This window comes from Melopsittacus undulatus, chromosome Z, assembly GCF_012275295.1.
Source record: "Melopsittacus undulatus isolate bMelUnd1 chromosome Z, bMelUnd1.mat.Z, whole genome shotgun sequence".
Classification (NCBI taxonomy): Eukaryota; Metazoa; Chordata; class Aves; order Psittaciformes; family Psittaculidae; genus Melopsittacus; species Melopsittacus undulatus.
In genome coordinates, this window is record NC_047557.1 from 3,691,742 (window position 1) to 3,832,151 (window position 140,410).

At 47.0% G+C, this 140,410-nt stretch overlaps 15 long non-coding RNA genes across 27 annotated transcripts in view; 6 read left to right on the forward strand and 9 right to left on the reverse strand.

Moving 5' to 3' along the window:
- Nucleotides 1-1,622: 1,622 nt before the first annotated feature.
- LOC117437958 (uncharacterized) lies at nt 1,623-8,472 on the reverse strand. Of its 3 annotated transcripts, none has more exons than XR_004550585.1 (3): nt 8,057-8,472; nt 7,005-7,160; nt 1,623-2,731 (listed from the first exon to the last, which is right to left on the reverse strand). It is a non-coding gene; the product is annotated as an uncharacterized lncRNA (long non-coding RNA). The 3 variants fall into 3 exon arrangements; XR_004550586.1 differs by lacking the exon at nt 8,057-8,472 and adding an exon at nt 8,018-8,037; XR_004550587.1 differs by lacking the exon at nt 8,057-8,472 and adding an exon at nt 7,357-7,377.
- On the forward strand, nt 8,387-10,902 carry LOC117437960 (uncharacterized). Of its 2 annotated transcripts, none has more exons than XR_004550590.1 (3): nt 8,387-8,456; nt 9,740-9,880; nt 10,794-10,902. It is a non-coding gene; the product is annotated as an uncharacterized lncRNA (long non-coding RNA). The 2 variants fall into 2 exon arrangements; XR_004550589.1 differs by lacking the exon at nt 8,387-8,456 and adding an exon at nt 8,618-8,715.
- A 2,828-nt stretch (nt 10,903-13,730) lies between these two features.
- Nucleotides 13,731-20,713, reverse strand: LOC117437956 (uncharacterized). The gene is made up of 3 exons (XR_004550583.1): nt 20,167-20,713; nt 19,115-19,270; nt 13,731-14,839 (listed from the first exon to the last, which is right to left on the reverse strand). It is a non-coding gene; the product is annotated as an uncharacterized lncRNA (long non-coding RNA).
- On the forward strand, nt 20,497-23,265 carry LOC115945890 (uncharacterized). 2 transcript variants are annotated; one of them, XR_004550593.1, is made up of 3 exons: nt 20,497-20,566; nt 21,850-21,990; nt 22,903-23,265. It is a non-coding gene; the product is annotated as an uncharacterized lncRNA (long non-coding RNA). The 2 variants fall into 2 exon arrangements; XR_004080079.2 differs by lacking the exon at nt 20,497-20,566 and adding an exon at nt 20,613-20,825.
- A 3,465-nt stretch (nt 23,266-26,730) lies between these two features.
- On the reverse strand, nt 26,731-32,528 carry LOC117437955 (uncharacterized). The gene is made up of 3 exons (XR_004550582.1): nt 32,124-32,528; nt 31,072-31,227; nt 26,731-27,839 (listed from the first exon to the last, which is right to left on the reverse strand). It is a non-coding gene; the product is annotated as an uncharacterized lncRNA (long non-coding RNA).
- A 12,045-nt stretch (nt 32,529-44,573) lies between these two features.
- Nucleotides 44,574-46,902, forward strand: LOC117437961 (uncharacterized). Of its 2 annotated transcripts, none has more exons than XR_004550591.1 (3): nt 44,574-44,643; nt 45,927-46,067; nt 46,794-46,902. It is a non-coding gene; the product is annotated as an uncharacterized lncRNA (long non-coding RNA). The 2 variants fall into 2 exon arrangements; XR_004550592.1 differs by lacking the exon at nt 44,574-44,643 and adding an exon at nt 44,851-44,902.
- Nucleotides 46,903-50,849: 3,947 nt separating this feature from the next.
- On the reverse strand, nt 50,850-57,518 carry LOC117437936 (uncharacterized). 2 transcript variants are annotated; one of them, XR_004550555.1, is made up of 4 exons: nt 57,301-57,518; nt 56,237-56,392; nt 55,413-55,476; nt 50,850-53,773 (listed from the first exon to the last, which is right to left on the reverse strand). It is a non-coding gene; the product is annotated as an uncharacterized lncRNA (long non-coding RNA). The 2 variants fall into 2 exon arrangements; XR_004550556.1 differs by lacking the exon at nt 55,413-55,476 and having other exon boundaries at nt 50,850-51,958; nt 57,301-57,502.
- LOC117437942 (uncharacterized) lies at nt 57,404-61,192 on the forward strand. 3 transcript variants are annotated; one of them, XR_004550569.1, is made up of 4 exons: nt 57,404-57,510; nt 58,641-58,781; nt 59,695-59,801; nt 61,038-61,192. It is a non-coding gene; the product is annotated as an uncharacterized lncRNA (long non-coding RNA). The 3 variants fall into 3 exon arrangements; XR_004550567.1 differs by lacking the exon at nt 57,404-57,510 and adding an exon at nt 57,576-57,616; XR_004550568.1 differs by lacking the exon at nt 57,404-57,510 and adding an exon at nt 57,651-57,805.
- Nucleotides 61,193-63,754: 2,562 nt separating this feature from the next.
- LOC117437935 (uncharacterized) lies at nt 63,755-70,394 on the reverse strand. Its single transcript, XR_004550554.1, has 3 exons — nt 70,205-70,394; nt 69,141-69,296; nt 63,755-64,863 (listed from the first exon to the last, which is right to left on the reverse strand). It is a non-coding gene; the product is annotated as an uncharacterized lncRNA (long non-coding RNA).
- Nucleotides 70,308-74,002, forward strand: LOC117437941 (uncharacterized). 2 transcript variants are annotated; one of them, XR_004550566.1, is made up of 4 exons: nt 70,308-70,414; nt 71,545-71,685; nt 72,599-72,705; nt 73,942-74,002. It is a non-coding gene; the product is annotated as an uncharacterized lncRNA (long non-coding RNA). The 2 variants fall into 2 exon arrangements; XR_004550565.1 differs by lacking the exon at nt 70,308-70,414 and adding an exon at nt 70,480-70,520.
- A 2,670-nt stretch (nt 74,003-76,672) lies between these two features.
- Nucleotides 76,673-92,518, reverse strand: LOC115945889 (uncharacterized). 2 transcript variants are annotated; one of them, XR_004550561.1, is made up of 4 exons: nt 92,375-92,518; nt 91,291-91,582; nt 89,675-90,817; nt 76,673-76,847 (listed from the first exon to the last, which is right to left on the reverse strand). It is a non-coding gene; the product is annotated as an uncharacterized lncRNA (long non-coding RNA). The 2 variants fall into 2 exon arrangements; XR_004550562.1 differs by having other exon boundaries at nt 91,291-91,579; nt 92,375-92,389.
- On the reverse strand, nt 77,485-83,545 carry LOC117437937 (uncharacterized). Its single transcript, XR_004550557.1, has 3 exons — nt 83,325-83,545; nt 82,262-82,417; nt 77,485-77,985 (listed from the first exon to the last, which is right to left on the reverse strand). It is a non-coding gene; the product is annotated as an uncharacterized lncRNA (long non-coding RNA).
- Nucleotides 83,428-90,731, forward strand: LOC117437940 (uncharacterized). 2 transcript variants are annotated; one of them, XR_004550564.1, is made up of 5 exons: nt 83,428-83,534; nt 84,666-84,806; nt 85,720-85,826; nt 87,068-87,130; nt 90,694-90,731. It is a non-coding gene; the product is annotated as an uncharacterized lncRNA (long non-coding RNA). The 2 variants fall into 2 exon arrangements; XR_004550563.1 differs by lacking the exon at nt 83,428-83,534 and adding an exon at nt 83,600-83,640.
- Nucleotides 92,519-98,478: 5,960 nt separating the features above from the next.
- LOC117437938 (uncharacterized) lies at nt 98,479-105,299 on the reverse strand. Its single transcript, XR_004550558.1, has 3 exons — nt 105,013-105,299; nt 103,937-104,082; nt 98,479-99,797 (listed from the first exon to the last, which is right to left on the reverse strand). It is a non-coding gene; the product is annotated as an uncharacterized lncRNA (long non-coding RNA).
- A 31,697-nt stretch (nt 105,300-136,996) lies between these two features.
- LOC117437939 (uncharacterized) overlaps nt 136,997-140,410 on the reverse strand; it is a 6,844-nt gene continuing 3,430 nt past the window's right edge. For both annotated transcript variants that reach the window (XR_004550560.1, XR_004550559.1), the window contains exon 3: nt 136,997-138,314. This is a non-coding gene — a long non-coding RNA (uncharacterized lncRNA). The remainder of the gene's footprint in view (nt 138,315-140,410) is intronic.

The following is a 140,410-nucleotide window of genomic DNA, read 5'->3' on the forward strand; positions in this document are numbered from 1 at the left end:
CATGACCCTCCACCTTGCTGCACAGCTCTGCATTTCCTTGCAGTGCACATCCACAGCTGAGCTCAGACATTACTGCTGCTTTCTCCCTGACACCCCGGCCAATTCAGGTTTCGTGTGCTGCCTTCTAGCAAAGGGTCTTTTTAATCAATGTTAATGAGATGAAAGTGTGTTTACTCTCAAAGGCAGCAGTTCCCACCAGATTCAGGTGGCAGTGTGGTCCTCCGGATGTCCGCTCCTCTCTGCAGAGGCCTGGGATGACACAGATCTGCCTTCTCTCTGTTACCCTGGCTGTGAAGCAGCAGGACGTGTTGCACCTAACCCTTCATATGCCCTTCTGCATTGAAGGTCACCCCACTTCAAGGTTTCCACAATTGTTTTTTTGTTTTTATTTTTCCTTCCACTACCTTTTGAAAGTAACAGAATCAAAGCAGTGACTTTTTTACCCACTAACCTGCTTGCACATTTGTGGTTGCCATTATCCTGAGCAGCCGTGCTCACTTCACTCAGTGACTTAAGGGCAGTGTGTCCTTCAGGCACGGCACCACCTAGCATACCCTGAAACCCTGAAGGCCTTTAAATGATTTTCCAGCAAAAGGCACTGGCACACTGGGGATGCAAGCTGGGTGAGTTCATCTGCATGTGAACCTAGTGTGCCAGCAGCCCTTCACCATGTATCACACGTGGTAGCATGGGAACCCCTCGGAGGGGATGTATCAGTCTAAAGGAGACTGTCTCATAGCAAAATGATCTAGCCAGGACTTCTAGCAAGTGCTAGGGAAGTCCAGAGCTGGTAGCGAGAGGACTGTGATGCTGCTCTGCTGCTGACCTGTGTCTTGCAGCTGTCTGTGATGTGTAACCAAGGCTTGAAGGAGGTGATCTGGCTCCTCTACTCTGCTCTTGTGAGACGTCACTTGGAGTATTGTATACAGTTCTGGTGTCCTCAACGTAAAAAGGACGTGGAGCTTTTGGGGCTAGTCCAGAGGAGGCCCACGAGGACAACAAGGGAACTGGAGCACCTCCCATATGAAGACAGGCTGAGAAAGCTGTGGCTGTACATGGTGGAGATAACAAGGCTGTGTAGAGACCTCCTAGCAGCTTCCAGTACCTGAAAGGAGCCTACAAGGATGGTGGAGAGGGACACTTCTTTAGAGACTGTAGTGATATGACAAGGGGTAATGGCTTCAGACTTAAACAGAGGAAGTTTAGGTTAAATATAAGGGAGAAGTTCTTTACTGTGAAGGTGGTGAGGCACTGGAATAGGTTGCTGAAGGAAGTTGTGAATGCTCCATCCCTGGGAGTGTTCAAGGCCAGGTTGGACGCAGTCTTGGGTGGCATGGTTTAGTGCGAGATGTCCTGCCCATGGCAGGAGGGTTGGAACTAGATAATCTTAAGATCCTTTCCAATCCTAATTTTTCCATGATTCTGTGATTCTATGGACACAAAGTGCAGAGGCTGAGGTGTGCATATGTACATGTGGGATGAATGGCTATCTTTCAGGGAATTTGTAAAGGCTCATGATATTGAGCTCTACCAGAAAGCACATTTCAGAAGACTTGGGCTTAAAGCTGCTTGGAGAAAGGAAAGGGCAGGAACGAGAAGACAAATGAGTCAAGACACTTAGATTTCATAGATCCCCAATGCTTTTTTATTGCACAATAGTTGAGGGAGAGAAGTCAGCTGGGACTGCAGGACCATGGGTGGGGTACCAAGGAACATGCAGTGCCCTTAGGAAGCTGGCTTCATCTCCCCAGAGGTACTGGTGTACTGAGTGACCCCTTCCACATTGGCCCTGCAGACCTTCCAGAACTTAATGCTCATCTTTGAAGTACGTGGGTGTGCAAAGGGATGACTTCTTCTCTGGACCAGGTGTTTTGCAACCTAGTTGGTTCTATGATTCTATGACTCATGGTTAGTTACCATGTTTCCTGCAGAAGACCAACATCACCTGCTCCTTGCTGTGGACAGAGGTCTTTGTAGTGGGATGAGAAGAGATCAGAATAGAGGAGATTTGCTCTCTTCTCACAGATGTTAGGGCTGTTTTGTCTGTGTCATTTCAGTTCTTTGAGACCCAGGAGTGTGAATGGATCAACTATTTCTGCAGTGCCCTCTGGCTTCATGTTACCCCACTATGATGTTCCTTGGTATCAGGTCTCTCTGCTTTTGCTCTTCCCCATCAGATCATGAGCTTTAGCTCTCTAAAGAGAATGGTTTAGGAGAAGTCCTGTCCCCCCTGAAAGAACCTGGGAAGCTGGAGTCTGACTCTGGAGGCAAGGTTTCACTAAGGAGAAGTTCTGATCAAAGCCCTGAGTATAGTCATATCTGGAGCTTAATGATGTCCAAACTTGGGATCCCCCCAGTCTCTGCAGTTTGGCCCTTTGCCTGATTCAACACCATGAGCTATATAATTTGCAGTGACACTTTAGTGATGGAACTTGGTGAAAGGCCTTGGTTTTTCAGCAAACCATAGAATCATAGAATCAAGACATCTCTTTCAGCCTCATCCACCATTGCCTTCCATCCCTTTAGCACAGGTGGCCAGTGTTTCTGTCCTGTGCAGAATCTTGTAATGAGCATTTCTCATAAGCAGACCTAATTATTTTGTGCTTTCTCTTTCAGGTGAGCCTGATTATGCCACAGTTGACGGCTACATCACTAGATGCTGTTGATCCTGTTTGTAGGTTCTCCGGGCAGATGGTCTGGCCAGTGTGGTGGTGTTTCCAGTTATTTCCAGCTGTGAGAGAAACAGTGTTGTTTTGGCATAAATGGGGATGGGGCTTAACAATATTAAGACTTTCCAATCTTAGAGCTTTAAGTTCAATAGTAAGGCTTTGCAATAATAAGAGTTTTCAATAGTAGGTCTGTGATTAAGTTCGTAAGGCAAGGAAAGAAAGGGTCTGAGATATAGTTATTCAAAAAGACACGCTCTGTGGTTAAATACATTGTCATCTCTAGGTGAAAGATACACTCTGTGGTTAAAAAGAATACTATCTATGTACAGCCTATGAACCTAAACCTTTGCTTAGGGAAAATCTTTAAAAATTAAAATGATGATGTTTAAAGGTAAAATAGAGTCTGAATGTGGGGAGTAAGAGTGTTGTCCTGGGCACATGCTACTGCACTTGCTACTACGGGTGCTGGAGGGGAAATAAGCCAAATTCATGGCCTGGGGGCAGATGTGACAAGAGGGGATTCAGTTGCTAGATTTGGAATAGTGGCTTGGGAGCCAAAGAGGAACAAATGTGGCCAGCCTGGGGACACTACCATTCCTGCATCGGTGGGAACATGGACTCCACCAAAGAATCTTAAGATAGTGAATGTAAATACAATTACATATTGGAAGCAGATGTTTGAAATAGATTTGAAAATAGTTTGAAAAACAGGATATCGAAATACAAATGCCTGAGCAGAATGGGTCGAATATGCAGTGAAAATAGAATAGCTTTGGATACATTAGCAGAAAAAGGAGGAGTATGCATAATGCTAGGGAATACGTGTTGCTCATTTATTCCAAATAATACAAGACCAGATGGAACCCTAACCAGAGCCTTACAAGGCCTCACTACCTTGGTAGAAGAATTGGCTGAAAATTCAAGAACAGATATTTCATTAACAGGATGGTTGGGATCCTGGTGTGGAAAATGGAGAGGAATGATGATATCAGTTTTTACTTCTCTAATTGTAGTAGCAGGTGTATTAACAGCTATTAGGTGCTACATAATTCCGTATATAGAGAGACCTGTACAACATCGTCTTGAAACAGCACGGTCCAAACAGATGCTCATGGGGCCACCACTCTACTCTGATAAAATGCTTTAGAGAAAAAAAAATAATTAAGATGACTGGAACAACTTATCTTTAGATCAAAAACATGAAATAATGTTATCCAGACTGGAAGTGACATATGGGGCAATTCTTTAAAGAAAGTGTGAAAACCAAAACTAGTATAAGTAAGAGGAAGGGGGAATTGTGAGAGAAACGGTGTTGTTTTCCCATAACCGGGAATGGGCTTTGCAATATTAAGGCTTTCCAATAGTAGAGCTGTAAGATCAATTATTAAGGCTTTGCAATATTAAGAGGTTTCAATACTGGGGCTGGGGCTAAGTTATTGAGGGAACAAAACAAAAGGTTTGAGTCCTAGTGACTCCAAAAGACACACTCTGTGGTTAAAGCCATTGTTATCTCTAGACAAAAGATACTCACTGTGGTTATATAGTATATTCTCCATGTACAAACAGAGCCAGTGCAAGCCAGTTAAATAGTATGTTTTGGGTACAGCATGTCTGCCAGGGAGTTATGAAATCGAACCGGAATAGGATTATGTGGTTAATAACGATGTGGTTAATAAATAAGAGGAAGGAGCGTACAAAGTCGAGTAAGGGGAGGTGTAAACAGAGGTGGGACAGTTAGCATATATATTATAAGCACTCAATAGGCTTTAAACCTTGGAGAACCCTATCAATGAGGAAACCAGGGAGGGAACTTGTGGACGGAATTTAAATAGAAATCACAGTTCTGCTTTTACTGTGTGTGTCTCCTTGCTAAGACACCTGTTTTTGCAGAAACAGTAATAAAGAGGGCTTCACTGTTGTGTCTAGCCTGAACTGAAGGTTTTACCTAGAGACCCATTTCTCACAGCAGCCCCACAGAATTGAAGTACCTCTCCATTTCAGCAATATATTTAAGGACTCAGATGATTATTTGCACCTTCAGAGAGTGCCTATTAGAAAACTTTGCCTCTAATCAGCAAACTGCTTTGGATAGATACCCCATCTTCACACTCGGGGGAAGAAAAGGAATCTAAGCGATGGACCCAGACGCAGGGGCCATCTGTGTCAGAAGAAGATACTGATTTGAAGTTCTTCCAAAGTGCAGCCATCTGAAAGATGCTGGAGATAACCAAGAAAGTCATATATGCTGAAGGGAGTGTGCACAATGCATTGGGAATGCTGGCTTATGTTTAGGGCAGAAGTATCCCAGGTACTGGAATGGGTTGCCCAGGGAGGTAGTGAATGCTCCATCCCTGGCAGTGTTCAAGACCAGGTTGGATGAAGCCTTGGGTGATATGGTTTAGTGTGAGGTGTCCCTGCCCATGGCAGGGGGGCTGGAACTAGATGCTCTTGAGGTCCTTTCCAATCCTAACTATTCTATGATTCTATGATTAAGCTTTTCCCTGTTTCTGCAGGCTTTCATTATTAGAAATTGAGCTTGTGATTTAGATTTCAGTTTGGGCATGTCTTTCAGGGATCTCAGAAAAGCACCAACAATACACTATGTCTCTCACTTATCTGTAGATGTGCTCCAGGTTTAAGTGCTGATACTGGAAGCTCATTTGCATCTTGCCTGATGTAGCAGTGCACACCACAGCTATGCAATGAGAGGCTGTGCTGCCAGAAACCTGCACCCTGCAGTGTTGCTGAGGATCTGGAGAATTTGGTTAGCTCTTCAACCACCTCTCCAATGAGGGGATTGCAGATTTTTAGGTTCACGGTATAGCTCGTGCCTGGTAGGTACTGCAGACCCTCATTTGATTAACTTCTGGTAAACAAGTCCCTTGGACTTGTTGTGACTGTGTACCATTTGAAACAAACTTAGTTACTAATGCAAGTCTGGAGCCCTAAAACTCATTTTCTGTCCATGTCCCCTCAAAGTTCTTGCTTTTTTTGTTACCATATACATAATCCTGGCTCTGATTCAGACGCTCATGTGCTGCAGGGCTGCTGGTCTCTCTCAGATGCTCATGTGCAGCATTGCTAAAGAAGCTCCTCAGTGCCTTATGACACAGGGACGGAGGATAAGGGAACCAGCACAAGCAGTTTAGCTATTTAAACCTGGTGCCACATGACTAACTTTGGAGCAACGGGAGTTGTATGATGTGTTTCAAGTTGAATCTGTGTTACATCAGTGCATGTCTAAGCAAAACAGTCCCTGGAGCTTTTGTTGTATTTCCTGGTGGGGAGAAGATGACATTGAGCTTAGAGGTCTTTCCTGCTGCATTCCAGTGGACTGTGCAAAGTGCACATGCCAAGGAATGTCTTGTCCATTTTAATTTCTGAAAGTCCAAGTGTACAAATACTTTGCTGAAGGGCCCTGCTGTAGTCTTAGTTCTCACATACATCTTTTAAGGTGAAGTTTTGAGACTTGCGTGGTGGCTATCTTTCTTCTGGAAGATGTCATACTCACTTTTTTTGTCCAGGCTGGAGCTGCTATACCTTCACAACACCCTAGGATGTTCAGGATCCTTCTCCTGGGAGGAAGACTACAGGAGCATATATTTTCTCCACCTTTACTTCCTACTTGCACAATATTAGGACAGGTCTGGTATAAAACAGATCAAGACTTCAGCCTCCCCCTGGGCCCCTAGAGTCAGGCTGATTTTCATCACAGGCGTCTCTAGAGGGGGCTGTCCTCCTCCCAGGCAAACACAGAAGTGAACAGCCTAACAAGAGACCCTGATAAGCAGTTCCACAGCTCCTGCCTTCCCCCCTAGGGACAGAGAGGCCAAAGCAGCTTTAATAAGACAAAATAAGAAGAGGGATAGAGATAGCATGTAAATCTTATGTCCCTTCAGAAGCTGGGCACCCTGCCTTCAGGCAGAGTTAGAGCTCTTCCTTTTTGGTCCTATGAACTAATACATAAAGCATCACAAGAAAACAGCATGATTCACGAATGAAGTTCACATGAGAACACCTTGCTGCATTTCCAGATACAGGCAAGGCCCAGCAGCTGGTGCGTCAGTGTCAGGCAGGAGCTGTCCGTAAACCCCCTGTTAGCGTGAGATGGCCAAGCTCATTCTGCACCCACTGGACTTGGGCAGTGCACAAGAGCCCTGTGCCTTCTCAGTGGACACCAGCTCCATAATGTGCAATGGGCTCCTGATCAGGATCATCTCTGCCTTGACCCTCGCACAATTTACCTTTCCTACAGGTATCATAAATGACAGATGATGTTGATAATAAAGGGCCTTCTCAAGCCCAAAGGTCAATGCCTAGGAGAGTGGATATTACCTGTTCAAGATCATTAGGTCCTCTACTGCAAAGTCTTCTGCAAGGAGGGACTGAGCTCTGCAGGGTCTCATCCATGTGGAGTCTGGTTGAAATCACTTCTGCTACAGTGGGGCTTGTCCTTGGCTCCAGCGATGGCTCCCTGGGGCAGCTGAGCTCCTGAGTAGGGATTAAAAGGTTCAGTGATGATTGGTGCCCCAGGCTGAGCCTGGAGCCCTGCTGTGCTTAGAGATGCCTCAGGCACTGCAGGACACACTGCCCGGGTCCAGTGGCATTTCCAGGTCCTGCTGTGGCACAAGTAGAAAAATGACACCTCACACTCCTCAGCCTCAGTAGTAGTGGCTTGGTTTCCTACCTCACATTCCATTAACAGCACCTCGGCATCCCCACAGACCGTTAGAGAGACACCTGGCCTTCTCCCAGACTCCTGTGGAGGATTCTTGATCCCCAACCCACCCTGCCCCTGAGGCATGAGAGGAGAGCCTGGCCCCTCCCAAGGTCCCTACAGGTGAACCTGCCCTTCTCCTAGGCTCCTGCCAGACTTTTCAGGGGAGCTTGGCCTCCTCCCAGGCTCCTATTTAGCACCCAGCCCCTCCCTACCCCCCACGGGGCATTTTATGAGAGCTTGGGCCCTTCACATGTCTGTAAAAGGGAACCCGGCCTCCTCTTAAGCTCCTCTAGATGGGCCTTGCCTCCCTGTTTGTCCGTTTAGGGGGAGCCTGGCCACTCCCTTTTAGAGAAGTTTGTATTCTTCCCAGGTTGCTAGAGATGATCCTGGCCTCCCATCCGGTCCTCAGCAGGGAAACCAAGCTCCCTCCCAGGCTCCTATAGAGGAACTTGGACTCCACATAGCACTTTATAGAGGATTCAGTTCCCCCACAGGCCCTTGTTGGAGTGCTGATCCTCATCTCAAACACTTGTGGAGGGGCCTGGCCTTCCCACAGGATCCTATGGAGTAGTCCAACCTACCCCCACACCCTTACTAAGGAGTCTAGCCTTCCCATATCTGAGCCTACCCAAAGCCCGCTCCCCTCCTGACCGGAGACCCGCCTCACCCAGGCCAGGTGGCCATTTTCCAGCTCCCACATCCGCCTTCTGTGCTGAATCCTTCCGTGCATGACGTTGTCACCGCGTTGCTGACTGGAATGGAGGGGGTGGGGGCGGTGTCAATCTCCTCCTGCTTCTGCCCGCAGTAGCTGTGGCTGCAGTGTGTAAGTGACGCAGAGCATGGCCACAGTGGAGGCTTTGAGGGCGCTCCACAAGGCTGGCGCCAAGAGCAGGCCCACGTTGTAGGGTGGAAGGCAGGGATCGGCTCCGGGGGAGGTTCTTCCGGTCCTTGTCCGATGTGACTCTGCCCCCTCCCGGATGTGGAGGGACCAGAGAGCTTAAAGCGGCGGGGATTGGTTTGCGGCCATTCTCCAGCTCCCACGTCTGCCTTCCGTGCTGAGTGATTCTGTGCGTCACGTAGCCACCGCGTTGCTGACTGGATGGGAGGGGGTGGGGGCGGTGTCAATCTCCCACTGCTTCCGCCTGCAGTAGTTCTGGCTGTGGCACGGAGGTGACGCAGAGCGCAGAGCATGGTCATAGGGGAAACTGTGAGGGCGCTCTGTAAGGCCCGTGCTAAGAGCATGCCCAAGGTGTGGGGTGGAAGGCGGGGATTGGCTCCGGGTTAGGTTCCTCCGGTCCTTGTCCGATGTGCCGCCTACCGGATGTGGTGGGTCCAGAGAGCTTAAAGCGGCAGGGATTGGTTTGCGGGATTGTTACACGCTGCGGGGTGTTCCTCAGCACTTTGTCCCGTGTTCGGGGCTATTTCTGAGTGGGTTTAAAGCGACAGAGAGGGTGTCAGCTCCAGGCCGTGTTTGTGCCCGCGTTTGTTTGTCTGCTGCTTGAAGCAGTTTGATCGGTGGATGTGTACCTATCTAAAAAGACGCGGCCTATCCCTGGCAGTGTTCAAGGCCAGGCTGGACAGGGCTTAGTGCAATCTTGTCTAGTGGAAGGTGTCCCTGCTTGGAATCCAGTAGTTTGATAACTTGCCTCAAAGCCGTGTCAAATTGGAAATGTTCCCCTGCATTGCCTCACCTGTTCCATGTTGTACACTGCACCCTGGAGAAAAATGACTGGGAAGTCCTGGCTGTCAAAGCCCTTTGAGAACAAATTGGTGAATTAATTGACCACTGTTCTGTAAAACAAGGGTCAGATCTGAGTTTCAGCTATGGCTGTGATTCCAGAACAAGTTTTATTTTGTGGTTGTTGTTGCATGATTTTAGTTGTTGGCAAGGCATGTCTGGAGCCATGCATGAGATCAGACCAGACTGTCCCTACACAGGGCAGGCTTTATCTTTTCTTAAGCACAGACTTTGTTAGCACCGTGCTCATTCCCTCTTAAGCTGACACCACTGATACTGGATGCAGCAATGAGGATGGTACTCCTGCAAAGGAAGTATTTTTACATCTTTGGTGACAAACTTATCTTCCCAATTACTGTTTGAAGACAGAATCCTAAATCCCTGGGTATCTAGCTCTACTTCTACCTGACACTCTTAAGCTTAATAATCCTCACTGTGAAACATTCTTCTGAGGTAGTGTATGTTCTCTGTTTCCCAAGTCCAGGTACATGATTTGGGTGGAAGTGGCGTAATTGTGTAAATACATGTTCCTGTATTATCTACCCTGTAACTGTGGTATCTGCCAGATGCTACTTTGTCCTATGATGCAAGTTTAACACTTGAATTTCTCAGACTTTCCTAGGCCCTGGCCAGGATTTAGGCCCTATACTGCAATGATTCTGCCACCGGAAAGGAGGTTGTGAGCTGGTGATCTGTCTCCTTTCACAAGTACCAAGTGATAAGACAAGAGAAAATGAACTCAGGCTGCACCAGGTGAGGTTTAGATTGGATATCAGGAGCAATTTCTTCCCCGAGAGGATTGTCAAGCACTGGAACAGGATGCCCAGGGCAGTGATGCACTCACCATCCCTAGAGGTGTTTAGAAGACGTGCAAATGTGGAACTTCATGACACGGTTTAGTGGTGGATTAGGCAGCATAGGGTTAACGGTTGGACTCAATAAAAGGCCTTTTCTATCCTAAGTGTTTCCACAATTCTAATCAGAGCATCTACAAGATGATGCTTTGGCTACCTTAATTTGTCCTTTTATTTGCATGTACACATGCTGGGTAGCATCGCTACCCCGAAGGCTGTCACTCTGCTCTCCTGTGCTGAGTCCACTCTCTGCCCCAGACACATTTGTCTGCTGCCCTGACCCTTGGGCAACCTCCCCAGCGTGGCTCTGCTGTTGAAGCAGTTGACTATTCATAGCTGTGGGTTTGAAACAGCTCTGGGGCTTGAATCGTGAGCCACACATTGCGTATATCCCTCAGTGAGCTTGCTGGGCTGCTGTTCTGTGGTATGGGTGCTCACTTTCAGCAGGATGAGCCTGAGGGTTTTTTTCCTGTCAGTTTTTGTGTCCCCCAGCATGAGTGTGTGCTAAACTGGGGCAACTCTTTGCTTCAGGTTGCTGTGTATTAAAACCTGGCTGAATTGACTGGGGTGAGGTGCAGATGTGACTGTACTTGCTTGAAAAATTTCTTGATACCTGTTTCCTTTACACTGAATGGTGGCCCCCAGCAGGAATGATGCTTACATTGCTAATGCTGCTTGGATGCCGCTTCAACAGTCCTGTTGCTTTTATATGTTCCTGCAAAGTTAGGTGTACTATGGGGACAGTTTGATGTCAGCAACAACAGTAGATTTGAACAACAAAGTCTTCATATGAAACTTTCTTTTCTTTGCAGAGATAGATAGTGTGGGACAATGTCAGATCTAGCTGGCACAAACCCTTTGGGAGGAAGCAAAGAAAATTGAGGAATCCAAGGAAAAGTAAAATCTGCATCGGAAGAAGGTCAGGGTGTTGATCCATCCTCATCCTTGGTGATGGATCCTGGCTCCTGGCTCATGTCTCCCAACATGTCCCAGCCCCCTGCATGCTTCCAGTGCCTGCTGCTGCTAGGATGTCCCAAACTCCTTCCAGTATGTTGCAACCCCGCTGCTGAACCTCTAACTTCCTTCTTCTCACCTCTACATCTTCTCCTTTGGGTGTCTATTAGAGCCAGCTATTGCATGGGCTCATCTCCAGAGACACGCATTCTCAAATATGAGGGTTTTCCTCTGCTGCAACTCATGCAGACACTACATGAAAAGCTGGAGCAGAGGAAGACTGTCACATTTAAGCCTGCATAGTGTGCTCTGAAAAACTGAAGCGTTTACCAGGGACATGGCTGGTAGCATCCTTGCACGGTTGGATAAAAGCGATTTAGGTGTCAAGGACTCGATTGCAGTGAGCTTTTCATGCCAAATGAAGAGCAGTTTTTCTTGTGAGGTCAGTTTTGCTCAAGCAGCAGTAGGGCACTGGCGGCCTTGTGTGCTGTGCCCTACTCTTTGTGCAGCCTTTGGCCGCCTCTTCGTTTGGAGGTTGTGTTTTTCTCCAGAGCTACCTGCATGAGCTGTAATAGCAACTCACTGCTTGCTACCAGGCTCCTTCCCTGTTTGTTGGCTCTCCTAGGCCAAGCGCCTTTGTGAGCAGCGCTGCAGGGATAAGGATGATGCGGAACAAGCTGTGCCCCACAACAAAATGTGGTTACACAAAAGCAGCTTGAGAAGGTATAGAGAGGCAGGTGGCCATGGGAGGGAAGGGTGTATGTTCTTGGAGCTCTCCTGCCCCATAACTCTTCTCCCAGCTCTGGGTTTGGGGGTGAGATGGAAGGGCTGGCAATGTTCTCTAGTTGGGCTTCAATACCATTGGCGATGCATGTCCTCTGTCCTGTAGCTTTCTTCTCTCTCCCAGTTTTGGCAGCTGTTCCTCAATCTGGCTCAGACGAAATCATCTCCAGAAGACTCTGATGAGTGTGGAAATGCAGGGTTTGGAGGCTGAGGGAATTCTTTCCTGGGGCAAGGTGTGTGAAGCCATGGCGTGGCTCTTGAGCAAGGTCCAGGTGTTTGGTCAGGGCTGGCTCCTCAGAAACTCATGCCCAACATACCAGCGGTGGAGCTTACTCAAGAGCCATGCCATGGCTTCACACCCCATTTACCGTTTCTCACCGTTTCCCTGTGGCATGACCCTCCACCTTGCTGCACAGCTCTGCATTTCCTTGCAGTGCACATCCACAGCTGAGCTCAGACATTACTGCTGCTTTCTCCCTGACACCCCGGCCAATTCAGGTTTCGTGTGCTGCCTTCTAGCAAAGGGTCTTTTTAATCAATGTTAATGAGATGAAAGTGTGTTTACTCTCAAAGGCAGCAGTTCCCACCAGATTCAGGTGGCAGTGTGGTCCTCCGGATGTCCGCTCCTCTCTGCAGAGGCCTGGGATGACACAGATCTGCCTTCTCTCTGTTACCCTGGCTGTGAAGCAGCAGGACGTGTTGCACCTAACCCTTCATATGCCCTTCTGCATTGAAGGTCACCCCACTTCAAGGTTTCCACAATTGTTTTTTTGTTTTTATTTTTCCTTCCACTACCTTTTGAAAGTAACAGAATCAAAGCAGTGACTTTTTTACCCACTAACCTGCTTGCACATTTGTGGTTGCCATTATCCTGAACAGCCGTGCTCACTTCACTCAGTGACTTAAGGGCAGTGTGTCCTTCAGGCACGGTGCCACCTAGCATACCCTGAAACCCTGAAGGCCTTTAAATGATTTTCCAGCAAAAGGCACTGGCACACTGGGGATGCAAGCTGGGTGAGTTCATCTGCATGTGAACCTAGTGTGCCAGCAGCCCTTCACCATGTATCACACGTGGTAGCATGGGAACCCCTCGGAGGGGATGGATCAGTCTAAAGGAGACTGTCTCATAGCAAAATGATCTAGCCAGGACTTCTAGCAAGTGCTAGGGAAGTCCAGAGCTGGTAGCGAGAGGACTGTGATGCTGCTCTGCTGCTGACCTGTGTCTTGCAGCTGTCAGTGATGTGTAACCAAGGCTTGAAGGAGGTGATCTGGCTCCTCTACTCTGCTCTTGTGAGACGTCACTTGGAGTATTGTATACAGTTCTGGTGTCCTCAACGTAAAAAGGACGTGGAGCTTTTGGGGCTAGTCCAGAGGAGGCCCACGAGGACAACAAGGGAACTGGAGCACCTCCATATCAAGACAGGCTGAGAAAGCTGCGGCTGTTCATCCTGCAGATAAGAAGGCTGCATGGAGACCTCCTAGCAGCTTCCAGTACCTGAAAGGAGCCTACAAGGATGGTGGAGAGGGACACTTCTTTAGAGACTGTAGTGATATGACAAGGGGTAATGGCTTCAGACTTAAACAGAGGAAGTTTAGGTTAAATATAAGGGAGAAGTTCTTTACTGTGAAGGTGGTGAGGCACTGGAATGGGTTGCTGAAGGAAGTTGTGAATGCTCCATCCCTGGGAGCGTTCAAGGCCAGGTTGGACGCAGTCTTGGGTGGCATGGTTTAGTGCGAGATGTCCTGCCCATGGCAGGAGGGTTGGAACTAGATAATCTTAAGATCCTTTCCAATCCTAATTTTTCCATGATTCTGTGATTCTATGGACACAAAGTGCAGAGGCTGAGGTGTGCATATGTACATGTGGGATGAATGGCTATCTTTCAGGGAATTTGTAAAGGCTCATGATATTGAGCTCTACCAGAAAGCACATTCCAAAAGACTTGGGCTTAAAGCTGCTTGGAGAAAGGAAAGGGCAGGAACGAGAAGACAAATGAGTCAAGACACTTAGATTTCATAGATCCCCAATGCTTTTTTATTGCACAATAGTTGAGGGAGAGAAGTCAGCTGGGACTGCAGGACCATGGGTGGGGTACCAAGGAACATGCAGTGCCCTTAGGAAGCTGGCTTCATCTCCCCAGAGGTACTGGTGTACTGAGTGACCCCTTCCACATTGGCCCTGCAGACCTTCCAGAACTTAATGCTCATCTTTGAAGTACGTGGGTGTGCAAAGGGATGACTTCTTCTCTGGACCAGGTGTTTTGCAACCTAGTTGGTTCTATGATTCTATGACTCATGGTTAGTTACCATGTTTCCTGCAGAAGACCAACATCACCTGCTCCTTGCTGTGGACAGAGATCTTTGCAGTGGGATGAGAAGAGATCAGAATAGAGGAGATTTGCTCTCTTCTCACAGATGTTAGGGCTGTTTTGTCTGTGTCATTTCAGTTCTTTGAGACCCAGGAGTGTGAATGGATCAACTATTTCTGCAGTGCCCTCTGGCTTCATGTTACCCCACTATGATGTTCCTTGGTATCAGGTCTCTCTGCTTTTGCTCTTCCCCATCAGATCATGAGCTTTAGCTCTCTAAAGAGAATGGTTTAGGAGAAGTCCTGTCCCCCCTGAAAGAACCTGGGAAGCTGGAGTCTGACTCTGGAGGCAAGGTTTCACTAAGGAGAAGTTCTGATCAAAGCCCTGAGTATAGTCATATCTGGAGCTTAATGATGTCCAAACTTGGGATCCCCCCAGTCTCTGCAGTTTGGCCCTTTGCCTGATTCAACACCATGAGCTATATAATTTGCAGTGACACTTTAGTGATGGAACTTGGTGAAAGGCCTTGGTTTTTCAGCAAACCATAGAATCATAGAATCAAGACATCTCTTTCAGCCTCGTCCACCATTGCCTTCCATCCCTTTAACACAGGTGGCCAGTGTTTCCGTCCTGTGCAGAATCTTGTAATGAGCATTTCTCATAAGCAGACCTAATTATTTTGTGCTTTCTCTTTCAGGTGAGCCTGATTATGCCACAGTTGACGGCTACATCACTAGATGCTGTTGATCCTGTTTGTAGGTTCTCCGGGCAGATGGTCTGGCCAGTGTGGTGGTGTTTCCAGTTATTTCCAGCTGTGAGAGAAACAGTGTTGTTTTGGCATAAATGGGGATGGGGCTTAACAATATTAAGACTTTCCAATCTTAGAGCTTTAAGTTCAATAGTAAGGCTTTGCAATAATAAGAGTTTTCAATAGTAGGTCTGTGATTAAGTTCGTAAGGCAAGGAAAGAAAGGGTCTGAGATATAGTTATTTAAAAATACATGGTCTTTGTTTAAAGACATTGTCATCTCTAGGTGAAAGATACACTCTGTGGTTAAAAAGAATACTATCTATGTACAGCCTATGAACCTAAACCTTTGCTTAGGGAAAATCTTTAAAAATTAAAATGATGATGTTTAAAGGTAAAATACAGTCTGAATGTGGGGAGTAAGAGTGTTGTCCTGGGCACATGCTACTGCACTTGCTACTACGGGTGCTGGAGGGGAAATAAGCCAAATTCATGGCCTGGGGGCAGATGTGACAAGAGAGGATTCAGTTGCTAGATTTGGAATAGTGGCTTGGGAGCCAAAGAGGAACAAATGTGGCCAGCCTGGGGACAGTACCATTCCTGCATCGGTGGGAACATGGACTCCACCAAAGAATCTTAAGATAGTGAATGTAAATACAATTAAATATTGGAAGCAGATGTTTGAAATAGATTTGAAAATAGTTTGAAAAACAGGATATCGAAATACAAATGCCTGAGTAGAATGGGTCAAATATGCAGTGAAAATAGAATAGCTTTGGATACATTAGCAGAAAAAGGAGGAGTATGCATGATGCTAGGGAATACGTGTTGCACATTTATTCCAAATAATACAAGACCAGATGGAACCCTAACCAGAGCCTTACAAGGCCTCACTACCTTGGTAGAAGAATTGGCTGAAAATTCGAGAACAGATATTTCATTAACAGGATGGTTGGGATCCTGGTGTGGAAAATGGAGAGGAATGGTGATATCAGTTTTTACTTCTCTAATTGTAGTAGCAGGTGTATTAACAGCTATTAGGTGCTACATAATTCCGTATATAGAGAGACCTGTACAACATCGTCTTGAAACAGCACGGTCCAAACAGATGCTCATGGGGCCACCACTCTACTCTGATAAAATGCTTTAGAGAAAAAAAAATAATTAAGATGACTGGAACAACTTATCTTTAGATCAAAAACATGAAATAATGTTATCCAGACTGGAAGTGACATATGGGGCAATTCTTTAAAGAAAGTGTGAAAACCAAAACTAGTATAAGTAAGAGGAAGGGGGAATTGTGAGAGAAACGGTGTTGTTTTCCCCTAACTGGGAATGGGGCTTTGCAATATTAAGGCTTTCCAATATTAGAGCTGTAAGATCAATTATTAAGGCTTTGCAATATTAAGAGGTTTCAATACTGGGGCTGGGGCTAAGTTATTGAGGGAACAAAACAAAAGGTTTGAGTTCTAGTAACTCCAAAAGACACACTCTGTGGTTAAAGCCATTGTCATCTCTAGACAAAAGATACTCACTGTGGTTATAAAGAATATTCTCCATGTACAAACAGAGCCAGTGCAAGCCGGTTAAATAGTATGTTTTGGGTACAGCATGTCTGCCAGGGAGTTATGAAATCGAACCGGAATAGGATTATGTGGTTAATAACGATGTGGTTAATAAATAAGAGGAAGGAGCGTACAAAGTCGAGTAAGGGGAGGTGTAAACAGAGGTGGGACAGTTAGCATATATATTATAAGCACTCAATAGGCTTTAAACCTTGGAGAACCCTACCAATGAGGAAACCAGGGAGGGAACTTGTGGACGGAATTTAAATAGAAATCATAGTTCTGCTTTTGCTGTGTGTGTCTCCTTGCTAAGACACCTGTTTTTGCAGAAACAGTAATAAAGAGCTGCTTCACTGTTGTGTCTAGCCTGAACTGAAGGTTTTACCTAGAGACCCATTTCTCACAGCAGCCCCACAGAACTGAAGTACCTCTCCATTTCAGCAATATATTTAAGGACTCAGATAATTATTTGCACCTTCAGAGAGTGCCTATTAGAAAACTTTGCCTCTGATCAGCAAACTGCTTTGGATAGATACCCCATCTTTACACTCGGGGGAAGAAAAGGAATCTAAGCGATGGACCCAGACGCAGGGGCCATCTGTGTCAGAAGAAGATACTGATTTGAAGTTCTTCCAAAGTGCAGCCATCTGAAAGAGGCTGGAGATAACCGAGAAAGTCATATATGCTGAAGGGAGTGTGCACAATGCATTGGGAATGCTGGCTTATGTTTAGGGCAGAAGTATCCCAGGTACTGGAATGGGTTGCACAGGGAGGTAGTGAATGCTCCATCCCTGGCAGTGTTCAAGACCAGGTTGGATGAAGCCTTGGGTGATATGGTTTAGTGTGAGGTGTCCCTGCCCATGGCAGGGGGGTTGGAACTAGATGCTCTTGAGGTCCTTTCCAATCCTAACTATTCTATGATTCTATGATTAAGCTTTTCCCTGTTTCTGCAGGCTTTCACTAATTGCAATTAAGCTTGTGATTTAGATTTCAGTTTGGGCATGTCTTTCAGGGATCTCAGAAAAGCACCAACAATACACTATGTCTCTCACTTATCTGTAGATGTGCTCCAGGTTTAAGTGCTGATACTGGAAGCTCATTTGCATCTTGCCTGATGTAGCAGTGCACACCACAGCTATGCAATGAGAGGCTGTGCTGCCAGAAACCTGCACCCTGCAGTGTTGCTGAGGATCTGGAGAATTTGGTTAGCTCTTCAACCACCTCTCCAATGAGGGGATTGCAGATTTTTAGGTTCACGGTATAGCTCGTGCCTGGTAGGTACTGCAGACCCTCATTTGATTAACTTCTGGTAAACAAGTCCCTTGGACTTGTTGTGACTGTGTACCATTTGAAACAAACTTAGTTACTAATGCAAGTCTGGAGCCCTAAAACTCATTTTCTGTCCATGTCCCCTCAAAGTTCTTGCTTTTTTTGTTACCATATACATAATCCTGGCTCTGATTCAGACGCTCATGTGCTGCAGGGCTGCTGGTCTCTCTCAGATGCTCATGTGCAGCATTGCTAAAGAAGCTCCTCAGTGCCTTATGACACAGGGACGGAGGATAAGGGAACCAGCACAAGCAGTTTAGCTATTTAAACCTGGTGCCACATGACTAACTTTGGAGCAACGGGAGTTGTATGATGTGTTTCAAGTTGAATCTGTGTTACATCAGTGCATGTCTAAGCAAAACAGTCCCTGGAGCTTTTGTTGTATTTCCTGGTGGGGAGAAGATGACATTGAGCTTAGAGGTCTTTCCTGCTGCATTCCAGTGGACTGTGCAAAGTGCACATGCCAAGGAATGGCTTGTCCATTTTAATTTCTGAAAGTCCAAGTGTACAAATACTTTGCTGAAGGGCCCTGCTGTAGTCTTAGTTCTCACATACATCTATTAAGGTGAAGTTTTGAGACTTGCGTGGTGGCTATCTTTCTTCTGGAAGATGTCATACTCACTTTTTTTGTCCAGGCTGGAGCTGCTATACCTTCAAAACACACTAGGATGTTCAGGATCCTTCTCCTGGGAGGAAGACTACAGGAGCATATATTTTCTCCACCTTTACTTCCTACTTGCACAATATTAGGACAGGTCTGGTATAAAACAGATCAAGACTTCAGCCTCCCCCTGGGCCCCTAGAGTCAGGCTGATTTTCATCACAGGCGTCTCTAGAGGGGGCTGTCCTCCTCCCAGGCAAACACAGAAGTGAACAGCCTAACAAGAGACCCTGATAAGCAGTTCCACAGCTCCTGCCTTCCCCCCTAGGGACAGAGAGGCCAAAGCAGCTTTAATAAGACAAAATAAGAAGAGGGATAGAGATAGCATGTAAATCTTATGTCCCTTCAGAAGCTGGGCACCCTGCCTTCAGGCAGAGTTAGAGCTCTTCCTTTTTGGTCCTATGAACTAATACATAAAGCATCACAAGAAAACAGCATGATTCACGAATGAAGTTCACATGAGAACACCTTGCTGCATTTCCAGATACAGGCAAGGCCCAGCAGCTGGTGCGTCAGTGTCAGGCAGGAGCTGTCCGTAAACCCCCTGTTAGCGTGAGATGGCCAAGCTCATTCTGCACCCACTGGACTTGGGCAGTGCACAAGAGCCCTGTGCCTTCTCAGTGGACACCAGCTCCCTAATGTGCAATGGGCTCCTGATCAGGATCATCTCTGCCTTGACCCTCGCACAATTTACCTTTCCTACAGGTATCATAAATGACAGATGATGTTGATAATAAAGGGCCTTCTCAAGCCCAAAGGTCAATGCCTAGGAGAGTGGATATTACCTGTTCAAGATCATTAGGTCCTCTACTGCAAAGTCTTCTGCAAGGAGGGACTGAGCTCTGCAGGGTCTCATCCATGTGGAGTCTGGTTGAAATCACTTCTGCTACAGTGGGGCTTGTCCTTGGCTCCAGCGATGGCTCCCTGGGGCAGCTGAGCTCCTGAGTAGGGATTAAAAGGTTCAGTGATGCCTGGTGCCCCAGGCTGAGCCTGGAGCCCTGCTGTGCTTAGAGATGCCTCAGGCACTGCAGGACACACTGCCCGGGTCCAGTGGCATTTCCAGGTCCTGCTGTGGCACAAGTAGAAAAATGACACCTCACACTCCTCAGCCTCAGTAGTAGTGGCTTGGTTTCCTACCTCACATTCCATTAACAGCACCTCGGCATCCCCACAGACCGTTAGAGAGACACCTGGCCTTCTCCCAGACTCCTGTGGAGGATTCTTGATCCCCAACCCACCCTGCCCCTGAGGCATGAGAGGAGAGCCTGGCCCCTCCCAAGGTCCCTACAGGTGAACCTGCCCTTCTCCTAGGCTCCTGCCAGACTTTTCAGGGGAGCTTGGCCTCCTCCCAGGCTCCTATTTAGCACCCAGCCCCTCCCTACCCCCCACGGGGCATTTTATGAGAGCTTGGGCCCTTCACATGTCTGTAAAAGGGAACCCGGCCTCCTCTTAAGCTCCTCTAGATGGGCCTTTCCTCCCTGTTTGTCCGTTTAGGGGGAGCCTGGCCACTCCCTTTTAGAGAAGTTTGTATTCTTCCCAGGTTGCTAGAGATGATCCTGGCCTCCCATCCGGTCCTCAGCAGGGAAACCAAGCTCCCTCCCAGGCTCCTATAGAGGAACTTGGACTCCACATAGCACTTTATAGAGGATTCAGTTCCCCCACAGGCCCTTGTTGGAGTGCTGATCCTCATCTCAAACACTTGTGGAGGGGCCTGGCCTTCCCACAGGATCCTATGGAGTAGTCCAACCTCCCCCCACACCCTTACTAAGGAGTCTAGCCTTCCCATATCTGAGCCTACCCAAAGCCCGCTCCCCTCCTGACCGGAGACCCGCCTCACCCAGGCCAGGCGGCCATTTTCCAGCTCCCACATCCGCCTTCTGTGCTGAGTCCTTCCGTGCATGACGTTGTCACCGCGTTGCTGACTGGAATGGAGGGGGTGGGGGCGGTGTCAATCTCCTCCTGCTTCTGCCCGCAGTAGCTGTGGCTGCAGTGTGTAAGTGACGCAGAGCATGGCCACAGTGGAGGCTTTGAGGGCGCTCCACAAGGCTGGCGCCAAGAGCAGGCCCACGTTGTAGGGTGGAAGGCAGGGATCGGCTCCGGGGGAGGTTCTTCCGGTCCTTGTCCGATGTGACTCTGCCCCCTCCCGGATGTGGAGGGACCAGAGAGCTTAAAGCGGCGGGGATTGGTTTGCGGCCATTCTCCAGCTCCCACGTCTGCCTTCCGTGCTGAGTGATTCTGTGCGTCACGTAGCCACCGCGTTGCTGACTGGAAGGGAGGGGGTGGGGGCGGTGTCAATCTCCCACTGCTTCCGCCTGCAGTAGTTCTGGCTGTGGCACGGAGGTGACGCAGAGCGCAGAGCATGGTCATAGGGGAAACCGTGAGGGCGCTCTGTAAGGCCCGTGCTAAGAGCATGCCCAAGGTGTGGGGTGGAAGGCGGGGATTGGCTCCGGGTTAGGTTCCTCCGGTCCTTGTCCGATGTGCCGCCTACCGGATGTGGTGGGTCCAGAGAGCTTAAAGCGGCAGGGATTGGTTTGCGGGATTGTTACACGCTGCGGGGTGTTCCTCAGCACTTTGTCCCGTGTTCGGGGCTATTTCTGAGTGGGTTTAAAGCGACAGAGAGGGTGTCAGCTCCAGGCCGTGTTTGTGCCCGCGTTTGTTTGTCTGCTGCTTGAAGCAGTTTGATCGGTGGATGTGTACCTATCTAAAAAGACGCGGCCTATCCCTGGCAGTGTTCAAGGCCAGGCTGGACAGGGCTTAGTGCAATCTTGTCTAGTGGAAGGTGTCCCTGCTTGGAATCCAGTAGTTTGATAACTTGCCTCAAAGCCGTGTCAAATTGGAAATGTTCCCCTGCATTGCCTCACCTGTTCCATGTTGTACACTGCACCCTGGAGAAAAATGACTGGGAAGTCCTGGCTGTCAAAGCCCTTTGAGAACAAATTGGTGAATTAATTGACCACTGTTCTGTAAAACAAGGGTCAGATCTGAGTTTCAGCTATGGCTGTGATTCCAGAACAAGTTTTATTTTGTGGTTGTTGTTGCATGATTTTAGTTGTTGGCAAGGCATGTCTGGAGCCATGCATGAGATCAGACCAGACTGTCCCTACACAGGGCAGGCTTTATCTTTTCTTAAGCACAGACTTTGTTAGCACCGTGCTCATTCCCTCTTAAGCTGACACCACTGATACTGGATGCAGCAATGAGGATGGTACTCCTGCAAAGGAAGTATTTTTACATCTTTGGTGACAAACTTATCTTCCCAATTACTGTTTGAAGACAGAATCCTAAATCCCTGGGTATCTAGCTCTACTTCTACCTGACACTCTTAAGCTTAATAATCCTCACTGTGAAACATTCTTCTGAGGTAGTGTATGTTCTCTGTTTCCCAAGTCCAGGTACATGATTTGGGTGGAAGTGGCGTAATTGTGTAAATACATGTTCCTGTATTATCTACCCTGTAACTGTGGTATCTGCCAGATGCTACTTTGTCCTATGATGCAAGTTTAACACTTGAATTTCTCAGACTTTCCTAGGCCCTGGCCAGGATTTAGGCCCTATACTGCAATGATTCTGCCACCGGAAAGGAGGTTGTGAGCTGGTGATCTGTCTCCTTTCACAAGTACCAAGTGATAAGACAAGAGAAAATGAACTCAGGCTGCACCAGGTGAGGTTTAGATTGGATATCAGGAGCAATTTCTTCCCCGAGAGGATTGTCAAGCACTGGAACAGGATGCCCAGGGCAGTGATGCACTCACCATCCCTAGAGGTGTTTAGAAGACGTGCAAATGTGGAACTTCATGACACGGTTTAGTGGTGGATTAGGCAGCATAGGGTTAATGGTTGGACTCAATAAAAGGCCTTTTCTATCCTAAGTGTTTCCACAATTCTAATCAGAGCATCTACAAGATGATGCTTTGGCTACCTTAATTTGTCCTTTTATTTGCATGTACCCATGGTGGGTAGCATCGCTACCCCGAAGGCTGTCACTCTGCTCTCCTGTGCTGAGTCCACTCTCTGCCCCAGACACATTTGTCTGCTGCCCTGACCCTTGGGCAACCTCCCCAGCGTGGCTCTGCTGTTGAAGCAGTTGACTATTCATAGCTGTGGGTTTGAAACAGCTCTGGGGCTTGAATCGTGAGCCACACATTGCGTATATCCCTCAGTGAGCTTGCTGGGCTGCTGTTCTGTGGTATGGGTGCTCACTTTCAGCAGGATGAGCCTGAGGGTTTTTTCCTGTCAGTTTTTGTGTCCCCCAGCATGAGTGTGTGCTAAACTGGGGCAACTCTTTGCTTCAGGTTGCTGTGTATTAAAACCTGGCTGAATTGACTGGGGTGAGGTGCAGATGTGACTGTACTTGCTTGAAAAATTTCTTGATACCTGTTTCCTTTACACTGAATGGTGGCCCCCAGCAGGAATGATGCTTACATTGCTAATGCTGCTTGGATGCCGCTTCAACAGTCCTGTTGCTTTTATATGTTCCTGCAAAGTTAGGTGTACTATGGGGACAGTTTGATGTCAGCAACAACAGTAGATTTGAACAACAAAGTCTTCATATGAAACTTTCTTTTCTTTGCAGAGATAGAGAGTGTGGGACAATGTCAGACCTAGCTGGCACAAACCCTTCGGGAGGAAGCAAAGAAAATTGAGGAATCCAAGGAAAAGTAAAATCTGCATTGGAAGAAGGTCAGGGTGTTGATCCATCCTCATCCTTGGTGATGGATCCTGGCTCCTGGCTCATGTCTCCCAACATGTCCTAGCCCCCTGCATGCTTCCAGTGCCTGCTGCTGCTAGGATGTCCCAAACTCCTTCCAGTATGTTGCAACCCCGCTGCTGAACCTCTAACTTCCTTCTTCTCACCTCTACATCTTCTCCTTTGGGTGTCTATTAGAGCCAGCTATTGCATGGGCTCATCTCCAGAGACACGAGCCTCAATCAGGAATATTCTTAAAGCATAAATACATGTATCTCATATATGTAGTATTGAGTGATGTTGTCATGTTTCAAAACCCAGTCAGCCAAGCAGTCTCGCTCACGCACTCCCTCTGCACTTCTTCCCTCACCCCCCGCCCTGCCCCTGGGAGGATGGGGAGAAGAATCGAAAGAATGTAACTCCCACTGGTTGAGGTAAGAACGGTCCAGTAACTAAGGTATAACAGAAATCACTACTGCTACCACCAATTATAATAATGATAAGGGAAATAACAATGGAAGAGAATACGATATCACCAGCCAACTGAGCCGGACTGAGCAGGGAGTGTCCTTCCAGGTAACTCCCGGTTACATCCTGGGGATGACGTGCTGTGGTAAGGCATACCTGTTTGGCGAGTTTGGGTCAGGTATCATGTCTCTGCTTCCTCCCGTCTTCTCCTCCTCCCTGGCAGAGCATAAGACTCAGAAAGTCTTTGGTCAGACTAAACATTTGAGCAGTAACTAAAAACATCAGTGTTGTCAGCGCTGTTCCCAGGCCGAAAATCAAAACCACTGCAAGGCACCAACTACCAAGAAGGAGAAAAAATGACTGCTACTGCTGAACCCAGGACAGATGTCCATAGCGTTTGCTAAAATTGGCAAGCCTTTTAACCTCTTCTGGATTGAGAAAATGAGGGAAAACTGAAGGAAGTTTGGACCTAGCAGAAGGGAGTGGCCTTCCCAATTTCCATAGATTCTATGGAGATGAGACAGTACTATATATTGGTGGATTTCATGTGTAGAATTCCTTTGCATAGACAGGTGGAGACTTAACTAGAAGTATACAAGGTGGGTTTTGTGAAGATGCTCTAGGTGGACATAGGTCCTTAAGGCTATCTGAGTGTGGAATGTGACTCTTTCCTTCCTAAGCCACATAGTCCATCGTGGAGCTTCAGTGGTCACTCATGTGTTGACTCTGGCTCTGTTGTCTTCACAGATGGAGCTGATAATGGAGGCAATTCACAAAACCAGGAATTTGCTGTAAGGGAAGACCAAGAAGGTAAAGCAAACATGCTGCACTTTCTTACTATATGGCTTAACACATCTAACACACATGCACATTGGTGGTGCAGTCTTAAATATGAGGGTTTTCCTCTGCTGCAACTCATGCAGACACTACATCAAAAGCTGGAGCAGAGGAAGACTGTCACATTTAAGCCTGCATAGTGTGCTCTGAAAAACTGAAGTGTTTACCAGGGACATGGCTGGTCACTGCTTGCTACCAGGCTCCTTCCCTATTTGTTGGCTCTCCTAGGCCAAGCGCCTTTGTGAGCAGTGCTGCAGGGATAAGGATGATGCGGAACAAGCTGTGCCCCACAACAAAATGTGGTTACACAAAAGCAGCTTGAGAAGGTATAGAGAGGCAGGTGGCCATGGGAGGGAAGGGTGTATGTTCTTGGAGCTCTCCTGCCCCATAACTCTTCTCCCAGCTCTGGGTTTGGGGGTGAGATGGAAGGGCTGGCAATGTTCTCTAGTTGGGCTTCAATACCATTGGCGATGCATGTCCTCTGTCCTGTAGCTTTCTTCTCTCTCCCAGTTTTGGCAGCTGTTCCTCAATCTGGCTCAGACGAAATCATCTCCGGAAGACTCTGATGAGTGTGGAAATGCAGGGTTTGGAGGCTGAGGGAATTCTTTCCTGGGGCAAGGTGTGTGAAGCCATGGCGTGGCTCTTGAGCAAGGTCCAGGTGTTTGGTCAGGGCTGGCTCCTCAGAAACTCATGCCCAACATACCAGAGGTGGAGCTCACTTGAGAGCCATGCCATGGCTTCACACCCCATTTACCGTTTCTCACCGTTTCCCTGTGGCATGACCCTCCACCTTGCTGCACAGCTCTGCATTTCCTTGCAGTGCACATCCACAGCTGAGCTCAGACATTACTGCTGCTTTCTCCCTGACACCCCGGCCAATTCAGGTTTCATGTGCTGCCTTCTAGCAAAGGGTCTTTTTAATCAATGTTAATGAGATGAAAGTGTGTTTACTCTCAAAGGCAGCAGTTCCCACCAGATTCAGGTGGCAGTGTGGTCCTCCGGATGTCTGCTACTTGCTGCAGAGGTCTGGGATGACACAGATCTGCCTTCTCTCTGTTACCCTGGCTGTGAAGCAGCAGGACGTGTTGCACCTAACCCTTCATGTGCCTTAGGCGTCCCTTCTGCATTGAAGGTCGCCCCACTTCAAGGTTTCCACAATTGTTTTTTTGTTTTTATTTTTCCTTCCACTACCTTTTGAAAGTAACAGAATCAAAGCAGTGACTTTTTTACCCACTAACCTGCTTGCACATTTGTGGTTGCCATTATCCTGAGCAGCCGTGCTCACTTCACTCAGTGACTTAAGGGCAGTGTGTCCTTCAGGCACGGCGCCACCTAGCTGACCCTGAAACTCTGAAGGCCTTTAAATGATTTTCCAGCAAAAGGCACTGGCACACTGGGGATGCAAGCTGGGTGAGTCCATCTGCATGTGAACCTAGTGTGCCAGCAGCCCTTCACCATGTATCACACGTGGTAGCATGGGAACCCCTCGGAGGGGATGGATCAGTCTAAAGGAGTCTGTCTCATAGCAAAATGATCTAGCCAGGACTTCTAGCAAGTGCTAGGGAAGTCCAGAGCTGGTAGCGAGAGGACTGTGATGCTGCTCTGCTGCTGACCTGTGTCTTGCAGCTGTCTGTGATGTGTAACCAAGGCTTGAAGGAGGTGATCTGGCTCCTCTACTCTGCTCCTGTGAGACCTCACTTGGAGTGTTGTGTGCAGTTCTGGTGTCCTCAACGTAAAAAGGACGTGGAGCTTTTGGGGCTAGTCCAGAGGAGGCCCACGAGGACAACAAGGGAACTGGAGCACCTCCATATGAAGACAGGCTGAGAAAGGTGTGGCTGTACATGGTGGAGATAACAAGGCTGCATGGAGATCTCCTAGCAGCTTCCAGTACCTGAAAGGAGCCTACAAGGATGGTGGAGAGGGGACACTTCTTTAGAGACTGTAGTGATATGACAAGGGGTAATGGCTTCAGACTTAAACAGAGGAAGTTTAGGTTAAATATAAGGGAGACGTTCTTTACTGTGAAGGTGGTGAGGCACTGGAATGGGTTGCTGAAGGAAGTTGTGAATGCTCCATCCCTGGGAGCGTTCAAGGCCAGGTTGGACGCAGTCTTGGGTGGCATGGTTTAGTGCGAGGTGTCCTGCCCATGGCAGGAGGGTTGGAACTAGATAATCTTAAGATCCTTTCCAATCCTAATTTTTCCATGATTCTGTGATTCTATGGACACAAAGTGCAGAGGCTGAGGTGTGCATATGTACATGTGGGATGAATGGCTATCTTTCAGGGAATTTGTAAAGGCTCATGATATTGAGCTCTACCAGAAAGCACATTTCAGAAGACTTGGGCTTAAAGCTGCTTGGAGAAAGGAAAGGGCAGGAACGAGAAGACAAATGAGTCAAGACACTTAGATTTCATAGATCCCCAATGCTTTTTTATTGCACAATAGTTGAGGTAGAGAAGTCAGCTGGGACTGCAGGACCATGGGTGGGGTACCAAGGAACATGCAGTGCCCTTAGGAAGCTGGCTTCATCTCCCCAGAGGTACTGGTGTACTGAGTGACCCTTTCCACATTGGCCCTGCAGACCTTCCAGAGCTTAATGCTCCTCTTTGAAGTACGTGGGTGTGCAAAGGGATGACTTCTTCTCTGGACCAGGTGTTTTGCAACCTAGTTGGTTCTATGATTCTATGACTCATGGTTAGTTACCATGTTTCCTGCAGAAGACCAACATCACCTGCTCCTTGCTGTGGACAGAGATCTTTGTAGTGGGATGAGAAGAGATCAGAATAGAGGAGATTTGCTCTCTTCTCACAGATGTTAGGGCTGTTTTGTCTGTGTCATTTCAGTTCTTTGAGACCCAGGAGTGCAAGCAAATCAACTATTTCCGCAGTGCCCTCTGGCTTCATGTTACCCCACTATGATGTTCCTTGGTATCAGGTCTCTCTGCTTTTGCTCTTCCCCATCAGATCATGAGCTTTAGCTCTCTAAAGAGAATGGTTTAGGAGAAGTCCTGTCCCCCCTGAAAGAACCTGGGAAGCTGGAGTCTGACTCTGGAGGCAAGGTTTCACTAAGGAGAAGTTCTGATCAAAGCCCTGAGTATAGTCATATCTGGAGCTTAATGATGTCCAAACTTGGGATCCCCCCAGTCTCTGCAGTTTGGCCCTTTGCCTGATTCAACACCATGAGCTATATAATTTGCAGTGATACTTTAGTGATGGAACTTGGTGAAAGGCCTTGGTTTTTCAGCAAACCATAGAATCATAGAATCAAGACATCTCTTTCAGCCTCATCCACCATTGCCTTCCATCCCTTTAACACAGGTGGCCAGTGTTTCCGTCCTGTGTAGAATCTTGTAATGAGCATTTCTCATAAGCAGACCTAATTATTTTGTGCTTTCTCTTTCAGGTGAGCCTGATTATGCCACAGTTGACGGCTACATCACTAGATGCTGTTGATCCTGTTTGTAGGTTCTCCGGGCAGATGGTCTGGCCAGTGTGGTGGTGTTTCCAGTTATTTCCAGCTGTGAGAGAAACAGTGTTGTTTTGGCATAAATGGGGATGGGGCTTAACAATATTAAGACTTTCCAATCTTAGAGCTTTAAGTTCAATAGTAAGGCTTTGCAATAATAAGAGTTTTCAATAGTAGGTCTGTGATTAAGTTCGTAAGGCAAGGAAAGAAAGGGTCTGAGATATAGTTATTCAAAAAGACACGCTCTGTGGTTAAATACATTGTCATCTCTAGGTGAAAGATACACTCTGTGGTTAAAAAGAATACTATCTATGTACAGCCTATGAACCTAAACCTTTGCTTAGGGAAAATCTTTAAAAATTAAAATGATGATGTTTAAAGGTAAAGTAGAGTCTGAATGTGGGGAGTAAGAGTGTTGTCCTGTGCACATGCCACTGCACTTGCTACTACAGGTGCTGGAGGGGAAATAAGCCAAATTCATGGCCTGGGGGCAGATGTGACAAGAGGGGATTCAGTTGCTAGATTTGGAAGAGTGGCTTGGGAGCCAAAGAGGAACAAATGTGGCCAGCCTGGGGACACTACCATTCCTGCATCGGTGGGAACATGGACTCCACCAAAGAATCTTAAGATAGTGAATGTAAATACAATTACATATTGGAAGCAGATGTTTGAAATAGATTTGAAAATAGTTTGAAAAACAGGATATCGAAATACAAATGCCTGAGTAGAATGGGTCGAATATGCAGTGAAAATAGAATAGCTTTAAATACATTAGAAATCATAGTTCTGCTTTTGCTGTGTGTGTCTCCTTGCTAAGACACCTGTTTTTGCAGAAACAGTAATAAAGAGCTGCTTCACTGTTGTGTCTAGCCTGAACTGAAGGTTTTACCTAGAGACCCATTTCTCACAGCAGCCCCACAGAACTGAAGTACCTCTCCATTTCAGCAATATATTTAAGGACTCAGATAATTATTTGCACCTTCAGAGAGTGCCTATTAGAAAACTTTGCCTCTGATCAGCAAACTGCTTTGGATAGATACCCCATCTTTACACTCGGGGGAAGAAAAGAAATCTAAGCGATGGACCCAGACGCAGGGGCCATCTGTGTCAGAAGAAGATACTGATTTGAAGTTCTTCCAAAGTGCAGCCATCTGAAAGAGGCTGGAGATAACCGAGAAAGTCATATATGCTGAAGGGAGTGTGCACAATGCATTGGGAATGCTGGCTTATGTTTAGGGCAGAAGTATCCCAGGTACTGGAATGGGTTGCCCAGGGAGGTAGTGAATGCTCCATCCCTGGCAGTGTTCAAGACCAGGTTGGATGAAGCCTTGGGTGATATGGTTTAGTGTGAGGTGTCCCTGCCCATGGCAGGGGGGTTGGAACTAGATGCTCTTGAGGTCCTTTCCAATCCTAACTATTCTATGATTCTATGATTAAGCTTTTCCCTCTTTCTGCAGGCTTTCATTATTAGAAATTGAGCTTGTAATTTTAGGTTTCAGTTTATCCATGTCTCTCAGGGAGCTCACTTAGAAGAGACCCAACAATACACTATGTCTCTCGCTTATCTGTAGATGTGCTCCAGGTTTAAGTGCTGATACTGGAAGCTCATTTGCATCTTGCCTGATGTAGCAGTGCACACCACAGCTATGCAATGAGAGGCTGTGCTGCCAGAAACCTGCACCCTGCAGTGTTGCTGAGGATCTGGAGAATTTGGTTAGCTCTTCAACCACCTCTCCAATGAGGGGATTGCAGATTTTTAGGTTCACAGTATAGCTCGTGCCTGGTAGGTACTGCAGACCCTCATTTGATTAACTTCTGGTAAACAAGTCCCTTGGACTTGTTGTGACTGTGTACCATTTGAAACAAACTTAGTTACTAATGCAAGTCTGGAGCCCTAAAACTCATTTTCTGTCCATGTCTCCTCAAAGTTCTTGCTTTTTTTGTTACCATATACATGATCCTGGCTCTGATTCAGACGCTCATGTGCTGCAGGGCTGCTGGTCTCTCTCAGATGCTCATGTGCAGCATTGCTAAAGAAGCTCCTCAGTGCCTTATGACACAGGGACGGAGGATAAGGGAACCAGCACAAGCAGTTTAGCTATTTAAACCTGGTGCCACATGACTAACTTTGGAGCAACGGGAGTTGTATGATGTGTTTCAAGTTGAATCTGTGTTACATCAGTGCATGTCTAAGCAAAACAGTCCCTGGAGCTTTTGTTGTATTTCCTGGTGGGGAGAAGATGACATTGAGCTTAGAGGTCTTTCCTGCTGCATTCCAGTGGACTGTGCAAAGTGCACATGCCAAGGAATGGCTTGTCCATTTTAATTTCTAAAAGTCCAAGTGTACAAATACTTTGCTGAAGGGCGCTGCTGTAGTCTTAGTTCTCACATACATCTTTTAAGGTGAAGTTTTGAGACTTGGGTGGCGGGTATCTTTCTTCTGAAAGATGTCATACTCACTTTTTTTGTCCAGGCTGGAGCTGCTATACCTTCACAACACCCTAGGATGTTCAGGATCCTTCTCCTGGGAGGAAGACTACAGGAGCATATATTTTCTCCACCTTTACTTCCTACTTGCACAATACTAGGACAGGTCTGGTATAGAACAGATCAAGACTTTAGCCTCCCCCTGGGCCCCTAGGGTCAGGCTGAGTTTCATCACAGGCGTCTCTAGAGGGTGCTGTCCTCCTCCCAGGCAAACACAGAAGTGAACAGCCTAACAGGAGACTCTGACAACCAGTTCCACAGCTCCTGCCTTCCCCCCTAGGGACAGAGAGGCCAAAGCAGCTTTAATAAGACAAAATAAGAAGAGGGATAGAGATAGCATGTAAATCTTATGTCCCTTCAGAAGCTGGGCACCCTGCCTTCAGGCAGAGTTAGAGCTCTTCCTTTTTGGTCCTATGAACTAATACATAAAGCATCACAAGAAAACAGCATGATTCACGAATGAAGTTCACATGAGAACACCTTGCTGCATTTCCAGATACAGGCAAGGCCCAGCAGCAGGTGCGTCAGTGTCAGGCAGGAGCTGTCCGTAAACCCCCTGTTAGCGTGAGATGGCCAAGCTCATTCTGCACCCACTGGACTTTGGCAGTGCACAAGAGCCCTGTGCCTTCTCAGTGGACACCAGCTCCATAATGTGCAATGGGCTCCTGATCAGGATCATCGCTGCCTTGACCCTCGCACAATTTACCTTTCCTACAGGTATCATAAATGACAGATGATGTTGATAAGAAAGGGCCTTCTCAAGCCCAAAGGTCAATGCCTAGGAGAGTGGATATTACCTGTTCAAGATCATTAGGTCCTCTACTGCAAAGTCTTCTGCAAGGAGGGACTGAGCTCTGCAGGGTCTCATCCATGTGGAGTCTGGTTGAAATCACTTCTGCTACAGTAGGGCTTGTCCTTGGCTCCAGCGATGGCTCCCTGGGGCAGCTGAGCTCCTGAGTAGGGATTAAAAGGATCAGTGATGCCTGGTGCCCCAGGCTGAGCCTGGAGCCCTGCTGTGCTTAGAGATGCCTCAGGCACTGCAGGACACACTGCCTGGGTCCAGTGGCATTTCCAGGTCCTGCTGTGGCACAAGTAGAAAAATGACACCTCACACTCCTCAGCCTCAGTAGTAGTGGCTTGGTTTCCTACCTCACATTCCATTAACAGCACCTCGGCATCCCCACAGACCGTTAGAGAGACACCTGGCCTTCTCCCAGACTCCTGTGGAGGATTCTTGATCCCCAACCCACCCTGCCCCTGAGGCATGAGAGGAGAGCCTGGCCCCTCCCAAGGTCCCTACAGGTGAACCTGCCCTTCTCCTAGGCTCCTGCCAGACTTTTCAGGGGAGCTTGGCCTCCTCCCAGGCTCCTATTTAGCACCCAGCCCTTCCCTACCCCCCACGGGGCATTTTATGAGAGCTTGGGCCCTTCACATGTCTGTAAAAGGGAACCCGGCCTCCTCTTAAGCTCCTCTAGATGGGCCTTTCCTCCCTGTTTGTCCGTTTAGGGGGAGCCTGGCCACTCCCTTTTAGAGAAGTTTGTATTCTTCCCAGGTTGCTAGAGATGATCCTGGCCTCCCATCCGGTCCTCAGCAGGGAAACCTAGCTGCCTCCCAGGCTCCTATAGAGGAGCTTGGACTCCACACAGCACTTTATAGAGGATTCAGTTCCCCCACAGGCCCTTGTTGGAGTGCTGATCCTCATCTCAAACACTTGTGGAGGGGCCTGGCCTTCCCACAGGATCCTACGGAGTAGTCCGACCTCCCCCCACACCCTTACTAAGGAGTCTAGCCTTCCCATATCTGAGCCTACCCAAAGCCTGCTCCCCTCCTGACCGGAGACGTGCCTCACCCAGGCCAGGCGGCCATTTTCCAGCTCCCACATCCGCCTTCTGTGCTGAGTCCTTCCGTGCATGACGTTGTCACCGCGTTGCTGACTGGAATGGAGGGGGTGGGGGCGGTGTCAATCTCCTCCTGCTTCTGCCCGCAGTAGCTGTGGCTGCAGTGTGTAAGTGACGCAGAGCATGGCCACAGTGGAGGCTTTGAGGGCGCTCCACAAGGCTGGCGCCAAGAGCAGGCCCACGTTGTAGGGTGGAAGGCAGGGATCGGCTCCGGGGGAGGTTCCTCCAGTCCTTGTCCGATGTGACTCTGCCCCCTCCCGGATGTGGAGGGACCAGAGAGCTTAAAGCGGCGGGGATTGGTTTGCGGCCATTCTCCAGCTCCCACGTCTGCCTTCCGTGCTGAGTGATTCTGTGCGTCACGTAGCCACCGCGTTGCTGACTGGATGGGAGGGGGTGGGGGCGGTGTCAATCTCCCACTGCTTCCGCCTGCAGTAGTTCTGGCTGTGGCACGGAGGTGACGCAGAGCGCAGAGCATGGTCATAGGGGAAACCGTGAGGGCGCTCTGTAAGGCCCGTGCTAAGAGCATGCCCAAGGTGTGGGGTGGAAGGAGGGGATTGGCTCCGGGTTAGGTTCCTCCGGTCCTTGTCCGATGTGCCGCCTACCGGATGTGGTGGGTCCAGAGAGCTTAAAGCGGCGGGGATTGGTTTGCGGGATTGTTACACGCTGCGGGGTGTTCCTCAGCACTTTGTCCCGTGTTCGGGGCTATTTCTGAGTGGGTTTAAAGCGACAGAGAGGGTGTCAGCTCCAGGCCGTGTTTGTGCCCGCGTTTGTTTGTCTGCTGCTTGAAGCAGTTTGATCGGTGGATGTGTACCTATCTAAAAAGACACGGCCCATCCCTGGCAGTGTTCAAGGCCAGGCTGGACAGGGCTTAGTGCAATCTTGTCTAGTGGAAGGTGTCCCTGCTTGGAATCCAGTAGTTTGATAACTTGCCTCAAAGCCGTGTCAAATTGGAAATGTTCCCCTGCATTGCCTCACCTGTTCCATGTTGTACACTGCACCCTGGAGAGCAATGACTGGGAAGACCTGGCTGTCAAAGCCCTTTGAGAACAAATTGGTGAATTAATTGACCACTGTTCTGTAAAACAAGGGTCAGATCTGAGTTTCAGCTATGGCTGTGATTCCAGAACAAGTTTTATTTTGTGGTTGTTGTTGCATGATTTTAGTTGTTGGCAAGGCATGTCTGGAGCCTTGCGTGAAATCAGACCAGGCTGTCCCCACACAGGGCAGGCTTTATCTTTTCTTAAGCACAGACTTTGTTTAGCACCGTGCTCATTCCCTCTTAAGCTGACACCACTGATACTGGAAGCAGCAATGAGGATGGTACTCCTGCAAAGGAAGTATTTTTACACCTTTGGTGACAAACTTATCTTCCCAATTACTGTTTGAAGACAGAATCCTAAATCCCTGGGTATCTAGCTCTACTTCTACCTGACTCTCTTAAGCTTAATAATCCTCACTGTGAAACATTCTTCTGAGGTAGTGTATGTTCTCTGTTTCCCAAGTCCAGGTACATGATTTGGGTGGAAGTGGCGTAATTGTGTAAATACATGTTCCTGTATTATCAACCCTGTAACTGTGGTATCTGCCAGATGCTACTTTGTCCTATGATGCAAGTTTAACACTTGAATTTCTCAGACTTTCCTAGGCCCCGGCCAGGATTTAGGCCCTATACTGCAATGATTCTGCCACCGGAAAGGAGGTTGTGAGCTGGTGATCTGTCTCCTTTCACAAGTACCAAGTGATAAGACAAGAGAAAATGAACTCAGGCTGCACCAGGTGAGGTTTAGATTGGATATCAGGAGCAATTTCTTCCCCGAGAGGATTGTCAAGCACTGGAACAGGATGCCCAGGGCAGTGATGTACTCACCATCCCTAGAGGTGTTTAGAAGATGTGCAAATGTGGAACTTCATGACACGGTTTAGTGGTGGATTAGGCAGCATAGGGTTAACGGTTGGACTCAATAAAAGGCCTTTTCCATCCTAAGTGATTCCACAATTCTAATCAGAGCATCTACAAGATGATGCTTTGGCTACCTTAATTTGTCCTTTTATTTGCATGTACCCATGGTGGGTAGCATCGCTACCCCGAAGGCTGTCACTCTGCTCTCCTGTGCTGAGTCCACTCTCTGCCCCAGACACATTTGTCTGCTGCCCTGACCCTTGGGCAACCTCCCCAGCGTGGCTCTGCTGTTGAAGCAGTTGACTATTCATAGCTGTGGGTTTGAAACAGCTCTGGGGCTTGAATCGTGAGCCACGCACTGCATATATCCCTCAGTGAGCTTGCTGGGCTGCTGTTCTGTGGTATGGGTGCTCACTTTCAGCAGGATGAGCCTGAGGGTTTTTTCCTGTCAGTTTTTGTGTCCCCCAGCATGAGTGTGTGCTAAACTGGGGCAACTCTTTGCTTCAGGTTGCTGTGTATTAAAACCTGGCTGAATTCATCGGGGTGAGGGGCAGATGTCACTGTACTTGCTTGAAAAATTTCTTGATACCTGTTTCCTCTACACTGAATGGTGGCCCCCAGCAGGAATGATGCTTACATTGCTAATGCTGCTTGGATGCCGCTTCAACAGTCCTGTTGCTTTTATATGTTCCTGCAAAGTTAGGTGTACTATGGGGACAGTTTGATGTCAGCAACAACAGTAGATTTGAACAACAAAGTCTTCATATGAAACTTTCTTTTCTTTGCAGAGATAGATAGTGTGGGACAATGTCAGATCTAGCTGGCACAAACCCTTTGGGAGGAAGCAAAGAAAATTGAGGAATCCAAGGAAAAGTAAAATCTGCATCGGAAGAAGGTCAGGGTGTTGATCCATCCTCATCCTTGGTGAGGGATCCTGGCTCCTGGCTCATGTCTCCCAACACGTCCCAGCCCCCTGCATGCTTCCAGTGCCTGCTGCTGCTAGGATGTCCCAAACTCCTTCCAGTATGTTGCAACCCCGCTGCTGAACCTCTAACTTCCTTCTTCTCACCTCTACATCTTCTCCTTTGGGTGTCTTTTAGAGCCAGCTATTGCATGGGCTCATCTCCAGAGACACGAGCCTCAATCAGGAATACTCTTAAAGCATAAATACATGTATCTCATATATGTAGTATTGAGTGATGTTGTCATGTTTCAAAACCCAGTCAGCCAAGCGGTCTCGCTCACTCACTCCCTCCCCACTTCTTCCCTCACCCCCCGCCCTTCCCCTGGGAGGATGGGGAGAAGAATTGAAAGAATGTAACTCCCACTGGTTGAGGTAAGAACGGTCCAGTAACTAAGGTATAACACAAATTACTACTGCTACCACCAATTATAATAATGGTAAGGGAAATAACAATGGAAGATTATATGATATCACCAGTCAACTGAGCCCGACTGAGCAGGGAGTGTCCTTCCAGGTAACTCCCGGTTACATCCTGGGGATGACGTGCTGTGGTAAGGCATACCTGTTTGGCGAGTTTGGGTCAGGTATCATGTCTCTGCTTCCTCCCGTCTTCTCCTCCTCCCTGGCAGAGCATAAGACTCAGAAAGTCTTTGGTCAGACTAAACATTTGAGCAGTAACTAAAAACATCAGTGTTGTCAGCGCTGTTCCCAGGCCGAAAATCAAAACCACTGCAAGGCACCAGCTACCAAGAAGGAGAAAAAATGACTGCTACTGCTGAACCCAGGACAGATGTCCATAGCGTTTGCTAAAATTGGCAAGCCTTTTAACCTCTTCTGGATTGAGAAAATGAGGGAAAACTGAGGGAAGTTTGGACCTAGCAGAAGGGAGTGGCCTTCCCAATTTCCATAGATTCTATGGAGATGAGACAGTACTATATATTGGTGGATTTCATGTGTAGAATTCCTTTGCATAGACAGGTGGAGACTTAACTAGAAGTATAAAAGGTGGGTTTTGTGAAGATGCTCTAGGTGGACATAGGTCCTTAAGGCTATCTGAGTGTGGAATGTGACTCTTTCCTTCCTAAGCCACATAGTCCATTGTGGAGCTTCAGTGGTCACTCATGTGTTGACTCTGGCTCTGTTGTCTTCACAGATGGAGCTGATAATGGAGGCAATTCACAAAACCAGGAATTTGCTGTAAGGGAAGACCAAGAAGGTAAAGCAAACATGCTGCACTTTCTTACTATATGGCTTAACACATCTAACACACATGCACAGTGGTGGCGCAGTCTTAAATATGAGGGTTTTCCTCTGCTGCAACTCATGCAGACACTACATCAAAAGCTGGAGCAGAGGAAGACTGTCACATTTAAGCCTGCATAGTGTGCTCTGAAAAACTGAAGAGTTTACCAGGGACATGGCTGGTAGCATCCTTGCACGGTTGCATAAAAGAGATTTATATGTCAAGGACTCGATTGCAGTGAGCTTTTCATGCCAAATGAAGAGCAGTTTTTCTTGTGAGGTCAGTTTTGCTCAAGCAGCAGTAGGGCACTGGCGGCCTTGTGTGCTGTCCTCTACTCTTTGTGCAGCCTTTGGCCGCCTCTTCGTTTGGAGGTTGTGTTTTTCTCCAGAGCTACCTGCATGAGCTGTAATAGCAACTCACTGCTTGCTACCAGGCTCCTTCCCTGTTTGTTGGCTCTCCTAGGCCAAGCGCCTTTGTGAGCAGCGCTGCAGGGATAAAGATGATGCGGAACAAGCTGTGCCCCACAACAAAATGTGGTTACACAAAAGCAGCTTGAGAAGGTATAGAGAGGCAGGTGGCCATGGGAGGGAAGGGTGTATGTTCTTGGAGCTCTCCTGTCCCATAACTCTTCTCCCAGCTCTGGGTTTGGGGGTGAGATGGAAGGGCTGGCAATGTTCTCTAGTTGGGCTTCAATACCATTGGCGATGCATGTCGTCTGTCCTCTGCTGCTGACCTGTGTCTTGCAGCTGTCTGTGATGTGTAACCAAGGCTTGAAGGAGGTGATCTGGCTCCTCTACGCTGCTCCTGTGAGACCTCACTTGGAGTATTGTATACAGTTCTGGTGTCCTCAATGTAAAAAGGACGTGGAGCTTTTGGGGCTAGTCCAGAGGAGGCCCACGAGGACAACAAGGGAACTGGAGCACCTCCCATATGAAGACAGGCTGAGTAAGCTGTGGCTGTACATGGTGGAGATAACAAGGCTGTGTAGAGACCTCCTAGCAGCTTCCAGTACCTGAAAGGAGCCTACAAGGATGGTGGAGAGGGACACTTCTTTAGAGACTGTAGTGATATGACAAGGGGTAATGGCTTCAGACTTAAACAGAGGATGTTTAGGTTAAATATAAGGAAGACGTTCTTTACTGTGAAGGTGGTGAGGCACTGGAATAGGTTGCTGTAGGAAGTTGTGAATGCTCCATCCCTGGGAGCGTTCAAGGCCAGGTTGGACGCAGTCTTGGGTGGCATGGTTTAGTGCGAGATGTCCTGCCCATGGCAGGAGGGTTGGAACTAGATAATCTTAAAATCCTTTCCAATCCTAATTTTTCCATGATTCTGTGATTCTATGGACACAAAGTGCAGAGGCTGAGGTGTGCATATGTACATGTGGGATGAATGGCTATCTTTCAGGGAATTTGTAAAGGCTCATGATATTGAGCTCTACCAGACAGCACATTCCAAAAGACTTGGGCTTAAAGCTGCTTGGAGAAAGGAAAGGGCAGGAACGAGAAGACAAATGAGTCAAGACACTTAGATTTCATAGATCCCCAATGCTTTTTTATTGCACAATAGTTGAGGGAGAGAAGTCAGCTGGGACTGCAGGACCATGGGTGGGGTACCAAGGAACATGCAGTGCCCTTAGGAAGCTGGCTTCATCTCCCCAGAGGTACTGGTGTACTGAGTGACCCCTTCCACATTGGCCCTGCAGACCTTCCAGAGCTTAATGCTCCTCTTTGAAGTACGTGGGTGTGCAAAGGGATGACTTCTTCTCTGGACCAGGTGTTTTGCAACCTAGTTGGTTCTATGATTCTATGACTCATGGTTAGTTACCATGTTTCCTGCAGAAGACCAACATCACCTGCTCCTTGCTGTGGACAGAGATCTTTGTAGTGGGATGAGAAGAGATCAGAATAGAGGAGATTTGCTCTCTTCTCACAGATGTTAGGGCTGTTTTGTCTGTGTCATTTCAGTTCTTTGAGACCCAGGAGTGCAAGCAAATCAACTATTTCCGCAGTGCCCTCTGGCTTCATGTTACCCCACTATGATGTTCCTTGGTATCAGGTCTCTCTGCTTTTGCTCTTCCCCATCAGATCATGAGCTTTAGCTCTCTAAAGAGAATGGTTTAGGAGAAGTCCTGTCCCCCCTGAAAGAACCTGGGAAGCTGGAGTCTGACTCTGGAGGCAAGGTTTCACTAAGGAGAAGTTCTGATCAAAGCCCTGAGTATAGTCATATCTGGAGCTTAATGATGTCCAAACTTGGGATCCCCCCAGTCTCTGCAGTTTGGCCCTTTGCCTGATTCAACACCATGAGCTATATAATTTGCAGTGACACTTTAGTGATGGAACTTGGTGAAAGGCCTTGGTTTTTCAGCAAACCATAGAATCATAGAATCAAGACATCTCTTTCAGCCTCATCCACCATTGCCTTCCATCCCTTTAGCACAGGTGGCCAGTGTTTCCGTCCTGTGCAGAATCTTGTAATGAGCATTTCTCATAAGCAGACCTAATTATTTTGTGCTTTCTCTTTCAGGTGAGCCTGATTATGCCACAGTTGACGGCTACATCACTAGATGCTGTTGATCCTGTTTGTAGGTTCTCCGGGCAGATGGTCTGGCCAGTGTGGTGGTGTTTCCAGTTATTTCCAGCTGTGAGAGAAACAGTGTTGTTTTGGCATAAATGGGGATGGGGCTTAACAATATTAAGACTTTCCAATCTTAGAGCTTTAAGTTCAATAGTAAGGCTTTGCAATAATAAGAGTTTTCAATAGTAGGTCTGTGATTAAGTTCGTAAGGCAAGGAAAGAAAGGGTCTGAGATATAGTTATTCAAAAAGACACGCTCTGTGGTTAAATACATTGTCATCTCTAGGTGAAAGATACACTCTGTGGTTAAAAAGAATACTATCTATGTACAGCCTATGAGCCTAAACCTTTGCTTAGGGAAAATCTTTAAAAATTAAAATGATGATGTTTAAAGGTAAAATAGAGTCTGAATGTGGGGAGTAAGAGTGTTGTCCTGGGCACATGCCACTGCACTTGCTACTACAGGTGCTGGAGGGGAAATAAGCCAAATTCATGGCCTGGGGGCAGATGTGACAAGAGGGGATTCAGTTGCTAGATTTGGAATAGTGGCTTGGGAGCCAAAGAGGAACAAATGTGGCCAGCCTGGGGACACTACCATTCCTGCATCGGTGGGAACATGGACTCCACCAAAGAGTCTTAAGATAGTGAATGTAAATACAATTAAATATTGGAAGCAGATGTTTGAAATAGATTTGAAAATAGTTTGAAAAACAGGATATCGAAATACAAATGCCTGAGCAGAATGGGTCGAATATGCAGTGAAAATAGAATAGCTTTAAATACATTAGCAGAAAAAGGAGGAGTATGCATGATGCTAGGGAATACGTGTTGCACATTTATTCCAAATAATACAAGACCAGATGGAACCCTAACCAGAGCCTTACAAGGCCTCACTACCTTGGTAGAAGAATTGGCTGAAAATTCGAGAACAGATATTTCATTAACAGGATGGTTGGGATCCTGGTGTGGAAAATAGAGAGGAATGGTGATACCAGTTTTTACTTCTCTAATTGTAGTAGCAGGTGTATTAACAGCTATTAGGTGCTACATAATTCCGTATATAGAGAGACCTGTACAACATCGTCTTGAAACAGCACGGTCCAAACAGATGCTCATGGGGCCACCACTCTACCCTGATAAAATGCTTTAGAGAAAAAAAAATAATTAAGATGACTGGAACAACTTATCTTTAGATCAAAAACATGAAATAATGTTATCCAGACTGGAAGTGACATATGGGGCAATTCTTTAAAGAAAGTGTGAAAACCAAAACTAGTATAAGTAAGAGGAAGGGGGAATTGTGAGAGAAACGGTGTTGTTTTCCCCTAACTGGGAATGGGGCTTTGCAATATTAAGGCTTTCCAATAGTAGAGCTGTAAGATCAATTATTAAGGCTTTGCAATATTAAGAGGTTTCAATACTGGGGCTGGGGCTAAGTTATTGAGGGAACAAAACAAAAGGTTTGAGTTCTAGTAACTCCAAAAGACACACTCTGTGGTTAAAGCCATTGTCATCTCTAGACAAAAGATACTCACTTTGGTTATAAAGAATACTCTCCATGTGCAAACAGAGCCAGTGCAAGCCGGTTAAATAGTATGTTTTGGGTACAGCATGTCTGCCAGGGAGTTATGAAATCGAACCGGAATAGGATTATGTGGTTAATAACGATGTGGTTAATAAATAAGAGGAAGGAGCGTACAAAGTCGAGTAAGGGGAGGTGTAAACAGAGGTGGGACAGTTAGCATATATATTATAAGCACTCAATAGGCTTTAAACCTTGGAGAACCCTACCAATGAGGAAACCAGGGAGGGAACTTGTGGACAGAATTTGAATAGAAATCATAGTTCTGCTTTTGCTGTGTGTGTCTCCTTGCTAAGACACCTGTTTTTGCGGAAACAGTAATAAAGAGCTGCTTCATTGTTGTGTCTAGCCTGAACTGAAGGTTTTACCTAGAGACCCATTTCTCACAGCAGCCCCACAGAACTGAAGTACCTCTCCATTTCAGCAATATATTTAAGGACTCAGATAATTATTTGCACCTTCAGAGAGTGCCTATTAGAAAACTTTGCCTCTGATCAGCAAACTGCTTTGGATAGATACCCCATCTTCACACTCGGGGGAAGAAAAGGAATCTAAGCGATGGACCCAGACGCAGGGGCCATCTGTGTCAGAAGAAGATACTGATTTGAAGTTCTTCCAAAGTGCAGCCATCTGAAAGAGGCTGGAGATAACCAAGAAAGTCATATATGCTGAAGGGAGTGTGCACAATGCATTGGGAATGCTGGCTTATGTTTAGGGCAGAAGTATCCCAGGTACTGGAATGGGTTGCCCAGGGAGGTAGTGAATGCTCCATCCCTGGCAGTGTTCAAGACCAGGTTGGATGAAGCCTTGGGTGATATGGTTTAGTGTGAGGTGTCCCTGCCCATGGCAGGGGGGCTGGAACTAGATGCTCTTGAGGTCCTTTCCAATCCTAACTATTCTATGATTCTATGATTAAGCTTTTCCCTGTTTCTGCAGGCTTTCACTAATAGCAATTAAGCTTGTGATTTAGATTTCAGTTTGGGCATGTCTTTCAGAGATCTCAGAAAAGCACCAACAATACACTATGTCTCTCACTTATCTGTAGATGTGCTCCAGGTTTAAGTGCTGATACTGGAAGCTCATTTGCATCTTGCCTGCTGTAGCAGTGCACACCACAGCTATGCAATGAGAGGCTGTGCTGCCAGAAACCTGCACCCTGCAGTGTTGCTGAGGATCTGGAGAATTTGGTTAGCTCTTCAACCACCTCTCCAATGAGGGGATTGCAGATTTTTAGGTTCACGGTATAGCTCGTGCCTGGTAGGTACTGCAGACCCTCATTTGATTAACTTCTGGTAAACAAGTCCCTTGGACTTGTTGTGACTGTGTACCATTTGAAACAAACTTAGTTACTAATGCAAGTCTGGAGCCCTAAAACTCATTTTCTGTCCATGTCTCCTCAAAGTTCTTGCTTTTTTTGTTACCATATACATGATCCTGGCTCTGATTCAGACGCTCATGTGCTGCAGGGCTGCTGGTCTCTCTCAGATGCTCATGTGCAGCATTGCTAAAGAAGCTCCTCAGTGCCTTATGACACAGGGACGGAGGATAAGGGAACCAGCACAAGCAGTTTAGCTATTTAAACCTGGTGCCACGTGACTAACTTTGGAGCAACGGGAGTTGTATGATGTGTTTCAAGTTGAATCTGTGTTACATCAGTGCATGTCTAAGCAAAACAGTCCCTGGAGCTTTTGTTGTATTTCCTGGTGGGGAGAAGATGACATTGAGCTTAGAGGTCTTTCCTGCTGCATTCCAGTGGACTGTGCAAAGTGCACATGCCAAGGAATGGCTTGTCCATTTTAATATCTGAAAGTCCAAGTGTACAAATACTTTGCTGAAGGGCCCTGCTGTAGTCTTAGTTCTCACATACATCTTTTAAGGTGAAGTTTTGAGACTTGCGTGGTGGCTATCTTTCTTCTGAAAGATGTCATACTCACTTTTTTTGTCCAGGCTGGAGCTGCTATAACTTCGAAACACCCTAGGATGTTCAGGATCCTTCTCCTGGGAGGAAGACTACAGGAGCATATATTTTCTCCACCTTTACTTCCTACTTGCAAAATACTAGGACAGGTCTGGTATAGAACAGATCAAGACTTTAGCCTCCCCCTGGGCCCCTAGGGTCAGGCTGATTTTCATCACAGGCGTCTCTAGAGGGGGCTGTCCTCCTCCCAGGCAAACACAGAAGTGAACAGCCTAACAGGAGACTCTGATAAGCAGTTCCACAGCTCCTGCCTTCCCCCCTAGGGACAGAGAGGCCAAAGCAGCTTTAATAAGACAAAATAAGAAGAGGGATAGAGATAGCATGTAAATCTTATGTCCCTTCAGAAGCTGGGCACCCTGCCTTCAGGCAGAGTTAGAGCTCTTCCTTTTTGGTCCTATGAACTAATACATAAAGCATCACAAGAAAACAGCATGATTCACGAATGAAGTTCACATGAGAACATCTTGCTGCATTTCCAGATACAGGCAAGGCCCAGCAGCTGGTGCGTCAGTGTCAGGCAGGAGCTGTCCGTAAACCCCCTGTTAGCGTGAGATGGCCAAGCTCATTCTGCACCCACAGGGCTTTGGCAGTGCACAACAGCCCTGTGCCTTCTCAGTGGACACCAGCTCCATAATGTGCAATGGGCTCCTGATCAGGATCATCTCTGCCTTGACCCTCGCACAATTTACCTTTCCTACAGGTATCATAAATGACAGATGATGTTGATAAGAAAGGGTCTTCTCAAGCCCAAAGGTCAGTGCCTAGGAGAGTGGATATTACCTGTTCAAGATCATTAGGTCCTCTACGACAATGTCTTCTGCAAGGAGGGACTGAGCTCTGCAGGGTCTCATCCATGTGGAGTCTGGTTGAAATCACTTCTGCTACAGTAGGGCTTGTCCTTGGCTCCAGCGATGGCTCCCTGGGGCAGCTGAGCTCCTGAGTAGGGATTAAAAGGTTCAGTGATGCCTGGTGCCCCAGGCTGAGCCTGGAGCCCTGCTGTGCTTAGAGATGCCTCAGGCACTGCAGGACACACTGCCCGGGTCCAGTGGCATTTCCAGGTCCTGCTGTGGCACAAGCAGAAAAATGACACCACACTCCTCAGCCTCAGTAGTAGTGGCTTGGTTTCCTATCTCACATTCCATTAACAGCACCTCGGCATCCCCACAGACCGTTAGAGAGACACCTGGCCTTCTCCCAGACTCCTATGGAGGATTCTTGATCCCCAACCCACCCTGCCCCTGAGGCATGAGAGGAGAGCCTGGCCCCTCCCAAGGTCCCTACAGGTGAACCTGCCCTTCTCCTAGGCTCCTGCCAGACTTTTCAGGGGAGCTTGGCCTCCTCCCAGGCTCCTATTTAGCACCCAGCCCCTCCCTACCCCCCCACGGGGCATTTTATGAGAGCCTGGGCCCTTCACATGTCTGTAAAAGGGAACCCGGCCTCCTCTTAAACTCCTCTAGATGGGCCTTGCCTCCCTGTTTGTCCGTTTAGGGGGAGCCTGGCCACTCCCTTTTAGAGAAGTTTGTATTCTTCCCAGGTTGTTAGAGATGATCCTGGCCTCCCATCCGGTCCTCAGCAGGGAAACCTAGCTGCCTCCCAGGCTCCTATAGAGGAGCTTGGACTCCACACAGCACTTTATAGAGGATTCAGTTCCCCCACAGGCCCTTGTAGGAGTGCTGATCCTCATCTCAAACACTTACGGAGGGGCCTGGCCTTCCCACAGGATCTTATGGAGTAGTCCGAACTCCCCCCACACCCTTACTAAGGAGTCTAGCCTTCCCATATCTGAGCCTACCCAAAGCCTGCTCCCCTCCTGACCGGAGACGCGCCTCACCCAGGCCAGGCGGCCATTTTCCAGCTCCCACATCCGCCTTCTGTGCTGAGTCCTTCCGTGCATGACGTTGTCACCGCGTTGCTGACTGGAATGGAGGGGGTGGGGGCGGTGTCAATCTCCTCCTGCTTCTGCCCGCAGTAGCTGTGGCTGCAGTGTGTAAGTGACGCAGAGCATGGCCACAGTGGAGGCTTTGAGGGCGCTCCACAAGGCTGGCGCCAAGAGCAGGCCCACGTTGTAGGGTGGAAGGCAGGGATCGGCTCCGGGGGAGGTTCTTCCGGTCCTTGTCCGATGTGACTCTGCCCCCTCCCGGATGTGGAGGGACCAGAGAGCTTAAAGCGGCGGGGATTGGTTTGCGGCCATTCTCCAGCTCCCACGTCTGCCTTCCGTGCTGAGTGATTCTGTGCGTCATGTAGCCACCGCGTTGCTGACTGGAAGGGAGGGGGTGGGGGCGGTGTCAATCTCCTCCTGCTTCTGCCCGCAGTAGTTCTGGCTGTGGCACGGAGGTGACGCAGAGCGCAGAGCATGGTCATAGGGGAAACCGTGAGGGCGCTCTGTAAGGCCCGTGCTAAGAGCATGCCCAAGGTGTGGGGTGGAAGGAGGGGATTGGCTCCGGGTTAGGTTCCTCCGGTCCTTGTCCGATGTGCCGCCTACCGGATGTGGTGGGTCCAGAGAGCTTAAAGCGGCAGGGATTGGTTTGTGGGATTGTTACACACTGCGGGGTGTTCCTCAGCACTTTGTCCCGTGTTCGGGGCTATTTCTGAGTGGGTTTAAAGCGACAGAGAGGGTGTCAGCTCCAGGCCGTGTTTGTGCCCGCGTTTGTTTGTCTGCTGCTTGAAGCAGTTTGATCGGTGGATGTGTACCTATCTAAAAAGACACGGCCCATCCCTGGCAGTGTTCAAGGCCAGGCTGGACAGGGCTTAGTGCAATCTTGTCTAGTGGAAGGTGTCCCTGCGTGGAATTCAGTAGTTTGATAACTTGCCTCAAAGCTGTGTCAAATTGGAAATGTTCCCCTGCATTGCCTCACCTGTTCCATGTTGTACACTGCACCCTGGAGAGCAATGACTGGGAAGTCCTGGCTGTCAAAGCCCTTTGAGAACAAATTGGTGAATTAATTGACCACTGTTCTGTAAAACAAGGGTCAGATCTGTGTGTCAGCTATGGCTGTGATTCCAGAACAAGTTTTATTTTGTGGTTGTTGTTGCATGATTTTAGTTGTTGACAAGGCATGTGTAGAGCCTTGCGTGAAATCAGACCAGGCTGTCCCCACACAGGGCAGGCTTTATCTTTTCTTAAGCACAGACTTTGTTAGCACCGTGCTCATTCCCTCTTAAGCTGACACCACTGATACTGGAAGCAGCAATGAGGATGGTACTCCTGCAAAGGAAGTATTTTTACATCTTTGGTGACAAACTTATCTTCCCAATTACTGTTTGAAGACAGAATCCTAAATCCCTGGGTATCTAGCTCTACTTCTACCTGACACTCTTAAGCTTAATAATCCTCACTGTGAAACATTCTTCTGAGGTAGTGTATGTTCTCTGTTTCCCAAGTCCAGGTACATGATTTGGGTGGAAGTGGTGTAATTGTGTAAATACATGTTCCTGTATTATCAACCCTGTAACTGTGGTATCTGCCAGATGCTACTTTGTCCTATGATGCAAGTTTAACACTTGAATTTCTCAGACTTTCCTAGGCCCTGGCCAGGATTTAGGCCCTATACTGCAATGATTCTGCCACCGGAAAGGAGGTTGTGAGCTGGTGACCTGTCTCCTTTCACAAGTACCAAGTGATAAGACAAGAGAAAATGAACTCAGGCTGCACCAGGTGAGGTTTAGATTGGATATCAGGAGCAATTTCTTCCCCGAGAGGATTGTCAAGCACTGGAACAGGATGCCCAGGGCAGTGATGCACTCACCATCCCTAGAGGTGTTTAGAAGACGTGCAAATGTGGAACTTCATGACACGGTTTAGTGGTGGATTAGGCAGCATAGGGTTAACGGTTGGACTCAATAAAAGGCCTTTTCCATCCTAAGTGATTCCACAATTCTAATCAGAGCATCTACAAGATGATGCTTTGGCTACCTTAATTTGTCCTTTTATTTGCATGTACCCATGGTGGGTAGCATCGCTACCCCGAAGGCTGTCACTCTGCTCTCCTGTGCTGAGTCCACTCTCTGCCCCAGACACATTTGTCTGCTGCCCTGACCCTTGGGCAACCTCCCCAGCGTGGCTCTGCTGTTGAAGCAGTTGGGGCAACTCTTTGATTCAGGTTGCTGTGTGTTAAAACCTGGCTGAATTCATCGGGGTGAGGGGCAGATGTGACTGTACTTGCTTGAAAAATTTCTTGATACCTGTTTTCTCTACACTGAATGGTGGCCCCCAGCAGGAATGATGCTTACATTGCTAATGCTGCTTGGATGCCGCTTCAACAGTCCTGTTGCTTTTATATGTTCCTGCAAAGTTAGGTGTACTATGGGGACAGTTTGATGTCAGCAACAACAGTAGATTTGAACAACAAAGTCTTCATATGAAACTTTCTTTTCTTTGCAGAGATAGATAGTGTGGGACAATGTCAGATCTAGCTGGCACAAACCCTTTGGGAGGAAGCAAAGAAAATTGAGGAATCCAAGGAAAAGTAAAATCTGCATCGGAAGAAGGTCAGGGTGTTGATCCATCCTCATCCTTGGTGAGGGATCCTGGCTCCTGGCTCATGTCTCCCAACATGTCCCTAGCCCCCTGCATGCTTCCAGTGCCTGCTGCTGCTAGGATGTCCCAAACTCCTTCCAGTATGTTGCAACCCCGCTGCTGAACCTCTAACTTCCTTCTTCTCACCTCTACATCTTCTCCTTTGGGTGTCTATTAGAGCCAGCTATTGCATGGGCTCATCTCCAGAGACACGAGCCTCAATCAGGAATATTCTTAAAGCATAAATACATGTATCTCATATATGTAGTATTGAGTGATGTTGTCATGTTTCAAAACCCAGTCAGCCAAGCGGTCTCGCTCACTCACTCCCTCCCCACTTCTTCCCTCACCCCCCGCCCTGCCCCTGGGAGGATGGGGAGAAGAATCGAAAGAATGTAACTCCCACTGGTTGAGGTAAGAACGGTCCAGTAACTAAGGTATAACAGAAATCACTACTGCTACCACCAATTATAATAATGATAAGGGAAATAACAATGGAAGAGAATACGATATCACCAGCCAACTGAGCCTGACTGAGCAGGGAGTGTCCTTCCAGGTAACTCCCGGTTACATCCTGGGGATGACGTGCTGTTTTAAGGCATACCTGTTTGGCGAGTTTGGGTCAGGTATCATGTCTCTGCTTCCTCCCGTCTTCTCCTCCTCCCTGGCAGAGCATAAGACTCAGAAAGTCTTTGGTCAGACTAAACATTTGAGCAGTAACTAAAAACATCAGTGTTGTCAGCGCTGTTCCCAGGCCGAAAATCAAAACCACTGCAAGGCACCAACTACCAAGAAGGAGAAAAAATGACTGCTGCTGCTGAACCCAGGACAGATGTCCATAGCGTTTGCTAAAATTGGCAAGCCTTTTAACCTCTTCTGGATTGAGAAAATGAGGGAAAACTGAGGGAAGTTTGGACCTAGCAGAAGGGAGTGGCCTTCCCAATTTCCATAGATTCTATGGAGATGAGACAGTACTATATATTGGTGGATTTCATGTGTAGAATTCCTTTGCATAGACAGGTGGAGACTTAACTAGAAGTATACAAGGTGGGTTTTGTGAAGATGCTCTAGGTGGACATAGGTCCTTAAGGCTATCTGAGTGTGGAATGTGACTCTTCCCTTCCTAAGCCACATAGTCCATCGTGGAGCTTCAGTGGTCACTCATGTGTTGACTCTGGCTCTGTTGTCTTCACAGATGGAGCTGATAATGGAGGCAATTCACAAAACCAGGAAAATGCAGTCCAAGGAAGACCTATGGAGGTAAAGCAAAAAAGCTGCTCTTTCTTGCTATATGGCTTAACACATCTAACACACGTGCACAGTGGTGGCGCAGTCTTAAATATGAGGGTTTTCCTCTGCTGCAACTCATGCAGACGCTACATCAAGAGCTGCAGCAGAGGAAGACAGTCACTTTTAAGCCTGCATAGTGTGCTCTGAAAAACTGAAGAGTTTACCAGGGACATGGCTGGTAGCATATTTGCACAGTTGGATAAAAGCAATTTAGGTGTCAAGGACTCGATTGCAGTGAGCTTTTCATGCCAAATGAAGAGCAGTTTTTCTTGTGAGGTCAGTTTTGCTCAAGCAGCAGTAGGGCACTGGCGGCCTTGAGTGTTGTCCTCTACTCTTTGTGCAGCCTTTGGCTGCCTCTTCATTTGGAGGTTGTGTTTTCCTCCAGAGCTACCTGCATGAGCTGTAATAGCAACTCACTGCTTGCTACCAGGCTCCTTCCCTGTTTGTTGGCTCTCCTAGGCCAAGCGCCTTTGTGAGCAGCGCTGCAGGGATAAGGATCATGTGGAACAAGCTGTGCCCCACAAACAAAATGTGGTTACACAAAGGCAGCTTGAGAAGGTATAGAGAGGCAGGTGGCCATGGGAGGGAAGGGTGTATGTTCTTGGAGCTCTCCTGCCCCATAACTCTTCTCCCAGCTCTGGGTTTGAGGGTGAGGTGGAAGGGCTGGCAATGTTCTCTAGTTGGGCTTCAATACCATTGGCGATGCATGTCGTCTGTCCTGTAGCTTTCTTCTCTCTCCCAGTTTTGGCAGCTGTTCCTCAATCTGGCTCAGACGAAATCATCTCCGGAAGACTCTGATGAGTGTGGAAATGCAGGGTTTGGAGGCTGAGGGAATTCTTTCCTGGGGCAAGGTGTGTGAAGCCATGGCGTGGCTCTTGAGCAAGGTCCAGGTGTTTGGTCAGGGCTGGCTCCTCAGAAACTCATGCCCAACATACCAGAGGTGGAGCTCACTCGAGAGCCATGCCATGGCTTCACACCCCATTTACCGTTTCTCACTGTTTCCCTGTGGCATGACCCTCCACCTTGCTGCACAGCTCTGCATTTCCTTGCAGTGCACATCCACAGCTGAGCTCAGACATTACTGCTGCTTTCTCCCTGACACCCCTGCCAATTCAGGTTTCATGTGCTGCCTTCTAGCAAAGGGTCTTTTTAATCAATGTTAATGAGATGAAAGTGTGTTTACTCTCAAAGGCAGCAGTTCCCACCAGATTCAGGTGGCAGTGTGGTCCTCCGGATGTCCGCTCCTCTCTGCAGAGGCCTGGGATGACACAGATCTGCCTTCTCTCTGTTACCCTGGCTGTGAAGCAGCAGGACGTGTTGCACCTAACCCTTCATGTGTCCTTCTGCATTGAAGGTCACCCCACTTCAAGGTTTCCACAATTGTTTTTTTGTTTTTATTTTTCCTTCCACTACCTTTTGAAAGTAACAGAATCAAAGCAGTGACTTTTTTACCCACTAACCTGCTTGCACATTTGTGGTTGCCATTATCCTGAACAGCCGTGCTCACTTCACTCAGTGACTTAAGGGCAGTGTGTCCTTCAGGCACGGCACCACCTAGCATACCCTGAAACCCTGAAGGCCCTTAAATGATTTTCCAGCAAAAGGCACTGGCACACTGGGGATGCAAGCTGGGTGAGTCCATCTGCATGTGAACCTAGTGTGCCAGCAGCCCTTCACCATGTATCACACGTGGTAGCATGGGAACCCCTCGGAGGGGATGTATCAGTCTAAAGGAGACTGTCTCATAGCAAAATGATCTAGCCAGGACTTCTAGCAAGTGCTAGGGAAGTCCAGAGCTGGTAGAGAGAGGACTGTGATGCTGCTCTGCTGCTGACCTGTGTCTTGCAGCTGTCAGTGATGTGTAACCAAGGCTTGAAGGAGGTGATCTGGCTCCTCTACGCTGCTCCTGTGAGACCTCACTTGGAGTATTGTATACAGTTCTGGTGTCCTCAATGTAAAAAGGACGTGGAGCTTTTGGGGCTAGTCCAGAGGAGGCCCACGAGGACAACAAGGGAACTGGAGCACCTCCCATATGAAGACAGGCTGAGAAAGCTGTGGCTGTACATGGTGGAGATAACAAGGCTGTGTAGAGACCTCCTAGCAGCTTCCAGTACCTGAAAGGAGCCTACAAGGATGGTGGAGAGGGACACTTCTTTAGAGACTGTAGTGATATGACAAGGGGTAATGGCTTCAGACTTAAACAGAGGAAGTTTAGGTTAAATATAAGGAAGACGTTCTTTACTGTGAAGGTGGTGAGGCACTGGAATAGGTTGCTGAAGGAAGTTGTGAATGCTCCATCCCTGGGAGCGTTCAAGGCCAGGTTGGACGCAGTCTTGGGTGGCATGGTTTAGTGCGAGGTGTCCTGCCCATGGCAGGAGGGTTGGAACTAGATAATCTTAAGATCCTTTCCAATCCTAATTTTTCCATGATTCTGTGATTCTATGGACACAAAGTGCAGAGGCTGAGGTGTGCATATGTACATGTGGGATGAATGGCTATCTTTCAGGGAATTTGTAAAGGCTCATGATATTGAGCTCTACCAGAAAGCACATTTCAGAAGACTTGGGCTTAAAGCTGCTTGGAGAAAGGAAAGGGCAGGAACGAGAAGACAAATGAGTCAAGACACTTAGATTTCATAGATCCCCAGAGCTTTTTTATTGCACAATAGTTGAGGGAGAGAAGTCAGCTGGGACTGCAGGACCATGGGTGGGGTACCAAGGAACATGCAGTGCCCTTAGGAAGCTGGCTTCATCTCCCCAGAGGTACTGGTGTACTGAGTGACCCCTTCCACATTGGCCCTGCAGACCTTCCAGAGCTTAATGCTCATCTTTGAAGTACATGGGTGTGCAAAGGGATGACTTCTTCTCTGGACCAGGTGTTTTGCAACCTAGTTGGTTCTATGATTCTATGACTCATGGTTAGTTACCATGTTTCCTGCAGAAGACCAACATCACCTGCTCCTTGCTGTGGACAGAGATCTTTGTAGTGGGATGAGAAGAGATCAGAATAGAGGAGATTTGCTCTCTTCTCACAGATGTTAGGGCTGTTTTGTCTGTGTCATTTCAGTTCTTTGAGACCCAGGAGTGCAAGCAAATCAACTATTTCCGCAGTGCCCTCTGGCTTCATGTTACCCCACTATGATGTTCCTTGGTATCAGGTCTCTCTGCTTTTGCTCTTCCCCATCAGATCATGAGCTTTAGCTCTCTAAAGAGAATGGTTTAGGAGAAGTCCTGTCCCCCCTGAAAGAACCTGGGAAGCTGGAGTCTGACTCTGGAGGCAAGGTTTCACTAAGGAGAAGTTCTGATCAAAGCCCTGAGTATAGTCATATCTGGAGCTTAATGATGTCCAAACTTGGGATCCCCCCAGTCTCTGCAGTTTGGCCCTTTGCCTGATTCAACACCATGAGCTATATAATTTGTAGTGACACTTTAGTGATGGAACTTGGTGAAAGGCCTTGGTTTTTCAGCAAACCATAGAATCATAGAATCAAGACATCTCTTTCAGCCTCATCCACCATTGCCTTCCATCCCTTTAACACAGGTGGCCAGTGTTTCCGTCCTGTGCAGAATCTTGTAATGAGCATTTCTCATAAGCAGACCTAATTATTTTGTGCTTTCTCTTTCAGGTGAGCCTGATTATGCCACAGTTGACGGCTACATCACTAGATGCTGTTGATCCTGTTTGTAGGTTCTCCGGGCAGATGGTCTGGCCAGTGTGGTGGTGTTTCCAGTTATTTCCAGCTGTGAGAGAAACAGTGTTGTTTTGGCATAAATGGGGATGGGGCTTAACAATATTAAGACTTTCCAATCTTAGAGCTTTAAGTTCAATAGTAAGGCTTTGCAATAATAAGAGTTTTCAATAGTAGGTCTGTGATTAAGTTCGTAAGGCAAGGAAAGAAAGGGTCTGAGATATAGTTATTCAAAAAGACACGCTCTGTGGTTAAATACATTGTCATCTCTAGGTGAAAGATACACTCTGTGGTTAAAAAGAATACTATCTATGTACAGCCTATGAGCCTAAACCTTTGCTTAGGGAAAATCTTTAAAAATTAAAATGATGATGTTTAAAGGTAAAATAGAGTCTGAATGTGGGGAGTAAGAGTGTTGTCCTGGGCACATGCTACTGCACTTGCTACTACAGGTGCTGGAGGGGAAATAAGCCAAATTCATGGCCTGGGGGCAGATGTGACAAGAGGGGATTCAGTTGCTAGATTTGGAATAGTGGCTTGGGAGCCAAAGAGGAACAAATGTGGCCAGCCTGGGGACACTACCATTCCTGCATCGGTGGGAACATGGACTCCACCAAAGAATCTTAAGATAGTGAATGTAAATACAATTACATATTGGAAGCAGATGTTTGAAATAGATTTGAAAATAGTTTGAAAAACAGGATATCGAAATACAAATGCCTGAGTAGAATGGGTCGAATATGCAGTGAAAATAGAATAGCTTTGGATACATTAGCAGAAAAAGGAGGAGTATGCATGATGCTAGGGAATACGTGTTGCACATTTATTCCAAATAATACAAGACCAGATGGAACCCTAACCAGAGCCTTACAAGGCCTCACTACCTTGGTAGAAGAATTGGCTGAAAATTCGAGAACAGATATTTCATTAACAGGATGGTTGGGATCCTGGTGTGGAAAATGGAGAGGAATGGTGATATCAGTTTTTACTTCTCTAATTGTAGTAGCAGGTGTATTAACAGCTATTAGGTGCTACATAATTCCGTATATAGAGAGACCTGTACAACATCGTCTTGAAACAGCACGGTCCAAACAGATGCTCATGGGGCCACCACTCTACTCTGATAAAATGCTTTAGAGAAAAAAAAATAATTAAGATGACTGGAACAACTTATCTTTAGATCAAAAACATGACATAATGTTATCCAGACTGGAAGTGACATATGGGGCAATTCTTTAAAGAAAGTGTGAAAACCAAAACTAGTATAAGTAAGAGGAAGGGGGAATTGTGAGAGAAACGGTGTTGTTTTCCCATAACCGGGAATGGGGCTTTGCAATATTAAGGCTTTCCAATATTAGAGCTGTAAGATCAATTATTAAGGCTTTGCAATATTAAGAGGTTTCAATACTGGGGCTGGGGCTAAGTTATTGAGGGAACAAAACAAAAGGTTTGAGTTCCAGTAACTCCAAAAGACACACTGTGATTAAAGCCATTGTCATCTCTAGACAAAAGATACTCACTGTGGTTATATAGAATATTCTCCATGTACAAACAGAGCCAGTGCAAGCCGGTTAAATAGTATGTTTTGGGTACAGCATGTCTGCCAGGGAGTTATGAAATCGAACCGGAATAGGATTATGTGGTTAATAACGATGTGGTTAATAAATAAGAGGAAGGAGCGTACAAAGTCGAGTAAGGGGAGGTGTAAACAGAGGTGGGACAGTTAGCATATATATTATAAGCACTCAATAGGCTTTAAACCTTGGAGAACCCTACCAATGAGGAAACCAGGGAGGGAACTTGTGGACAGAATTTGAATAGAAATCATAGTTCTGCTTTTGCTGTGTGTGTCTCCTTGCTAAGACACCTGTTTTTGCAGAAACAGTAATAAAGAGCTGCTTCACTGTTGTGTCTAGCCTGAACTGAAGGTTTTACCTAGAGACCCATTTCTCACAGCAGCCCCACCGAACTGAAGTACATCTCCATTTCAGCAATATATTTAAGGAGTCAGATAATTATTTGCACCTTCAGAGAGTGCCTATTAGAAAACTTTGCCTCTGATCAGCAAACTGCTTTGGATAGATACCCCATCTTCACACTCGGGGGAAGAAAAGGAATCTAAGCGATGGACCCAGACGCAGGGGCCATCTGTGTCAGAAGAAGATACTGATTTGAAGTTCTTCCAAAGTGCAGCCATCTGAAAGAGGCTGGAGATAACCGAGAAAGTCATATATGCTGAAGGGAGTGTGCACAATGCATTGGGAATGCTGGCTTATGTTTAGGGCAGAAGTATCCCAGGTACTGGAATGGGTTGCCCAGGGAGGTAGTGAATGCTCCATCCCTGGCAGTGTTCAAGACCAGGTTGGATGAAGCCTTGGGTGATATGGTTTAGTGTGAGGTGTCCCTGCCCATGGCAGGGGGGTTGGAACTAGATGCTCTTGAGGTCCTTTCCAATCCTAACTATTCTATGATTCTATGATTAAGCTTTTCCCTCTTTCTGCAGGCTTTCATTAATTGCAATTAAGCTTGTAATTTTAGGTTTCAGTCTATCCATGTCTCTCAGGGAGCTCACTTAGAAGAGACCCAACAATACACTATGTCTCTCGCTTATCTGTAGATGTGCTCCAGGTTTAAGTGCTGATACTGGAAGCTCATTTGCATCTTGCCTGCTGTAGCAGTGCACACCACAGCTATGCAATGAGGGGCTCTGCTGCCAGAAACCTGCACCCTGCAGTGTTGCTGAGGATCTGGAGAATTTGGTTAGCTCTTCAACCACCTCTCCAATGAGGGGATTGCAGATTTTTAGGTTCACGGTATAGCTCGTGCCTGGTAGGTACTGCAGACCCTCATTTGATTAACTTCTGGTAAACAAGTCCCTTGGACTTGTTGTGACTGTGTACCATTTGAAACAAACTTAGTTACTAATGCAAGTCTGGAGCCCTAAAACTCATTTTCTGTCCATGTCTCCTCAAAGTTCTTGCTTTTTTTGTTACCATATACATGATCCTGGCTCTGATTCAGACGCTCATGTGCTGCAGGGCTGCTGGTCTCTCTCAGATGCTCATGTGCAGCATTGCTAAAGAAGCTCCTCAGTGCCTTATGACACAGGGACGGAGGATAAGGGAACCAGCACAAGCAGTTTAGCTATTTAAACCTGGTGCCACGTGACTAACTTTGGAGCAACGGGAGTTGTATGATGTGTTTCAAGTTGAATCTGCGTTACATCAGTGCATGTCTAAGCAATACAGTCCCTGGAGCTTTTGTTGTATTTCCTGGTGGGGAGAAGATGACATTGAGCTTAGAGGTCTTTCCTGCTGCATTCCAGTGGACTGTGCAAAGTGCACATGCCAAGGAATGGCTTGTCCATTTTAATTTCTGAAAGTCCAAGTGTACAAATACTTTGCTGAAGGGCCCTGCTGTAGTCTTAGTTCTCACATACATCTTTTAAGATGAAGTTTTGAGACTTGCGTGGTGGCTATCTTTCTTCTGAAAGATGTCATACTCACTTTTTTTGTCCAGGCTGGAGCTGCTATAACTTCGAAACACCCTAGGATGTTCAGGATCCTTCTCCTGGGAGGAAGACTACAGGAGCATATATTTTCTCCACCTTTACTTCCTACTTGCACAATACTAGGACAGGTCTGGTATAGAACAGATCAAGACTTTAGCCTCCCCCTGGGCCCCTAGGGTCAGGCTGAGTTTCATCACAGGCGTCTCTAGAGGGGGCTGTCCTCCTCCCAGGCAAACACAGAAGTGAACAGCCTAACAGGAGACTCTGACAACCAGTTCCACAGCTCCTGCCTTCCCCCCTAGGGACAGAGAGGCCAAAGCAGCTTTAATAAGACAAAATAAGAAGAGGGATAGAGATAGCATGTAAATCTTATGTCCCTTCAGAAGCTGGGCACCCTGCCTTCAGGCAGAGTTAGAGCTCTTCCTTTTTGGTCCTATGAACTAATACATAAAGCATCACAAGAAAACAGCATGATTCACGAATGAAGTTCACATGAGAACATCTTGCTGCATTTCCAGATACAGGCAAGGCCCAGCAGCTGGTGCGTCAGTATCAGGCAGGAGCTGTCTGTAAACCCCCTGTTAGCGTGAGATGGCCAAGCTCATTCTGCACCCACAGGGCTTTGGCAGTGCACAACAGCCCTGTGCCTTCTCAGTGGACACCAGCTCCATAATGTGCAATGGGCTCCTGATCAGGATCATCTCTGCCTTGACCCTCGCACAATTTACCTTTCCTACAGGTATCATAAATGACAGATGATGTTGATAAGAAAGGGTCTTCTCAAGCCCAAAGGTCAGTGCCTAGGAGAGTGGATATTACCTGTTCAAGATCATTAGGTCCTGTACGACAATGTCTTCTGCAAGGAGGGACTGAGCTCTGCAGGGTCTCATCCATGTGGAGTCTGGTTGAAATCACTTCTGCTACAGTAGGGCTTGTCCTTGGCTCCAGCGATGGCTCCCTGGGGCAGCTGAGCTCCTGAGTAGGGATTAAAAGGATCAGTGATGCCTGGTGCCCCAGGCTGAGCCTGGAGCCCTGCTGTGCTTAGAGATGCCTCAGGCACTGCAGGACACACTGCCCGGGTCCAGTGGCATTTCCAGGTCCTGCTGTGGCACAAGCAGAAAAATGACACCTCACACTCCTCAGCCTCAGTAGTAGTGGCTTGGTTTCCTATCTCACATTCCATTAACAGCACCTCGGCATCCCCACAGACCGTTAGAGAGACACCTGGCCTTCTCCCAGACTCCTATGGAGGATTCTTGATCCCCAACCCACCCTGCCCCTGAGGCATGAGAGGAGAGCCTGGCCCCTCCCAAGGTCCCTACAGGTGAACCTGCCCTTCTCCTAGGCTCCTGCCAGACTTTTCAGGGGAGCTTGGCCTCCTCCCAGGCTCCTATTTAGCACCCAGCCCCTCCCTACCCCCCACGGGGCATTTTATGAGAGCTTGGGCCCTTCACATGTCTGTAAAAGGGAACCCGGCCTCCTCTTTAAGCTCCTCTAGATGGGCCTTGCCTCCCTGTTTGTCCGTTTAGGGGGAGCCTGGCCACTCCCTTTTAGAGAAGTTTGTATTCTTCCCAGGTTGCTAGAGATGATCCTGGCCTCCCATCCGGTCCTCAGCAGGGAAACCTAGCTGCCTCCCAGGCTCCTATAGAGGAGCTTGGACTCCACACAGCACTTTATAGAGGATTCAGTTCCCCCACAGGCCCTTGTAGGAGTGCTGATCCTCATCTCAAACACTTACGGAGGGGCCTGGCCTTCCCACAGGATCCTACGGAGTAGTCCGACCTCCCCCCACACCCTTACTAAGGAGTCTAGCCTTCCGTATCTGAGCCTATATCTGAGCTTGCCCAAAGCCCGCTCCCCTCCTGACAGGAAATCTGCCTTACCCAGGCCAGGCGGCCATTTTCCAGCTCCCACGTCTGCCTTCTGTGCTGAGTGATTCTGTGCGTCACGTAGCCACCGCGTTGCTGACTGGAAGGGAGGGGGTGGGGGCGGTGTCAATCTCCCACTGCTTCCGCCTGCAGTAGTTCTGGCTGTGGCACGGAGGTGACGCAGAGCGCAGAGCATGGTCATAGGGGAAACCGTGAGGGCGCTCTGTAAGGCCCGTGCTAAGAGCATGCCCAAGGTGTGGGGTGGAAGGCGGGGATTGGCTCTGGGTTAGGTTCCTCCGGTCCTTGTCCGATGTGCCGCCTACCGGATGTGGTGGGTCCAGAGAGCTTAAAGCGGCAGGGATTGGTTTGCGGGATTGTTACACGCTGCGGGGTGTTCCTCAGCACTTTGTCCCGTGTTCGGGGCTATTTCTGAGTGGGTTTAAAGCGACAGAGAGGGTGTCAGCTCCAGGCCGTGTTTGTGCCCGCGTTTGTTTGTCTGCTGCTTGAAGCAGTTTGATCGGTGGGTGTGTACCTATCTAAAAAGACACGGCCCATCCCTGGCAGTGTTCAAGGCCAGGCTGGACAGGGCTTAGTGCAATCTTGTCTAGTGGAAGGTGTCCCTGCGTGGAATTCAGTAGTTTGATATCTTGCCTCAAAGCCGTGTCAAATTGGAAATGTTCCCCTGCATTGCCTCACCTGTTCCATGTTGTACACTGCACCCTGGAGAGCAATGACTGGGAAGTCCTGGCTGTCAAAGCCCTTTGAGAACAAATTGGTGAATTAATTGACCATTGTTCTGTAAAACAAGGGTCAGATCTGAGTGTCAGCTATGGCTGTGATTCCAGAACAAGTTTTATTTTGTGGTTGTTGTTGCATGATTTTAGTTGTTGGCAAGGCATGTCTGGAGCCATGCATGAGATCAGACCAGACTGTCCCTACACAGGGCAGGCTTTATCTTTTCTTAAGCACAGACTTTGTTAGCACCGTGCTCATTCCCTCTTAAGCTGACACCACTGATACTGGAAGCAGCAATGAGGATGGTACTCCTGCAAAGGAAGTATTTTTACATCTTTGGTGACAAACTTATCTTCCCAATTACTGTTTGAAGACAGAATCCTAAATCCCTGGGTATCTAGCTCTACTTCTACCTGACACTCTTAAGCTTAATAATCCTCACTGTGAAACATTCTTCTGAGGTAGTGTATGTTCTCTGTTTCCCAAGTCCAGGTACATGATTTGGGTGGAAGTGGCGTAATTGTGTAAATACATGTTCCTGTATTATCTACCCTGTAACTGTGGTATCTGCCAGATGCTACTTTGTCCTATGATGCAAGTTTAACACTTGAATTTCTCAGACTTTCCTAGGCCCCGGCCAGGATTTAAGCCCTATACTGCAATGATTCTGCCACCGGAAAGGAGGTTGTGAGCTGGTGACCTGTCTCCTTTCACAAGTACCAAGTGATAAGACAAGAGAAAATGAACTCAGGCTGCACCAGGTGAGGTTTAGATTGGATATCAGGAGCAATTTCTTCCCCGAGAGGATTGTCAAGCACTGGAACAGGATGCCCAAGGGCAGTGATGCACTCACCATCCCTAGAGGTGTTTAGAAGACGTGCAAATGTGGAACTTCATGACACGGTTTAGTGGTGGATTAGGCAGCATAGGGTTAACGGTTGGACTCAATAAAAGGCCTTTTCCATCCTAAGTGATTCCACAATTCTAATCAGAGCATCTACAAGATGATGCTTTGGCTACCTTAATTTGTCCTTTTATTTGCATGTACCCATGGTGGGTAGCATCGCTACCCCGAAGGCTGTCACTCTGCTCTCCTGTGCTGAGTCCACTCTCTGCCCCAGACACATTTGTCTGCTGCCCTGACCCTTGGGCAACCTCCCCAGCGTGGCTCTGCTGTTGAAGCAGTTGACTATTCATAGCTGTGGGTTTGAAACAGCTCTGGGGCTTGAATCGTGAGCCACGCACTGCATATATCCCTCAGTGAGCTTGCTGGGCTGCTGTTCTGTGGTATGGGTGCTCACTTTCAGCAGGATGAGCCTGAGGGTTTTTTCCTGTCAGTTTTTGTGTCCCCCAGCATGAGTGTGTGCTAAACTGGGGCAACTCTTTGCTTCAGGTTGCTGTGTGTTAAAACCTGGCTGAATTCATCGGGGTGAGGGGCAGATGTGACTGTACTTGCTTGAAAAATTTCTTGATACCTGTTTCCTCTACACTGAATGGTGGCCCCCAGCAGGAATGATGCTTACATTGCTAATGCTGCTTGGATGCCGCTTCAACAGTCCTGTTGCTTTTATATGTTCCTGCAAAGTTAGGTGTACTATGGGGACAGTTTGATGTCAGCAACAACAGTAGATTTGAACAACAAAGTCTTCATATGAAACTTTCTTTTCTTTGCAGAGATAGAGAGTGTGGGACAATGTCAGACCTAGCTGGCACAAACCCTTCGGGAGGAAGCAAAGAAAATTGAGGAATCCAGGGAAAAGTAAAATCTGCATTGGAAGAAGGTCAGGGTGTTGATCCATCCCCATCCTTGGTGAGGGATCCTGGCTCCTGGCTCATGTCTCCCAACATGTCCTAGCCCCCTGCATGCTTCCAGTGCCTGCTGCTGCTAGGATGTCCCAAACTCCTTCCAGTATGTTGCAACCCCGCTGCTGAACCTCTAACTTCCTTCTTCTCACCTCTACATCTTCTCCTTTGGGTGTCTATTAGAGCCAGCTATTGCATGGGCTCATCTCCAGAGACACGAGCCTCAATCAGGAATATTCTTAAAGCATAAATACATGTATCTCATATATGTAGTGTTGAGTGATGTTGTCATGTTTCAAAACCCAGTCAGCCAAGCAGTCTCGCTCACTCACTCCCTCCCCACTTCTTCCCTCACCCCCCGCCCTGCCCCTGGGAGGATGGGGAGAAGAATCGAAAGAATGTAACTCCCACTGGTTGAGATAAGAACGGTCCAGTAACTAAGGTATAACAGAAATCACTACTGCTACCACCAATTATAATAATGATAAGGGAAATAACAATGGAAGAGAATACGATATCACCAGCCAACTGAGCCTGACTGAGCAGGGAGTGTCCTTCCAGGTAACTCCCGGTTACATCCTGGGGATGACGTGCTGTGGTAAGGCATACCTGTTTGGCGAGTTTGGGTCAGGTATCATGTCTCTGCTTCCTCCCGTCTTCTCCTCCTCCCTGGCAGAGCATAAGACTCAGAAAGTCTTTGGTCAGACTAAACATTTGAGCAGTAACTAAAAACATCAGTGTTGTCAGCGCTGTTCCCAGGCCGAAAATCAAAACCACTGCAAGGCACCAACTACCAAGAAGGAGAAAAAATGACTGCTGCTGCTGAACCCAGGACAGATGTCCATAGCGTTTGCTAAAATTGGCAAGCCTTTTAACCTCTTCTGGCTTCAGATTCCTTTGTCTGGAAAATGAGGGAAAACTGAGGGAAGTTTGGACCTAGCAGAAGGGAGTGGCCTTCCCAATTTCCATAGATTCTATAGAGATGAGACAGTACTATATATTGGTGGATTTCATGTGTAGAATTCCTTTGCATAGACAGGTGGAGACTTAACTAGAAGTATACAAGGTGGGTTTTGTGAAGATGCTCTAGGTGGACATAGGTCCTTAAGGCTATCTGAGTGTGGAATGTGACTCTTCCCTTCCTAAGCCACATAGTCCATCGTGGAGCTTCAGTGGTCACTCATGTGTTGACTCTGGCTCTGTTGTCTTCACAGATGGAGCTGATAATGGAGGCAATTCACAAAACCAGGAAAATGCAGTCCAAGAAGACTATGGAGGTAAAGCAAACGTTCTGATATTTCTTGCTATATGGCTTAACACATCTAACACACGTGCACAGTGGTGGCGCAGTCTTAAATATGAGGGTTTTCCTCTGCTGCAACTCATGCAGACACTACATCAAGAGCTGGAGCAGAGGAAGACTGTCACATTTAAGCCTGCATAGTGTGCTCTGAATAACTGAAGAGTTTACCAGGGACATGGCTGGTAGCATCCTTGCACGGTTGGGTAAAAGCGATTTATATGTCAAGGACTTGATTGCTATGATCTTTTCATGCCAAATGAAGAGCAGTTTTTCTTGTGAGGTCAGTTTTGCTCAAGCAGCAGTAGGGCACTGGCGGCCTTGTGTGCTGTCCCCTACTCTTTGTGCAGCCTTTGGCCGCCTCTTCATTTGGAGGCTGTGTTTTCCTCCAGAGCTACCTGCATGAGCTGTAATAGCAACTCACTGCTTGCTACCAGGCTCCTTCCCTGTTTGTTGGCTCTCCTAGGCCAAGCGCCTTTGTGAGCAGAGCTGCAGGGATAAGGATGATGCGGAACAAGCTGTGCCCCACAACAAAATGTGGTTACACAAAAGCAGCTTGAGAAGGTATAGAGAGGCAGGTGGCCATGGGAGGGAAGGGTGTATGTTCTTGGAGTTCTCCTGCCCCATAACTCTTCTCCCAGCTCTGGGTTTGGGGGTGAGATGGAAGGGCTGGCAATGTTCTCTAGTTGGGCTTCAATACCATTGGCGATGCATGTCGTCTGTCCTGTAGCTTTCTTCTCTCTCCCAGTTTTGGCAGCTGTTCCTCAATCTGGCTCAGACGAAATCATCTCCGGAAGACTCTGATGAGTGTGGAAATGCAGGGTTTGGAGGCTGAGGGAATTCTTTCCTGGGGCAAGGTGTGTGAAGCCATGGCATGGCTCTTGAGCAAGGTCCAGGTGTTTGGTCAGGGCTGGCTCCTCAGAAACTCATGCCCAACATACCAGAGGTGGAGCTCACTCGAGAGCCATGCCATGGCTTCACACCCCATTTACCGTTTCTCACCGTTTCCCTGTGGCATGACCCTCCACCTTGCTGCACAGCTCTGCATTTCCTTGCAGTGCACATCCACAGCTGAGCTCAGACATTACTGCTGCTTTCTCCCTGACACCCCTGCCAATTCAGGTTTCATGTGCTGCCTTCTAGCAAAGGGTCTTTTTAATCAATGTTAATGAGATGAAAGTGTGTTTACTCTCAAAGGCAGCAGTTCCCACCAGATTCAGGTGGCAGTGTGGTCCTCCGGATGTTCGCTCCTCTCTGCAGAGGCCTGGGATGACACAGATCTGCCTTCTCTCTGTTACCCTGGCTGTGAAGCAGCAGGACGTGTTGCACCTAACCCTTCATGTGTCCTTCTGCATTGAAGGTCGCCCCACTTCAAGGTTTCCACAATTGTTTTTTTGTTTTTATTTTTCCTTCCACTACCTTTTGAAAGTAACAGAATCAAAGCAGTGACTTTTTTACCCACTAACCTGCTTGCACATTTGTGGTTGCCATTATCCTGAACAGCCGTGCTCACTTCACTCAGTGACTTAAGGGCAGTGTGTCCTTCAGGCACGGCACCACCTAGCATACCCTGAAACCCTGAAGGCCCTTAAATGATTTTCCAGCAAAAGGCACTGGCACACTGGGGATGCAAGCTGGGTGAGTCCATCTGCATGTGAACCTAGTGTGCCAGCAGCCCTTCACCATGTATCACACGTGGTAGCATGGGAACCCCTCGGAGGGGATGTATCAGTCTAAAGGAGACTGTCTCATAGCAAAATGATCTAGCCAGGACTTCTAGCAAGTGCTAGGGAAGTCCAGAGCTGGTAGCGAGAGGACTGTGATGCTGCTCTGCTGCTGACCTGTGTCTTGCAGCTGTCAGTGATGTGTAACCAAGGCTTGAAGGAGGTGATCTGGCTCCTCTACGCTGCTCCTGTGAGACCTCACTTGGAGTATTGTATACAGTTCTGGTGTCCTCAATGTAAAAAGGACGTGGAGCTTTTGGGGCTAGTCCAGAGGAGGCCCACGAGGACAACAAGGGAACTGGAGCACCTCCATATGAAGACAGGCTGAGAAAGGTGTGGCTGTACATGGTGGAGATAACAAGGCTGTGTAGAGACCTCCTAGCAGCTTCCAGTACCTGAAAGGAGCCTACAAGGATGGTGGAGAGGGGACACTTCTTTAGAGACTGTAGTGATATGACAAGGGGTAATGGCTTCAGACTTAAACAGAGGAAGTTTAGGTTAAATATAAGGGAGACGTTCTTTACTGTGAAGGTGGTGAGGCACTGGAATGGGTTGCTGAAGGAAGTTGTGAATGCTCCATCCCTGGGAGCGTTCAAGGCCAGGTTGGACGCAGTCTTGGGTGGCATGGTTTAGTGCGAGGTGTCCTGCCCATGGCAGGAGGGTTGGAACTAGATAATCTTAAGATCCTTTCCAATCCTAATTTTTCCATGATTCTGTGATTCTATGGACACAAAGTGCAGAGGCGTGCAAATGTACATGTGGGATGAATGGCTATCTTTCAGGGAATTTGTAAAGGCTCATGATATTGAGCTCTACCAGAAAGCACATTCCAAAAGACTTGGGCTTAAAGCTGCTTGGAGAAAGGAAAGGGCAGGAACGAGAAGACAAATGAGTCAAGACACTTAGATTTCATAGATCCCCAAAGCTTTTTTATTGCACAATAGTTGAGGGAGAGAAGTCAGCTGGGACTGCAGGACCATGGGTGAGGTACCAAGGAACATGCAGTGCCCTTAGGAAGCTGGCTTCATCTCCCCAGAGGTACTGGTGTACTGAGTGACCCCTTCCACATTGGCCCTGCAGACCTTCCAGAGCTTAATGCTCATCTTTGAAGTACATGGGTGTGCAAAGGGATGACTTCTTCTCTGGACGAGGTGTTTTGCAACCTAGTTGGTTCTATGATTCTATGACTCATGGTTAGTTACCATGTTTCCTGCAGAAGACCAACATCACCTGCTCCTTGCTGTGGACAGAGATCTTTGTAGTGGGATGAGAAGAGATCAGAATAGAGGAGATTTGCTCTCTTCTCACAGATGTTAGGGCTGTTTTGTCTGTGTCATTTCAGTTCTTTGAGACCCAGGAGTGCAAGCAAATCAACTATTTCCGCAGTGCCCTCTGGCTTCATGTTACCCCACTATGATGTTCCTTGGTATCAGGTCTCTCTGCTTTTGCTCTTCCCCATCAGATCATGAGCTTTAGCTCTCTAAAGAGAATGGTTTAGGAGAAGTCCTGTCCCCCCTGAAAGAACCTGGGAAGCTGGAGTCTGACTCTAGAGGCAAGGTTTCACTAAGGAGAAGTTCTGATCAAAGCCCTGAGTATAGTCATATCTGGAGCTTAATGATGTCCAAACTTGGGATCCCCCCAGTCTCTGCAGTTTGGCCCTTTGCCTGATTCAACACCATGAGCTATATAATTTGTAGTGACACTTTAGTGATGGAACTTGGTGAAAGGCCTTGGTTTTTCAGCAAACCATAGAATCATAGAATCAAGACATCTCTTTCAGCCTCATCCACCATTGCCTTCCATCCCTTTAACACAGGTGGCCAGTGTTTCCATCCTGTGCAGAATCTTGTAATGAGCATTTCTCATAAGCAGACCTAATTATTTTGTGCTTTCTCTTTCAGGTGAGCCTGATTATGCCACAGTTGACGGCTACATCACTAGATGCTGTTGATCCTGTTTGTAGGTTCTCCGGGCAGATGGTCTGGCCAGTGTGGTGGTGTTTCCAGTTGCTCCCAGCTGTGAGAGAAAGTGTTGTTTTGGCATAAATGGGGATGGGGCTTAACAATATTAAGACTTTCCAATCTTAGAGCTTTAAGTTCAATAGTAAGGCTTTGCAATAATAAGAGTTTTCAATAGCAGGTCTGTGATTAAGTTCGTAAGGCAAGGAAAGAAAGGGTCTGAGATATAGTTATTCAAAAAGACACGCTCTGTGGTTAAATACATTGTCATCTCTAGGTGAAAGATACACTCTGTGGTTAAAAAGAATACTATCTATGTACAGCCTATGAGCCTAAACCTTTGCTTAGGGAAAATCTTTAAAAATTAAAATGATGATGTTTAAAGGTAAAATAGAGTCTGAATGTGGGGAGTAAGAGTGTTGTCCTGGGCACATGCTACTGCACTTGCTACTACAAGTGCTGGAGGGGAAATAAGCCAAATTCATGGCCTGGGGGCAGATGTGACAAGAGGGGATTCAGTTGCTAGATTTGGAAGAGTGGCTTGGGAGCCAAAGAGGAACAAATGTGGCCAGCCTGGGGACACTACCATTCCTGCATCGGTGGGAACATGGACTCCACCAAAGAATCTTAAGATAGTGAATGTAAATACAATTACATATTGGAAGCAGATGTTTGAAATAGATTTGAAAATAGTTTGAAAAACAGGATATCGAAATACAAATGCCTGAGTAGAATGGGTCGAATATGCAGTGAAAATAGAATAGCTTTGGATACATTAGCAGAAAAAGGAGGAGTATGCATGATGCTAGGGAATACGTGTTGCACATTTATTCCAAATAATACAAGACCAGATGGAACCCTAACCAGAGCCTTACAAGGCCTCACTACCTTGGTAGAAGAATTGGCTGAAAATTCGAGAACAGATATTTCATTAACAGGATGGTTGGGATCCTGGTGTGGAAAATAGAGAGGAATGGTGATATCAGTTTTTACTTCTCTAATTGTAGTAGCAGGTGTATTAACAGCTATTAGGTGCTACATAATTCCGTATATAGAGAGACCTGTACAACATCGTCTTGAAACAGCACGGTCCAAACAGATGCTCATGGGGCCACCACTCTACTCTGATAAAATGCTTTAGAGAAAAAAAAATAATTAAGATGACTGGAACAACTTATCTTTAGATCAAAAACATGAAATAATGTTATCCAGACTGGAAGTGACATATGGGGCAATTCTTTAAAGAAAGTGTGAAAACCAAAACTAGTATAAGTAAGAGGAAGGGGGAATTGTGAGAGAAACGGTGTTGTTTTCCCATAACCGGGAATGGGGCTTTGCAATATTAAGGCTTTCCAATAGTAGAGCTGTAAGATCAATTATTAAGGCTTTGCAATATTAAGAGGTTTCAATACTGGGGCTGGGGCTAAGTTATTGAGGGAACAAAACAAAAGGTTTGAGTTCCAGTAACTCCAAAAGACACACTGTGGTTAAAGCCATTGTCATCTCTAGACGAAAGATACTCACTGTGGTTATATAGAATATTCTCCATGTACAAACAGAGCCAGTGCAAGCCGGTTAAATAGTATGTTTTGGGTACAGCATGTCTGCCAGGGAGTTATGAAATCGAACCGGAATAGGATTATGTGGTTAATAACGATGTGGTTAATAAATAAGAGGAAGGAGCGTACAAAGTCGAGTAAGGGGAGGTGTAAACAGAGGTGGGACAGTTAGCATATATATTATAAGCACTCAATAGGCTTTAAACCTTGGAGAACCCTACCAATGAGGAAACCAGGGAGGGAACTTGTGGACAGGAATTTGAATAGAAATCATAGTTCTGCTTTTGCTGTGTGTGTCTCCTTGCTAAGACACCTGTTTTTGCAGAAACAGTAATAAAGAGCTGCTTCACTGTTGTGTCTAGCCTGAACTGAAGGTTTTACCTAGAGACCCATTTCTCACAGCAGCCCCACAGAACTGAAGTACCTCTCCATTTCAGCAATATATTTAAGGACTCAGATAATTATTTGCACCTTCAGAGAGTGCCTATTAGAAAACTTTGCCTCTGATCAGCAAACTGCTTTGGATAGATACCCCATCTTCACACTCGGGGGAAGAAAAGGAATCTAAGCGATGGACCCAGACGCAGGGGCCATCTGTGTCAGAAGAAGATACTGATTTGAAGTTCTTCCAAAGTGCAGCCATCTGAAAGAGGCTGGAGATAACCGAGAAAGTCATATATGCTGAAGGGAGTGTGCACAATGCATTGGGAATGCTGGCTTATGTTTAGGGCAGAAGTATCCCAGGTACTGGAATGGGTTGCCCAGGGAGGTAGTGAATGCTCCATCCCTGGCAGTGTTCAAGACCAGGTTGGATGAAGCCTTGGGTGATATGGTTTAGTGTGAGGTGTCCCTGCCCATGGCAGGGGGGTTGGAACTAGATGATCTTGAGGTCCTTTCCAATCCTAACTATTCTATGATTCTATGATTAAGCTTTTCCCTCTTTCTGCAGGCTTTCATTAATTGCAATTAAGCTTGTAATTTTAGTTTTCAGTTTATCCATGTCTCTCAGGGAGCTCACTTAGAAGAGACCCAACAATACACTATGTCTCTCGCTTATCTGTAGATGTGCTCCAGGTTTAAGTGCTGATACTGGAAGCTCATTTGCATCTTGCCTGCTGTAGCAGTGCACACCACAGGTATGCAATGAGGGGCTCTGCTGCCAGAAACCTGCACCCTGCAGTGTTGCTGAGGATCTGGAGAATTTGGTTAGCTCTTCAACCACCTCTCCAATGAGGGGATTGCAGATTTTTAGGTTCACGGTATAGCTCGTGCCTGGTAGGTACTGCAGACCCTCATTTGATTAACTTCTGGTAAACAAGTCCCTTGGACTTGTTGTGACTGTGTACCATTTGAAACAAACTTAGTTACTAATGCAAGTCTGGAGCCCTAAAACTCATTTTCTGTCCATGTCTCCTCAAAGTTCTTGCTTTTTTTGTTACCATATACATGATCCTGGCTCTGATTCAGACGCTCATGTGCTGCAGGGCTGCTGGTCTCTCTCAGATGCTCATGTGCAGCATTGCTAAAGAAGCTCCTCAGTGCCTTATGACACAGGGACGGAGGATAAGGGAACCAGCACAAGCAGTTTAGCTATTTAAACCTGGTGCCACGTGACTAACTTTGGAGCAACGGGAGTTGTATGATGTGTTTCAAGTTGAATCTGTGTTACATCAGTGCATGTCTAAGCAAAACAGTCCCTGGAGCTTTTGTTGTATTTCCTGGTGGGGAGAAGATGACATTGAGCTTAGAGGTCTTTCCTGCTGCATTCCAGTGGACTGTGCAAAGTGCACATGCCAAGGAATGGCTTGTCCATTTTAATATCTGAAAGTCCAAGTGTACAAATACTTTGCTGAAGGGCCCTGCTGTAGTCTTAGTTCTCACATACATCTTTTAAGATGAAGTTTTGAGACTTGCGTGGTGGCTATCTTTCTTCTGAAAGGTGTCATACTCACTTTTTTTGTCCAGGCTGGAGCTGCTATAACTTCGAAACACCCTAGGATGTTCAGGATCCTTCTCCTGGGAGGAAGACTACAGGAGCATATATTTTCTCCACCTTTACTTCCTACTTGCACAATACTAGGACAGGTCTGGTATAGAACAGATCAAGACTTTAGCCTCCCCCTGGGCCCCTAGGGTCAGGCTGAGTTTCATCACAGGCGTCTCTAGAGGGTGCTGTCCTCCTCCCAGGCAAACACAGAAGTGAACAGCCTAACAGGAGACTCTGATAAGCAGTTCCACAGCTCCTGCCTTCCCCCCTAGGGACAGAGAGGCCAAAGCAGCTTTAATAAGACAAAATAAGAAGAGGGATAGAGATAGCATGTAAATCTTATGTCCCTTCAGAAGCTGGGCACCCTGCCTTCAGGCAGAGTTAGAGCTCTTCCTTTTTGGTCCTATGAACTAATACATAAAGCATCACAAGAAAACAGCATGATTCATGAATGAAGTTCACATGAGAACATCTTGCTGCATTTCCAGATACAGGCAAGGCCCAGCAGCAGGTGCGTCAGTATCAGGCAGGAGCTGTCTGTAAACCCCCTGTTAGCGTGAGATGGCCAAGCTCATTCTGCACCCACAGGGCTTGGGCAGTGCACAAGAGCCCTGTGCCTTCTCAGTGGACACCAGCTCCATAATGTGCAATGGGCTCCTGATCAGGATCATCTCTGCCTTGACCCTCGCACAATTTACCTTTCCTACAGGTATCATAAATGACAGATGATGTTGATAAGAAAGGGTCTTCTCAAGCCCAAAGGTCAGTGCCTAGGAGAGTGGATATTACCTGTTCAAGATCATTAGGTCCTCTACGACAATGTCTTCTGCAAGGAGGGACTGAGCTCTGCAGGGTCTCATCCATGTGGAGTCTGGTTGAAATCACTTCTGCTACAGTAGGGCTTGTCCTTGGCTCCAGCGATGGCTCCCTGGGGCAGCTGAGCTCCTGAGTAGGGATTAAAAGGTTCAGTGATGCCTGGTGCCCCAGGCTGAGCCTGGAGCCCTGCTGTGCTTAGAGATGCCTCAGGCACTGCAGGACACACTGCCCGGGTCCAGTGGCATTTCCAGGTCCTGCTGTGGCACAAGCAGAAAAATGACACCTCACACTCCTCAGCCTCAGTAGTAGTGGCTTGGTTTCCTATCTCACATTCCATTAACAGCACCTCGGCATCCCCACAGACCGTTAGAGAGACACCTGGCCTTCTCCCAGAGTCCTATGGAGGATTCTTGATCCCCAACCCACCCTGCCCCTGAGGCATGAGAGAAGAGCCTGGCCCCTCCCAAGGTCCCTACAGGTGAACCTGCCCTTCTCCTAGGCTCCTGCCAGACTTTTCAGGGGAGCTTGGCCTCCTCCCAGGCTCCTATTTAGCACCCAGCCCCTCCCTACCCCCCACGGGGCATTTTATGAGAGCCTGGGCCCTTCACATGTCTGTAAAAGGGAACCCGGCCTCCTCTTTAAGCTCCTCTAGATGGGCCTTGCCTCCCTGTTTGTCCGTTTAGGGGGAGCCTGGCCACTCCCTTTTAGAGAAGTTTGTATTCTTCCCAGGTTGCTAGAGATGATCCTGGCCTCCCATCCGGTCCTCAGCAGGGAAACTTAGCTCCCTCCCAGGCTCCTATAGAGGAGCTTGGACTCCACACAGCACTTTATAGAGGATTCAGTTCCCCCACAGGCCCTTGTAGGAGTGCTGATCCTCATCTCAAACACTTACGGAGGGGCCTGGCCTTCCCACAGGATCCTACGGAGTAGTCCGACCTCCCCCCACACCCTTACTAAGGAGTCTAGCCTTCCGTATCTGAGCCTATATCTGAGCTTGCCCAAAGCCCGCTCCCCTCCTGACAGGAAATCTGCCTTACCCAGGCCAGGCGGCCATTTTCCAGCTCCCACGTCTGCCTTCTGTGCTGAGTGATTCTGTGCGTCACGTAGCCACCGCGTTGCTGACTGGAAGGGAGGGGGTGGGGGCGGTGTCAATCTCCCACTGCTTCCGCCTGCAGTAGTTCTGGCTGTGGCACGGAGGTGACGCAGAGCGCAGAGCATGGTCATAGGGGAAACCGTGAGGGCGCTCTGTAAGGCCCGTGCTAAGAGCATGCCCAAGGTGTGGGGTGGAAGGCGGGGATTGGCTCTGGGTTAGGTTCCTCCGGTCCTTGTCCGATGTGCCGCCTACCGGATGTGGTGGGTCCAGAGAGCTTAAAGCGGCAGGGATTGGTTTGCGGGATTGTTACACGCTGCGGGGTGTTCCTCAGCACTTTGTCCCGTGTTCGGGGCTATTTCTGAGTGGGTTTAAAGCGACAGAGAGGGTGTCAGCTCCAGGCCGTGTTTGTGCCCGCGTTTGTTTGTCTGCTGCTTGAAGCAGTTCGATCGGTGGGTGTGTACCTATCTAAAAAGACACGGCCCATCCCTGGCAGTGTTCAAGGCCAGGCTGGACAGGACTTAGTGCAATCTTGTCTAGTGGAAGGTGTCCCTGCGTGGAATTCAGTAGTTTGATATCTTGCCTCAAAGCCGTGTCAAATTGGAAATGTTCCCCTGCATTGCCTCACCTGTTCCTTGTTGTACACTGCACCCTGGAGAGCAATGACTGGGAAGTCCTGGCTGTCAAAGCCCTTTGAGAACAAATTGGTGAATTAATTGACCATTGTTCTGTAAAACAAGGGTCAGATCTGTGTGTCAGCTATGGCTGTGATTCCAGAACAAGTTTTATTTTGTGGTTGTTGTTGCATGATTTTAGTTGTTGGCAAGGCATGTCTGGAGCCATGCATGAGATCAGACCAGACTGTCCCTACACAGGGCAGGCTTTATCTTTTCTTAAGCACAGACTTTGTTAGCACCGTGCTCATTCCCTCTTAAGCTGACACCACTGATACTGGAAGCAGCAATGAGGATGGTACTCCTGCAAAGGAAGTATTTTTACATCTTTGGTGACAAACTTATCTTCCCAATTACTGTTTGAAGACAGAATCCTAAATCCCTGGGTATCTAGCTCTACTTCTACCTGACACTCTTAAGCTTAATAATCCTCACTGTGAAACATTCTTCTGAGGTAGTGTATGTTCTCTGTTTCCCAAGTCCAGGTACATGATTTGGGTGGAAGTGGCGTAATTGTGTAAATACATGTTCCTGTATTATCTACCCTGTAACTGTGGTATCTGCCAGATGCTACTTTGTCCTATGATGCAAGTTTAACACTTGAATTTCTCAGACTTTCCTAGGCCCCGGCCAGGATTTAAGCCCTATACTGCAATGATTCTGCCACCGGAAAGGAGGTTGTGAGCTGGTGACCTGTCTCCTTTCACAAGTACCAAGTGATAAGACAAGAGAAAATGAACTCAGGCTGCACCAGGTGAGGTTTAGATTGGATATCAGGAGCAATTTCTTCCCCGAGAGGATTGTCAAGCACTGGAACAGGATGCCCAGGGCAGTGATGCACTCACCATCCCTAGAGGTGTTTAGAAGACGTGCAAATGTGGAACTTCATGACACGGTTTAGTGGTGGATTAGGCAGCATAGGGTTAACGGTTGGACTCAATAAAAGGCCTTTTCCATCCTAAGTGATTCCACAATTCTAATCAGAGCATCTACAAGATGATGCTTTGGCTACCTTAATTTGTCCTTTTATTTGCATGTACCCATGGTGGGTAGCATCGCTACCCCGAAGGCTGTCACTCTGCTCTCCTGTGCTGAGTCCACTCTCTGCCCCAGACACATTTGTCTGCTGCCCTGACCCTTGGGCAACCTCCCCAGCGTGGCTCTGCTGTTGAAGCAGTTGACTATTCATAGCTGTGGGTTTGAAACAGCTCTGGGGCTTGAATCGTGAGCCACGCACTGCAATATATCCCTCAGTGAGCTTGCTGGGCTGCTGTTCTGTGGTATGGGTGCTCACTTTCAGCAGGATGAGCCTGAGGGTTTTTTCCTGTCAGTTTTTGTGTCCCCCAGCATGAGTGTGTGCTAAACTGGGGCAACTCTTTGCTTCAGGTTGCTGTGTGTTAAAACCTGGCTGAATTCATCGGGGTGAGGGGCAGATGTGACTGTACTTGCTTGAAAAATTTCTTGATACCTGTTTCCTCTACACTGAATGGTGGCCCCCAGCAGGAATGATGCTTACATTGCTAATGCTGCTTGGATGCCGCTTCAACAGTCCTGTTGCTTTTATATGTTCCTGCAAAGTTAGGTGTACTATGGGGACAGTTTGATGTCAGCAACAACAGTAGATTTGAACAACAAAGTCTTCATATGAAACTTTCTTTTCTTTGCAGAGATAGATAGTGTGGGACAATGTCAGATCTAGCTGGCACAAACCCTTCGGGAGGAAGCAAAGAAAATTGAGGAATCCAGGGAAAAGTAAAATCTGCATTGGAAGAAGGTCAGGGTGTTGATCCATCCTCATCCTTGGTGAGGGATCCTGGCTCCTGGCTCATGTCTCCCAACATGTCCTAGCCCCCTGCATGCTTCCAGTGCCTGCTGCTGCTAGGATGTCCCAAACTCCTTCCAGTATGTTGCAACCCCGCTGCTGAACCTCTAACTTCCTTCTTCTCACCTCTACATCTTCTCCTTTGGGTGTCTATTAGAGCCAGCTATTGCATGGGCTCATCTCCAGAGACACGAGCCTCAGTCAGGAATATTCTTAAAGCATAAATACATGTATCTCATATATGTAGTGTTGAGTGATGTTGTCATGTTTCAAAACCCAGTCAGCCAAGCAGTCTCGCTCACTCACTCCCTCCCCACTTCTTCCCTCACCCCCCGCCCTGCCCCTGGGAGGATGGGGAGAAGAATCGAAAGAATGTAACTCCCACTGGTTGAGGTAAGAACGGTCCAGTAACTAAGGTATAACAGAAATCACTACTGCTACCACCAATTATAATAATGATAAGGGAAATAACAATGGAAGAGAATACGATATCACCAGCCAACTGAGCCTGACTGAGCAGGGAGTGTCCTTCCAGGTAACTCCCGGTTACATCCTGGGGATGACGTGCTGTGGTAAGGCATACCTGTTTGGCGAGTTTGGGTCAGGTATCATGTCTCTGCTTCCTCCCGTCTTCTCCTCCTCCCTGGCAGAGCATAAGACTCAGAAAGTCTTTGGTCAGACTAAACATTTGAGCAGTAACTAAAAACATCAGTGTTGTCAGCGCTGTTCCCAGGCCGAAAATCAAAACCACTGCAAGGCACCAACTACCAAGAAGGAGAAAAAATGACTGCTGCTGCTGAACCCAGGACAGATGTCCATAGCGTTTGCTAAAATTGGCAAGCCTTTTAACCTCTTCTGGCTTCAGATTCCTTTGTCTGGAAAATGAGGGAAAACTGAGGGAAGTTTGGACCTAGCAGAAGGGAGTGGCCTTCCCAATTTCCATAGATTCTATAGAGATGAGACAGTACTATATATTGGTGGATTTCATGTGTAGAATTCCTTTGCATAGACAGGTGGAGACTTAACTAGAAGTATACAAGGTGGGTTTTGTGAAGATGCTCTAGGTGGACATAGGTCCTTAAGGCTATCTGAGTGTGGAATGTGACTCTTCCCTTCCTAAGCCACATAGTCCATCGTGGAGCTTCAGTGGTCACTCATGTGTTGACTCTGGCTCTGTTGTCTTCACAGATGGAGCTGATAATGGAGGCAATTCACAAAACCAGGAAAATGCAGTCCAAGAAGACTATGGAGGTAAAGCAAACATTCTGATATTTCTTGCTATATGGCTTAACACATCTAACACACGTGCACAGTGGTGGCGCAGTCTTAAATATGAGGGTCTTCCTCTGCTGCAACTCATGCAGACACTACATCAAGAGCTGGAGCAGAGGAAGACTGTCACATTTAAGCCTGCATAGTGTGCTCTGAAAAACTGAAGAGTTTACCAGGGACATGGCTGGTAGCATCCTTGCACGGTTGGATAAAAGAGATTTAGGTGTCAAGGACTTGAATGCTATGAGCTTTTCATGCCAAATGAAGAGCAGTTTTTCTTGTGAGGTCAGTTTTGCTCAAGCAGCAGTAGGGCACTGGTGGCCTTGTGTGCTGTCCCCTACTCTTTGTGCAGCCTTTGGCCGCCTCTTCATTTGGAGGCTGTGTTTTCCTCCAGAGCTACCTGCATGAGCTGTAATAGCAACTCACTGCTTGCTACCAGGCTCCTTCCCTGTTTGTTGGCTCTCCTAGGCCAAGCGCCTTTGTGAGCAGCGCTGCAGGGATAAGGATGATGCGGAACAAGCTGTGCCCCACAACAAAATGTGGTTACACAAAAGCAGCTTGAGAAGGTATAGAGAGGCAGGTGGCCATGGGAGGGAAGGGTGTATGTTCTTGGAGCTCTCCTGCCCCATAACTCTTCTCCCAGCTCTGGGTTTGGGGGTGAGATGGAAGGGCTGGCAATGTTCTCTAGTTGGGCTTCAATACCATTGGCGATGCATGTCGTCTGTCCTGTAGCTTTCTTCTCTCTCCCAGTTTTGGCAGCTGTTCCTCAATCTGGCTCAGACGAAATCATCTCCGGAAGACTCTGATGAGTGTGGAAATGCAGGGTTTGGAGGCTGAGGGAATTCTTTCCTGGGGCAGGATCTGTGAAGCCATGGCATGGCTCTTGAGCAAGGTCCAGGTGTTTGGTCAGGGCTGGCTCCTCAGAAACTCATGCCCAACATACCAGAGGTGGAGCTCACTCGAGAGCCATGCCATGGCTTCACACCCCATTTACCGTTTCTCACCGTTTCCCTGTGGCATGACCCTCCACCTTGCTGCACAGCTCTGCATTTCCTTGCAGTGCACATCCACAGCTGAGCTCAGACATTACTGCTGCTTTCTCCCTGACACCCCTGCCAATTCAGGTTTCATGTGCTGCCTTCTAGCAAAGGGTCTTTTTAATCAATGTTAATGAGATGAAAGTGTGTTTACTCTCAAAGGCAGCAGTTCCCACCAGATTCAGGTGGCAGTGTGGTCCTCCGGATGTCCGCTCCTCTCTGCAGAGGCCTGGGATGACACAGATCTGCCTTCTCTCTGTTACCCTGGCTGTGAAGCAGCAGGACGTGTTGCACCTAACCCTTCATGTGCTAGGTCCTTCTGCATTGAAGGTCGCCCCACTTCAAGGTTTCCACAATTGTTTTTTTGTTTTTATTTTTCCTTCCACTACCTTTTGAAAGTAACAGAATCAAAGCAGTGACTTTTTTACCCACTAACCTGCTTGCACATTTGTGGTTGCCATTATCCCTGAACAGCCGTGCTCACTTCACTCAGGTGACTTAAGGGCAGTGTGTCCTTCAGGCACGGCACCACCTAGCAGACCCTGAAACCCTGAAGGCCTTTAAATGATTTTCCAGCAAAAGGCACTGGCACACTGGGGATGCAAGCTGGGTGAGTCCGTCTGCATGTGAACCTAGTGTGCCAGCAGCCCTTCACCATGTATCACACGTGGTAGCATGGGAACCCCTCGGAGGGGATGTATCAGTCTAAAGGAGACTGTCTCATAGCAAAATGATCTAGCCAGGACTTCTAGCAAGTGCTAGGGAAGTCCAGAGCTGGTAGCGAGAGGACTGTGATGCTGCTCTGCTGCTGACCTGTGTCTTGCAGCTGTCAGTGATGTGTAACCAAGGCTTGAAGGAGGTGATCTGTCTCCTCTACTCTGCTCCTGTGAGACCTCACTTGGAGTATTGTATACAGTTCTGGTGTCCTCAATGTAAAAAGGACGTGGAGATTTTGGGGCTAGTCCAGAGGAGGCCCAGGAGGACAACAAGGGAACTGGAGCACCTCCCATATGAAGACAGGCTGAGAAAGCTGTGGCTGTACATGGTGGAGATAACAAGGCTGTGTAGAGACCTCCTAGCAGCTTCCAGTACCTGAAAGGAGCCTACAAGGATGGCGGAGAGGGGACACTTCTTTAGAGACTGTAGTGATATGACAAGGGGTAATGTGCTTCAGACTTAACAGAGGAAGTTTAGGTTAAATATAAGGGAGAAGTTCTTTACTGTGAAGGTGGTGAGGCACTGGAATGGGTTGCTGAAGGAAGTTGTGAATGCTCCATCCCTGGGAGCGTTCAAGGCCAGGTTGGACGCAGTCTTGGGTGGCATGGTTTAGTGCGAGATGTCCTGCCCATGGCAGGAGGGTTGGAACTAGATAATCTTAAGATCCTTTCCAATCCTAATTTTTCCATGATTCTGTGATTCTATGGACACAAAGTGCAGAGGCTGAGGTGTGCATATGTACATGTGGGATGAATGGCTATCTTTCAGGGAATTTGTAAAGGCTCATGATATTGAGCTCTACCAGACAGCACATTCCAAAAGACTTGGGCTTAAAGCTGCTTGGAGAAAGGAAAGGGCAGGAACGAGAAGACAAATGAGTCAAGACACTTAGATTTCATAGATCCCCAAAGCTTTTTTATTGCACAATAGTTGAGGGAGAGAAGTCAGCTGGGACTGCAGGACCATGGGTGGGGTACCAAGGAACATGCAGTGCCCTTAGGAAGCTGGCTTCATCTCCCCAGAGGTACTGGTGTACTGAGTGACCCCTTCCACATTGGCCCTGCAGACCTTCCAGAGCTTAATGCTCATCTTTGAAGTACATGGGTGTGCAAAGGGATGACTTCTTCTCTGGACGAGGTGTTTTGCAACCTAGTTGGTTCTATGATTCTATGACTCATGGTTAGTTACCATGTTTCCTGCAGAAGACCAACATCACCTGCTCCTTGCTGTGGACAGAGATCTTTGTAGTGGGATGAGAAGAGATCAGAATAGAGGAGATTTGCTCTCTTCTCACAGATGTTAGGGCTGTTTTGTCTGTGTCATTTCAGTTCTTTGAGACCCAGGAGTGCAAGCAAATCAACTATTTCCGCAGTGCCCTCTGGCTTCATGTCACCCCACTATGATGTTCCTTGGTATCAAGTCTCTTGAAATCATAGGCTGGTCTAAACTCTGGACTTCCCATCAGCTCAGGTATGGCAGTTGTGGAGCACAGAGCCAGGACATTGGGAGTCCCAGAGCCTACTAATCGTCAGCTCTGTCTTTTCTACTGTGCAGGAGGGCATCTCTACCCACCCCAACCAGTGCGCCAGAATTACTTGCTTTATGTTGTATCTGGCTGCACAGAAAAACTCTGCTTTTGCTCTTTCCCATCAGATCATGAGCTTTAGCTCTCTAACGAGAATGGTTTAGGAGAAGTCCTGTCCCCCTGAAAGAACCTGGGAAGCTGGAGTCTGACTCTGGAAGCAAGGTTTCACTAAGGAGAAGTTCTGATCAAAGCCCTGAGTATAGTCATATCTGGAGCTTAATGATGTCCAAAATTGGGATCCCCCCAGTCTCTGCAATTTGGCCCTTTGCCTGATTCAACACCATGAGCTATATAATTTGCAGTGACACTTTAGTGATGGAACTTGGTAAAAGGCCTTGGTTTTTCAGCAAATCATAGAATCATAGAATCAAGACATCTCTTTCAGCCTCATCCACCATTGTCTTCCATCCCTTTAACACAGGTGGCCAGTGTATCTTTCCTGTGTAGAATCTTGTAATGAGTACTTCTCATAGGCAGACCTAATTATTTTGTGCTTTCTCTTTCAAGTGAGCCTGGTTATGCCACAGTTGATGGCTACATCACTAGATGCTGTTGATCCTGTTTGTAGGTTCTCCGGGCAGATGGTCTGGCCAGTGTGGTGGTGTTTCCAGTTGCTCCCAGCTGTGAGAGAAAGTGTTGTTTTGGCATAAATGGGGATGGGGCTTAACAATATTAAGACTTTCCAATCTTAGAGCTTTAAGTTCAATAGTAAGGCTTTGCAATAATAAGAGTTTTCAATAGTAGGTCTGTGATTAAGTTCGTAAGGCAAGGAAAGAAAGGGTCTGAGATATAGTTATTCAAAAAGACACGCTCTGTGGTTAAATACATTGTCATCTCTAGGTGAAAGATACACTCTGTGGTTAAAAAGAATACTATCTATGTACAGCCTAAGAACCTAAACCTTTGCTTAGGGAAAATCTTTAAAAATTAAAATGATGATGTTTAAAGGTAAAATAGAGTCTGAATGTGGGGAGTAAGAGTGTTGTCCTGTACACATGCTACTGCACTTGCTACTACAAGTGCTGGAGGGGAAATAAGCCAAATTCATGGCCTGGGGGCAGATGTGACAAGAGGGGATTCAGTTGCTAGATTTGGAAGAGTGGCTTGGGAGCCAAAGAGGAACAAATGTGGCCAGCCTGGGGACACTACCATTCCTGCATCGGTGGGAACATGGACTCCACCAAAGAATCTTAAGATAGTGAATGTAAATACAATTAAATATTGGAAGCAGATGTTTGAAATAGATTTGAAAATAGTTTGAAAAACAGGATATCGAAATACAAATGCCTGAGTAGAATGGGTCGAATATGCAGTGAAAATAGAATAGCTTTGGATACATTAGCAGAAAAAGGAGGAGTATGCATAATGCTAGGGAATACGTGTTGCACATTTATCCCAAATAATACAAGACCAGATGGAACCCTAACCAGAGCCTTACAAGGCCTCACTACCTTGGTAGAAGAATTGGCTGAAAATTCGAGAACAGATATTTCATTAACAGGATGGTTGGGATCCTGGTGTGGAAAATAGAGAGGAATGGTGATATCAGTTTTTACTTCTCTAATTGTAGTAGCAGGTGTATTAACAGCTATTAGGTGCTACATAATTCCGTATATAGAGAGACCTGTACAACATCGTCTTGAAACAGCACGGTCCAAACAGATGCTCATGGGGCCACCACTCTACTCTGATAAAATGCTTTAGAGAAAAAAAAATAATTAAGATGACTGGAACAACTTATCTTTAGATCAAAAACATGAAATAATGTTATCCAGACTGGAAGTGACATATGGGGCAATTCTTTAAAGAAAGTGTGAAAACCAAAACTAGTATAAGTAAGAGGAAGGGGGAATTGTGAGAGAAACGGTGTTGTTTTCCCATAACCAGGAATGGGGCTTTGCAATATTAAGGCTTTCCAATATTAGAGCTGTAAGATCAATTATTAAGGCTTTGCAATATTAAGAGGTTTCAATACTGGGGCTGGGGCTAAGTTATTGAGGGAACAAAACAAAAGGTTTGAGTTCCAGTAACTCCAAAAGACACACTGTGGTTAAAGCCATTGTCATCTCTAGATGAAAGACACTCATTGTGGTTATATAGAATATTCTCCATGTACAAACAGAGCCAGTGCAAGCCGCTTAAATAGTATGTTTTGGGTACAGCATGTCTGCCAGGGAGTTATGAAATCGAACCGGAATAGGATTATGTGGTTAATAATGATGTGGTTAATAAATAAGAGGAAGGAGCATACAAAGTCGAGTAAGGGGAGGTGTAAACAGAGGTGGGACAGTTAGCATATATATTATAAGCACTCAATAGGCTTTAAACCTTGGAGAACCCTACCAATGAGGAAACCAGGGAGGGAACTTGTGGACGGAATTTGAATAGAAATCATAGTTCTGCTTTTGCTGTGTGTGTCTCCTTGCTAAGACACCTGTTTTTGCGGAAACAGTAATAAAGAGCTGCTTCACTGTTGTGTCTAGCCTGAACTGAAGGTTTTACCTAGAGACCCATTTCTCACAGCAGCCCCACAGAACTGAAGTACCTCTCCATTTCAGCAATATATTTAAGGACTCAGATAATTATTTGCACCTTCAGAAAGTGCCTATTAGAAAACTTTGCCTCTGATCAGCAAACTGCTTTGGATAGATACCCCATCTTCACACTCGGGGGAAGAAAAGGAATCTAAGTGATGGACCCAGACGCAGGGGCCATCTGTGTCAGAAGAAGATACTGATTTGAAGTTCTTCCAAAGTGCAGCCATCTGAAAGAGGCTGGAGATAACCGAGAAAGTCATATATGCTGAAGGGAGTGTGCACAATGCATTGGGAATGCTGGCTTATGTTTAGGGCAGAAGTATCCCAGGTACTGGAATGGGTTGCCCAGGGAGGTAGTGAATGCTCCATCCCTGGCAGTGTTCAAGACCAGGTTGGATGAAGCCTTGGGTGATATGGTTTAGTGTGAGGTGTCCCTGCCCATGGCAGGGGGGTTGGAACTAGATGATCTTGAGGTCCTTTCCAATCCTAACTATTCTATGATTCTATGATTAAGCTTTTCCCTCTTTCTGCAGGCTTTCATTAATTGCAATTAAGCTTGTAATTTTAGGTTTCAGTTTATCCATGTCTCTCAGGGAGCTCACTTAGAAGAGACCCAACAATACACTATGTCTCTCGCTTATCTGTAGATGTGCTCCAGGTTTAAGTGCTGATACTGGAAGCTCATTTGCATCTTGCCTGCTGTAGCAGTGCACACCACAGCTATGCAATGAGGGGCTCTGCTGCCAGAAACCTGCACCCTGCAGTGTTGCTGAGGATCTGGAGAATTTGGTTAGCTCTTCAAGCACCTCTCCAATGAGGGGATTGCAGATTTTTAGGTTCACGGTATAGCTCGTGCCTGGTAGGTACTGCAGACCCTCATTTGATTAACTTCTGGTAAACAAGTCCCTTGGACTTGTTGTGACTGTGTACCATTTGAAACAAACTTAGTTACTAATGCAAGTCTGGAGCCCTAAAACTCATTTTCTGTCCATGTCTCCTCAAAGTTCTTGCTTTTTTTGTTACCATATACATGATCCTGGCTCTGATTCAGACGCTCATGTGCTGCAGGGCTGCTGGTCTCTCTCAGATGCTCATGTGCAGCATTGCTAAAGAAGCTCCTCAGTGCCTTATGACACAGGGACGGAGGATAAGGGAACCAGCACAAGCAGTTTAGCTATTTAAACCTGGTGCCACGTGACTAACTTTGGAGCAACGGGAGTTGTATGATGTGTTTCAAGTTGAATCTGCGTTACATCAGTGCATGTCTAAGCAATACAGTCCCTGGAGCTTTTGTTGTATTTCCTGGTGGGGAGAAGATGACATTGAGCTTAGAGGTCTTTCCTGCTGCATTCCAGTGGACTGTGCAAAGTGCACATGCCAAGGAATGGCTTGTCCATTTTAATATCTGAAAGTCCAAGTGTACAAATACTTTGCTGAAGGGCCCTGCTGTAGTCTTAGTTCTCACATACATCTTTTAAGATGAAGTTTTGAGACTTGCGTGGTGGCTATCTTTCTTCTGAAAGGTGTCATACTCACTTTTTTTGTCCAGGCTGGAGCTGCTATACCTTCAAAACATCCTAGGATGTTCAGGATCCTTCTCCTGGGAGGAAGACTACAGGAGCATATATTTTCTCCACCTTTACTTCCTACTTGCACAATACTAGGACAGGTCTGGTATAGAACAGATCAAGACTTTAGCCTCCCCCTGGGCCCCTAGGGTCAGGCTGAGTTTCATCACAGGCGTCTCTAGAGGGTGCTGTCCTCCTCCCAGGCAAACACAGAAGTGAACAGCCTAACAGGAGACTCTGATAAGCAGTTCCACAGCTCCTGCCTTCCCCCCTAGGGACAGAGAGGCCAAAGCAGCTTTAATAAGACAAAATAAGAAGAGGGATAGAGATAGCATGTAAATCTTATGTCCCTTCAGAAGCTGGGCACCCTGCCTTCAGGCAGAGTTAGAGCTCTTCCTTTTTGGTCCTATGAACTAATACATAAAGCATCACAAGAAAACAGCATGATTCACGAATGAAGTTCACATGAGAACATCTTGCAGCATTTCCAGATACAGGCAAGGCCCAGCAGCTGGTGCGTCAGTGTCAGGCAGGAGCTGTCCGTAAACCCCCTGTTAGCGTGAGATGGCCAAGCTCATTCTGCACCCACAGGGCTTTGGCAGTGCACAAGAGCCCTGTGCCTTCTCAGTGGACACCAGCTCCATAATGTGCAATGGGCTCCTGATCAGGATCATCTCTGCCTTGACCCTCGCACAATTTACCTTTCCTACAGGTATCATAAATGACAGATGATGTTGATAAGAAAGGGTCTTCTCAAGCCCAAAGTACAATGCCTAGGAGAGTGGATATTACCTGTTCAAGATCATTAGGTCCTCTACGACAATGTCTTCTGCAAGGAGGGACTGAGCTCTGCAGGGTCTCATCCATGTGGAGTCTGGTTGAAATCACTTCTGCTACAGTAGGGCTTGTCTTTGGCTCCAGCGATGGCTCCCTGGGGCAGCTGAGCTCCTGAGTAGGGATTAAAAGGTTCAGTGATGCCTGGTGCCCCAGGCTGAGCCTGGAGACCTGCTGTGCTTAGAGATGCCTCAGGCACTGCAGGACACACTGCCCGGGTCCAGTGGCATTTCCAGGTCCTGCTGTGGCACAAGCAGAAAAATGACACCACACTCCTCAGCCTCAGTAGTAGTGGCTTGGTTTCCTATCTCACATTCCATTAACAGCACCTCGGCATCCCCACAGACCGTTAGAGAGACACCTGGCCTTCTCCCAGACTCCTATGGAGGATTCTTGATCCCCAACCCACCCTGCCCCTGAGGCATGAGAGGAGAGCCTGGCCCCTCCCAAGGTCCCTACAGGTGAACCTGCCCTTCTCCTAGGCTCCTGCCAGACTTTTCAGGGGAGCTTGGCCTCCTCCCAGGCTCCTATTTAGCACCCAGCCCCTCCCTACCCCCCCACGGGGCATTTTATGAGAGCCTGGGCCCTTCACATGTCTGTAAAAGGGAACCCGGCCTCCTCTTTAAGCTCCTCTAGATGGGCCTTGCCTCCCTGTTTGTCTGTTTAGGGGGAGCCTGGCCACTCCCTTTTAGAGAAGTTTGTATTCTTCCCAGGTTGCTAGAGATGATCCTGGCCTCCCATCCGGTCCTCAGCAGGGAAACTTAGCTCCCTCCCAGGCTCCTATAGAGGAGCTTGGACTCCACACAGCACTTTATAGAGGATTCAGTTCCCCCACAGGCCCTTGTAGGAGTGCTGATCCTCATCTCAAACACTTACGGAGGGGCCTGGCCTTCCCACAGGATCCTACGGAGTAGTCCGACCTCCCCCCACACCCTTACTAAGGAGTCTAGCCTTCCATATCTGAGCCTATATCTGAGCTTGCCCAAAGCCCGCTCCCCTCCTGACAGGAAATCTGCCTTACCCAGGCCAGGCGGCCATTTTCCAGCTCCCACGTCTGCCTTCTGTGCTGAGTGATTCTGTGCGTCACGTAGCCACCGCGTTGCTGACTGGAAGGGAGGGGGTGGGGGCGGTGTCAATCTCCCACTGCTTCCGCCTGCAGTAGTTCTGGCTGTGGCACGGAGGTGACGCAGAGCGCAGAGCATGGTCATAGGGGAAACCGTGAGGGCGCTCTGTAAGGCCCGTGCTAAGAGCATGCCCAAGGTGTGGGGTGGAAGGCGGGGATTGGCTCTGGGTTAGGTTCCTCCGGTCCTTGTCCGATGTGCCGCCTACCGGATGTGGTGGGTCCAGAGAGCTTAAAGCGGCAGGGATTGGTTTGCGGGATTGTTACACGCTGCGGGGTGTTCCTCAGCACTTTGTCCCGTGTTCGGGGCTATTTCTGAGTGGGTTTAAAGCGACAGAGAGGGTGTCAGCTCCAGGCCGTGTTTGTGCCCGCGTTTGTTTGTCTGCTGCTTGAAGCAGTTCGATCGGTGGGTGTGTACCTATCTAAAAAGACACGGCCCATCCCTGGCAGTGTTCAAGGCCAGGCTGGACAGGACTTAGTGCAATCTTGTCTAGTGGAAGGTGTCCCTGCGTGGAATTCAGTAGTTTGATATCTTGCCTCAAAGCCGTGTCAAATTGGAAATGTTCCCCTGCATTGCCTCACCTGTTCCTTGTTGTACACTGCACCCTGGAGAGCAATGACTGGGAAGTCCTGGCTGTCAAAGCCCTTTGAGAACAAATTGGTGAATTAATTGACCATTGTTCTGTAAAACAAGGGTCAGATCTGATGTGTCAGCTATGGCTGTGATTCCAGAACAAGTTTTATTTTGTGGTTGTTGTTGCATGATTTTAGTTGTTGGCAAGGCATGTCTGGAGCCATGCATGAGATCAGACCAGACTGTCCCTACACAGGGCAGGCTTTATCTTTTCTTAAGCACAGACTTTGTTAGCACCGTGCTCATTCCCTCTTAAGCTGACACCACTGATACTGGAAGCAGCAATGAGGATGGTACTCCTGCAAAGGAAGTATTTTTACATCTTTGGTGACAAACTTATCTTCCCAATTACTGTTTGAAGACAGAATCCTAAATCCCTGGGTATCTAGCTCTACTTCTACCTGACACTCTTAAGCTTAATAATCCTCACTGTGAAACATTCTTCTGAGGTAGTGTATGTTCTCTGTTTCCCAAGTCCAGGTACATGATTTGGGTGGAAGTGGCGTAATTGTGTAAATACATGTTCCTGTATTATCAACCCTGTAACTGTGGTATCTGCCAGATGCTACTTTGTCCTATGATGCAAGTTTAACACTTGAATTTCTCAGACTTTCCTAGGCCCCGGCCAGGATTTAAGCCCTATACTGCAATGATTCTGCCACCGGAAAGGAGGTTGTGAGCTGGTGACCTGTCTCCTTTCACAAGTACCAAGTGATAAGACAAGAGAAAATGAACTCAGGCTGCACCAGGTGAGGTTTAGATTGGATATCAGGAGCAATTTCTTCCCCGAGAGGATTGTCAAGCACTGGAACAGGATGCCCAGGGCAGTGATGCACTCACCATCCCTAGAGGTGTTTAGAAGACGTGCAAATGTGGAACTTCATGACACGGTTTAGTGGTGGATTAGGCAGCATAGGGTTAACGGTTGGACTCAATAAAAGGCCTTTTCCATCCTAAGTGATTCCACAATTCTAATCAGAGCATCTACAAGATGATGCTTTGGCTACCTTAATTTGTCCTTTTATTTGCATGTACCCATGGTGGGTAGCATCGCTACCCCGAAGGCTGTCACTCTGCTCTCCTGTGCTGAGTCCACTCTCTGCCCCAGACACATTTGTCTGCTGCCCTGACCCTTGGGCAACCTCCCCAGCGTGGCTCTGCTGTTGAAGCAGTTGACTATTCATAGCTGTGGGTTTGAAACAGCTCTGGGGCTTGAATCGTGAGCCACGCACTACGTATATCCCTCAGTGAGCTTGCTGGGCTGCTGTTCTGTGGTATGGGTGCTCACTTTCAGCAGGATGAGCCTGAGGGTTTTTTCCTGTCAGTTTTTGTGTCCCCCAGCATGAGTGTGTGCTAAACTGGGGCAACTCTTTGCTTCAGGTTGCTGTGTGTTAAAACCTGGCTGAATTCATCGGGGTGAGGGGCAGATGTGACTGTACTTGCTTGAAAAATTTCTTGATACCTGTTTCCTCTACACTGAATGGTGGCCCCCAGCAGGAATGATGCTTACATTGCTAATGCTGCTTGGATGCCGCTTCAACAGTCCTGTTGCTTTTATATGTTCCTGCAAAGTTAGGTGTACTATGGGGACAGTTTGATGTCAGCTAACAACAGTAGATTTGAACAACAAAGTCTTCATATGAAACTTTCTTTTCTTTGCAGAGATAGATAGTGTGGGACAATGTCAGATCTAGCTGGCACAAACCCTTCGGGAGGAAGCAAAGAAAATTGAGGAATCCAGGGAAAAGTAAAATCTGCATTGGAAGAAGGTCAGGGTGTTGATCCATCCTCATCCTTGGTGAGGGATCCTGGCTCCTGGCTCATGTCTCCCAACATGTCCTAGCCCCCTGCATGCTTCCAGTGCCTGCTGCTGCTAGGATGTCCCAAACTCCTTCCAGTATGTTGCAACCCCGCTGCTGAACCTCTAACTTCCTTCTTCTCACCTCTACATCTTCTCCTTTGGGTGTCTATTAGAGCCAGCTATTGCATGGGCTCATCTCCAGAGACACGAGCCTCAAGTCAGGAATATTCTTAAAGCATAAATACATGTATCTCATATATGTAGTGTTGAGTGATGTTGTCACTGTTTCAAAACCCAGTCAGCCAAGCAGTCTCGCTCACTCACTCCCTCCCCACTTCTTCCCTCACCCCCCGCCCTGCCCCTGGGAGGATGGGGAGAAGAATCGAAAGAATGTAACTCCCACTGGTTGAGATAAGAACGGTCCAGTAACTAAGGTATAACAGCAAATTCACTACTGCTACCACCAATTATAATAATGATAAGGGAAATAACAATGGAAGATGAATACGATATCACCAGCCAACTGAGCCTCGACTGAGCAGGGAGTGTCCTTCCAGGTAACTCCCGGTTACATCCTGGGGATGACGTGCTGTGGTAAGGCATACCTGTTTGGCGAGTTTGGGTCAGGTATCATGTCTCTGCTTCCTCCCGTCTTCTCCTCCTCCCTGGCAGAGCATAAGACTCAGAAAGTCTTTGGTCAGACTAAACATTTGAGCAGTAACTAAAAACATCAGTGTTGTCAGCGCTGTTCCCAGGCCGAAAATCAAAACCACTGCAAGGCACCAACTACCAAGAAGGAGAAAAAATGACTGCTGCTGCTGAACCCAGGACAGATGTCCATAGCGTTTGCTAAAATTGGCAAGCCTTTTAACCTCTTCTGGCTTCAGATTCCTTGTCTGGAAAATGAGGGAAAACTGAGGGAAGTTTGGACCTAGCAGAAGGGAGTGGCCTTCCCAATTTCCATAGATTCTATAGAGATGAGACAGTACTATATATTGGTGGATTTCATGTGTAGAATTCCTTTGCATAGACAGGTGGAGACTTAACTAGAAGTATACAAGGTGGGTTTTGTGAAGATGCTCTAGGTGGACATAGGTCCTTAAGGCTATCTGAGTGTGGAATGTGACTCTTCCCTTCCTAAGCCACATAGTCCATCGTGGAGCTTCAGTGGTCACTCATGTGTTGACTCTGGCTCTGTTGTCTTCACAGATGGAGCTGATAATGGAGGCAATTCACAAAACCAGGAAAATGCAGTCCAAGAAGACTATGGAGGTAAAGCAAACATTCTGATATTTCTTGCTATATGGCTTAACACATCTAACACACGTGCACAGTGGTGGTGCAGTCTTAAATATGAGGGTCTTCCTCTGCTGCAACTCATGCAGACACTACATCAAGAGCTGGAGCAGAGGAAGACTGTCACATTTAAGCCTGCATAGTGTGCTCTGAATAACTGAAGAGTTTACCAGGGACATGGCTGGTAGCATCCTTGCACGGTTGGATAAAAGAGATTTAGGTGTCAAGGACTTGATTGCTATGATCTTTTCATGCCAAATGAAGAGCTTGAGAAGGTATAGAGAGGCAGGTGGCCATGGGAGGGAAGGGTGTATGTTCTTGGAGCTCTCCTACCCCATAACTCTTCTCCCAGCTCTGGGTTTGGGGGTGAGATGGAAGGGCTGGCAATGTTCTCTAGTTGGGCTTCAATACCATTGGCAATGCAAGTTGTCTGTCCTGTAGCTTTCTCCTCTCTCCCAGTTTTGGCAGCTGTTCCTCAATCTGGCTCAGACGAAATCATCTCTGGAAGACTCTGATGAGTGTGGAAATGCAGGGTTTGGAGGCTGAGGGAATTCTTTCCTGGGGCAGGATCTGTGAAGCCATGGCATGGCTCTTGAGCAAGGTCCAGGGTGTTTGGTCAGGGCTGGCTCCCTCAGAAACTCATGCCCAAACATACCAGAGGTGGAGCTCACATCGAGAGCCATGCCATGGCTTCACACCCCATTTACCGTTTCTCACCGTTTCCCTGTGGCATGACCCTCCACCTTGCTGCACAGCTCTGCATTTCCTTGCAGTGCACATCCACAGCTGAGCTCAGACATTACTGCTGCTTTCTCCCTGACACCCCGGCCAATTCAGGTTTCATGTGCTGCCTTCTAGCAAAGGGTCTTTTTAATCAATGTTAATGAGATGAAAGTGTGTTTACTCTCAAAGGCAGCAGTTCCCACCAGATTCAGGTGGCAGTGTGGTCCTCCGGATGTCCGCTCCTCTCTGCAGAGGCCTGGGATGACACAGATCTGCCTTCTCTCTGTTACCCTGGCTGTGAAGCAGCAGGACTGTGTTGCACCTAACCCTTCATGTGCTTCCCTTCTGCATTGAAGGTCGCCCCACTTCAAGGTTTCCACAATTGTTTTTTTGTTTTTATTTTTCCTTCCACTACCTTTTGAAAGTAACAGAATCAAAGCAGTGACTTTTTTACCCACTAACCTGCTTGCACATTTGTGGTTGCCATTACCCTGAACAGCCGTGCTCACTTCACTCGGTGACTTAAGGGCAGTGTGTCCTTCAGGCACGGCACCACCTAGCATACCCTGAAACCCTGAAGGCCCTTAAATGATTTTCCAGCAAAAGGCACTGGCACACTGGGGATGCAAGCTGGGTGAGTCCATCTGCATGTGAACCTAGTGTGCCAGCAGCCCTTCACCATGTATCACACGTGGTAGCATGGGAACCCCTCGGAGGGGATGGATCAGTCTAAAGGTGACTGTCTCATAGCAAAATGATCTAGCCAGGACTTCTAGCAAGTGCTAGGGAAGTCCAGAGCTGGTAGCGAGAGGACTGTGATGCTGCTCTGCTGCTGACCCTGTGTCTTGCAGCTGTCAGTGATGTGTAACCAGGCTTGAAGGAGGTGATCTGGCTCCTCTACGCTGCTCCTGTGAGACCTCACTTGGAGTATTGTATACAGTTCTGGTGTCCTCAATGTAAAAAGGACGTGGAGCTTTTGGGGCTAGTCCAGAGGAGGCCCACGAGGACAACAAGGGAACTGGAGCACCTCCATATGAAGACAGGCTGAGAAAGGTGTGGCTGTACATGGTGGAGATAACAAGGCTGTGTAGAGACCTCCTAGCAGCTTCCAGTACCTGAAAGGAGCCTACAAGGATGGTGGAGAGGGGACACTTCTTTAGAGACTGTAGTGATATGACAAGGGGTAATGGCTTCAGACTTAACAGAGGAAGTTTAGGTTAAATATAAGGGAAGACGTTCTTTACTGTGAAGGTGGTGAGGCACTGGAATGGGTTGCTGAAGGAAGTTGTGAATGCTCCATCCCTGGGAGCGTTCAAGGCCAGGTTGGACGCAGTCTTGGGTGGCATGGTTTAGTGCGAGGTGTCCTGCCCATGGCAGGAGGGTTGGAACTAGATAATCTTAAGATCCTTTCCAATCCTAATTTTTCCATGATTCTGTGATTCTATGGACACAAAGTGCAGAGGCGTGCAAATGTACATGTGGGATGAATGGCTGTCTTTCAGGGAAATGTGTAAAGGCTCATAAAAATTAAGGTATACCAGACAGCACATTTCAGAAGACTTGGGCTTAAAGCTGCTTGGAGAAAGGAAAGGGCAGGAACGAGAAGACAAATGAGTCAAGACACTTAGATTTCATAGATCCCCAATGCTTTTTTATTGCACAATAGTTGAGGGAGAGAAGTCAGCTGGGACTGCAGGACCATGGGTGGGGTACCAAGGAACATGCAGTGCCCTTAGGAAGCTGGCTTCATCTCCCCAGAGGTAGTGGTGTGCTGAGTGACCCCTTTGCTCTGCAGACCTTCCAGAGCTTAATGCTCATCTTTGAAGTACATGGGTGTGCAAAGGGATGACTTCTTCTCTGGACGAGGTGTTTTGCAACCTAGTTGATTCTATGATTCTATGACTCATGGTTAGTTACCATGTTTCCTGCAGAAGACCAACATCACCTGCTCCTTGCTGTGGACAGAGATCTTTGTAGTGGGATGAGAAGAGATCAGAATAGAGGAGATTTGCTCTCTTCTCACAGATGTTAGGGCTGTTTTGTCTGTGTCATTTCAGTTCTTTGAGACCCAGGAGTGTGAATGGATCAACTATTTCTGCAATGCCCTCTGGCTTTACCTTAGCCCACCACGACATGTCTGGGTATTTGGTCTCCATAAAGTCCAGGCTGGCCTAATCTCTTGCCTTCCCACCAGCTCTGGCAGAGCATTTGTGGAGCACAGAGCCAGGGCATTGGGAGTCCCAGAGCCACGCAGGTCCTCAGCTCTGCCTTTTCTACTGTGCAGGAGGGCACCTCTACCAACCCTGACCAGTGCACCAGAATTCCTTGCTTTATGTTGTTTCTGGCTCCACAGAAAAACTATGCTTTTGCTCTTCCCCATCGATCATGAGCTTTAGCTCCCTAAAGGGAATGGTTTAGGTGAAATCTGGTGCCACCTGAAAGATCCTAGCAAGCTGGAGTCTGACTTTGGAGACAAGGTTTCACTAAGGAGAAGTTCTGATCAAAGCCCTGAGTATAGTCATATATGGAGCTTAATGATGTCCAAGGTTGGGATCCCACCAGTCTCTGCAGTTTGGGCCTTTGCCTGATTCAACACCATGAGTTATATAATTCTCAGTGCACTTTAGTGATGGAACTTTGTAAAATGCTTTGGTTGTTCAGCAAATCATAGAATCATAGAATCAAGACATCTTTTTCAGCCTCATCCATCATTGCCTTCCATCCCTTTAACACAGGTGGCCAGTGTTTCTGTCCTGTGTAGAGTCTCGTAATGAACACTACTGACAAGCAGACCTAATATTTTTGTGCTGTTACAGGTGAGCCTGATTATGCCACAGTTGATGGCTACATCACTAGATGCTGTTGATCCTGTCTGTAGGTTCTCCAGGCAGAAGATACGGTTGGTCTGGCCAGTGTGGTGATGTTTCCAGTTACTCCCAGCTGTGAGAGAAACAGTATTGTTTTGGCATAATTGGGAATGGGGCTTAACAATATTAAGACTTTCCAGTCTTAGAGGTTTAAGATCAATATTAAGGCTTTGCAATAATAAGAGTTTTCAGTACTAGGTCTGGGATTAAGTTCCTAAGGCAAGGAAAGAAAAGGTCTGAGATATAGTTATTCAAATAGACATGGTCTGTGGTTAAAGACGGTGTCATCTCTAAATGAAAGACACAATTTGTCGTTAAAAAGAATACTATCCATGTACAACCTATGAAACTAAACCTGTGCTGGCTGCTTAAACAGTAAGTTGCAGTAAATATTTATACCAAGAGAATTATCTCCAACCACACTGGGAATAACCTTGTCCTGGGTGTAGTGATGTTTGGTTTCAACTGCCTTTAATGGATGGATCTCACTGAATGCTTAGGGTCTTCTGAAGCCCAAAGTACAAGGCCTAAGAGAGTGGACATTACCTGTTCAACATCATTAAGTCCTCAACTACAATGTCTTCTGCAAGGTGGGACAGAGCTCTACAGGGTCTCTTCCATGTGGTGACTGGTTGAAAGCACTTCTGTTCCAGTTTGGCTTGGCCTTGGTTACAGCTGTAGCTCCCAGGGGCAGCAGAGCACCTGGGCAGTTGTCAGAAGCGGCAGTGACGCTTGGTCCCCTGGTCTCCCAGGCTGAGCCTAGAACCCTGCTGTGGCTGGACATGCCTCAGGCACTGCAGGATAGGCTGACCCGCTCCAGTGGCACTTCCAGGTCCTGCTACAGCACAAGTAGAAAGAAGAGACCTCACACTCCTCAGCCTCAGTAATAGGGGCTTGGTTTCTTATCTCACATTCCCTATAGGAGCAGGTTGACCTCCCCACAGGTCATTATAGAGACATCTGTCCTTCTCCCAGACTCTCTCCCTATGGAGGAGAATACCTCCTTATACTCTTCTGCCTCCAGGGCCTCATAGAAGAGTCTCGTCCCTCCACAGGTCCCTATAGGGGAACCTGGCCTTCTCCTAGGCTACTGTAGATGAGCCTTGCCTCCCTGCCATTCCTTTTAGGCGGGCTTGGCCTCCTCCCAGTCGCCTATTTAGCAGCCCGCCCCTCCCTACCCCTGCAGGGCATTATATGACCTCTCAATCCGTCCACATCTCCTTAGAAGGGAACCTGGCCTAATGCTGGGCTTCCATAGATGGGCCTTGCCTCCCTGCCAGTTCTTATAGGGGGAGGCTGGCTACTCCATTACAGAAAAGTCTGGATTCTTCCCTGGTTCCTAGAGATGATAATGGCCTCTCATCTGGTTATCAGTAGGGGAACCTACCTCCGTCCCGAGCTTGGCCTCAACACAGCACTTTATAAAGGATTCTGTTCCCCCACAGGCCCTTGTAGGAGTGCTGATCCTCATCTCAAACACTTACAGAGGAGCCTGGCCTCCTTGCACAATCCGACGTAGTAGTTCAACCTCCTCCCATGCCCTTGCTAAGGAGCCTAGCCTTCCCATATCTGAGCCTATATCAGAGCCTACCCCAAGACCGCTCCCCTTCTGATAGGAGACCTGCCTTACAGAGGTCTGGTAGCATCCTCCAGCCTTCAGCCTTCTGCGCCGAGTCTTTTGTGAGTCACGTAGCCACCGCATTGCTGACTGGAAGGGAGGGTGTGGGGGCGGTGTCAATCTCCCCCTGCTTCCGCTCGAAGTAGGCCTGACTGCAGCATGGAGGTGACGCAGAGCATGGCCTTAGCGGAGGCCTTGAGGGCGCTCCGCAAGGCCTGTGCTAAGAGCAGGCCCAAGGTGCAGGAGGGAAGGCGGGGATCAGCTCTGGGGGAGGTTCCTCCAGTCCTTGTCCAGGCTTGCTCTGCCGCCTCCCGGTTTTAGTGGGTCCGCACAGCTTAGAGCGGCGGAGATTGGTCTGCAGGGTTGTTACACACCGCAGAGCATTTGTCAGCACTTTGTCTCATGTTCGGGGCTATTCCTGAGTAGGTTTAAAGCGACAGAGAGGGTGGTAGATCCAGGCCATGTTTGTGTCCACATTTGTTTGTCTGCTGCTGGAAGCACTTAGATCAGTGGATGTGTACTTATCTAAAAACACATGTCCCAACACTAGCAGTGTTCAAGGCCAGGCTGGACAGGGCTTAGAACATCCTGGTATAGTGGAAGGTGTCCCTGCACAGATTTCAGTAGTTGTGGAATGATCTCAAATGAAATATCTTGCCTCAGAGCTTGATCAAATTGGAAATGTTTCTCTTCATTGCCTGACCTCTTCCATGTTGTACACTGCACCCTGGGGAACAATGACAGTGAAGTCCTGGCTGTCAAAGGCCTTTGAGAATAAATTGGTGATTTAATTGACCACTGTTCTGCAAAACAAGGGTCAGATCTGAGTGTCAGCTATGGCTGTGATTCCAGAACAAGTTTTATTTCATGGCAGTGGTTCCACGATTTTAGTTGCTGGCAGGGCATGGCTGGAGCCACCCATGAATTCAGAGCAGACTCTCCCCACACAGGGCAGGCTTTATCTTTGTTAGCGCTGTGCTCATTCCCTCTTCAGCTGACACCACTGATACTGGATGCAGCAATGAGGATGGTATTCCTGCAAAGGAAGATTTTTATATCTTTGGTGACAAATTTATCTTGCAAACTACTGCTTGAAGACAGAAGCCTGAATCCCTGGGTACGTAGCTCTACTTCTACCTGAATCTTTTAAGCTTAATAATCCTCACTGTGAAACATTCTTCTGAGGTAGTGTGTGAACTCTGTTTCCCAAGTCCATTACATGATTTGGGTGGAAGTGGGGTAGTTGTGCAAATACATATGCCTGTATTATCAACCCTATAACTGTGGGATCTGCCAGAGGTTACTTTGTCCTAGACTGCATGTTTATCACTTGAATTTCTCAGACTTTTCTAGGCCTGGCCAGGATTTAAGCCCTATACTGCAATGATTCTGCCACCGGAAAGGAGGTTGTGAGCTGGTGACCTGTCTCCTTTCCCAAGTACCAAGTGATAGGACAAGAGGAAACAACATCAAGCTGCACCAGGTGAAGTTTAGAGGTGAATATTAGGTGAATATTAGGAACAATTTCTTCCCTGGGAGGGTTGTCAAGCTCTGGAAGAGGCTGCCCAGGGCAGTGGTGCAGTCACCACCCTGTGAGGTGTTCATAGGATGTGCAGTTGTGGCTCTTTGGGACAGGGATAGTGGTGGATATGGCAGCACAGGTAATTGGTTGGACTCAATAATCTTAATGGTTTCTTCCCGGCTATATAATTCCACAATTATAACCAGAACTTCTACGAAATGATGCTTTGGCTACCTTAATTTGTCCCTTTATTTGCATGTACACATGGCAGGCAGCATCCCTAGCCAAGGGCTGGCACTCTGCTCTCCTGCGCTGACTCTACTCTCTGCCACATCCAGCTTTGTCTGGTGCTCTGACCCTGGTGATCCTCCCCAGCGTGGCTCTGCTGTTGAAGCAGATGGCTATTCATAGTTGTTTTTTTGAAACACCTCTGGGCTTGACTGATGAACTACACTTGGCGTATATCCCTCAATGAGCTTGCTGGGCTGCTGTTACGCAGTATGGCCACTCACGTTCAGCAGGATGATTCTGAGGGATTTTTAGTGTCAGTTTTTCTGTGCCTCACCTTGACTGTGTGCTAACCTGGGGAAACCCTTTGCTTCAGGTTACTGTGTGTTGAAACTGGGCTGAATTTATCGGGGTGAGTGGCAGATGTGACTGTGCTTGCTTGGAGAACTTCGTGATACCAGTTTGCTTACACTGAAAGGTTGCACCCAGCAGGACGGACACTGACATAGCTAATGCTGCTTGGATACCACTTCAAAATTCCTGCTGCTTTTATATGTTTCTGGAAACGGAGGAGTACTATGGGGTCAGTTTGATGTTAGCCACAACAGTTGATTTGAGCAAAAAGTCTTTTCATGTATGGTGTATGCGTATATACACATATATAATTTGTGTGTATCTATATATAAGTGGAACTTTCCTTTCATTGCAGACATAGACAGTGTGGGACAAAGACAGACATAGCAGGCACAAACCCTTTGGGAAGAAGCAAAGAAAATGGAGGACTTCAGGAAAAAGCAAAAACTGCATAGGAAGAAGGTCAGGGTCTTGCTCCGTTCCCATCCTTGGTGATGGACCCTAGCTTCTGGCTCTTGCCTCCCACAATGCCCCAGCCCCCTACATCCTCCCAGTGACTATCACTGCTAGGAAAGTCCTGAGCTCCTTCCAATATGTTGCAACCCTTCTGCTGAACCTCTGACTTCCTTCTTCTGGGTATCACATCTTCTCCTTCGGGTAGCTTCTGGGGCTGGCTATCGCAGGTGCTCAGCTGCAGAGACACCAGACTCAATTAGGAAAATTCTTACAGCATATACACATATATCTCACATATATAGTGTTTCATGATGTCCATAGGGTTTGCTAAAATTGGCAAGCCTTTTAACCTCTTCTGGCTTCAGATTCCTTTCTCTGGAAAAGGAGGGAAAACTGAGGGAAGTTTGGACCTAGCAGAAGGGAGTGGCCTTCCCAATTTCCATAGATTCTATGGAGATGAGACAGTACTATATATTGGTGGATTTCATGTGTAGAATTCCTTTGCATAGACAGGTGGAGACTTAACTAGAAGTATACAAGGTGGGTTTTGTGAAGATGCTCTAGGTGGACATAGGTCCTTAAGGCTATCTGAGTGTGGAATGTGACTCTTCCCTTCCTAAGCCACATAGTCCATCGTGGAGCTTCAGTGGTCACTCATGTGTTGACTCTGGCTCTGTTGTCTTCACAGATAGAGCTGATAATGGAGGCAATTCACAAAACCAGGAAAATGCAGTACAAGAAGACCATGGAGGTAAAGCAAACGTTCTGATCTTTCTTGGTATATGGTTTAACACTGCTAACACATGCGCACAGTGCTGGCACAGTCTTAAATATGAGGGTCTTCCTCTGCTGCAACTCATGCAGACACTACATCAAGAGCTGGAGCAGAGGAAGACTGTCACAGTTCAGTCTGCATAGTGTGCTCTGAAAAACTGAAGAGTTTACCAGGAGCATAGCTGGTAGCAGCCTTGCACAGTTGAGTAAGAGTGATTTATATGTCAAGGACCTGATTGCTATGAGCTTTTCATGCCAAATGAAGAGCAGTTTTTCTTGTGAGGTTAGTTTTGCTTAAGCAGCAGTAGGGCACTGGCGGCCTTGTGTTCTGTCCCCTAGTCTTTGTGCAGCCTTTGGCCGCCTCTTCGTTTGGAGGCTGTGTTTTCCTCCAGAGCTAACTGCATGAGCTGTAATAGCAACTCACTGCTTGCTACCAGGCTCCTTCCCTGTTTGTTAGCTCTCCTAGGCCAAGCGCCTTTGTGAGCAGCGCTGCAGGGATAAGGATGATGCAGAACAAGCTGTGCCCCACAACACAAATGTGATTACACAGAGGCAGGAGACGAAGTTAGAGAGATGTGGGTGGCCATGGGAGGGAAGAGTATATGTTCTTGGAGTTCTCCTGCCCCATAACTCTTCTCCCAGCTCTGGGTTTGGGGGTGAGATGGAAGGGCTGGCAATGTTCTCTAGTTGGGCTTCAATACCATTGGCAATGCACGTCGTCTGTCCTGTAGCTTTCTTTTCTCTCCCAGTTTTGGCAGCTGTTCCTCAATCTGGCTCAGACAAAATCATCTCCAGAAGACTCTGGTGAGTGTAGAAATGCAGGGCTTGGAGGGTGAGGGAATTCTTTCCTGGGGCAAGGTGTGTGAAGCCATGGCGTGGCTCTTGAGCAAGGTCCAGGTGTTGAGTCAGGGCTGGCTCCTCAGAAACTCATGCCCAACATACCAGAGGTGGAGCTCACTCGAGAGCCATGCCATGGCTTCACACCCCATTTACCGTTTCTCACCGTTTCCCTGTGGCATGACCTTCCACCTTGCTGCACAGCTCTGCATTTTCTTGCAGTGCACATCCACAGCTGAGCTCACTCATTACTGTTGCTTTCTCCCTGATGTCCCTGCCAATTCAGGTTTCATGTACTGCCTTCTAGCAAAGGGTCTTTTTAATCAGTGGGAATCACATGAGACTGTGATTTCTCTCTCAGGCAGGAGTTACGAGTAGAGCGTTACCACCCGTGGAGAATATCGAGGAAGAATGGCAGAAAGAGCATGTCAAAGCTTGTGAGGTAAATGTCCCCAAATGCCTTCATGTGGCAATGTGGTTTTTTGGATGTCCAGTTCTCACTGCAGGGGTCTAGGATGGCACAGATCTGCAATCTCTCTGTTACCCTGGCTGTGAAGCAGCAGGACGTGTTGCAGCTGTGTGTGTGCCTTAGGTGTGCATTCTGCATTTCGGGTCCCACCACTTCAAAGTTTCCACATTGTTTTTTTGTTTTTATTTTTCCTTCCACTACCTTTTGAAAGTAACAGAATCAAAGCAGTGACTTTTTTACCCACTAACCTGCTTGCACATTTGTGGTTGCCATTATCCTGAACACCCATGGTCGCTCCAGGATACTCAGTGACTTAAGGGCAGTGTGTCCTTCAGGCACGGCGCCACCTAGCTGACCCTGAAACTCTGAAGGCCTTTAAATGAGTTTCCAGCAAAAGGCACTGGCACACTGGGGATGCAAGCTGGGTGAGTCCATCTGCATGTGAACCTAGTGTGCCAGCAGCCCTTCACCATGTATCACACGTGGTAGCATGGGAACCCCTCGGAGGGGATGGATCAGTCTAAAGGAGACTGTCTCATAGCAAAATGATCTAGCCAGGACTTCTAGCAAGTGCTAGGGAAGTCCAGAGCTGGTAGCGAGAGGACTGTGATGCTGCTCTGCTGCTGACCTGTGTCTTGCAGCTGTCTGTGATGTGTAACCAAAGCTTGAAGGAGGTGATCTGGCTCCTCTACTCTGCTCCTGTGAGACCTCACTTGGAGTATTGTGTACAGTTCTGGTGTCCTCAATGTAAAAAGGACGTGGAGCTTTTGGGGCTAGTCCAGAGGAGGCCCACGAGGACAACAAGGGAACTGGAGCACCTCCCATATGAAGGCAGGCTGAGAAAGCTGTGGCTGTACATGGTGGAGATAACAAGGCTGTGTAGAGACCTCCTAGCAGCTTCCAGTACCTGAAAGGAGCCTACAAGGGTGGTTTGGAAGGGACACTTCTTTAGCGACTGTAGTGATATGACAAGGGGTAATGGCTTCAAACGTAAACCGGGGAAGTTTAGGTTAGATATAAGGGAGAAGTTCTTTACTGTGAAGGTGGTGAGGCACTGGAATGGGTTGCTGAAGGAAGTTGTGAATGCTCCATCCCTGGGAGCGTTCAAGGCCGGGTTGGATGTGGTCTTGGTGGCATGATTTAGTGCAAGGTGTCCCTTCCCAATGGCAGGAAAGTTGCAAATACATGATCTTAATGTCCTTCCCAATCCTAAATATTCCATGATTCTGTGATTCCATAGACAGGAAGTGCAGAGTCTGAGGTTTTATCCCATGTCTCCTGCAATCTGTCAAAGAGGAAGTGGTAACAAGTGCATATGTACATGTGGGATGAAAGGCTGCCTTTCAGGGAAATGTGTAAAGGCTCATGAAATTGAGCTATACCAGACAGCACATTTCAGAAGACTTGGGCTTAAAGCTGCTTGGAAAAGGGATGGGCTGGAAAGAGAGGGAAGACAAACGAGTCGAGACACTTTGCTTTCATAGATCCCCAATGCTTTTTTATTGCACCATAGTTGAGGGAGAGAAGTCAGCTGGGACTGCAGAACCATGGAGTACCTAGGGAACATGCAGTGCCCTTAGGAAGCTGGCTTCATCTCCCCAGAGGTAGTGGTGTGCTGAGTGACCTCTTCCGCATCCATGCTGAAGACATTCCTGAACTTATCTCTCGTCTTTGAAGTACGTGGGTGTGTAAAGGGATGACTTCTTCTCTGGAGGAGGTGTTCTTCAGCCTACTTGGTTCTATGATTCTATGACTCATGGTTAGTTACCATGTTTCCTGCAGAAGACCAACATCACCTGCTCCTTGCTGTGGACAGAGATCTTTGTAGTGGGATGAGAAGAGATCAGAATAGAGGAGATTTGCTCTCTTCTCACAGATGTTAGGGCTGTTTTGTCTGTGTCATTTCAGTTCTTTGAGACCCAGGAGTGTGAATGGATCAACTATTTCTGCAATGCCCTCTGGCTTTACCTTAGCCCACCACGACATGTCTGGGTATTTGGTCTCCATAAAGTCCAGGCTGGCCTAATCTCTTGCCTTCCCACCAGCTCTGGCAGAGCATTTGTGGAGCACAGAGCCAGGGCATTGGGAGTCCCAGAGCCACGCAGGTCCTCAGCTCTGCCTTTTCTACTGTGCAGGAGGGCACCTCTACCAACCCTGACCAGTGCACCAGAATTCCTTGCTTTATGTTGTTTCTGGCTCCACAGAAAAACTATGCTTTTGCTCTTCCCCATCGATCATGAGCTTTAGCTCCCTAAAGGGAATGGTTTAGGTGAAGTCTGGTGCCACCTGAAAGATCCTAGCAAGCTGGAGTCTGACTTTGGAGACAAGGTTTCACTAAGGAGAAGTTCTGATCAAAGCCCTGAGTATAGTCATATATGGAGCTTAATGATGTCCAAGGTTGGGATTCCACCAGTCTCTGCAGTTTGGGCCTTTGCCTGATTCAACACCATGAGCTATATAATTCCCAGTGGCACTTTAGTGATGGAACTTGGTAAAATGCTTTGGTTGTTCAGCAAATCATAGAATCATAGAATCAAGACATCTTTTTCAGCCTCATCCATCATTGCCTTCCATCCCTTTAACACAGGTGGCCAGTGTATCTTTCCTGTGTAGAATCTTGTAATGAGCACTTCTCATAAGCAAATCTAATTTTTTTGTGCTCTCTGTTACTGGTAAGCCTGATTATGCTATAGGTATGGCTACATTACTAGATGCTGTTGATCCTGTCTGTGGGTTCTCCAGGCAGAAGATACAGTTGGTCTGGCCAGTGCGGTGATGTTTCCAGTTACTCCCAGCTGTGAGAGAAACAGTGTTGTTTTTGCATGATTGGGAATGGGGCTTAACAATATTAAGACTTTCCAATCTTAGAGCTTTAAGATCAGTAAGAGTTTTCAATAGTAGGTCTGGGATTAAGTTCCTAAGGTAAGGAAAGAAAGGGTCTGAGACATACTTAGTGAAAAGGCATGGACTGTGGTTAGACAGTGTCATATCTAGGTGAAAGACACACTCTGTGGTTAAAAAGAATGCTATCTACGTACAACGTATGAAAGTAAACCCATGCAGGCTGGTTAAACAGTTAGATGTGGTAAATATTTATACCCAGAGTATTATCTCCAGCCGTACTGGAATCCCCTTGTCCTGGTTGGAGTGATGTTTGGCTGAAAACTGGCTTTAATGTGTGGATCTCTCTGTGCGCTTAGGGAAAATCTCTAAAAAGTAAAATTGCGATGCCTAAACGTCACATAGAATCTGACTGTGGGGGCTAATAGTTTGGTCCTCTGCACTTGCTTTTGCATGTGCTGGAGGGGAAGTAAGCCAAGTTCATTGCCTGGGGGCAGATGTGACACGAGGGGATTCAGTTGCTAGGTTTGGAATAGTGGCTTGAGAGCCAAAGAGGACTGAATGTGGCCAGCCTGTGAACACTACCATTCCTCCATTGGTGGGAAAGTGGACTCCACCAAAGAATCCTAAGATAGTGAAAGTAATTGCAATTAAGGATTTGAAGTAGATGTTTGAAATAGAAACAGGATATAGAAATAAAAATGCCTGAGTAGAATGGGTCAAATATACAGTGAAAATAAAATAGCTTTAGATAGATAAGTTGAAAACTGAGGAGCATGCATAATGCTAGGAAATACATGTTGCACATTTATTCCAAGTAATACAAGACCAGATGGAACCATAACCAGAGCCTTACAAGGCCTTGGCAGAAGAATTGGCTGAAAATTTGAGAAAAGATATTTCATTTACAGGATGGTTAGAATCCTGGTTTGGAAAATGGAGAGGAATGGTGGTATCAATTTTTACTTCTCTAATTGTAGTTGCAGGTCTATTCATAGCTATAAGGTACCACATAATTCCGTAAATAGGAATACTAACTTCTTGAAACAGCATTGTCAAAACAAATACTCAGGGGACTACCACTCCACTCTGATAAAATGCTTTATATATAAAAAAATAGTGAACATGATTGGGATGACTTAACTTTAGATCAAAAACATGAAATTATATTATCCAGACTGGAAGCAGCATATGGGGCAATTCTTTAAATCAAGCGTCAAAACCAAAACCAGTATAAATAAGGGGGAATTGTGAGAGAAACAGTGTTGGTTTTGCGTAACTTGGGATCGGGCTTTGCAATATTAAAGCTTTCCAATATCAGAGTTTTAAGATCACTATTAAAGCTTTGCAATATTAAGAGTTTTCAATACTGGAACTGGGGCTAAGCTACTAAGGGAACGAAACAAAGCATATGAGATCTAGTAACTCAAAAAGACACACTGTGTTTAAAGGCATTGTCATCTCTAGACAAAAGATACACTCCGTGATTAAAAGGTAAAATATCCATGTATAAACTAAGTCAGTGCAGGCTGGTTATACAGTAAGTTGGGGTACAATATGTATGCAACAGGGTTAAGAAATTGAACCAGAAACGGATTATATGGATAATAATGATATGGTTAGTAAATAAGAGGAAGGGGTGTACAAAGTTGAGTAAGGGGAGTTCTAAACGAGGGCGGGACAGTTAGTATATGGATTAGAAGCACTGAATAGGCTGTAAACCTTGGAGTAAACAAACAATAGGGAAACAAGGAGGGAACTTGTGGTTGGGATAGGAAATACAAATCATAGTTCGGATTTTGCTGTGTGTGCCTCCTTGCTAGGACACCGTTTTTGCAAAAACATTAATGAAGAGGTGCTACAATGTTGTGTCTAGCCTGAACTGAAGGTTTTACCTAGCAACCCATTTCTCACAGCAACCACACACAGCAGAATTGCTTCTCCATTTCAGCAAAGTATTTGAGATCTCAGATAATTATTTGCACATTCAGAAAGTGCCTATTAGAAAACTTTGCCTCTGATCAGCAAACTGCTTTGGATAGATACCCCATCTTCACACTCAGAGGAAGAAAAGGAATCTAAGCGATGGACCCAGATGCAGGGGCCATCTGTGTCAGAAGAAGATACTGATTTGAAGTTCTTCCAAAGTGCAGCCATCTGGAAGAGGCAGGAGATAACCAAAAAGACATATGTGCTGAAGGGAGTGCTGCACAATGCTTTGGCAAACTGGCTGATGTTTAGGGCATATATATCCCACTCAGATCTCAGGTTCACCTATTCCCTGTTTCTAAAGTCCTTCATTAATGTTGATTAAACTTGTAATTTAGGTTTAATTTTGGCCATATCTTTCAGGGAGCTCACTTAGAGGAGAACCAATATGCTTCATGTCTGGCTTAACTGTAAATGTGCTCCAGGTTTAAGTGCTGATATTGGAAGCTGACTTGCATCTTGACTGATGTAGCAGTCCACAGCACAGCTACCCAATGAGAGGCTGTGCTGCCATAAACCTGCACCCTGCAGTGTGAGGCTCTGGAGAAGCTGGTCAGCTCTTCAACCACGTCCCCAAAGAGGGGCATGCAGATTTTCAGGTTCAGGGCATAGCTCGTGCATGGTAGGCTCTGCCGACCCTCATTTGATTAACTTCTGGTAAATAAGTCCCTTGGACTTGTTGTGACTATATACTACTGAAATAAACTTAGTTCTTGAAGTTGGGCTGGAGCCCTGAAACTCATTTTCTGTTAATTTCTCCTCAGATTTCTTGCTATTTTTGTTACCATATACCTCATTCCTTTGATTCAGACACATGTGCTGCAGGGCTGCTGGTCTCTCTCATATGCTCATGTGCAGCATTGCTAAAGAAGCTCCTCAGTGCCTTATGACACAGGGATGGAGGATAAGGGAATCAGCACACAGTTCAGCTGCTTAAACCTGGTGCCACGTGACTAACTTTGGAATGGGACGTGCTGATGTATGATGTGCTTCAAGATGAATCTGTGTGACTTCAATGCATGTCTAAGCCAAACAGTCCCTGGAGCTTTTGCTGTATTTCCTGGTGCAGACAATATGACAGTGAGCTTAAAAATCTCTCCTGCTGCATTACAATGGACTGTGCAAAGTGCACATACCAAGGAATCAGTTGTCCATTTTCATTTCTGGAAGTATACAAATATTCTGCTGAAGGACCCTGCTGTAGTCTAAGTTCTCACATACATCTTCTTAAGATGAAGTTTTGAAACTTGTAGGTTGGCCATCTTTCTTCTGAAAGATGTTGTACTCACTTTTTTGTCTAGGTTAGGGATGCTATACCTTCAAAACACCCTAGGATGTTCAAGATCCTTCTCCTGGGAGGAAGACTACAGGAGCATATCCTTGCTCAGCCTTTACTTCCTACTTGCTCAATACCAGGACTGGTCTGGGACAGAACACATCAAGACTTTAGCCTCCCCCTGGGCCCCTAGAGTCAGGCTGAGATTTCTCACAGGTGTCTCTAGGGGCATCTGTCCTCCTTTTAGACACCCACAAAAGTGAAGGGACCTGGATAACCAGCTGCACAGCTCCTGCCTTTCCCCCTAGAGAGAGAGTGGCCACAGCTGCTTTAATAAGACAAAATAAGAAGACGGATACAGGTAGCATGTAAATCTTATGTCCCTTCAGAAGCTGGGCACCCTGCCTTCAGACAGGGTTAGAGCTCTTCCTTGTTAGTCCTAGGAGCTAATACATGAAGCATCACAAGAAAACAGCATTATCTGTGAAAGAAGTACGTATGAGAATTTCTTGCTGCATTCCTGGGTGCAGGCAGGGCCAGACACCTGATGTAAGGGTCAGTATCAGGCAGAACTGCCCATAACCCCCTGTTACCATGAGATGGGCAAGCTCATTCTGCACCCACAGGGCTTGGGCAGTGCAGACAAGTCCTGTGCCTTCTCAGTAGACCACCAGCTCCATAATGTGCAATGGGCTCCTGGTCAGGATTATGTCTGCCTTGACCCACGCACAATTTACCTTTCCCACAGGTATTATAAATTACAGATGATGTTCATAACAATGTGTCTTCTCAAGCCCAAAGTATAAGGCCTAAGAGAGTGGACATTACCTGTTCAATATCATTATCTCATCAAATTCAATGTCTTCTGCAAGGAGGGACTGAGCTCTGCAGGGTCTCATCCATGTGGAGACTGGTTGAAATTCAGTGGGGCTTGACCTTGGCTCCAGCTGTGGCTCCCTGGGTCAACCGACCACCTGGGTAGATAATAGAGGGGTCAGTGATGCCTGGTGCCTGAGGCTGACCCTGGTGCCCTGCTGTGGCTGGAGAAGCCTCAGGCACTGCAGGACTGGCTGCCCTGCTCCAGTGGCACTTCCATGTCCTGCTATGGTACAAGTAGAAAAAAGATATCTCACACTCGCCATTCTCAGTAGTAGGGGGTTGGTTTATTACTTTGCATTCCCTATAGCAGCAGCTTGACCTCCCCTTAGAAATGTATAGAGCTATCCAGCCTACTCCCAGACTCCTATAGAGATGTCTCCCTCCCCACCCCCTCCGCACCCTGGCCCTCATAGAAGAGCATGGCAACTCCACAGCTCCCTCTAGGGGAACCTGGCCTTCTCCTAGGCTCCTACAGATGAGCTTTGCCTCACTGCCAGTCGTTTTAGGGGTGCCTGGCCTCCTCCCAGGCTCCTATTTAGCACCCTGCCCCTACTTACCCCCCACAGGGCATTACATGACAGATCAGTCCCTCCACATATCCATAGAAAAGAACGTGGCCTAATCCTAGGTTTCCATACATGGGCCTTGCCTCCCGGCTTGTCCTTATAGGGGGAGCCTGGCCACTCCCTTGTAGAGAAGTTTGGATTCTTCCCAGGTTCCTAGAGATGATCCTGGCCTCCCATCCAGTCCTCAGCAGGGAAACCTAGCTCCCTCCCAGGCTCCTATAGAGGAGCTTGGCCTCCACACAGCACTTTATAAGGGATTCTATTCCCCCACAGGCCCTTGTAGGAAGGCCGATCGACATATATCGAACACTTATTAAGGGGCCTGGCCTCCCTGCAGGATCCTGCGTACTAGGCCGACCTCCCCCCATGCCCTTACAAAGGAATCTAGCCTTCCCATATCTGAGCCTATATCTGAGCCTGCTCCAAGCCCGCTTCCCTCCTCCACGAGACCCGTCTCACCCAGGCCAGGCGGCCATGCTCCAGCTCCCACGTCTGCCTTCTGTGCTGAGTGCTTCTGTGCGTCACGTAGCCACCGCCTTGCTGACTGGAAGGGAGCGGGTAGGGGCGGTGTCAATCTCCCCCTGCTTCCGCTCGCAGTAGGCGTGGCTGAGACGTGTAAGTGCCGCAGAGCATGGTCATAGCGGAGTCCGTGACAGCGCCCCATAAGGCCTGTTCCAAGAGCAGGCCCAAGGTGTGGGGCAGAAGGTGGGGATCAGCTCTGGGGGAGGTTCCTCTGATCCTCCTCCAGGCTGGCTCTGCCACCTCCCGGATGTGGTCCGTCCAGAGAGCTTAGAGAGGCGGGGATTGGCCTCTGGGGATTTTACAGGCCGCGGGCGTTCCTCAGCACTTTGTCTCCTGTTCAGGGCTATTCCTTAGTGGGCTTAAAGTGGCAGAGAGGATGTCAGCTCTAGGCCATGTTTGTGTCCACATTTGTTTGCTGCTTGAAGGAGTTAGATTGGGGGTGTGTGTGCCTATATAAACATTCATGTCCCATCCATGGATGTGTTCAAGGCCAGGCTGGACAGGGCTTAGACCCCTGGTCTAGTGTAAGGTGTCCCTGCCTGGATTTCAGTAGTTGTGGAATGATCTGAACTGAAATATCTTGCCTTAGAACCAGGTCAAATTGGCAATGTTTCTTGTAATTGCCTAACCTCTTCCATGTCCTTTGCAATCTTAACTATTCTATGATTCTGTGTTGTACACTGCACCCCAGAGAGCACCCACAGTGAAGTCCTGGCTGTCAAAGCCCTTTGAGAATAAGTCGGTGATTTAATCGACCACTGTTCTGGAAAATAAGGGTCAGATCTGAGTGTCAGCTGTGACTGTGATTCCAGAACAAGTTTTATTTCATAGCTGTGGTTCCATAATTTTAGTTGTTGGCAGGACGTGGCTGGAGCCACCAATGAATAAAGAGCAAACTGTCCCCACACAGGGCAGGTTTTATCTTTTCTTAAACACTGTCTTCATTAGAACCCTGCTGATTCCCTCTTAAGCTAACACCACTGATAGGTTGTGAGATGGGGGTCTGTCTCCTTTCCTGAATGCCAAGTGATAGGACAAGGGGAAACGACCTCAAGCTGCACCAGGTGAGATTTAGACTGAATATTAGGAGCAATTTCTTCCCTGAGAGGTTTGTCAAGCATTGGAATAGGCTGCCCAGGGCAGTGATGCAGCCACCATCCCCGGAGACTTTTAGAATTTGTGCAGATGTTGCAATTCGTGACATGGTTTAGTGGATTTGGCAGCGTGGGCTAAACAGTTGGACTTAATAATCTTAAAGGTCTTTTCCAGCCTAAATGATTCTATAGTTCTAATCAGAGCATCTACAAGATGATGCTTTGGCTACCTTACATTGCCCTTTCATTTCCATGTACTCATGGTGGGCAGCATCCCTACCCCGAGGGCTGGCACTCTGCTCTCCTGTGCTGACTCCACTCTGCCACAGCCAAGTTTGCCTGCTGCCCTGATCTTGGTGAACCTCCACAGCACAGCTCTGGTGTTGAAGCAGATGGCTATTCAATAGCTGTAGGTTTGAAACAGCTCTGGTCTTGAATCGTGACCTACACTTGGCATATATCCCTCGATGAACTTACTGGGGTGTTGTTCTGTGGTATGTCCACTCACTTTCAGCAGGATAATTCTGAGGGATTTTTAGCATCAGTTTTTCCCTGCCCCAGCTTCACTGTGTGCTAACCTGGGGCAACTCTTTGCTTCAGGTTGCTGTGTGTTGAAACCTGGCTGAATTCATCGGGGTGAGGGGCAGATGTGACCGTGCTGGCTTGAAGAACTTCTTGATGTTAGATTTCTTACACTGAAAGGAGGGCCCCAGTAGGGCTGACCCTCACATAGGCAATGCTGCTTGGATTCCACTTCAGAAGTCCTGCTGCTTTTATATGTTTCTGGAAATGGAGGTGTACTATGAGGTCAGTCTGATGTCAGCTACAACAGTTGATTCAAGCAACAGAATCTTTTCATGTGTCACAGAATCACAGAATTGCAGAATCCCAAGGGTTGGAAGGGACCTGAAAAGATCTTCTAGTCCAACCCCCCTGCAAGAGCAGGGTAACCTAGAGTACATCACACAGGAGCTTGTCCAGGTGGGCCTTGAATATCTCCAACGTAGGAGACTCCACAACCTCCCTCGGCAACCTGTTCCAGTGCTCTGTCACTCTCACAGTAAAGAAGTTCTTCCTGATGTTAATGTGGAACCTCCTATGCTCCAGTTTACACCCATTGCCCCTTGTCCTACCACTGGATATCATGCAGAAAAGCTTAGCTCCATCATACTGACACCCACCCTTTACATATTTGTAAACACTGATGAGGTCATCCCTCAGTCTCCTTCAAGCTAAAGAGACCCAGCTCCCTCAGCCTCTCCTCATAAGGGAGGTGTTCCACTCCCTTCATCATCTTTGTGGCTCTGCACTGGACTCTTTCAAGCAATTCCCTGTCCTTCTTGAACTGAGGGGCCCAGAACTGGACACGATATTCCAGATGCGGCCTCACCAAGGCAGAGTAGAGGGGGAGGAGAACCTCCCTTGACCTACTAACTACACCCTTTCTAATGCACCCTAGGATGCCATTTGCCTTCTTGACCACAAGGGCACATTGCTGGCTCGTGGTCATCCTCCTCTCCACCAGGACCCCCAGGTCCCTTTCCCCTTCACTCCTTTCCTGCAGGTCAGCCCCCAACCTGTACTGGTACATGGGGTTGTTCTTCCCCAGATGCAAGACTCTACACTTGCCCCTGTTGAATTTCATTAAGTTTCTCCCTGCCCAGCTCTCCAGCGTGTCCAGGTCTTGCTGAATGGCAACACAGCCTTCTGGTGTGTCAGCCACTCCTCCCAGTTTAGTGTCATCAGTGAACTTGCTGAGGGTACACTCAGTTCCCTCATTCAGGTCATTGATGAAAATATTAAATAGCACTGGTCCCAGCACCGACCCCTGAGGGACTCCACTAGTCACAGACCTCCAGCTAGATTCTGTGTCATTGACCACAACTCTCTGCCTTCTTCCTTTCAACCAGTTCTTGATCCACCTCACTACCTGATCATCAGGCCCACACTTCCTTAGCTTATCTATGAGGATGCTGTGGGAGACAGTATCAAATGCCTTACTGAAATCAAGAAAAACCACATCTACTGCTCTACCATCATCCCTCCACCTAGTCACTTCCTCATAGATGTCTATAAGGTTGGTCAAACATGACTTTCCCCTGGTAGAACCATGTCAGCTGTTCTTAATGACCCCCTCATCCTTGATATGCTTAGAGATGGAGTCAAGAATAAGTTGTTCCATCACCTTTCCAGGGACGGAGGTAAAGCTGACCGGTCTATAATTACCCAGGTCCTCCTTCTTGCCCTTCTTATAGACTGGTGTGACATTTGCCATCCTCCAATCCTCAGGCACACCTCCCGTTTCCCACGACTTACCAAAGATGATGGAGAGTGGCCTAGCAATGACCTCCGCCAGCTCCCTCAGCACCCATGGGTGCATTCCATCCGGACCCATTGATTTATAGATGTCCAGATTGCATAGCTGATCCCTAACCCAATGCTCATCTACCAAAGCAAACTCCTCCTTTGTCCTGACTCCTTCTGGGGCTATAGAAAGCTGGGGCCCCTGGGGAGTGTCTGCAGGAGTAAAGACAGAGGCAAAGAAGGCATTCAGCACCTCTGCCTTCTTTATATCCTTTGTCTCCAGGGCACCCACCTTGTTCAGCAGTGGGCCTATATTGCCTCTTGTGTTAGTTTTATTTGCTATGTATTTGAAGAAGCTCTTTCTATTGTCCTTAACCCAACTAGCAAGATTAAGTTCCAAGGAGGCCTTAGCTGTCCTAATTGCCTCCCTACATCCTCTAACAACTGTCCTATATTCCTCCCAAGTGGCCAGCCCCGCTTTCCATAATCCATAGATTCTCCTTTTACACTTGAGTTTGTCCAGCAGCTCCTTGTTTAACCATGCTGGTCTCCTAGCTCCCTTACTGGATTTCCTACCCACTGTGAGGCTCTGATACTGAGCTTGGAAGAAGTGGTCCTTGAATGCTGACCAACTGTCTTGAGCCCCTTTACTGCCTAGTACCCTTTCCCATGAGACTTCCCTTAGCAGTTGATTGAATAGGCCAAAGTTGGCCCTTCGGAAATCCAGAACTGTGGCCTTGCTAGGTATTCTATTCCTTCCACACAGGATCCTAAACTCCACCATCTCGTGGTCACTGCAGCCAAGGCTGCCATTGACCACCACCACTTCAACCAAACCCTCTTTGTTGGTGAGTACTAAATATAGCAGCACTCTTCTCCTAGTTGGTTTGCCCACCATTTGCATTAAGAAGTTATCATCAATGCACTGGAGGAACCTCCTAGACTGTGAATGATTGGCTGTGTGAGTCTTCCAGCAAATATCAGGGTAGTTAAAATCCCCCATGAGAACTAAGGCATGTAGTCGTGAGGCTACTTCCAGTTGCCTGTAGAAAGCCTCATCAACTCCTTCGTCGTGATCAGGAGGTCTATAATAGACCCCCACAGCTGCATCACCTGTACCAGTCTGTCCCTTAATTTGTACCTACAGACATTCCACTTGCTCCTCATCTGACCCTGGACAAAACTCAATACATTCTAGTCGCTCTCTCACATAAAGAGCAACTCCACCACCTTGCTTTGCTGACCTATCTTTTCTAAAAAGGACATAGCCATCCATGACCATATTCCAGTCATGTGAGCTGTCCCACCATGTCTCTGTAATTGCCACTAGATCATAACCTTTAGACCCCACACAGACTTCTAACTCCTCCTGTTTATTCCCCATGCTGCGTGCAATGGTGTACAGGCATTTCAGGGAGTGAGCAGAGCACGCTGATGGCACCCTCGGGAGGCAGGAGGCCTTCTGGTCTTCATTAGTACTAGCACAATGCCCCACTAGACCAAACCCAGCTATGACCCCCTCGCACTTTGAATCTAACCTGAAGCTCTGTGAGTGAGCTCTGCTAACTCTTGTCCTAGTACCCTTTTTCCTCTGGGGGACAGGGTCTAAACAACTATCCTTTCCCACAGATGAAACAATAGATTGATAGTCCTCCCTAGTCCGCCATCCTTCAAGCTCTAACATGTTTCTCTTGGGCTTGCCCCTAATAGGCCCAGTTAAATCCCCTCTCCCCTTCATACCTAGTTTAAAGCCATGTCAGTAAGCCCTGCTAACTCCTGCCCCAAAACCTTTTTCCCTCTCTGGGACTGGTGTATCCTACCTGCCACCAGCAAACCAGGTGTCTCATACAGCAGCCCATGACTGAAAAACCCAAAAACCTGCTTTTGGCACCAGTCACGTAGCCATACATTAATCTGCAGACTCCTCCTATTTATCTCTTCACCCTTGCTTGTAACAGGTATGGAGGCAAACACCACTTGCGCTCCAGACCCTTTAACCAGCCGCCCCAGGGCTCTGAAGTCTCTCTTCATTGCCCTTTCCCTCCTTGTAATAATTTCATCACTGCCAACCTGAAAAACCAGCAGCGGATAGTAGTCAGAGGGCTGCACCAGATCAGAGAGTTTCCTTTTAACATCTCTAATGTTAGCCCCAGGCAGGCAGCAGACTTCCCTGTGAAATGGATGCAGTCGACACCCTCAGAAGGGAGTCACCCACCACAATTACTCTTCTTCTTGGCTGGGGAAGTTCTAAGGCATGAGGGTGAGTGATAAGCCCTAGGTGACTCACTAGATAGATTTACCTCTCCATCTCCATTTACCTGGCCCTGTAGTTCCAAGACCTCATACCTGTTATTCAAGGGCAACTGGGAGGGAGGAAGGGATTGCGAGGGTTTTCACTTACCTCCCTGAGGAGGGACCTCCCTCCATACATCCTTGTCCCTTAAGTTCTCTCCTTCTGTCTGATGGTAGGAGGGAAGGGGATCTATCACTTGTTCAATCACTTCCCTCTGCCCTTTCCTTAGGGTCTGGCTCCACCAATCTATTTCATTTTTGCATTCTCTGATGGCTCTCAACCTTTCTACCTCCTCCCTCAGTTCAGCCACTTGCCTGAGCAGATAATTTATTTGCTCACAGCGAACACAAGCAGTGTCATTGGCTCCCTCCAATACAAGTACCAGGCTCATAATTCGCTGCAGCCAGAGACCTGCATGGCCACATGTCTGCAGGAAGTCTCAGTCTGGATACCCACATTATTACTCACTACCGCTTTTGATCGTATTGTAACCATGATCTGTCTGGTCGATCAATCCGTCTACGTCTCTCCACACAAACAAGCACTCCTTCCTCCTCCTGCGCTCCAGGCAAGTCCTCTCGATGAGGCAGTTAGCCCGCTTGCCTGCCCGCTTGCCTGCCCTGTGTATGTGTATATGTATATATATATGTAAATTTGTATATTTATATATATATATATGTATCTGAAACTTTTCTTTGCAGAGATAGACAGTGTGGGACAAGGTCAGACCCAGCTAGCACAAACCCTTTTGGAAGAACCAAAGAAAATTGAGGAATTCAGGAAAGAGCAAAAACTGCATCAGAAGAATATCAGGGTTTTGATCCTGGGCTCCTGGCTCCTCCCTCATGTCTACCACTATGCCTAGGCTGCCACTAGAGGTACTATTGGAAGGATGCCTGCTGTTGCTGAAGAATCCTGTCCTAGTTCTTATATGTTGATACCCTGCTGCTGAACCTCTGACTTCCTTTTTCTGAGCATCACATCTTCTCCTTTGGGTAGCTTCTGGGGCCGTCTGTCGCAGGGGCTCAGCTGCAGAGACACCAGTCTCAACCAGGGATGTTCTGCAAGCATATATACATACGTCTCATATATATAGTGTTGCGTGATGTCCATAGGGTTTGCTAAAATTAGCAAGCCTTTTAATCTGGGGCAGGGGGTGTGAAGCCCTGGTGTGGCTCTTGAGTTAGTTCCACCTGTTGGGTCAGGGCTGGCTCCTCAGAAACTCATGCCAAACATACCAGAGGTAGAGCTCACTCGAGAGCCATGCCATGGCTTTACATCTCATTTCCCATTTCCCACTGTTTCCCTGTGGTATGACCCTCCATCCTGCTGCACAGCTCTGTATTTCCTTGTAGTGCATATCCATAGCTGAGCTCACACATTACTTCTGCTTTCTCCCTGACATCCCAACCAATTCAGCTTTAGCGATAAAACAGGGCGTAAAGGCTTCAAACTTAAACAGGGGAAGTTTAGGTTAGATATAAGGAAGGAGTTATTTACTGTGAAGGTGGTGAGGCACTGGAATTGGTTGCCCAATATAGCTGAGAATGCCACATCTCTGGCAGTGTTCAAGGCCAGGTTGGATGCATTCTTGGGTGGCATGGTTTAGTGCAAGGTGTCCCTGCCCATGGCAGGAGGGTTGGAAACAGATTATCTTAAGGTCCTTTCCACCGATAAGTATTCTATGATTCTGTGATTCTATGGACATGAAGTGCAGAGGTTGAGGTGTGCATATGTACATGTGGGATGAAAGGCTGTCTTTCAGGGAAATGTGTAAAGGCTCATGATATTGAGCTCTACCAGACAGCACATTTCAGAAGACTTGGGCTTAAAGCTGCTTGGAAAAGGGATGGGCTGGAAAGAGAGGGAAGAGAAATGAGTCAAGACACATTGCTTTCCTAGATCCCCAATGCTTTTCTATTGCTCCATAGTTGAGGGAGAGAAGTCAGCTGGAGACTGCGGGACCACGGGGTACCTAGGGAACATACAGTGCCTTCATCTCCCCAGAGGTAATAGTGTGCTGAGTGACTCCTTCTGCATCCATCCTGCAGACATTCCTGAACTTATCTCTCATATTTGAAGTATGTGGGTGTGTAAAGGGCTGATTTCTTCTCTGGACATAGTGTTTTCAAACCCAGTTGGTTCTATGATTCTATGACTCATGGTTAGTTACCATGTTTCCTGCAGAAGACCAACATCACCTGCTCCTTGCTGTGGACAGAGATCTTTGTAGTGGGATGAGAAGAGATCAGAATAGAGGAGATTTGCTCTCTTCTCACAGATGTTAGGGCTGTTTTGTCTGTGTCATTTCAGTTCTTTGAGACCCAGGAGTGCGAGCAAATCAACTATTTCTGCAGTGATCTCTGGCTTTACCTCAGCCTACCATGACGTGCCTCTGTATCAGGTCTCTGTAAAGCCTAGGCTGGCCTAACCTCTTGGTGAAGTTGGGTCCCCCTGAAAGGTCCTTGGAAGCTGGACTCTGACTTTGGAGACAAGGTTTTGCTAAGGAGAAGTTCTGATCAAAGCCCTGTATGTAGGCATTTCCAGAGCTTAAGGATGTCCAAGCTGGGGATCCCACCAGTCTCTGCAGTTTGGGCCTTTCCCTGATTCAGCACTATGAGCTATATAATTCGCAGTAGCACTTTAGTGATGGAACTTGTTAAAACGCTTTGGTTGTTTGGCAAGTCATAGACTTACAGAATCAAGACACCTCTTTCAGTGTCATCCACCATTGCATCCCATCCCTTTAACACAGGTGGCCAGTGTATCTTTCCTGTGTAGAATCTTGTAATGAGCACTTCTCATAAGCAGACCTAATTTTTTTGTCCTCTCTGTTTCAGGTGAGCCTTATTGCGCCATAGTTGACAGCTACATTAATAGATGGTGTTGATCCTGTCTGTAGGTTCTCCAGGCAGAAAACACTGTTGGTCTGGCCAGTGTGGTGGTGTTTCCAATTACGCCCAGATGTGCGAGAAACAGTGTTCTTTTTGCATAATTGGGGATGGGGCTTAACAATATTAAGACTTTCCAATCTTAGAGTTTTAAGATCAATATTAAGGCTTTGCAATAATAAGAGTTTTCAATAGTAGGTCTGGGATCAAGTTCCTAACACAATGAAGGAAAGGGTTTGAGATATTATATTATTGAAAAAGACATGCTCTGTGGTTAAAGATAGTGTCATATCTAGATGAAAGACACACTCAGTGGTTAAAAAGAATACTATCTACGTGCAACCTATGAAACTAAACCCATGCAGGCTGGTTAAACAGTAAGTTGCCATAGATATTTATTCCCAGAGCATTATCTCCAGCCTTACGGGGAATCACCTTGTCCTGGCTGGAGTTGTGTTTGGTTTAAAACTGCCTTTAATGGGTGGATCTCACCCAGTGATTAGGGAAAATCACTAAAAAGTAAAATTATTATGTTTATAGATAACATGGAACCTGACTGTGGGGGTTATGAGAGTGGTCCCATAGCACTTGCTATTGCAAGTGCTGGAGGGGAAGCAAGCCAAGTTCATGGCCTGGGGGCAGATGTGACAGGAGGGGATTCAATTGCTAGATTCAGCAAAGTGGTTTGGGAGCCAAAGAGGAACGAATGCGGCCAGCCTGTGGACACTACCATTCCTCCATTGATGTTGACATGGACTCCTCCAAAGAATCCTAAGAAAGTAAATGTAATTGAAATTAAAAGTTTGAATTAGATGTTTGAAATAGAGACAGGATATAGTAATGCAAATGCCTGGGTAGAATGGGTCAAATATACAGTGAAAATTTTAAATAGAAGTATTTTCTATGCATGTGCTTCAGGACAACAGTGCTTCAGCACAGGTAGTCCCTTTTCCATTAGGATGGTCTTGAAACCGACAAGCAATGATGTATGTAAGTGCACTGTACCAGGAGAAGGCTGCCTGGCGAGACAGAACCTGTAATTCCCTCTTTACCCTGTGGGAGAAGGACATCAGGGTTCCTCCTGATGTTTCTCTGCAGCATCTGATAACCATAAAGCTTGTCTCTCATGACAGGCTGTGAATGCTACCAGGAGAATTCTAGGAGAAATTAAAAACATACGCAGATGAGAGTGAGGACAATGCAGGAAAGTAGTCAGCTGTAAAAATCCCCAGAGCAGACTAAGGGTGGTACTGTGGGAAAAAAAATCCTAAGGTCTGCACTTCCTCCAAACTGGAGGTGATGCTGCGCAACTGTTCAATTGGCAATTCCATTTACCCTGGCATGTGAGAGGGAAACAAACTCCTCAAGGCATAGAGTAAAGAGAAGTATTTTAGTAACAGCCTCTGAGGAAAGAATCTCTATTGATTCAATCGGAGTCCCTCGGGAGTTCCTGATGAACACAAAGCTAGTGAAGAATGTTGGTTTTTTTTTGAGAATAGTGTGGATTGAAGAATTGGTTTGATTGAAGAATAATGTTGTAAATAAGTAACCTCAAGAACGTTAGGCTTTGTTAACAACTATAGAGAAATTACTAAAACAAGCTTTGCCAGAACCACCTGGTGCTTACCCATATGGTTGATATGACAACAATCCTAAAACAAAGTGGTGAAGGAATAAACACCAGGCGTCTGAAAGCCAGCTACCACATTTTTGTATGCATTTAGGAGGCTTTCTCTAAGAAGTATGATGCAATGTATGTAATCCAATGAATATGTATGTTTAAGGACAATATAATCACAGCCTGGTTGATGCGTGGGAGAGACACGCTTGGAAGAGTGATCCCCCATGTATCCTGGGGCCGCAATAAGGAATACTTGCTTGTCAAAATTTTGTTGGTGAGTTTCTGGAGACTTCTCCGAATCAGTAGGAACCAAGAAACAACAGGGTTTGAATATTTCTTTTTTTTTTTTTTTTAGTGTGTGTGTTTTGATAGGTTACAATCAATATAAATATAGGTTGGATAAATTATGTTTATTCTAATCAAGAGAAGTTTGTAAATCATGCCAGGAATGCAATAAAAGGAATTGCAAAACAATCATATGCTACTAGCAGGATGTCATGGGAAAATAGTATAGTTTCAGATATATTAGCTGAAATAGGAGGAGTATGAATAATGCTAGGGAATAGGTTGCACATTTACAAATACCACAACAGCAAATGGAACCATAGCCAGAGCCTACAAGGCCTCACTACCTTGGCAGAAGAATTGGCTGAAAATCGACAATAGATATTTCATTAACAGGATGGTCAGAATCCTGGTTCGGAAAATGGAGAGGAATGGTGGTATCAGATTTTACTTCTCTAATTGTAGTAGCAGGTGTATTAATATCTCTATGGTGCTACATAATTCCGTATATAGGAACACTTGTACAACTTCTCATTGCACCAACTCTGTCAAAAAAATGCTCATGGGACCACCATCCTATTCTGATAAAATGCTTCAGACTGAAAAAAAAAAAAAAAGTGAAGATGATTCACACAGCTTATCTTTAGACCCAATGTGAAATTATGTTATCCAGAGAGGAAGTGACATATGAGGCAATTAGAATCATAGAATCATAGAATAGTTACAGTTGGAAAGGACCTTAAGATCACCTAGTTCTAACCTCCCTGCCACGGGCAGGGACAGCTCACTCTAAAGCATATCACCCAAGATTTCGTCCAGCCTGGCCTAGAACACTGCCAGGGACAGAGCATTCACAACCTCCCTGGGCAACCCATTCCAGTACCTCACCACCCTAACAGTAAAGAATTTCATCCTTATATCCAATTTGAACCTCCCCTGTGTACGTTTTAACCCATTACCCCTTGTCCTGTCAATTCCGTAAAGAAAGTACAAAAAACAAACCCAGTATAAATACAAGAAAGGGGAATTGTGAGAGAAACAGGCCATTTCTCACAGTACCCACACAGAGCTGAAGTGCTCTTCCATTTCAGCAAAGTATTAGAGGACTCAGATAATTATTTGCACCTTCAGAAAGTGCCTGTTACAAATCTGTGCCTGTGATCAGCCAACTGCAAGGACATATACCCCATCTTCACACTCGGGGGAAGAAAAGGAATCCAAGTGATGGATCCAGACACAGGGGCCATCTGTGTCAGAAGATTTTGATGTGAAGTTCTTGTAAATTGCAGACATCTGGAAGAGGCTGGAGATAAACAAGAAGTCATACATGCTGAGGGGACTGCTGCACAATGCTTTGGGAATTCTGTCTTATGTTTATGGCATATATATCCCACTCAGATATCAGGTTCAGCTTCTCCCTGTTGCTAAAGTCCTCCGTTAATGGTGATTAAGCTTGTAACTTAGGTTTCATTTTGGCCATGTCTCTCAGGGAGCTCAATTAGAGGGGCACCAACAATACACTGCGTGTCTGGCTTAGCTGTAGATGTGCTCCAGTTTTAAGTGCTGATACTGGAAGCTGATTTGCATCTTGCCTGGTGTAGCTGTCCACCGCGCAGCTACCCAATGAGAAGTTTTGCTGCCACAAACCTGCACCCTGCAGTGTTGCTGAGCATCTGGAGAAGTTAATCAGCTCTTCAACCACCTCTCCAATGAGGAGATTGCAGATTTTTAGGTTCATGGTATAGTTTGTGCGTGGTAGGCTCTGCAGACCCTCATTTGATTATGTTCTGGTAAAGAAGACCCTTGGACTTGTTGTGACTACGTAATACTGGAAATAAACTTAGTTATTAAAGTTAGGCTGAAGCCCTGAAATTATTTTTTTGATCATGTCTATTCAAAGTTCTTGCTTTTTTTTTTTCTTACTATATACATGATCCTGGCTATGATTCAGATGCTCATGTGCTGCAGGGCTGCTGGTCTCCCTCTTATGCTCATATGCAGCATTGCTTAAAAAGCTCCTCAGTGCCTTATGACACAGGAATGGAGCATAAGGGGACCAGCACACAGTTCAGCCGGTGCCAGGTGACCACCTTTGGAGCAAGAAGAGCTGCTGATGTATGATGTGTTTCAAGTTGAATCTGCATGACTTCAGTGCATATCTAAGCCAAACAGTCCCTGGGGCTTTTATTGTATTTCCTGGTGCAGAGAAAATGACAGTGAGCTTTCACATCTCTCCTGCTGCATTACAATGGACTGTGCAAAGGGTACCTGCCCAGGAATCAGTTGTCCATTTTCATTTCTGAAAGTCAAAGTGTACAAATATTCTGCTGAAGGACCCTGCTGTAGTCTTAGTTCTTAAAAACATACATCTTTTAAGATGAAGTTTTGAGACATGAGTGGTGGTTATCTTTCTTCTGAAAGGTGTCATACTACTTTTTTGTCTAGGCTAGGGCTGCTACACCTTCAAAGCACCCTAGGATGTTCAGGTTCATTATTCTCTGAGGAAGTCTTTAAGAGCACATCTTTGCTCAGCCTTTATTTCCTACTTCATCAATACGACAACAGGTCTGGGAGAGGACACACCAAGACTTTAGCCTCCCCCTGAGCCCCTAGAGTCAGGATGAGTTTCCTCACAGGCCTCTCTAGAGGGGTCTGTCCTCCTCCTGGACACCCACAAAAGTGAAGGGACTAACAAGAGACCCTGATAACCAGTTCCACACCTTCTGCCTTCCCCCCTTAGGGACAGAGCGGCCACAGATGCTTTAATAAGACAGAATGAGAAGAGGGATACATATAGCATGTAAATCTTATGTCCCTTCAGACGCTTGGCATCCTGCCTTCAGACACAGTTAAAGCTCTTCCTTTTTTGTCCTATGAGCTAATCACAAAAAAGCAGCATTACTCATGAAGGAAGTTCACATGAGAACATGCTGTATTTCCATGAGATGGCTAAGATCATCTTGCAACTACGGGGTTTGCGCAGTGCAGAACAGCCCTGTGCTGCTCAGGGGATCACCAGCTCCATAATGTGCAATGAGCTCCTGGTCATCTCTGCCTTGACCCGCGCATAATTTACCTTTCCCACAGGTATTATAAATGAGAGATGATGTTGATAACAATGTGTCTTTTCAAGTCCAAAGTACGAGGCCTAAGAGAGTGGACATTACCTGTTCAAGATCATTAGGTCCTCTACGACAATGTCTTCTGCAAGGAGGGACTGAGCTCTGCAGGGTCTCATCCATGTGGAGACTGGTTGAAATCACTTCTGCTCCAGTGGGGCTGGGCCTCAGCTCCAGAGGTGGCTCCATAGTGCAGCTGAGCACCCAGGTAGGGATAAGAAGGTTCAGTGATGCCTGGTCCCCCAGGCTGAGCCTGTAGCCCTGCTGTGGTTGGAGATGCCTCAGGCACTGCAAAACAGGCTGCCTTGCTCCAGTGGCACTTCCAGGTCCTGCTATGGCACAAGTAGAGAGAAGAGACCTCACTCTTCCCATCCCCAGTAGTAGGGGCTTGGTTTCTTACATCGCATTCCCTATAGCAGCAACCCGACCTCCTCACAGGCCCTTATAGAGACACCTGGCCTAATCCCAGACAAATATATGGGACCATCCCTCCATAATCGCCCCCACCCCTGAGGCATTATAGAAGGGCCTGGCCTTTTCACAGGTCTGTAGAGGGGAACCTGTCATCCTCCTAGGATTCCATAGGTGAGCCTTGCCTCAATGCTACTCCTTACAGGGGAAGCCTGCCCACTCCCTTATAGAGAAGTTTGGATTCTTCCCCGGTTCCTAGAGATGATGCTGGCCTCCCATCCCTTTAGAGGAGCCTGGCATCCACATTGCACTTTATAAAGGATTCTGTTCCCCACAGGCCCTCGCAGGGGGGCCGATCCTCATCTCAAACACTGATGGAGGAGCCTGGCCTTCCCGCAGGCTCCTACAGAGTAGTCTGACTTCTCCCCCCACCCTTGCTAAGGAGCCTAGCCTTCCCATAGCAGCATATATCTGAGCGTACCCCAAGTCTGCACCCCTCCTGATAGGAGACCCACCCCACTCAGGCCAAGCCAGACGGCCAGGCCCTGGCTCTCAGGGCTGCATTGTGCCTTGTGTCCTTTCATTCTTCACATGACCTTCGCTCTGCTGATTGGAAAGGAGTGTGTGGGGCCGGCGTCAGTCTGCCGCTGCTTTCATGCGCAGCCGCTGTTACTGTGTCTTAGTGGTGGCACAGAGCATGGCCATGGTAGAGGCAGTGAGGGCGCGCCACAAGGTCCATGCCAAGAGCAGGCCCAAGATGCAGGAGGAGGGCACGGATCGCTTCTGGGGGAGGTTCCTCCAGTCCTTGTCAGATGTGGCTCTGCCACCTCCCAGTTGTGTGGGTCCGGAGAGCTTAGAGCAGGAGGGAGGGGTCTGTGGGATTGTTACATGCCCTGGGGCATTTGTCAGCACTTTGTCTCATGTTCAGGGCTATTCCTGAGTCGGTTTAAAGTGGCAGAGAGGCTGTCAGCTCCAGGTCCTGTTTGTGCCCATGTTTGTTTGTCTGCTGATGGAAGCAGTTAGATCGGGGCTTGTGTGCCTATCTAAAAAAGACATGATCTATCACTGGCAGTGTTCAAGGCCAGGCTGGACAGGGCTTAGTGGAACATGTCCCTACCCGGATTACAGTAGTTGTGGAATAATCTCAAATGAAATATCTTGCCTCAGATCAAGCTCAAACTGGAAATGTTTCTCTTCATTGCCTAACCTGTTCCATTTTTTACATTGCACCCTGGAGAGCAATGGCAGTGAAATCCTGACTGTCAAAGCCCTTTGAGAATATGTCGGTGATTTAATTGACCATTGTTCTGGAAAACAAGGGTCAGATCTAAGTGTCAGCAATGGCTGTGATTCCAGAACAAGTTTTATCTTGTGGCTGTGGTTCCATGATTTTAGTTGGTGGCAGGGCATGGCTGGAGCCACCCATGAATTCAGAGCAGACTCTCCCAACACAGGGCAGGTTTTATCTTTTCTTAAACACAGACTTCATTAGAACCATGCTGATTCCCTCTTAAGCCAACAACACTGATACTGGATGCAGCAACCAGGATGGCACTCCTGCAAAGGAAGTAGGTTTACATGTTTGGTGTTCTGTTTGAAGACAGAATCCTGAATCCCTGGGTACATAGCTCTTCTTCTACCTGTATCTCTTAAGCTTAATAAACTTCGCTGTGACACATTCTTCTGAGGTAGTGTATTTTCTCTATTTCCCAAGTCCAGGTACATGATTTGGGAGGAGGTGGGGTAGATGTGCAAATACACGTTCCTATATTACAACCTGTATAATTGTGGAATCTGTCAGAGGTTCCTCTGCCTTGTGTTGTATGTTTAACGCTTGAATTTCCCAGACTTTTCTAGGCCCTGGCCAGGACTTAGGGGCTATACTGAAATGATTCTGCCTCCTGAAAGGAGGTTGTGAGGTGGGGGTCTGTCTCCTTTCCCAAGTACCAAGTGACAGGACAAGAGAAAATGATCTCAAGTTGCACCAGGTGAGGTTTAGACTGTATATTAGGAATAATTTCTTCCCCAAGAGGTTGTCAAGCTCTGGAAGAGGCTGCCCAGGGCAGTTGTGGAGTACCATCCCCAGAGATTTTTAGGTTTGCAGATGTGGCACTTTGGCACATGGTTTATTGGTGGACTTGACAGTGCAGGGCAAATGGTTGGAGTCAATAATCTTAAAGGTCTTTTCCAGCCTAAATGATTCTTTAGTTCTAATCAGAGCATCTACAAGATGGTGCTTTGGCCACCTTACATTGCCCCTTCATCTCCATGTACACATGGTGGGTAGCATCCATACCCTGAGGTTTGTCACTCTGCTCTCCTGTGCTGACTTCACTCTCTGCTGCAGCCATGTTTGCCTGCTGCCCTGACCCCTGGTGAACCTCCCCAGCACGGCTCTCCTGTTGAAGGAGTTGGTTATTCATAGTTGTGGGTTTGAAACAGCTCTGGGATTTGAGTCATGAGCTACGCTTTGCATATTTCCCTTGATGAGCTTGCTGGGGAGCTGTTCTGTGGTATGGTCACTCACTTTCAGCAGGATGAGCCTGAAGTTTTTTTCCTGTCAGTTTTAATGTGTCCCAGCTTCACTGTGTGCTAACCTGGGGCAATTCTTTGCTTCAGGTTGCCGTGTGTTGAAACCTGGCTGAATTCATCGGAGTGAGTGGCAGATGTGACTGTGCTTGCTTGAAGAAGTTCTTCATACTAGATTTTTTACACTGAAGGGCCGGTCCCAGCAGGACTGACGCTGAAATAGCTAATGGTGCTTGGATGCCACTTAAAAAGTCCTGCTGCTTTTATATGTTTCTGGAAATGGAGGAGTACTATGGGGTCAGTTTGATGTCAGCTACAGCAAGTGATTTTTGCAAGAGTCTTTTCATGTATGTCTGTATGTGTATATATGTATATTTTTTGTGTACCTATATATATGAAACTTTTTTTTCTTTGCAGAGATAGACAGTGTGGGACAAGGTCAGATCTAGCTGGCACAAACCCTTTGGGAAGAAGTAAAGAAAAGGGAGGAATTCAGGGAAAAGCAAAAACTGCATTGGAAGAAGGTCAGAGTGTTAATCCATCAGCATCCTTGGTGATGTATCCTGGCTCCTGGCTCACGTCTCCTACTGTACTACAGCCCCCTGCATGCTTCACTGCCTGCTGCTGCTGGGAAGTCCTGAGGTCCTTCCTATATGTTGCAACCCTTCTGCTGAACCTCTGACATCCTCCTTCTGGATATCACATCTTCTCCTTTGGGTAGCTTCTGGGGCTGGCTATCGCAGGTGCTCAGCTCCAGAGACACCAGCCTCAATCAGGAATATTCTTACAGCATATATACATATATCTCACATATATAGTGTTTCATGATGTCCATAGGGTTTGCTAAAATTGGCAAGCCTTTTAACCTCTTCTGGCTTCAGATTCCTTTCTCTGGAAAAGGAGGGAAAACTGAGGGAAGTTTGGACATAGCAGAAGGGAGTGGGCTTCCCAATTTTCCATAGATTCTATGGAGATGAGACAGTACTATATATTGGTGGATTTCATGTGTAGAATTCCTTTGCATAGACAGGTGGAGACTTAGCTAGAAGTATAAAAGGCGGGTTTTGTGAAGATGCTTTAGGTGAACATAGGACCTTAAGGCCATCTGAGTTTGGCCTGTGCCTCTTCCTTTCCTAAGCCACATAGTCCATCGTGGAGCTTCAGTGGTCAGTCATGTGTTGACTCTGGCTCTGTTGTCTTCACAGATAGAGCTGATAATGGAGGCAATTCACAAAACCAGGAAAATGCAGTACAAGAAGACTATGGAGGTAAAGCAAACGTTCTGATATTTCTTGCTATATGGTTTAACTCTACGCACACAGTGCAGGCTCTGTCTTAAATATGAGGGTCTTCCTCTGCTGCAACACATGCAGACACCACATCAAGAGCTGCAGCAGAGGAAGACCATCACATTTTACTCTACATAGTGTGCTCTGAAAAACTGAAGAGTTTACCCAGAACATGGCTGGTAGCAGCCTTGCACAGTTGGGTAAGAGGGATTTATATGTCAAGGACTCAATTGCTATGAGCTTTTCATGCCAAGTGAAGGGTAGCTTGTCTTTTGAGGTCAGTTTTGCTCAAGCAGTAGGGTGCTGGGGGCCTTGAGTCCTGTCCTCTGCTCTGTGGGAAGCTTGTTGCAACCTCTTCACTTGGAGGCTGTGTTTCCCTCTGGAGCTACCTGCATGAGCTGTAATTGCAACTCATTTCTTGCTAACACGTTCCTGCCCTCTTTGTTGGTGCCCCTAGGCCAAGCACCTTTATGAGCAGCACTGCAGGGGTAAGTATGAGGCGGAAAAATCTGTGCCCCACTACACAAAGTGGTTACACAGAAGCAGCAGGAGAAGGTATACAGAGGTGGGTAGTCATGGGACAGGAGGAGGAAGGGTGTATGTTCTTGGAGCTCTCCTGCCCCACAACTCTTCTCCCAGCTCTGGTTTTGGAGGTGAGATGGAAGGGCTGGCAATGTTCTCTAGTTGGGCTTCAATACCATTGGCGATGCACATCGTCTCTCCTGTAGTTTTCTTCTCTCTCCCAGTTTTGGCAGCTGTTCCTCAATCTGGCTCAGATGAAAACATCTCTGTAGGACTCTGATGAGTGTGGAAATGCAGGGTTTGGGTGGTGAGGGACTACTTTCCTGGGGCAGGGTGTTTGAAGCCATGGCATGGATCTTGAGCGAGGTCCAGCTCTTGGGTCAGGGCTGGTTCCTCAGAAACTCATGCCCAACATACCAGAGGTGGAGAAGGCTGCACAGCCTTACCAAGGCTGTTCCCAATATTCCCCTATGGAATAACCCGCAACTTTGCTCCTCAGGTCTGCATCTCCTTGCAGTGCACATCCATAGCTGAGCTCACACATTACTGCTGCTTTCTCCGTGACGTCCCTGCCAATTCAGGTTTCATGTACTGCCTACTAGCAAAGGGTCTTTTTAATCAATGTTAGTCAGATGACAGTCTGATTTCTCTTACAGGCAGGAGTTATGAGCAGAGTGTTACCTCCCGTGCAGAAGATGTGGGAAGAATGGAGAAAGCATGTCAAAGCTCGTGAGGTAAAAGTCACCAAACGTCTTCACATGGCATTGTGGTCCTCTGGATGTCCAGTTCTCTCTGCAGAGGTCTGGGATAGCACAGATCTGCCTTCTCTCTGTTGACCTGGCAGTGAGACCGCACATGGGAGTATTGCGTACAGTTCTAGTGTCCTCAACATAAAAAGGACATGGAGCTGTTCAGGCTAGTCCAGAGGGGGGGGCATGACAATGAAAAGCATGCTGGAGCACGTCCTGTATGAAGACAAGCGGAGAAAGCTGTGGCTGTTTATTCTGGAGAGGAGAAGTCTGTGTGCAGACCTCCTAGCTGATTCCATTTTCTGAAAGCAGCCTACAAGGATGCTGGGGAGGGACTCTTCATTAGGGACTGTAGTGACTGGACAAGGGGTAATGGATTGAAACTTAAAGAGGGGAAGTTTAGGTTAGATATAAAGAAGACGTCCTCTACTGTGTAGGTGGCGAGGCCCTGGAATGAGTTGCCCAAGGAAGCTGTGAATGCTCCATCCCTGGAATTGTTCAAAGCCAGGTTGCATGCAGTCTTGGGTGGCGTGCTTTATTGTGAGGTGTCCCTGACCATGGTAGGTGAGTTGGAAGTAGATGATCTTAAAATCCTTTCCAACCCTACCTATTCTATGATTCTGCGATTCTATAAACAGGAAGTGCAGAGGTTGAGGCTTTATCCCATATCTGCTGCAAGCTTTCAAACAGCAAGTGATAACGAGTACATATGTACATGTGGGATAAAAGGCTGCCTTTCAGGGAAATGTGTAAAGGCTCATGAAACTGAGCTATACCAGACAGCACATTTAAAAAGACTTGGGCTTAAAGCGGCTTGGAGAAAGGGATGGGCTGGAAAGAGAGGTAAGACAAACCAGGCAAGACACTTTGCTTTCATAGATCCCCAATGCTTTTTTATTGCTCCATAGTTGTGGGAGAGAAGTCAGCTGGGACTGCAGGACCATGTGGTACCTAGGGAACATGCAGTGATTTAGGAAGCTGGCTTCTTCTCCCAGAGGTAGTAGTGTGCTGAGTGACTCCTTCTGCATCCATCCTGCAGACATTCCTGAACTTATCTCTCATCTTTGAAGTACGTGGGTGTGTAAAGGGATGACTTCTTCTCTGGAGGAGGTGTTCTTCAGCCTACTTGGTTCTATGATTCTATGACTCATGTTTAGTTACCATGTTTCCTGCAGAAGACCAACATCACCTGCTCCTTGCTGTGGACAGAGATCTTTGTAGTGGGATGAGAAGATATAAGAACAGATGAGATTTGCTCTCCTCACAGATGTTAGGGCTGTTTTGTCTGTGTTGTTTCCATTCTTTGAGACCCAGGAGTGCAAGCAAATCAACTATTTCTGCAGTTCCCTCTGGCTTTACTTTATCCCACAACGACATGGTCTGGTATCAGGTCTCCATAAAGCCCAGGCTGGCCTACTCTCTTGCCTTCCCACCAGCACTGGCAGGGCAGCTGGGGAGCACAGATCCAGGGCACTGGGAGTCCCAGAGCCATGCAGATCCTCAGCTCTGTCTTTTCTACTGTGTAAGAGGGCACCTCTACCCATCCCGACCAGTGAGCAAGAATTCCTTGCTTTATGTTGTTTCTGGCTCCACAGAAAAGCTCTGTTTTGCTCTTCCCCATCAGATCATGAGCTTTAGCTCCCTAAAAGGAATGGTTTAGGTGAAGTCTGGTGCCACCTGAAAGATCCTAGCAAGCTGGACTCTGACTTTGGAGACAAGGTTTCACTAAGGAGAAGTTCTGATCAAAGCCCTGTATGTAGGCATTTCCAGAGCTTAAGGATGTCCAAGCTTGCGATCTCAACTGTCTCTGCAGTTCGGGCCTTCCCCTGATTCAACACCATGAGCTATATAATTCTCAGTGGCACTTTAGTGATGGAACTCGGTAAAATGCTTTGGTTGTTCAGCAAATCATAGAATCATAGAATCAAGATATTTCTTTCAGCCTCATCCTCCATTGCCTTCTATCCCTCTAACACAGGTGGCCAGTGTATCTTTCCTGTGTAGAATCTTGTAATGAGCACTTCTCATAAGCAAATCTAATTTTTTTGTGCTCTCTGTTTCAGGTCAGCCTGATTATGCTGTAGGTGATGGCTACATCACTAGATGCTGTTGATCCTGTCTGTAGGTTGTCCAGGCAGAAGACGCTGTTGGTCTGGCCAGTGTGGTGGTACTTCCAGTTACTCCCAGCTGTGAGAGAAACAGTGTTGTTTTTGCATAACTGGGGATGGGGCTTAACAATATTAAGACTTTCCAATCTTAGAGCTTTAAGGTCAATAGTAAGGCTTTGCAATAATAAGAGTTTTCTATACTAGGTCTGGGATTAAGTTCCTAACACAGTGAAGGAAATGTTTTGAGATATAATTATTCAAAAAGACACGCTCTGTGGCTAAAGAGAGTGTCACCTCTAGGAGACAGGCAGAGTATTACCTCCAACCATACTTGGAATCTCCTTGTCCTGGGTGATGTTTGATTTACAACTGCCTATCGTGGGTGGATCTCACCCAGTGCTTAGGGAAAGTCTCTGAAAAGTATGATGTGTAAAGGTTACAGGAAACCTGAGTGTGGCTGTTTACAGGCTGGTCCCATAGCACTTGCTATTGTTAGTGCTGGTGGGGAAGTAAGCCAAGTTCATGGCCTGGGGGCAGATGTGACAGGAGGGGATTCAATTGCTAGATTTAGAAAAGTGGTTTGGGAGCCAAAGAGGAACGAATGCAGCCACTCTGGGGACACTACCATTCCTCCATTGATATTGACATGGACTCCTCCAAAGAATCCTAAGATAGTAAATGTAACTGAAATTAAATATTTGAAGTAGAAACAGGATATAGTAATGCAAATGCCTGGGTAGAATGGGTCAAATATACAGTGAAAATTTTAAATAGAAGCAATTGCTATGCATGTGCTTCAGGACAAATGTGCTTCAGCACAGGTACTCCGTTTTCCATTAGGATGGTCTTGAGACCGACAAGCAATGATGTATTTCAGCACAATGTACTGGGAGAAGGCTGCCTGGCGAAACAGAACCTGTAATTCCCTCTTTACCCTTATTCCCTGCTCTGTGGGAGAAGGACATCAGGGTGCCTCCTGATGTTACTCTGCAGCATCTGATAACCGTAGAGTTTGTCTCTTACGACAGGCTGTGAATGCTACTAGGAGAATTCTAAGAGAATTAAAAACACGTGCAGATGTGAATGAGGCCAATGCAGGAAAGTAGTCAGCTATAATAATCTCCAGAGCAGACTTAGGGTGGTACTGTGGGAAAAAAAAAATCCTAAGGTCTGCACTTCCTCCAAACTAGAGGGGATCCTGTGCAACAGTTCAATTGGCAATTCCATTTACCCTGGCATTTGAGAGGGAAACAAACTCCTCAAGGAAGAGAGTAAAAAGAAGTATTTTAGGAACAGCCTTTTAGGATAGAATCTTTACTGATTTAGTTGGAATCCTTTGAGGATTTTCTGATGACCACAAAGCTACGAACGAAGTAGCAACAGGGTTTGAATATTTTTTGTGTGTGTGTGTGTGTTTTGGTAGGTTACAATCAGTATAAATATAGATTGGATAAATTATATTTATTCTAATAAACAGAAGTTCATAAATCATGCCAGGGACACAACAAAAGGAATTGCAGAACAATTGGATGCTAGCAGCGGGATGGCATAAGAAAATAGTATAGTTTTAGATATATTAGCTGAAAAAAGAGAAGTATGCATAATGCTAGGGAGCAGGTGCTGCACATTTACTCCAAGTAACACACCACCAGACGGAACCATAACCAGAGCCTTACAAGGCCTCACAACCTTGGCAGAAGAATTGGCTGAATATTCCACAATAGATATTTCATTAACAGGATGGTCAGAATCCTGGTTCGGAAAATGGAGAGGAATGGTGGTATCAGTTTTTACTTCTCTAATTGTAGTAGCAGGTGTACTAACAGCTCTATGGTGCTACATAATTCCATATATAGGAAGACTTGAACAACTTCCTCTTGAAACAACACTGTGAAAAAAATGCTCATGGGACCACCACACTACTCTGATACACTGCTTTAGACTAAAAAAAAAAAAAAGAAAGAAAAGGCGTGAAGATGAATGGGATGACTTATCCTTAGACAAAAAATGTGAAATTATGTTATCCAGACTGGAAGTGACATATGGAGCAATTATGCAAAGAAAGTGAAAAAACCAAAACCAGTATAAAGAAGAGAGAGAAACAGTGTTGTTTTCACATAACTGGGGATGGGGCTTTGCATTATTAAGGCTTTCCAATATTACAGCTTTAAGATCAAGATTAAGGCTTTGCAATGTTAAGAGTTTTCAATGCTGGGGCTAAGTTACTAAGGGAACGAAACAAAGGGTTTGAGATTTAGTAACTCAAAAAGACACATTCTGTGGTTAAAGCCAATGTCATCTCTAGATGAAAGACACACTCCATGGCTAAAAAGAATACTCTCCATGTACAAACTAAGCCAGTGCAGGCTGCTTGAACAGTATGTTGGGGTACCACATGTATGCCATGTATGTTAAGAAATTGAACTGGAAAAAGATTATGTGGATAATAATGATGTGGTAAATAAAGGAAGTGGCATACGAAGTTGAGTAAGGGGTGGTGTAAACAGAGGCAGCACAGTTAGCATATAGATTAAAAGCACTGAACAGGCTGTAAACCTTGGAGTACACCACCAATGAAGTAACAAGGGAGGGAACTTATGGATGGGATAGGAAATATAAATCATAGCTCTGCTTTTGCTGTGTGTGCCTACTTGCTAGGACACCCGTTTTTCCAAAATATTAATAAAGAGCTGCCTCACTGTTGTGTCTAGCCTGAGCTTAAGCTTTTACCTAAACAGCATTTCTCACAGCAGCCACACAGAACTGAAGTGCCTCTCCATTTCAGCAAAGTATTTGAGGACTCAGATAATTACTTGCACATTCAGAAAGTGCCTATTACAAATATCTGCCTTTGATGAGCCAACTGTTTGGACAGATATCCCATTGTCACACCTGGGGGAAGAAAAGGAATCTAAGTGATGGACCCAGACACAGGGGCCGTCTGTGTCAGAAGAAGATTTTGATTTAAGTCCTTCCAAAGTGCAGCCATCTGGAAGAGGCTGGAGATAACCAAGAAGTCATATGTGCTGAGGAGACTACTGCACAATGCTTTGGCTGAAGCCCTGAAACTTATTTTCTGATCATGTCTCCTCAGATTTCTTGCTTTTTTTTTACCATATACATGATCATGCCATTTATTCAGAAAATCATGGGCTGCAGAGCTTCTGGTCTCTCTCATATGCTCATGTGCAGCACTGCTAAAGAAGCTCATGTACCTTATGACACAGGGATGGAGGATAAGGGGACGAGCACACAGTTCAGCTGTTTAAACGTGGAGCCATGTGACTACCAGTGGAGCAACAGGAGCTGCTCATGTATGCGTTCTTGAATTTGACTCTGCGTGACTTCAGTGCATGTCTAAGCCAAACAGTCCCTGGGGCTTTTATTGTATTTCCTTGTGCGGAGAAAATGAGAGTGAGCTTATACATCTCTCCTACTGCATTACAATGGACTGTGCAAAGGGTACATGCCCAGGAATCAGTTGTCCATTTTCATTTCTGAAAGTCAAAGTGTACAAATATTCTGCTGAAGGACCCTGCTGTAGTCTTAGTTCTTAAAAACATACATCTTTTAAGATGAAGTTTTGAGACATGAGTGGTGGTTATCTTTCTTCTGAAAGGTGTCATACTACTTTTTTGTCTAGGCTAGGGCTGCTACACCTTCAAAGCACCCTAGGATGTTCAGGTTCATTATTCTCTGAGGAAGTCTTCAAGAGCACATCATTGCTCAGACTTTATTTCCTACTTCATCAATACGACAACAGGTCTGGGAGAGGACACACCAAGACTTTAGCCTCCCCCTGAGCCCCTAGAGTCAGGATGAGTTTCCTCACAGGCCTCTCTAGAGGGGTCTGTCCTCCTCCTGGACACCCACAAAAGTGAAGGGACTAACAAGAGACCCTGATAACCAGTTCCACACCTCCTGCCTTCCCCCCTAGGGACAGAGCGGCCACAGATGCTTTAATAAGACAGAATGAGAAGAGGGATACATATAGCATGTAAATCTTATGTCCTTTCAGACGCTTGGCATCCTGCCTTCAGACACAGTTAAAGCTCTTCCTTTTTTGTCCTATGAGCTAATCACAAAAAAGCAGCATTACTCATGAAGGAAGTTCACATGAGAACATGCTGTATTTCCATGAGATGGCTAAGATCATCTTGCAACTACGGGGTTTGCGCAGTGCAGAACAGCCCTGTGCTGCTCAGGGGATCACCAGCTCCATAATGTGCAATGAGCTCCTGGTCATCTCTGCCTTGACCCGCGCATAATTTACCTTTCCCACAGGTATTATAAATGAGAGATGATGTTGATAACAATGTGTCTTTTCAAGTCCAAAGTACGAGGCCTAAGAGAGTGGACATTACCTGTTCAAGATCATTAGGTCCTCTACGACAATGTCTTCTGCAAGGAGGGAGTGAGCTCTGCAGGGTCTCATCCATGTGGAGACTGGTTGAAATCACTTCTGCTCCAGTGGGGCTGGGCCTCAGCTCCAGAGGTGGCTCCATAGTGCAGCTGAGCACCCAGGTAGGGATAAGAAGGTTCAGTGATGCCTGGTCCCCCAGGCTGAGCCTGTAGCCCTGCTGTGGTTGGAGATGCCTCAGGCACTGCACAACAGGCTGTTCTGCGCCAGTGGCACTTCCAGGTCCTGCTATGGCACAAGTAGAGAGAAGAGACCTCACTCTTCCCATCCCCAGTAGTAGGGGCTTGGTTTCTTACATCGCATTCCCTATAGCAGCAACCCGACCTCCTCACAGGCCCTTATAGAGACACCTGGCCTAATCCCAGATAAATATATGGGACCATCCCTCCATAATCGCCCCCCACCCCTGAGGCATTATAGAAGGGCCTGGCCTTTTCACAGGTCTGTAGAGGGGAACCTGTCATCCTCCTAGGATTCCATAAGTGAGCCTTGCCTCAATGCCACTCCTTAGAGGGGAAGCCTGCCCACTCCCTTATAGAGAAGTTTGGATTCTTCCCCGGTTCCTAGAGATGATGCTGGCCTCCCATCCCTTTAGAGGAGCCTGGCATCCACACTGCACTTTATAAAGGATTCTGTTCCCCCACAGGCCCTCGCAGGGCGGCCGATCCTCATCTCAAACACTGATGGAGGAGCCTGGCCTTCCCGCAGGCTCCTACAGAGTAGTCTGACTTCTCCCCCCACCCTTGCTAAGGAGCCTAGCCTTCCCATAGCAGCATATATCTGAGCGTACCCCAAGTCTGCACCCCTCCTGATAGGAGACCCACCCCACTCAGGCCAAGCCAGACGGCCAGGCCCTGGTTCTCAGGGCTGCATTGTGCCTTGTGTCCTTTCATTCTTCACATGACCTTCGCTCTGCTGATTGGAAAGGAGTGTGTGGGGCCGGCGTCAGTCTGCCGCTGCTTTCATGCGCAGCCGCTGTTACTGTGTCTTAGTGGTGGCACAGAGCATGGCCATGGTAGAGGCAGTGAGGGCGCACCACAAGGTCCATGCCAAGAGCAGGCCCAAGATGCAGGAGGAGGGCACGGATCGCTTCTGGGGGAGGTTCCTCCAGTCCTTGTCCGATGTGGCTCTGCCACCTCCCAGTTGTGTGGGTCCGGAGAGCTTAGAGCAGGAGGGAGGGGTCTGTGGGATTGTTACATGCCCTGGGGCATTTGTCAGCACTTTGTCTCATGTTCAGGGCTATTCCTGAGTCGGTTTAAAGTGGCAGAGAGGCTGTCAGCTCCAGGTCCTGTTTGTGCCCATGTTTGTTTGTCTGCTGATGGAAGCAGTTAGATCGGGGCTTGTGTGCCTATCTAAAAAAGACATGATCTATCACTGGCAGTGTTCAAGGCCAGGCTGGACAGGGCTTAGTGGAACGTGTCCCTACCCGGATTACAGTAGTTGTGGAATAATCTCAAATGAAATATCTTGCCTCAGATCAAGCTCAAACTGGAAATGTTTCTCTTCATTGCCTAACCTCTTCCATTTTTTACATTGCACCCTGGAGAGCAATGGCAGTGAAATCCTGACTGTCAAAGCCCTTTGAGAATATGTCGGTGATTTAATTGACCATTGTTCTGGAAAACAAGGGTCAGATCTAAGTGTCAGCAATGGCTGTGATTCCAGAACAAGTTTTATCTTGTGGCTGTGGTTCCATGATTTTAATTGGTGGCAGGGCATGGCTGGAGCCACCCATGAATTCAGAGCAGACTCTCCCCACACAGGGCAGGTTTTATCTTTTCTTAAACACTGACTTCATTAGAACCATGCTGATTCCCTCTTAAGCCAACAACACTGATACTGGATGCAGCAACCAGGATGGCACTCCTGCAAAGGAAGTAGGTTTACATGTTTGGTGTAAAATTATCTTCCCAGTTACTGTTTGAAGACAGAATCCTGAATCCCTGGGTACATAGCTCTTCTTCTACCTGTATCTCTTAAGCTTCATAAACTTCGCTGTGACACATTCTTCTGAGGTAGTGTATTTTCTCTATTTCCCAAGTCCAGGTACATGATTTGGGAGGAGGTGGGGTAGATGTGCAAATACACGTTCCTATATTACAACCTGTATAATTGTGGAATCTGTCAGAGGTTCCTCTGCCTTGCAATGCATGTTTAACGCTTGAATTTCCCAGACTTTTCTAGGCCCTGGCCAGGACTTAGGGGCTATACTGAAATGATTCTGCCTCCTGAAAGGCGGTTGTGAGGTGGGGGTCTGTCTCCTTTCCCAAGTACCAAGTGACAGGACAAGAGAAAATGATCTCAAGTTGCACCAGGTGAGGTTTAGACTGCATATTAGGAATAATTTCTTCCCCAAGAGGTTGTCAAGCTCTGGAAGAGGCTGCTCAGGGCAGTTGTGGAGTACCATCCCCAGAGATTTTTAGATTTGCAGATGTGGCACTTTGGCACATGGTTTATTGGTGGACTTGACAGTGCAGGGCAAATGGTTGGAGTCAATAATCTTAAAGGTCTTTTCCAGCCTAAATGATTCTTTAGTTCTAATCAGAGCATCTACAAGATGGTGCTTTGGCCACCTTACATTGCCCCTTCATCTCCATGTACACATGGTGGGTAGCATCCCTACCCTGAGGTTTGTCACTCTGCTCTCCTGTGCTGACTTCACTCTCTGCTGCAGCCATGTTTGCCTGCTGCCCTGACCCCTGGTGAACCTCCCCAGCACGGCTCTGCTGTTGAAGGAGTTGGTTATTCATAGTTGTGGGTTTGAAACAGCTCTGGGATTTGAGTCATGAGCTACGCTTTGCATATTTCCCTTGATGAGCTTGCTGGGGGGCTGTTCTGTGGTATGGTCACTCACTTTCAGCAGGATGAGCCTGAAGTTTTTTTCCTGTCAGTTTTAATGTGTCCCAGCTTCACTGTGTGCTAACCTGGGGCAATTCTTTGCTTCAGGTTGCCGTGTGTTGAAACCTGGCTGAATTCATCGGAGTGAGTGGCAGATGTGACTGTGCTTGCTTGAAGAAGTTCTTCATACTAGATTTTTTACACTGAAGGGCCGGTCCCAGCAGGACTGACGCTGAAATAGCTAATGGTGCTTGGATGCCACTTAAAAAGTCCTGCTGCTTTTATATGTTTCTGGAAATGGAGGAGTACTATGGGGTCAGTTTGATGTCAGCTACAGCAAGTGATTTTTGCAAGAGTCTTTTCATGTATGTCTGTATGTGTATATATGTATATTTTTTGTGTACCTATATATATGAAACTTTTTTTTCTTTGCAGAGATAGACAGTGTGGGACAAGGTCAGATCTAGCTGGTACAAACCCTTTGTGAAGAAGTAAAGAAAAGGGAGGAATTCAGGGAAAAGCAAAAACTGCATTGGAAGAAGGTCAGAGTGTTAATCCATCAGCATCCTTGGTGATGTATCCTGGCTCCTGGCTCACGTCTCCTACTGTACTACAGCCCCCTGCATGCTTCACTGCCTGCTGCTGCTGGGAAGTCCTGAGGTCCTTCCTATATGTTGCAACCCTTCTGCTGAACCTCTGACATCCTCCTTCTGGATATCAGATCTTCTCCTTTGGGTAGCTTCTGGGGCCGGCTATCGCAGGTGCTCAGCTCCAGAGACACCAGCCTCAATCAGGAATATTCTTACAGCATATATACATATATCTCACATATATAGTGTTTCATGATGTCCATAGGGTTTGCTAAAATTGGCAAGCCTTTTAACCTCTTCTGGCTTCAGATTCCTTTCTCTGGAAAAGGAGGGAAAACTGATGGAAGTTTGAACATAGCAGAAGGGAGTGGGCTTCCCAGTTTCCATAGATTCTATGGAGATGAGACAGTACTATATATTGGTGGATTTCATGTGTAGAATTCCTTTGCATAGACAGGTGGAGACTTAACTAGAAGTATAAAAGGCGGGTTTTGTGAAGATGGTTTAGGTGAACATAGGACCTTAAGGCCATCTGAGTTTGGCCTGTGCCTCTTCCCTTCCTAAGCCACATAGTCCATCGTGGAGCTTCAGTGGTCACTCATGTGTTGACTCTGGCTCTGTTGTCTTCACAGATAGAGCTGATAATGGAGGCAATTCACAAAACCAGGAAAATGCAGTACAAGAAGACTATGGAGGTAAAGCAAACGTTCTGATATTTCTTGCTATATGGTTTAACTCTACGCACACAGTGCAGGCTCTGTCTTAAATATGAGGGTCTTCCTCTGCTGCAACACATGCAGACACCACATCAAGAGCTGCAGCAGAGGAAGACCATCACATTTTACTCTACATAGTGTGCTCTGAAAAACTGAAGAGTTTACCCAGAACATGGCTGGTAGCAGCCTTGCACAGTTGGGTAAGAGGGATTTATATGTCAAGGACTCAATTGCTATAAGCTTTTCATGCCAAGTGAAGGGTAGCTTGTCTTTTGAGGTCAGTTTTGCTCAAGCAGTAGGGTGCTGGGGGCCTTGAGTCCTGTCCTCTGCTCTGTGGGAAGCTTGTTGCAACCTCTTCACTTGGAGGCTGTGTTTCCCTCTGGAGCTACCTGCATGAGCTGTAATTGCAACTCATTTCTTGCTAACACGTTCCTGCCCTGTTTGTTGGTGCCCCTAGGCCAAGCACCTTTATGAGCAGCACTGCAGGGGTAAGTATGAGTCGGAAAAATCTGTGCCCCACTACACAAAGTGGTTACACAGAAGCAGCAGGAGAAGGTATACAGAGGTGGGTAGTCATGGGACAGGAGGAGGAAGGGTGTATGTTCTTGGAGCTCTCCTGCCCCACAACTCTTCTCCCAGCTCTGGTTTTGGAGGTGAGATGGAAGGGCTGGCAATGTTCTCTAGTTGGGCTTCAATATCATTGGTGATGCACATCGTCTCTCCTATAGCTTTCTTCTCTCTCCCAGTTTTGGCAGCTGTTCCTCAATCTGGCTCAGATGAAAACATCTCTGTAGGACTCTGATGAGTGTGGAAATGCAGGGTTTGGAGGGTGAGGGACTACTTTCCTGGGGCAGGGTGTTTGAAGCCATGGCATGGATCTTGAGCGAGGTCCAGCTCTTGGGTCAGGGCTGGTTCCTCAGAAACTCATGCCCAACATACCAGAGGTGGAGAAGGCTGCACAGCCTTACCAAGGCTGTTCCCAATATTTCCCTATGGAATAATCCGCAACTTTGCTCCTCAGGTCTGCATCTCCTTGCAGTGCACATCCATAGCTGAGCTCACACATTACTGCTGCTTTCTCCGTGACGTCCCTGCCAATTCAGGTTTCATGTACTGCCTACTAGCAAAGGGTCTTTTTAATCAATGTTAGTCAGATGACAGTCTGATTTCTCTTACAGGCAGGAGTTATGAGCAGAGTGTTACTTCCCGTGCAGAAGATGTGGGAAGAATGGAGAAAGCATGTCAAAGCTCGTGAGGTAAAAGTCACCAAACGTCTTCACATGGCATTGTGGTCCTCTGGATGTCCAGTTCTCTCTGCAGAGGTCTGGGATAGCACAGATCTGCCTTCTCTCTGTTGACCTGGCAGTGAGACCGCACTTGGGAGTATTGCGTACAGTTCTAGTGTCCTCAACATAAAAAGGACATGGAGCTGTTCAGGCTAGTCCAGAGGGGGGGGCATGACAATGAAAAGCATGCTGGAGCACGTCCTGTATGAAGACAAGCGGAGAAAGCTGTGGCTGTTTATTATGGAGAGGAGAAGGCTGTGTGCAGACCTCCTAGCTGATTCCATTTTCTGAAAGCAGCCTACAAGGATGCTGGGGAGGGACTCTTCATTAGGGACTGTAGTGACTGGACAAGGGGTAATGGATTGAAACTTAAAGAGGGGAAGTTTAGGTTAGATATAAGGAAGACATTCTCTACTGTGTAGGTGGCGAGGCCCTGGAATGAGTTGCCCAAGGAAGCTGTGAATGCTCCATCCCTGGAATTGTTCAAAGCCAGGTTGCATGCAGTCTTGGGTGGCGTGCTTTATTGTGAGGTGTCCCTGACCATGGTAGGTGAGTTGGAAGTAGATGATCTTAAAATCCTTTCCAACCCTACCTATTCTATGATTCTGCGATTCTATAAACAGGAAGTGCAGAGGTTGAGGCTTTATCCCATATCTGCTGCAAGCTTTCAAACAGCAAGTGATAACGAGTATATATGTACATGTGGGATAAAAGGCTGCCTTTCAGGGAAATGTGTAAAGGCTCATGAAACTGAGCTATACCAGACAGCACATTTAAAAAGACTTGGGCTTAAAGCGGCTTGGAGAAAGGGATGGGCTGGAAAGAGAGGTAAGACAAACCAGGCAAGACACTTTGCTTTCATAGATCCCCAATGCTTTTTTATTGCTCCATAGTTGTGGGAGAGAAGTCAGCTGGGACTGCAGGACCATGTGGTACCTAGGGAACATGCAGTGATTTAGGAAGCTGGCTTCTTCTCCCAGAGGTAGTAGTGTGCTGAGTGACTCCTTCTGCATCCATCCTGCAGACATTCCTGAACTTATCTCTCATCTTTGAAGTACGTGGGTGTGTAAAGGGATGACTTCTTCTCTGGAGGAGGTGTTCTTCAGCCTACTTGGTTCTATGATTCTATGACTCATGTTTAGTTACCATGTTTCCTGCAGAAGACCAACATCACCTGCTCCTTGCTGTGGACAGAGATCTTTGTAGTGGGATGAGAAGATATAAGAACAGATGAGATTTGCTCTCTTCTCACAGATGTTAGGGCTGTTTTGTCTGTGTTGTTTCCATTCTTTGAGACCCAGGAGTGCAAGCAAATCAACTATTTCTGCAGTTCCCTCTGGCTTTACTTTATCCCACAACGACATGGCCTGGTATCAGGTCTCCATAAAGCCCAGGCTGGCCTACTCTCTTGCCTTCCCACCAGCACTGGCAGGGCAGCTGGGGAGCACAGATCCAGGGCACTGGGAGTCCCAGAGCCATGCAGATCCTCAGCTCTGTCTTTTCTACTGTGTAAGAGGGCACCTCTACCCATCCCGACCAGTGAGCAAGAATTCCTTGCTTTATGTTGTTTCTGGCTCCACAGAAAAGCTCTGTTTTGCTCTTCCCCATCAGATCATGAGCTTTAGCTCCCTAAAAGGAATGGTTTAGGTGAAGTCTGGTGCCACCTGAAAGATCCTAGCAAGCTGGACTCTGACTTTGGAGACAAGGTTTCACTAAGGAGAAGTTCTGATCAAAGCCCTGTATGTAGGCATTTCCAGAGCTTAAGGATGTCCAAGCTTGCGATCTCAACTGTCTCTGCAGTTCGGGCCTTCCCCTGATTCAACACCATGAGCTATATAATTCTCAGTGGCACTTTAGTGATGGAACTCGGCAAAATGCTTTGGTTGTTCAGCAAATCATAGAATCATAGAATCAAGATATTTCTTTCAGCCTCATCCTCCATTGCCTTCTATCCCTCTAACACAGGTGGCCAGTGTATCTTTCCTGTGTAGAATCTTGTAATGAGCACTTCTCATAAGCAAATCTAATTTTTTTGTGCTCTCTGTTTCAGGTCAGCCTGATTATGCTGTAGGTGATGGCTACATCACTAGATGCTGTTGATCCTGTCTGTAGGTTGTCCAGGCAGAAGACGCTGTTGGTCTGGCCAGTGTGGTGGTACTTCCAGTTACTCCCAGCTGTGAGAGAAACAGTGTTGTTTTTGCATAATTGGGGATGGGGCTTAACAATATTAAGACTTTCCAATCTTAGAGCTTTAAGGTCAATAGTAAGGCTTTGCAATAATAAAGAGTTTTCTATACTAGGTCTGGGATTAAGTTCCTAACACAGTGAAGGAAATGTTTTGAGATATAATTATTCAAAAAGACACGCTCTGTGGTTAAGGACAGTGTCACCTCTAGGAGATAGGCAGAGTATTACCTCCAACCATACTTGGAATCACCTTGTCCTGGGTGATGTTTGATTTACAACTGCCTATCGTGGGTGGATCTCACCCAGTGCTTAGGGAAAGTCTCTGAAAAGTATGATGTGTAAAGGTTACAGGAAACCTGAGTGTGGCTGTTTACAGGCTGGTCCCATAGCACTTGCTATTGTTAGTGCTGGTGGGGAAGTAAGCCAAGTTCATGGCCTGGGGGCAGATGTGACAGGAGGGGATTCAATTGCTAGATTTAGAAAAGTGGTTTGGGAGCCAAAGAAGAACGAATGTGGCCACTCTGGGGACACTACCATTCCTCCATTGATGTTGACATGGATTCCTCCAAAGAATCCTAAGATAGTAAATGTAATTGAAATTAAATATTTGAAGTAGAAACAGGATATAGTAATGCAAATGCCTGGGTAGAATGGGTCAAATATACAGTGAAAATTTTAAATAGAAGCAATTGCTATGCATGTGCTTCAGGACAAATGTGCTTCAGCACAGGTAGTCCGTTTTCCATTAGGATGGTCTTGAGACCGACAAGCAATGATGTATTTCAGCACAATGTACCGGGAGAAGGCTGCCTGGCGAAACAGAACCTGTAATTCCCTCTTTACCCTTATTCCCTGCTCTGTGGGAGAAGGACATCAGGGTGCCTCCTGATGTTACTCTGCAGCATCTGATAACCGTAGAGTTTGTCTCTTACGACAGGCTGTGAATGCTACTAGGAGAATTCTAGGAGAATTAAAAACACGTGCAGATGTGAATGAGGACAATGCAGGAAAGTAGTCAGCTATAATAATCTCCAGAGCAGACTTAGGGTGGTACTGTGGGAAAAAAAAATCCTAAGGTCTGCACTTCCTCCAAACTAGAGGGGATCCTGTGCAACAGTTCAATTGGCAATTCCATTTACCCTGGCATTTGAGAGGGAAACAAACTCCTCAAGGAAGAGAGTAAAAAGAAGTATTTTAGGAACAGCCTTTTAGGATAGAATCTTTACTGATTTAGTTGGAATCCTTTGAGGATTTTCTGATGACCACAAAGCTACGAACGAAGTAGCAACAGGGTTTGAATATTTTTGTGTGTGTGTGTGTGTTTTGGTAGGTTACAATCAGTATAAATATAGATTGGATAAATTATATTTATTCTAACAAACAGAAGTTCATAAATCATGCCAGGGACACAACAAAAGGAATTGCAGAACAATTGGATGCTAGCAGTGGGATGGCATAAGAAAATAGTATAGTTTTAGATATATTAGCTGAAAAAGGAGAAATATGCATAATGCTAGGGAGCAGGTGCTGCACATTTACTCCAAGTAACACACCACCAGACGGAACCATAACCAGAGCCTTACAAGGCCTCACAACCTTGGCAGAAGAATTGGCTGAATATTCCACAATAGATATTTCATTAACAGGATGGTCAGAATCCTGGTTCGGAAAATGGAGAGGAAAGGTGGTATCAGTTTTTACTTCTCTAATTGTAGTAGCAGGTGTACTAACAGCTCTATGGTGCTACATAATTCCATATATAGGAAGACTTGAACAACTTCCTCTTGAAACAACACTGTGAAAAAAATGCTCATGGGACCACCACACTACTCTGATACACTGCTTTAGACTAAAAAAAAAAAAAAAAAGAAAGAAAAGGCGTGAAGATGAATGGGATGACTTATCCTTAGACAAAAAATGTGAAATTATGTTATCCAGACTGGAAGTGACATATGGAGCAATTATGCAAAGAAAGTGAAAAAACCAAAACCAGTATAAAGAAGAGAGAGAAACAGTGTTGTTTTCACATAACTGGGGATGGGGCTTTGCATTATTAAGGCTTTCCAATATTACAGCTTTAAGA